The 121,896-nt window shown below is 45.7% G+C and overlaps 2 protein-coding genes across 12 annotated transcripts; both read right to left on the reverse strand.

Annotated features, from left to right (window-relative positions):
• Positions 1-21,583: 21,583 nt before the first annotated feature.
• Positions 21,584-24,737, reverse strand: YWHAH (tyrosine 3-monooxygenase/tryptophan 5-monooxygenase activation protein eta). The gene is made up of 2 exons (XM_040416468.1): positions 24,518-24,737; positions 21,584-23,067 (listed from the first exon to the last, which is right to left on the reverse strand). Exons 1-2 carry the CDS (start codon positions 24,602-24,604, stop codon positions 22,411-22,413), a joined length of 744 nt encoding a protein of 247 aa, XP_040272402.1. The 5' UTR covers positions 24,605-24,737; the 3' UTR covers positions 21,584-22,410.
• A 118-nt stretch (positions 24,738-24,855) lies between these two features.
• DEPDC5 (DEP domain containing 5, GATOR1 subcomplex subunit) lies at positions 24,856-121,524 on the reverse strand. 11 transcript variants are annotated; one of them, XM_040416438.1, is made up of 42 exons: positions 121,303-121,524; positions 117,459-117,546; positions 117,034-117,080; positions 116,869-116,954; positions 115,639-115,722; positions 113,304-113,353; positions 108,953-109,022; positions 108,788-108,866; positions 107,736-107,797; positions 100,407-100,476; positions 87,972-88,050; positions 86,912-87,015; positions 86,719-86,793; positions 86,492-86,626; positions 76,920-76,981; positions 76,706-76,779; positions 75,542-75,611; positions 75,428-75,464; positions 75,132-75,252; positions 74,160-74,374; positions 66,371-66,574; positions 66,116-66,251; positions 65,132-65,232; positions 64,994-65,038; positions 62,739-62,895; positions 61,096-61,256; positions 60,893-61,010; positions 47,637-47,804; positions 47,335-47,554; positions 47,129-47,250; positions 46,605-46,704; positions 46,365-46,427; positions 45,529-45,662; positions 45,368-45,451; positions 43,622-43,754; positions 43,430-43,538; positions 43,081-43,311; positions 41,770-41,939; positions 41,508-41,679; positions 28,202-28,262; positions 28,028-28,110; positions 24,856-27,918 (listed from the first exon to the last, which is right to left on the reverse strand). In XM_040416438.1, the coding sequence occupies exons 1-42, from the start codon at positions 121,358-121,360 to the stop codon at positions 27,629-27,631; spliced, it is 4,728 nt and encodes a 1,575-aa protein (XP_040272372.1). In that variant the 5' UTR covers positions 121,361-121,524; the 3' UTR covers positions 24,856-27,628. The 11 variants fall into 11 exon arrangements, with proteins under 11 accessions (XP_040272372.1, XP_040272370.1, XP_040272371.1 ...); XM_040416436.1 differs by having other exon boundaries at positions 62,739-62,922; XM_040416437.1 differs by having other exon boundaries at positions 64,994-65,053.
• Between the last annotated feature and the right edge of the window lie 372 nt (positions 121,525-121,896).

Genomic DNA, 121,896 nt, shown 5'->3' on the forward strand with positions numbered 1-121,896 from the left:
CCGCTATTGAGATCCATCATAGAATCTCAAAAGCGGGGGAAAACGCTTTTGTTTTGTCCCCATTCATTGTTAATGGGGACAAAACTGAACTGAATGAAAGAGAGCAGCAGAATGCATTCCGTTCCGTTTGTTTGCGCCCCCATCACAGACAAAATAACGCTGCAAGCAACGTTTTTCTGTCCGCGATGTGGTGCGGAGCAAGATGGATCCTTCCTGACACACAATGTAAGTCAATGGGGACGGATCCGTTTTCTTTGACACAACAGGAAACAGATCCGTCATGAACACCATTGAAAGTCAATGGGGTACGGATCAGTTTTGGCTATGTCAAAGATAATACAACCGGATCCGTTCATAATAGATGCAGGCGGTTTTATTACCAGAACGGAAGCGTTTTTGCTGATCCATAACGTGCAACGGGAGGTCGCACCCCAGGTCCCTCTATGTCACGTCCCAGGTGTAGGAAATGCCAAGTGGTATGTTGCGGCATAAAATGTCCTTTTATGTGTTTCACAGTGCTCCTACCTGGATACGGCTGGACCCCAGGCTTTGGCTCCGAAGCAATAAATAGGGGGAATAATTGAGGGATTTGAAAATATAACTTAGGTCCTGACCTTGAGATGAAGTTAATGGCAGCTTTACTTCGAATAAACATTTCTTCAAACAGTCTTCAGGCTTTGTCTTGGTTCCAGCAGGTTTTAGCATATAACTGGCAGGCAAACTCAATTCTCTCTTTCTCTTTGACAAGCTTAAATAGACAAGCTGACAAGCTTAAATAGAATCTTTGCTTTCGTCTTGATCCTGCACTTTCTTTCTGTATTCTGACTCTAGGTTATGCCAGGGAACTTTTCTCCTGGCTCCTGAGGCTTCAAGCTTTGGCCTCCATGGCCAGCATAGCTTAAGGTGCTCTGGCTGGCGTGGGCACGTACAGCAGAGACGTGCCCCTGTACACCCTTCCCTGTCTAGGGAAGACCTAAAAACTAACTGAAACTGGTCCCCACCCTTCCTGCAGGAAGTAGGACTAGTCCACTTCCCTCCAGAAAGGGGGTCAGAATGGAATGCTCCATTCTACCTAAGTACAGCTCTGCCGTGTTTGCTGCCACCTGCTAGTGAACCAGGCACATTACATGAACATAACAGTTGCAAACAGATTAGGGGTGCACATTGTGGAGGACCTGGAAAAAATAAATAGATGGCATTGGTGTTAGCCCAATAAAGACAGTAGCAGGGTGCAGGAGTGGTAACACCAGTCTGGGATGTTACATTCCCCCTTAAAACCAAGCCGCCCTCGGCTTGTGCTTAGGGTGTGCTCTAAGGGTACCCAAGAAATGGGACTGCATGAGACTATTTTTCATTACATACATAGACATAGCAACGGCTACCACTAGGTCTCTGCTCGTATGAGTATGGTGTCTATTCACAGTTTGCCCTTCTCGGTAATACCCAGAGAACCAAAACGACTGCTCAAATACTCCACGACATGGCCAAAGTCGTATTTGGAGCGTGGGGGTGTCATGTACTGTAATCCCTCCACGATACCATGAGACGCCCGCAAATAGAAGGGTGGCCTTATCCTGTATTCCCTTCCAAGCAACCAAGGTCTATATAAAGCTTTTCGCATGGTCCCCATGATGACTAAATCGGTAGCTAAACTTATTTTCTTAAGGCTGCGCACAAGGCCTTAGCACATCTAGAACTAGGAGGAAGAACTAGCCCACCTTCCATAGCTCCCATGAGGGCTAATCCCCTCTTAACTCACACTTTTAGCAGCAGGGTTACCCTTGACGGTGTTAGATCTGCTTGTGACTTACCACTTGGCCCCCTTGTGTAGCAACAATACAATACAATGCCTAGGCTTAAGCTAACAGAAGCTGACATAAGACCATTAGTATTCAGTGTCCTCAGAGGCAGTCCATATGAGCAATGGAATAAGGATACTATCTTACTAACAGCATAAAGTAAAAAGTCCATTTAAGATGCAAAAGAGGTCACATTGTAGTACCCAAAATAAAGTCCAGACAATGGGCTAAAGTACTTGAACGTTGAAGAACCTGTAAAAGCGTTAGTGCAAAAAAGGGCACAATAGAAATCAAAGAGCTCAGGTACACGTTTGAGTCTTTTCTTTGGGTGCTGGTTTATAACGTTGCAAAACTGGAACATATAATGCAAAAATGAAAAAAAAGTAATTTGTAATCCACATGAGGTATGGCGCCAATGTGCACAAGCTTAAGATAGTTTTTTTTGGCTGATGGATGGAGTCTTAACAATCTGTGCTCTTCTGGGCAAGAGGTAAAACAGGGCAACAAATCAGATAGATGGGCCAACAAGTTCTTACGTTTGGTTGGCTCAGGTGGTGCTTCGACTATATTTGGATACTCAGGGGCAACACGAGTAGCTATTGTGGCACTAATCACCTGTATAATTTGCAGAAGCACTAGAGGGGCAGGGTTAACACCCTTGTTGAATTGAGTCTCCAGGGGGGTAGGAGTACAAATGACCGGCACCAGGACTTGATTCGGGGGCTGGGGAAGCCACTGTGGTGGATTTAATACAGGAGATGGTTCTGCGGTCTCCCATCCTCCATGGTATCCACACTTGATCAAATCTTCAGCAGGGTACACATTAGGCTGACAAAGTAACATGCCACATGGCTCCTGGCCAGCAGAGCTTAAGGTGCTCTGGCTGGCGTGAGCACGTCCTGCAGAGACGTGCCCCTGCACATCCTTCACTATCTAGGGGAGACCTAAAAACTAACTGAAACTGGTCCCCATCCTTCCTGCAGGAAGTAGGACTAGTCCACTCTACCTAAGTACAGCTCTGCTGTGTTTTCTGCCACCTGCTGGTGAACCAGGCACATTACATAAACATAACAGTTGCAAACAGATTAGGAATGCGCATTGTGGAGGACCTAGAAAAAAATACATAGATGGCATTGGTGTTAGCCCAATAAAGACAGTTGCAGGCTGCAGGAGTGGTAATACCACTGGGGTGTTACAAACGGACCCAGCAAAAATTGCACATAATGCTGTCAGTGTTATCCAATACATTCCAGACCTCTAACGGTTACATAGCATCATAGATTAATATAATGCTATGCGACCCTGGCAGTACTCTGGAGTTCAGGACCGGTGCTCTCCCTGACACACGCTGCGAGTCCGATGTGTGAGACTTGCTTGTCTGAAAGGGGCCTTAGGGGCTGTTCACATCACATTTCTGACCTACATTTAGCATATGTTGGTAAAAAAAAGGATGCAAAGGCGCATTACACTACGCTTTTCCATCCAGCAGAGTTCAGCAAAAATGTATACGCTAACGGATAATAAAAAAATAATAATAATGGCACCCTATGGTATATCCCTATATACCCTATCATATACCACTGTATGGCACCCGTCTGGAGGCATCCGCCTAGCATATACATCATGTGATGTGAACTGAAAATGATCCTACAAGATATTATAAAATACACATGGCTAGCTTGGAACACTAGATATAGTGATAGCACTTTACAATAAAGGAGTCTGTACTGTAAGCTGAAGAGAGTCCACAGAGCATTATACAAGCCAGTCAGCAACTCTCCATCGCAGTTTCCACAGCAACTAGGCCACCTACCTGTATTTTGGTTGTCCTGAATGTGACTATAGGATGTCGATTGACCGTGTGGCTTCCTTATCTGACTCTTTGTAGAGGCTCAGGGCGCACAATAGGTTATATAAAATACTTGCATACCACAGGCTGGGTGCTGAAGTTGTTCCGAATCTGAATGTAAGCTCTGCGGTGCTGCTAGAACTGTTTGCCACTCAGCTGAGAATTATGTTCTGCAGATTTGAATTGTCATTTGAAACACACAGATGTGAATTTTAGTTGTAGCACCCTTAGAAGCCCCTCCAGTACAAGAATATGATTTATTTTTGTCCTTTGGTAGCTTTCTGCTCATTCTCTAGATGACATTACTAAGGCATTTCTTTAACAGCTTTGTTAGTGCTTGTATTACTACCATTCAGATTAGGCCTCATGCACATCATATCCGTTTTTACACCCGCAATTCGCGGATCCTGTCGGTGTGCAAGCCACCATTTGTTTTCAAACTCCTGTACAAATGTCTTATCCTTGTCCACAAAACGGACATGCTATCTTTTTTGCGGAGCCGCGGAACTGACACAATTTTGCGGCCCCATTGAAATGAATGGGTCTCTATCCGATCAACAAAAAATGAGGATCATCATCCCCGACTTTGATATATGTTACTCTTTGAATTCTACTTGGGGCGCCGAACTTTGCTTAAATGGGTTTTCTGGGCTTACAGATATTGATATTCTATCCTTTAAATAGTTCATCAATATCAGAACAGTGGGGGTCCAACTTCTGGCACCACCATCGATCAGCTGTTTCATGTGCCTTGGTGGCAGAAGCTATACTGTGTGCAAAACTAGAGGCAGACAGATCTGTGCACTGTGTAGTGGTCATGCAGGGGTACTGCAGTTCAGTTCTTATTCAAGTGAATGGGAGCTGAGCTTCAGAACACCGATCCTGGAAACGACAGTGTAACGAGCTTTCTGCTTCCATTCCGTACACTGTTAGCTTCCAGCGCAGAGCAGGACCGAAACAGCTCATTAGTGGGGGTGTCGGACAATCACCGCTCTGATATTGGTGATTACCTATCCAGACATTAGGTCAACAATAGCTGTCGCCCAGAGAATCCCTTTAAATTGGTTTGGAGGGGTTGGGGAATGAACAAAAGAAAACTTTGTAAAGCCATCCTATAAGTAATTAATAGGGAATTAAGTAATGTCATAGCCAGACCCTTATTTCTGATATTTGCGGACTCTATACTGACAGGGAATGTCCCACAGGATTGGCGCATGGCAAATGTGGTGCCAATATTAAAAAAGGGTCCAAAAACAGAGCCTGGAAACTGTAGGCCGGTAAGTTTAACATCTGTTGTGGGTAAACTGTTTGAAGGTTTTCTGAGAGATGCTATGTTAGAGCATCTCAACGGAAATAAGCAAATAACGCCATATCAGCATGGCTTCGTGAGGGATCGGTCATGTCAGACTAATTTAATCAGTTTCTATGAGGAGGTAAGTTCTAGACTTGACAGCGGCGAATCAATGGATGTCGTATATCTGGACTTCTCCAAAGCATTTGACACTGTACCACATAAAAGGTTAGTATATAAAATGAGAATGCTCGGACTGGGAGAAAACGTCTGTAAGTGGGTAAGTAACTGGCTCAATGATAGAAAACAGAGGGTGGTTATTAACAGTACATACTCAGATTGGGTCACTGTCACTAGTGGAGTACCTCAGGGGTCAGTATTGGGCCCTATTCTCTTCAATATATTTATTAATGATCTTGTAGAAGGCTTGCATAGTAAAGTATCAATTTTCGCAGATGACACTAAACTGTGTAAAGTAATTAACACTGAAAAGGACAGTATACTACTACAGAGGGATCTGGATAGATTGGAGGCTTGGGCAGATAAGTGGCAGATGAGGTTTAACACTGACAAATGTAAAGTTATGCACATGGGAAGGAATAATGCAAGTCACCCGTACATACTAAATGATAAAACACTGGGTAACACTGACATGGAAAAGGATCTAGGAATTTTAATAAACAGCAAACTAATCTGCAAAAAACAGTGTCAGGCAGCTGCTGCCAAGGCCAATAAGATAATGGGTTGCATCAAAAGGGGCATAGATGCCCGTGATGAGAACATATTCCTACTACTTTACAAATCATTAGTCAGACCACACTGAGTACTGTGTACAGTTCTGGGCTCCTGTGAACAAGGCAGACATAGTAGAGCTGGAGAGGGTCCAGAGGAGGGCAACTAAAGTAATAACTGGAATGGGGCAACTACAGTACCCTGAAAGATGATCAAAATTAGGGTTATTCACGTTAGAAAAAAGACGACTGAGGGGAGATCTAATTACTATGTATAAATATATCAGGGGGCAGTACAGAGATCTATCCCATCATCTATTTATCCCCAGGACTGTGACGAGGAGACATTCTCTGCGTTTGGAGGAAAGAAGGTTTGTACACAAACATAGAAAAGGATTCTTTACGGTAAGAGCAGTGAGACTATGGAACTCTCTGCCTGAGGAGGTGGTGATGGTGAATTCACTAAAAGAGTTCAAGAGGGGCCTGGATGTATTTCTGGAGCTTAATAATATTACAGGCTATAGCTACTAGAGAGGGGTCGTTGATCCAGGGAGTTATTCTGATTGCCTGATTGGAGTCGGGAAGGATTTTTTTATTCCCCTAAAGTGAGGAAAATTGGCTTCTACCTCACAGGGTTTTTTTTGCCTTCCTCTGGATCAACTTGCAGGATGACAGGCCGAACTGGATGGACAAATGTCTTTTTTCGGCCTTATGTACTATGTTACTATGTTACTATAGTCTAGGACTGGGATCAGCAACCTTCAGCACTCCAACTGCTGTGAAACTACAACTCCCTGCATGCAAACATGCTTGGCTGTTCTTCTAACTCCCACAGAAGTAAATGAAGCATTCTGGGAGTTGTAGTTTCTGAACAGCTGGAGAGCTGGAGGTTGCCGATTCCTGGTCTAGGAAATTTGCGGCTTGGCACATTCACTACACACTTGAAAATGTGGAAAACACACAGAAGTTAATGGTCTCATGGGTCACACATCTAATAAATACCCTTATAATGAAACTGGAGGAAACCGAACCCACTACAAAGGCTGATGGACACATGCCCAAGGTTTTGTGCTTTATCCGCCTCAGTGCTAGAATTAGCCACAAAACTTTATACGTACTTACCAGGATTTTCATTAGTAAATTCAGGACACTTAAAGGGGTTATCTAGGAATTAATATGGATGACCTATCCTCAGGAACCCCACCGATGTGATACTGATGACCTATCCAGAGGATAGCTCATCATCATTTCCTGGATAACCTCTTTAAGCCCCACCCTGCCCCCAGGAATTGACAAATACAGCTAGGAGCTCATACTTCTTGGTGAGGTGGGGTATTGCCGCCAGCAAACAGCTGGTCCGCAATATGCGGGCACCGGCCGCGTGCTCCCCGCATCACGGATGCGGACCCATTCACTTGAATGCAGAACGGAAGCATGGATCGGAACCCCACGGAAGCACTATGGAGTGCTTCCGTGGTGTTTCTGTCCGTGCCTCCGCACCGCAAAAAATAGAATATGTTCTATTTTTTTGCGGTGCGGACGGATCACAGACCCATTCCAGTTGAATGGGTCTCGATTCGTCCCGGCCGCCGCACGGACGTTGCCCGTGCCTTGGGGACCGCAAATTGCCGCACAACGGCCGTGTGCATGAGGCCTAAGCCCTGCTGATTTTTGACCCGGGACAGGTCACATTTGCTGGGATAGTCTCTAAAAATTAGGGATCATCCTGGCAATGTCGGAACTGTTGGCAATTATTCTTATAGGTGGTCTGTTGAGTAGCTTGAACACTAAGGGCGAGATTTATCAAGACTGCCGTTTTCGCCGCCTGTCTTGATATCCCTGCGCTGCTGGAGGATGAGCTTAATTTATGATGAGGCGCACGTCTTGTCATAAATTAGGCGCATTATCCTGCAGTCCGTGCACCTAACCAGAAATCTATGACAGCTCAGAGTTACAGTAGATTTGTGGCTTCATTTACGCCAGAAGACTGGCATAAATAAAGATAAATTTGTTGCGGTGGCTGTCCATGCCCCTTCCCCACCCTTGTCACACCCCCTTTTTAGAAAAGTGGCGAGGATGGCAAAAATGGGGAGATACGACAGTTTTTTTTAAAGTCGCACCTGCAATTTTTTAACTACACTTTTCAGGCGTAAAGGGAACGATCACTATCCTTCCCATCAACTCTCAGCAAGATATTTTTATCATTTTCACCTCTAGACATGAAGCAAGCACATGGAGCAGTTATGTAGCAGTGTAAATAAAGTACCGTACCTGGAAATTACTTGATAATCTTTTTTTCTCTTAATCGGTGATGTATTAGTCTGTACTTTATAATCAGCCCTTTGTAAGCCGTGTACTGGGGTGGGCTCCCCAGAATACAGCGAAGTCACAGACAAGGAGAGCAACACTGACACCAGATTACTATGCAAGAACAGAAACTTTACTTAGACAACGAGTAATAACATAAGCATCACCAAAACAATACAAACATGCAAAGAAAACGCTATATCCCCGGAACCACAGTCAATGTCCCTGCCCACTGGACAGGCCTAGCCGATGGCGGACACAGCAGAGCCTGCAAGTCGTGCTGTGCCGCTACAGAGGACACCCCTAGCCGATGGCAAACGCAGCAGAGCCTGCAAGTCAATAACTGCGCTGCAGTCCAGTACAGTACAGCCTAGCAAAACGATCTAATCCTCACTAACTAACTAATGCTAAGCCTAGGCTAGTCTCTGTAACTTCAGGCGCCACACAATATAACAATCAGTAACCAGGTTTACCAACCTGCGTTCGTTCTGGGCCCGAGGATGCAGCCTACCAGGAATGGCCACCAACCTCTTGGCAACCGTGCGGCCTTGCTTGATGATGAGGTCTTCTGTCCATACACTGAACTGGTCTTCCTGGGACAACCTCTCTTTCAAAAGAGCTGGATTCAGTCAGGGTATAACAGCTACTCTCCTTCTTCTGAGTGTCCATTAACTGCCAGACATCTGCAAGCCAGGATGGAATCGGATTCAGTCCCTCACAGCACAATCCTTCCACCATGCCAGATCAACACACTTCCTGGTTCACTCACAGGCAGCAGCATGAGTCATCATCTGTTTTGCATATTCAAATCTCAGAGTGTGCTGGCTGTAGCTGCAAAACAGTGGCCTCTAGTGCCCGGAATGCCAAATGACAGTTCAAGTACAGACATTATGCAGAAATAGCTGTTTCACAATCTCACACCTTCCTACAATGACTTCCAACTGAGCATGTGATAGACTTCTGCTTATTTACAGCAGCCAACCAGAGGAGGCAAAGCTGCAGGGAGAAGGGGAAAAGCAGCAGCCTGAACCAATGATCAGACAGGAGGTGTGTTTTAGACAACCACAGACTCCCTGTATGTACTGTAGCCAACGCGTAGTCACCGCTCTGCTCTAAAGGCACTTAACTAAAAAGCTGCCAACGGGGAAAACATTGAGGAAAATAAATAGCAAGTATAACCTATAGTTAATGACCTACATAACCTGACTGAACAGGCGCTTTTACACTGACAATTGACCCTTTCAGCCACAGGCGAATTACCATTTTTCACTTCTTGCCCCCCTAAGCCATATCTTTTTTTATTTTTCTGTTCTTAGGGTTTGTTTTTTGCAGGATACGTTGTACTTTCTAATGACACCATTTAAAATTGCATATAATATAGAGGAAAGCTGGAAAAAATTCTAAATGGGTTGGAATTGGCAAACAAACACAATTCAGCCACAGTTTTCTGGGTTATGTTTTTACAGCGTTCCCTATGCGGTAAAACTGACTGTTCTCTTCATTCTTCGGGTTAGTACTATTACAGCAATGCCACATCTTTGTTGTTTAATACTGAAAAAAATATAAAAGCTTTGGAAAAATATTCTTTTCATTTCTATATTCTGACCCCCATAACTTTTTTAAAATTTTTTGGGAGAATGTGAACTACAAAAAAATACAAATCGCTATTTTGATTTTTTGTTTTCTGTTACTGCGTTCACCGCATGGGATAAACACATTTATATTTTAATAGTTTAGGCATTTTGGGACACAGTGATGCCTATGATGTTTATGTTTTTATTGTTCATTTTTATTATGGGGAAAGGAAGGTAACTTGAATTGTTTTACTTTCTAAGGGCTCTTTCACACTAGCGTGTCCCTTGTGGGAATCACGTTTCCTGTGTGAGAAAGGGATCCTTTAACTATACCATGCATGTTTAAGCATGCATGGGATAGGAATAAGTCCATCCTTCATATAAGATAGGGCCAGGGGCTATTCATAGTATTCAGTATATTGGGCAGACTAGATGGGCCAAATGGTTCTTATCTGCTGACACATTCTATGTTTCTATCCTGCGTTCTGGACTTAGGCCTCTTTCACACGGGCGTTGCTGGAAAAGGTGCGGGTGCGTTGCAGGAACATGCATGATTTTTGCGCGCGAGTGCAAAACATTGTAATGCGTTTTGCACTCGCGTGAGAAAAATCGCGCATGTTTGGTACCCAAACCCGAAATTTTTCACAGAAGTTCGGGCTTGGGATCGGTGTTCTGTAGATTGTATTATTTTCCCTTATAACATGGTTATAAGGGAAAATAATAGCATTCTGAATACAGAATGCATAGTAAAATAAGGCTGGAGGGGTTAAAAAAAAAATAAATATATATATATATATATATATATATATATATATATATATATATATATATTTAAACTCACCTTAATCCACTTGTTCGCGCAGCCGGCATCTCTTCTGTCTTCATCTGTGAGCAATAGGACCTTTGATGACGTCACTGCGTTCATCACATGGTCCATCACATGATCCATCACCATTGTGAAGACAGAAGAGATGCCGGCTGCACGAACAAGTGGATTAAGGGGAGGTAAATTTTATTTTTTTAACCCCTCCAGCCCTATTGTACTATGCATTCTGTATTCAGAATGCTATTATTTTCCCTTATAACCATGTTATAAGGGAAAATAATAATGATCGGGTCCCCATCCCGATAGTCACCTAGCAACCGTGCATGAAAATCGCACCGCATCCGCACTTTCTTGCGGATGCTTGCGATTTTCACGCAACCCCATTAATTTCTATGGGGCCTGCGTTACGTGAAAAACGCACAAAGAGGAGCATGCTGCAATTTTCACGCAACGCACAAGTGATGCGTGAAAAATCACAGCTCGTGTGCACAGCCCAATAGAAATGAATGGGTCATGATTCAATGCGGGTGCAATGCGTTCAACTCACGCATCGCATCCACGCGGAATACTCGCCCGTGTGAAAGAGGCCTTACAGAAGCGCACGGCATTATCATGATTGATAGAGCTGTGTGCCTCTGCGCTACCTTTCTGTTACAGAATCATACTGACATAAAGCTGTCAATATAGGATTCTGTAGAAGAAAAATCACGCAGAGTCACAGAACATTATTAATCATGACAATATCCTGTGCTTCTGTAAGTCCAGAACGCAGGATCCCTCCCTTACATGGAGCGTGATTCCCACAAGGGAAGTGCCCTTGAGCCCCCCCTAAGGGACCTGAACAATCTTCAGGTCGCTTCTGCCTTACATTGGAATGTATTGCAGATTCGCTACGTTCTTATGAAGTCCTGCCACCTGGAGGCCTCCATAAGAACTACAGCATGGGTTTCTTCAGAGACCCAGGCAATCGCAGACCACAAACGGCTTCCTCAATCTCCGGGGCCCCGGAAGCACTGTCCCCCCATCAATGGATACTGATTTCAGCTGTGCAGGGAGAGAAAGAGCCAGCCCAGGAGGGAGAGGTAAATATGATCACCACCATTGGTCGGCCACTTTCTTTGTCTTGAGTAAAACATTTAAGTTTATGCTGTCTACGGCCTCTTTCACACGAGCGAGTTTTCGGTACTGGTGCAATGCGTGAATTGAACACATAGCACCCACACTGAATCCTGGACCATTCATTTCTATGGGTCTGTTTACATGAGAGTTATTTTTCACGTTTCATCTCTGAGTTATGTGAAAATCACAGCGTCTGGATGCAAATCGTTTTTCACTAATGGTTGCTAGGAAATGTGGTTTGTAATTCTTCAGTTTTTTCACGTGTGTGAAAAACGCATCAAAACTGAAAATAACGGAACCACTGAACGCAATCGCAGATAAAACTGACTGAACTTGCGTGCAAACCCATCAGTTTTTTCCTGAACAGATCCTGACACAATGCGTATCGTTCACGTCAACGGGGCCTAAATCTTAAGACAGTATTAGCGCCTGTTCACATCATGTTTGGAGCCTTCCTTTCGAGGTGCATGTCAGTTCTCCCAACATATACCTCCGACGGAAGGCTGCAGTGAATTCCACTATATGGGCATACAATGGCATGTGTCATCTATACAGCCCCAGTCTCTCTCTTGGCACAACGTATCTGAACACCCCCAGACACTGCTGCTCATGGTAGTGGAGGTGCCTGCGACTACCCTAGAGGCAGCATAAGGAGAGGGCAGAGAACCTGCAGGTCCAGGTGCCCCTGCGACCTCCTACCTCACTGTTGTTGCAATCCATCTCCTGTTCCTCTCTTGACAGTGCTGTACATAAACTGCACATATATGAACAGTGCTGCCCCAATGATGTAACTATCCATATATGTTAAAGGGGTTGTCCAGGCTTTTTAATATTGATGACCTATCCTCAGGATAGGTCAATATTAAATCAGCGGGTGTCCAACACCCTGGCCGATCAGCTGTTTGAGGAGACGGGTGCAGTGCGCACGCGCCGTCTCCCTTCTCTCTTCCTGTCCACTGCTGCAGTCCCATAGACATACAGTGGTGAGCAGGGAGAGAGATGGTACATGCGCACTGCGCACGCAGTCTCCTCAAACAGCTGATCAGTGGGGGTGCCAGGTGTCGGACCCCCGATGATCTAATATTGATGACCTATCCTAAGGAGACTTCAGTAACAAATTTTCAATAGGTCCAGCGCCTTGGAACTGAAAAGAAAACGTAACTTTTATTTACATGAATAAAAAAAACTCCATGGTGTCCTGAGGATAGGTCATCAATAGTAAAAAGCCCAGACAACCCCTTTAACTGTCTATACAGGGACAGTTAGGTCAGACGCCAACCGTCCCGAAATTTCTAAACAGTCCGTAAAAATAGGCAACTTTTTTCCTGTGTCTGTGAAAGAAAAAAAAATTGATGTGTCTTATTTTTTTTGGAGGCTGGAGGTACTCGACTAGATTATTTTGGTGGTAATTATCATTATCATTTTACAGCTCACAGTAAATGCTGGTAATGACTTCTGATCAGTATATTGAGCTATAGACATGTATTACTTATAACCTTTATTATTCATTATGGTTTTCCAATTTATCAGTAAAAAATATTGGGATAGGTTGTCCAGAAAGAAGAAAAATTCTGGTTGGCAGCCCTGGGCAGGAGTCCTGAAAAAAACATTGAAATTTGAGAAATTTCAATATTCATAGGGAGCCACAGTATGCAAATGACCGACTCCTGTGCTTGGGTAGTTCAGAACATACTGCTGGCTCAGCAAAAGAAGGCCACTTCAGTGATCTCTATCTGTATGTGGACAGTGACATCACTCGACCTAAAGAACGCCAGTCACACTTGGCATATTGTGCCATCCGTCACCCATAGATTTTTATAGCATCCATTAAACAGACGCTGTGGTATGAAATGTTATATTATACTACACTATTCCATAGGTTTTTTACTTTTGTTCAGTACAGTCCCTGACAAAAGTCTTGTCGCTTCTCTATTTTGTAGAAACTCCTGCTATTAACCTGACTTTTAATTAATCAATTGGTGTTAGAAATAGCTCATATGAAAAGCTAAAGCCCTCCCAAATTATGTTTAATGCACTGAAATTAGTTTCACTGAAAAAAGATTTATCATTTAATCAAGACAGAAAGGTCAGATTTTGGCAAGACAAAAGTTTTGTCGCCTATACAGAAATTGAACAACTTTACTGCAAATCCAAAAATATGTCAGCAAATTAAGTAGTGGTGCTGTGAGATCCAAATGTAATATCTTGTATGACTTCCATGAGCTTGAAGGACAGCATCCATGCGGTTTGGCAAGGATTCATACAATTTATTGATGAAGTCATCAGGAATAGCAAGGAAAACAGTCTTGCATGCCTCCCAGAGTTCATCAATATTCTTTGGTTTTGTCTTCCATGCTTCCTCTTTCATCCTACACCACATATGCTCAATGATGTTCATGTCTGGGCTGGCCAATCCTGGAGCATTTTCTTGTTCTTCTTCACCTTAAGGAACTTTGATGTGGAGATGGAAGTATGCAATGGAGCACCATCCAGCTGCAGAATTTGGCCTTTTTTATGGTTGGGAATATAAGAGGTAGCTAAGATTTCTTGGTATTTTAGACTATTGATGTTGCCTTCCACCCTGCAGATCCCTCGCACACCCCCATACTGGATGTAACCCCAGACCATGATTTTGCCTCCACCAAACGTCACTGTTTTCTGGGTAAATCTTGGCTCCATGCGGGTTCCAGTAGGTCTCCGGCAATATTTGCGGCGACTGTGGTGTAATTCAACAGAAGATTCATCTGAAAAATCCACCTTCTGCCACTTTTCCAGCGTCCATCCTTTTAGCAGGCTGTGGCCCTTGGCAAATGCTACACGGTTTTTCAATTGTCTTTTGTTTAGTGCTGGCTTATGGGCACTGATTCGACCATGGAGGCCATTTCTAGACAGAATCCGACAAACTGTTCTGGTTGACACAGGGACTTCAGGTGACCAGGTCTCGTGGAGCTCTGCTGCAGTGGAAAATGGGCTGGCCTTGGATTTTCGAGCCAACAAACGGTCCTCTCGAGCAGTTGTCTTGCGGGGTCGGCTTGACCTGGCCTTGTCCAAAACGTCTCCAGTCTCTTCAAATCTTTTTTTTTATCCTCGGAACTTGACGCTGAGACACATTGAAGGTGTCTGCCACATCAGAGGTGGATCTGGTCTTCAGCCTCTTGATAAACACTTTAGTCTCCGGGTGAATCTTAGGCATGTTTGCAGAGGTCTAGTTGCAGTTGATGTGAAGGTCTAGTGTACTGGGGTTCTTTTTATACACACCTGAGACCTAATTGATCCATTATGTGAAGCTCATATGACAAGGCGACAACACTTATGTCTTGGCAAAAATTTACTCAATGGGCTTTACCAAGCTGTGAATATTAGAATACTTTTTGTCAGTTTCGTTTTGCACGGAAACATTATTACAAAAGCTGTTTAGCGGCACTTCAGGTCAATTTGTACACAAGCGACAAGACTTGTCAGGGACTGTACACGGACATACCTGCCAGACGGAGACCAAAAGTACTTGCAATGGAACGTTATGGATACATTTCACGTGTACGGCAGACTTCCCAGGTTGCATGCTGAATGTAACCGAAAAAAAATAAAAATAATTAATATACCCTTAGGGTACCTTCAGAAATTCTGCATGAAATCTAGACCAAAAAAACACCTCACAAATCCGCACTATTTAGCACAGTTTTGGTGCGTTTTTTTAATGCAATTTTTACTGCGGATTTGATTTTGATCTCACACTTCCATTGAAAAGGGTGAAATCCCCACAAAACACAACAAATTGACATGCTGCAGATTTCAAAATCCGCACGGCCGGTCAATTTCTGCACCTAAGAAAAAAAGCAATGGGTACATGAGATTTGTCTAATCTTTTACTTACGGTATTACAGTACATTACGGTTTTTCTGCACGAAATTTGCATGAAAAAATAAACCGTGTAATCCACGGCGTGTGCAACCATCCTAAGTAAATCTGCTCCACTGTCATCTGTATACACATTTGGTACAGCTTTAGTGATGTGTATGTGCATTGTCTTGGTCTGATGGATGTACCTACCTCCCTCAGCATTTATTATATGAATTGAAAGGTAGATTTTAAACTGTCTGGTGCATTCGACAGTTCTTCCTTCTCTGCACTAAATTCACAACTCGCAAAAAAGTGTTATTTCATGGACCGTGTGAATAATTTTGCCCAAATTGGAGCTGCAGTATCGGTCTCGCTTAGAGCAGGAAATCCCAGCACGATACACTAACCAGCCCTGTCCTTGTGTGCATGTCTTGGGGACTACCTGTAAGAGGGTACAGATTTCCACACCAAATCTGCATGTGTTACTTTTTTGATTTAATGCGATTTTGCCACAGATCTCACCCTTCCACTGAAAGGGTGAAATCCACACTAAAAATCCACGGAAACAATTGACATGCTGCAGATATCAAAATCCGCATAGCAGGTCAATTTCTGCACTGAAGATATACGCAACGTGTACGTGAGATTTGTGATATCTCTTGCACTAGACTGTATTACGCTGCGTTTTTTCAGCACAAAAATCCACGTGTAATCTGCAGCATGTGCATGCTCCCTTAGGGTACCTTCACGCATCGATCTGTCCCTGCCTTTTTTTCTGGGCCAGAAAACGGGTCTTAAAATGTGTGACTTGAGGTGTTTTTTCCCATATAGTGTGTTTTACCACCTGCCTTTTTTATTTTTAAACATAATTATGAGCCCCTCTGTAATATCACTTCGTATGTAAAACGGTAATTGTTAAAAAAAAAAAAGACAAGAACTGTTTGCCAACATCGGTGCAAACTGGCTCAGTTGCCCATAGCAACCAATCAGATGAATCGTTTTAGTTTTCAAAAAGAGCTCTGAAAAATGAAAGAGTAATCTGGTTGGTTGCTACGGGCAACTAAGCCAGTTCTACTTTACACCAGTCTTTATACCGTAATTGAAAATATGCCAGACCAGAGCATGCTCTCATTTGAAGAAAAAAAAAAAAACACCACTGACCCAAAAATGTCTGTTTGTCCTGCATTTAATGTTTTAGGTCAGGGGTAGCCAACCCGCGGCTCGCGAGCCACATGCGGCTCCTCCTCTCTGCCGCGCTCTGTCTACAGATGCGGCTCGCAGGGGAGCATGGCAGATTATAATAGTAGTCGGCAGCCTTTGAGGTCACAAAGTGTTAACAGCAGGCCTACAGTGATAACGTCCTAACGCTTGAGGACGTTTTGCGCGGGACTTAACCAGCACCACCTCCTTGCTGTGTACAGGAGCAAGAACAGAAGACCGAGGCTGCTGGAGGTGAATTTAAGGGTGAGCTCACTGTACTGGACTCTCGCTGGGCAACTTCTGCAACCACAAGCTAGTTGCATGTCATCAGTGCTGCCTGCAGATTGTAAGCTATGTGAGGGGCAATGTGCGGCTGGTAAATCACCCAGTCACAGTGGTTGGGAGGGACAGTCAGCCATATTTGTATTTCTGCAGTTACATAACCATAACGACTGCAATGCAAAATGGCCACAAAAATTCACTGGTTATGACTGTAATTGCCTCCAAATGATAATGACACTGCTGCACTCGTATTTTATGCTGCAAAATATTATAAAAACTTATGTGAAGTATTAAATACCCCTTTTTAATTATCCTCCCAATAGTTACACTTAATTTGCATAATTAACTCTACCACCGTATGACTCGTTGGCGATATTGTCTTTTAAAACAGCAACTGGCCAACTTGCCATTTTTTTATCTCTTCATCTGCCTAAGCCTCATGCACACGGCCGTTGCCCGTGTGCTCCCCACATCACGGATGTGGACCTATTCGCTTGAATGGGTCCGCAATCTGGAGCTGCAGTGCTGAACGGAGGCACGGAACACGGAGTGCTTCCGTGGTGTTTCTGTCCGTGCCTCCGTACCGCAAAAAAAATAGAACATGTTCTATTTTTTTGCGGTGCGGACGGATCCATTCAACTTGAATGGGTCTTGATCCGTCCTGGCCGCCGTACAGACGTTGCCTGTGCACTGGGGACCTAATGCATTGCGGTCCCTAATGCACGGAGCGGCCGCACAACGGCCGTGTGCATGAGGCCTAAAAAACATGGAAAAAAGTGTGATACACACCAAATTGACACAAAATTGGTATCAATAAGTTACAGTTCACCCCACAAAAATGAGCCCTCACACGTAACTATAAAAAAAAGTTATGGGGGCCAGAATATAGTGATAAAGATAAGATATTTTTTTTTTCCTAAGCTTTTATTTTTTTTCAAGTATTAAAAAAATAAAAATAAAAAACATACAAGCTTGGTGTCACTATGATAGTTAGTACGTACTGGCCCGCGTTCTGACCTGACCCTGTGCACGTCAGGTCACTGTGGATAGGGTGCCACAGTGCTCAGAGCAGCAGCAGGGGTACGGCAGGATAAGCCTCCTACACATGGAGAAGAGCCCTCAGTAGCCGGCTACTGCAATTATTTCTCTGGTTTGGGGAAAATATGCATTCCACGAGCCTCACACTTAAAAAAGAAAAAAAAAAAAAGCTACGTTTGCCCACCGTATCCTAACATACAATGGTATCACGCTGCCAGTCACAAACCCTTCATTTTCATCCTCTTAACCACCCACGGCTATGAAACTCAACCGCACAATTATTTTCCGACTGTTCATTTACTGAAGCAGTAATTAAATGATGATTACCAACGGTCCACTATAAGGCTTGGGCGGCCCAGTCTCCTTCTGCTTCACATCAGAGGTGGGTGCAGTTTAACCAAGTTCAGTCCATTCCCTGCTGTAGTCGTAACTACCCTCCGAGAGCTGGGTACAGGCAACACAGAGAAGCAGTTATGGAACAGAAAAGTACCCCACAATTTTGTATTCTAGGTTTTTTTTTTTTTTGTTGTTTTTAACGCTGACATTGGGTATTTCTGGGCTGCATGGTGTTCTTACATCTGGTGTCCTGCCCTGGCCTTGCAGTTGGAGGCAACATAAAGCAGACATATCAGAGCTGACCTTCAACAGACAGAACATTCCTTTCTGACTAATCACTCTGCTATCCACTGCACCACATAGCTAGTGGCAGTGAAAGGGTAAATCAGATTCAGCCCATCAACTACTAATCATTATGGGGGTCATTGACTATCCAAAAATGCGCCTATATTAGGCATATTTCTGGCACAGATTGTGGAGCAAAGGTTATTTGCGCCGCTATCTGTACCTTTTCCCCGCTCATGCCAGGTCTAAAAAAGTGGGCATGGGAGAGGACGGGCCAGCAGGCACATTTCATTTATCATTTTCTACGCCTGTTTTTAGAAAATGGGCTAAATGTAAGACAGTAAGGAAGCCGTCTTAGATTTAGACTGGTGCAGGATACGCCGAAGTTATGTAGAGGCCTGCGCCTCTTTATAACTGCGGCGGATTCACCGCCAGCACAGGGGCGTCTAAAACACTGTTCTTAATAAATGACCCCCTATGTGTCTACAAGCAAAGCTAAAGAAACTGAGCTTGCTGAAATATGTATATAAGAAAACACAAAGGGGGCTCATTTACTAAGACTAGCTTTTCATATGCAGATCTTCGTATAAAGGACAGTGGCATAAAGTTATTATAAGGGAATTTTAATGGCCTAACCTCAGGATAGGTCATCAATATCAGATCGGCGAGGGTCCAACTTCCTGCACCCCCGCCGATCATCTGTTTCAACAGACAGCTGCTGGTGAGCACAGTGGCCTCTTCCCAGTGATGTCACATTCATCAGCCATGTGGCCTAGGCGCAGCTCAGCCCCATAGAAGTGAATAGGGCTGGGCTGCAATACCAAGCACAGCCACTATAAAATGTACGGCGCTGTGCTTGGTGAGCTGTGAAGAGGCTGCAGCGCGGACCGGAGCACCACGGCCTCCTCAAACAGCTGATCAGTGGGGGTCCTTCCACAATGGATGCAACACAGGTAGAAGTAGCATCTTATGGACAGCCACACCGGTACATAATGTATATTACAAACTGAAAATCTATATACAAGCATATTTTACACCAGTAGTGACTACTCTCAGGTTTCATGGTTGTGGAATGCCCACCGGACGACCACCTTTATTTCCTATCCTTTTGTAGAATTCAGCCGCCTGCATTATGGATACTAATAACAGTTCATATATGATCTGTTGGCCCCAGTCGTGAAGGGGCCGGGCAGACCTCAAAGGTGCAGGCAGAAGTTTCATGGATGTTCCAGCGGCGGGGCTCAAATGCCTCGAATTATGTGGGCAACCATGCAACTGCATTATGTACATTAACCAATTTACTCTCATGTTAAAATGGCATGAAAAAAACAAACACCCAAAACAAAAGCGCATGAATCCAAATTCTTGGATTAGAAAATGAGTAAACAGATAGATATGTTTTTCACCAAAAATTCATAAATGAAAAACAATTTTTTTTTTTTTAATAACAGATGTGAAATGAATCCTGCACTTGCTGGACTTTATCTATGATCACAGCATTGGGTTACCATGGAAACATGTGACATCATTCTATCTCCAGGGCAACATCTCCGGCTACATTAAATGCAATTCTCGGAGCATTGATAAGGCGTTCGATTGGTAATGACGCACTGCCGTTAATGCTTCTAGGGCTGACAAAGCAGCTCCATCATTTCTCTAGGCCATATTAGTTTAAAATGCTTCCTAGGTCTACACGCGGTAAAGACTAGGCTAGCCAGGAATATCTAGAAATGTGTGTAATACATGGCCCTCGGAAACGTCAAACAGCACCACACTAAGCCAAAAGCATTCTGTAGCAAAAATCCCTCCTGTCCTGTTACCATGGAAACAGAAGCTTCTATAAATCTCGCTCCGTTGCTGTGGAAACTGCAATAGACCTTCCCCGATTCACCCGTTACCTGTAATGCAGTATGAATTATTCAGGTCTCATTTGAGAACCCCTCAGCAATACTGCACTCCGGTGTGCCACGTGATGGAGAACATGTCCAGGCTCCGGGGTGTCGGGAGAAGTCAATAAGCATTTGCAAGTTTTTATTTTAATCATCTCAATGGAGTTGTCAGTCATCATGGCAACTGCAACCCTGAATATACAAAATGATAAAAAATCCACAAAAATGCTTTATGGGAAAAAAATTTAAATGTTGAACATATGGATAACGTGCATAGGGTGAATCTTATAGCAAGACAACTTAACCTTATTTACCAAAACTGCTGTACAAATGGAAAAAAAATTATTGAATTGGGATTGTTATGGGCGAACATGTATTGCTGACAGGAGTAAAATGGGACAAATGTGATGGACCCACTGTCATGACGCTTAAAGGGAACCTAACATACTGACAGGCTTACCCATTACAAGGATCTACGTTTTAGGGCTCATGCCCAAAAAACTGATCTGCAAACAGCGGACCCCTATTAAAACAGTACTATCCTTGTCCATAATGCAGACAATAATAGGACATGTTCTATTTTTTTTTTGCAGAACGGACATATGGAAACGGAATGCACACGGAGTAACTTCTGTTTTTTTTTGCAGACCCATTTAAATGAGTGGTCTTGCATACAGTTCGCAAATATATAAAAAAAAAAAAAAAAAAGGACACGGAAAGAAAATACGTTTGTGTGCATGAGCCCTTACTCTGAAATGCTGCTGCTGGGAACATGGAGAACAGCCTAGCTTTACTTGATTGACAGGTCTCACCCTATACCTGCCAGGTGGGGTGAAGCCGGTGGGAAGCCACCAAGTGGACAGTTCCTACTATGCAGGGACCTTTTTCATAGGATTTCTCTGAGACACCAAAGGATTTCATTGTAAATCGCAGATCTTTGTAAAGGAGGAGCCCATCAGTATTCCTGAATGTGCATGGATCTTTTCATAGGCTCCCTTTAGTAAGAATAATACTTCTTGAGAAACTCTAGTCATCTTGCAGACCACTGACTTCAGAACTTTGGTACCAGTGTCAGGTGAATAAAACGTATAAAGCCCTGATTCTCCAATCTTGCCTACAAGGACCATCAGGGTTTACTGCCATGCACACCTAGAAGATAAGGAACAAGAAATGCTCAAGGCTATTTTATCAAAGAATACACAAATCTCATACGGTCATAATATCCTCAAAGCAGCATTTATTTCATCCACATAACTCCAAAACATTTATATTGGGTGTCTGGCATTTTATTGGCATCCATCATAACAGGCTAATACACACTGTGCAGATACAGTCAGTCCTGAGAAGGCCTGGTCCACACAAGGCTTACAACCAAAAGATTGAGGCCCTTGAAAATTTACCTTAATAATTAGAAGGATAAGAAAATAAAAAGAACACAAGGTACTTTTCAGGGCATTCAAACTCATAAGAGGTGCAGAGTTATCACGACATAAGTTAAAAGGGCAAATAGAAACTTCACAAAGCTCACATTTAAAAAACGTCTATAGTTAGCTAACAAAACCGGGTGGACCCCCTTCCTCCACTTTACGGGAGCTGCAGCCCACCACAGCCTGGACTGTGAGGTGCCTCCATGGAAAGAGAGTGGGGAGCCCTTTACATGCACAGGGAATGCTGCACAAATGGAAACTAAAACCAGTTTTGTTACAAAATAAAACGGGACCACTTTGCATCGTTCCAGCCCGTACGTGCCCTATCGGCAAGGAGAGCGCGGGCGCCTCTCTGTAACTGCAGCTTCCCTAATCCCCTGATCTATGCGAGGGCAGCCCGAGAAACGGCTGATGCACCAACGCAATCCAGCAATGCCCAAGAGGACGCCACAGTAAACCCGTCTCCCCGGGCACGTAGCAATATGAGCAGTTGTGCCAATGATACGGATATGATAAGCACAGGGACATATCAGGGGAAGCGGTGGGGGTGGGGTGGGGTGGCATGTGGTGGAGGGGAGCGGGTAGATAATGGGCTGTAGCAAGACGCAAAACCCTCTTTAATTATTGCCTTCTCCGGTCTCTTCATCTTGCTGATCACTTGTCCACAGGGTCAGGTTGTCACGCAGGAGCTGCATGATGAGGGTGGAGTCCTTGTAGGAATCCTCATTTAGTGTGTCCAGCTCAGCGATAGCATCATCAAAGGCCTGCTTGGCAAGGAGACAGGCCTGTTCAGGGTTACCCTGTATCTCATAATAGAAGACAGAGAAATTTAGGGCCAGGCCTAGGCGAATGGGGTGAGTTGGCTGCATGTGTTCCTTGCTGATCTCAAAGGCCTCCTTGTAAGCAGCTTCAGATGCCTCCGTCACGCTTCGCTTCCTGTCACCAGAACCCACTTCTGAGAGGTACCGATAGTAATCCCCCTTCATCTTCAGGTAGAAAACTTTGCTTTCGTACTGGAAGTCATTGCAATTCTTGATGAGGAACTTGTCAAGCAGGGCCAGCACTTCACTACATACTCCTTCTAGCTCGGCTTCTATCTTCTCTCTGTAAGCTTTCACCTTCTCTAGCTTCTTCTCATTCCCATCAGCCAGTGTCTTCTGCTCGATGCTGCTAATGACTCGCCATGAAGATCTTCGGGCGCCAACCACATTCTTATAGGCAACGGAAAGCAAGTTCCGATCCTCATTAGACAATGGTTCATTGAGCTCTGTCACCTGTACAGAAGGGCGAAACGTTCAGATCATCAGGTACTGACAAATATATGAACCGGCAAATGTCATTGGCTGAGGACACAACCCACCAGCCAGACAGGGGCATCAATGTCAGCCATCACATACCTTAGAGGGACAACGGTATAATACAAAACCTAGACCTAAATAGCAGAAAACCACATCAGACCAGACAGCCATGCAAATGGGAAGCAACCAGACATATGCCCTTGTGGCACTGGCACACACGAGCCATCGCACAACTAGGCACCAGCATTTAGCACCTCCCAGAACCAGACACTCATACTCCAAAGTGCCCACCCGTAAGATGCCAACTCCACCCTACAGCTGGGCACTCTATGCACAAAATGTAAAGACCTTGTCAAGGGTCAAATTCATGGTAGATCCTATGTCCATTTGACAATCTATTTCTGACATTCATTCCTCTTCTCCATGCTCTGCCCTACACCTCCTGTTAACCATGAAAGAGCCATGCAGAATGGGGTGGGACATGATGTGCCACCAGATATGTAGCATCTGTCAAACCAGCATGCCCGCCCGTGTTACATCTCACCAGTACTGACGGGTTATCAAGACACTGCCAAAGGATTCTTCATTAATACTCACTGCACATACATTGTTCTGTACACAATACATACATGTCTATCAGCACACACACATTACATACATGTCTATCTGTACACAACACATTACATACATGTCTATCAGCACACTCACATTACATACATGTCTATCAGCACACTCACATTACATACATGTCTATCAGCACACTCACATTACATACATGTCTATCTGTACACACACATTACATACATGTCTATCTGTACACACACATTACATACATGTCTATCAGCACACTCACATTACATACATGTCTATCAGCACACTCACATTACATACATGTATATCTGTACACTCACATTACATACATGTCTATCAGCACACTCACACTACATACATGTCTATCAGCACACTCACATTACATACATGTCTATCAGCACACTCACATTACATACATGTCTATCTGTACACTCACATTACATACATGTATATCTGTACACTCACATTACATACATGTCTATCAGCACACTCACATTACATACATGTCTATCAGCACACTCACATTACATACATGTATATCTGTACACTCACACTACATACATGTCTATCTGTACACTCACATTACATACATGTCTATCTGTACACTCACATTACATACATGTCTATCAGCACACACACATTACATACATGTCTATCAGCACACACTGCACATGGTCTTTACATGTCTATCCACAGCCATTTACACACATGTCCATCTCCATAGCCTAACACTGGGGAACATGTAGAGGGTAAGAGTCCCAGACATGACTTCCTGGAAGGATACAGTGCACCCACATATTACTGCTGCCTGTCTCCATACCTCCCTCACACTCACCGATTTCATAGCAGCAGCCATATCTTCATATCTCTCCGCCTGCTCTGCCAAACGGGCTCTCTGGAGCAACTGCTCCCGGTCCGCCATGCTGTCCCTTAGGGCGGGTCTACTTGAGGTGCCGGTACAAGTAACGGGTTCTCTTCTCCCTCAGCCTCGTCGCGTTGCACCCGGTTCTGCTACTTGCAGCGCTGCAGCCGGGACGCACTGTAGAGGGGCGTGACCAGAGGGCGGGACTTTGGTGAACATTTCTAGCTGACGTCATGAGCTATTTATAGCCACTACTATGAGCGTGCGCAGTACGATTGCTGCAATGCACAGCAAAGAGGTGGAGAGCGCAGGAAGCGAGGGAGGGGCGGCTAATGGCACTGGTACAGACTGGGGCTCTGGAAACACACACCATTCCTCTCTGCAGAGGGTGCTTTAAAAATGGTCGTCTCCTAAAAACTCAGCGTGCTTTAAATGAAACCACAACCAGTAACTGCTTATGTTAGAAATTTATTTTCACACAGTCCAACTTTCTTCTACCACACCCTAAAGAGGTGGCCACACAGAGGTGAAAACTAGCACAGGTCAGTGATCAGGGCAAATATCAGGAAGGAGTGTTCCTAGGAGCCCTAGATAACTGCCCTGCACCCAGCTGTGTGCACAACGTATGGCCAACCGTGTCTCCCGTGGCCGTATTGCGTATCACGGATGCAAGCCGTATTGCGTATCACGGATGCAAGCCTATTAACTTGAATGGGTCTCCAAATCTGGAGATGCGGTGCGGAACGGAAGCACTACAGAGTGCTTTCGTGGGGTTCCGTTCCGTAAAAAGATAGAACTTGTTCTATCTTTTTGCGGAATGGAGGTATTGCGGACCCCATTCAAGTGAATGGGTCCGCGATCCGCATGCGGCTGGGCCACGTTCGTGTGAAAGAGGCCTATCACAGATGTGAACCCGTTCATGGAATAGGTCCGATAGGAATACCGGATTAATTCTAGCGCTACTTCGGGCGATACGAAGTTGGCCTACACGGAGCCAATACGTTTTAAGCTGTACGGAAACAGTATTAAGAATGATCCGGAGCTCGATTCGCTCAAGCCTAGCGACGTGTGGCCACGCCACCTTAAGATCACAAGTGTCCTATTGCCGTCACACCTAATACTGAACATGGTCTTGCCAAAATCCAAGAGGGGTGCATTTCTGTTGAAGGTCGTTGCGAGTGGCAACACGACATTGACTATGATTGGTATTGGTTGTGATGTTGACGTGCGACATTGTGATCTCGTGTATGCCACTCTGTACAATACACAAATCATAGGACCCTGCACGACCCCGATGTAGCTGCGGGCGGACATTGCCATTTACTGCACCTTTGCACAGTATAATACTTTCACACGCCTGTTTCACTCCAATATGAGGGGGATTAGACAAACTAATGCAGAAAAAACGGGGTACATGTCCATAGCAGCTAGATCTCATTATTATAAAAGCAGCAACCAGACTGATTGCAAAAGCCAACTTATTTCTATTACAGCGCAGGTCAAGGAAAATGCAGGCTATACAACCCACTTATGGTGGGCATCACGTGGCAGAAGGTGACAGGACAGAACACAAAGTTTAACATGTTGTATAACTAATAAGAAGATAACCTGGATGGTTCTGAAAACCTCCATTCCCCATAGGGGAGCTTGCTGACATGGCTCCACATCAGCTAAAATCAATGCTCTGGGTTGCATATCAGGCCGACCATCAGAGCAGATGGGTAGTCCTCACAGAGGATAAAGTGGTACTCTTTCAGTACGAGATCATTTACTACAATCATTTGTTTGGCATCTAAGCGTATTTCTTTTTAAACCGGCCATTACCATGAGATGGCTGTTAAGCTGGCTATACACATTACAGCTATGTCGGCCAAACCTGCCGATTTCAGCTGACATCTACTGTGTATCCTGACTCTGCCCTTGATGTCCGGGAGATAAGGATTAGGTATTTTGGATTTCAACGGATAGGTTTTGTTGAAAACTAAGGGTCCTTTTACATGGACCGATGATCTGGCAGATTATCAGGAATAAGAATTTGTGCAAAAGCTCACTCCTGATAATTGACCTGTGTAAAAGATGCTGGCAAGCACCCAATAAACAAGCAAACGCATGTTCACTTGGTGATCGTGTCAGTCTACTGGCACTGAAAATCATTATTCTTGTGCAGCAGAATGTACTAAACAATGATCTGCTGTGCAGCTATAATGATTTTCTATGGGGACAAGCGATCACTGTATTCATCCCCATACACCAGAGGTGATTGCTGCATGTAAATGCAGCCCACATCTCCACTAATGATCAGGCAGTTATCAGGACAGTCTTCTTCGCGTCCGATAATCTGCCAGATCATTGGTCTCTGTACAAGGACCCTATACACAGGTCAATGATCAGGGCAAATATCAGGAAGGAGTGTTTCTAGGAACTCTTGTTCCCAATAATTGCCCTGTGTAATGAGCATTTCATCAGGTTATAGCGGGGATGCCTAACCTGCAGCCCTCCCGATGTTGCAAAACTACAACTCCCAGCATGCCTGAACAGCCTACAGCTATCAGTCTACAGCAGGGCATTGTGGGAGTTGTAGTTTTACAACAGCTGGAGGGCCACAGGTTGGGCATCCCAACATTTCTGGGCAGCAGATCGCTCTGACTAAACAGAGATCTTCTATCCAGCAGCAATGGTTCTTTGGATAAGTAATCACATTACCAATTGCTAGTCCTCATATAGAGGAGATTTTTGCTCTATGTAAATGCTGCTCTCATCTCCTTTGACAAGCAGTCAATTATTGGGAATGAACAGTTTGTCCCTGATAATTGCCTGCTGTGTCAGCCCGCGTAAAGGGGCCTTTACATGTTTAGTCCTCAGACGTCTGTTGACGTTGTTAGGCGTCCATACATTTTGGAGATTGTCGCTGCCTTTTATCTAGCTTTCACCAAGTAAATTTCGGCAAACATATCCCATTTTCCGTACAATGCAGACACAGTCTGCAATGCTGCACTAAAACTAGAACCTCATGCAAGTCATCCCCGAAATCACATTCTATACATCAGCTAAAATCATGCAAATCATCTGGTTCAGAAAAGATATTCAGGGTTCACTCATCTTCTCCAGGCAGCTGCCCCAAAAGTTTGCAAGTCTATTATCACGATTGGCGCAAAAGTCTGTAAAGTCTTTTAGCAAGCGGTCAGCAAAGCGCTCATCTCCTGTGCCACTAGAGCGCCAGGTTTTAGTGAGCATGGTATTATAGGCCCAGTTGTACCCTATTTTCTCTTCACCAAATAGGTTTTGTGACGAGGAGCTTGTGGAATTTCTCCTTCGCCTTTGTTGGCCAGCAGTATATTTCCGCTTAGAATATGGTAGCTGTAAGAAGACAGTACCTTGGAGGGGTAAAAAGCAAAAATGAACCAGTTAAAACTAACAACTAGACAGCAGATAAACTGCATGAAACTATAGAGCAAATGCTGTTTTTTTTTTTTCTTAATTTACCTGTCACATGGATATACTGTGGTTTATTCTCAGACGGGAAATTGAATGCAGAAGCTGAATATTTATCTTGAATGAAGCCAAATCTATAATAAGAAAATGTAAAGTACAGTAACACTGTAAGGGGAAGGAAAACGGATGCGAGATATAAAAAAAATGAATAAAACGTGTTATTACCGATATGCAATCACTTCCTGGAACAGGTGCATTCGTTCCCAATATGTCTCTGGTTCAAATCCTGCAATAGAAATAGAGGCTGGAATGATGCCCTTCAGTTCCACATTTCTTAGGACTCAGGCCCGCGACTGAATCCGTTTTGCGGTCTGCAAATTGTGGATCGGCAAAATACTGATACTGCATTTCGTTTGGCAAACCCGTTCACTGCAGTGGGTCCGTGGTTTTCATTTTGCGAACATGATCTTTTTGCGGAACGGACGTATGGATGATCTGTGTGCTTCCAGCATCCATATGTCCATTCTGTAAAAAGAAAGAACATGTTGTATACTTGTGCACAAAATTCAGACCAAGTTGTCCGCAAAAAATACGAATGCCACCCGGATTCGCAATAGGCCAATCGCAAAATACATATGGTCGTGTGCATGAGGCCTTTATATGGCACGCACCAGTTTATTTGTGCTGGCCTCTCAGTATAGAACAGAGTTGGGAAAACATTTACTGATGTGATATCCACCTAGAACTAGTCGGGAAAATGACACAAAATTTGGCACATTAGGCAATTTGATGCATCTAGTTTTATATAAGTAAACGGCAACTAGGTGGTATGAAGCTAGACAAAAGTGCATAGCCGCACACCAGGAAGCCAGACACATGCAAAGTCAGTGAGTGCAACCAGCATTTACATGGCAACATAGTAATAGAGATAACCATACAAGCGTGTTCACATTAAGTGGGATATTGTGTAAATTATACTAATCTATGGGTAATGCGACGTCGTGTGCGTCATTGGAGTTTTTGCAATTATTACAAATCAAATCCGTTTCCCTCTCCATATTTACTACAATCTCAACCAGAGCCCTAACCTTTTACAATACAGGACAATGCGTATCCATAGCTGTAGATGCGAAGCTGCCCTCGGAGATGGAACCATAGATGGCCAGACAGTTCTGATCTAAGAGGCCTTTTGCTTAATATGACAGTCTAGAAACCTATACAGCCCATTTCGTCTAGATAGTGTGGAGACAGAAAACTTGAATATATGATAATCATATACATTTGCCCACTGATGTTGCAGCTGGGCCAGTAGATCCTGCACACTCGTAGGTTGCTGAAGCTGGTGTCCCAACTGGTCCCATGAAGAAAGTGTTGCAATCTGGGGGAGACACTATTGGGGAAACCCTTGCTGTGTGTGTGGGTGAGCATCATGCTCCTACAAATGCCAGTTTGATACCCTGCCAAAAAAGGCAACACGTGTGGTCGCAGGATATCCGGCACATATCGCTGACCTGTTAGTGTCCCTCTTATCACTAGTAGGGGTGCCCGACTGTCGTATGCAATGGCTCCTTAGATCATCATACCAGTAGTTGGGTCAGTGTGCCGCTCCACAGCAAAGTCAGGATTGAAGCGCTCGAAGCCCACGAGACCTCTATACTCGAATCCGACCATTTTAGGAGCCCAAATAGAACTTGGATTTGTATCTAAAGACTATACGTCCATAGCAGTCCAGGTTTCTCGTTCATGACACTGCTGCAAACAAAGGTGACAGTGGCTGTCTGTCAATCATAGGACATGTAATGTGCCTGTGCCTTGAAATGGTGGTGCCCTTTGCTCTCAGCACCACCTAACAGCTTGGTCAGAAAGGTCTAGATGGCAGGCAATTTGTCGAAACGACCATCCTGCTTCTCTCAGTCCAATAATGCACCCCCGCTAAAAGTCTGTCAACTGGGCAAAATGTCTTTGAGTGCCTTGTAGAGGCATGTCTAGCAGTCAACAATCTCTCACCAAGAGGTACACTACCCACAAGTAGCCTCTGAGAGCCTTTTTATAGGAAGCGACGGAAGCATTTGCACAGTCTCTTGTGGCAATTATAATTGTAATGTTTAATACAACAAAAACACAGACTGTTTTTGGCAGTGGTCCACACAGTGGTTGTACAGATACACCCATTTTGTTATCTGGTTCCAAAGAAAAAAAACAGGCAACAGACATACCACAATTTTTGACAACATTTTATGTGTCTTTTTTTTTTTTATGTCCTTTTGGCCGGGATAAGTAAACATACCAGAGAAAGTACGGACTAGAATTGCATACAACAGTATCCAGGAAAAACCAGGAAAAAAAAAGTTGTACAATGGAATGCTATGAGTGACAGACACCACTGTATGTGGGCACCTGTTTAATGTATACATCCCGGCATATATTATACATTCACATGACCGTAGTTCTGGGTCAGCATCAATTCCACAATATTGCGGAACGGATGCGGACCCATTCATTTCAACACGGTCGCAAAAGATGCAGACAGCACACTGTGTGCTGTCCGCATCCTTAGTTCCGTCCCGCGGCCCTGCAAAAAGAGCATGTCCTATTCTTGTCCACAATCGCGGACAAGAATAGACATTTCTATCATAGCGCCAGCCATGTGCTGTCTGCAAAATGCGGAACGCACACGGCCTGTATCTGTGTTTTGCGGATCCCCAATTTGCGGACCGCAAAACACATACGGTCGTGTGAATGTAGCTTAAATATGATGTGTCCATAGCCTTAGCAGCCACAAAACATTGACACCTTTTTAAATCACAGATTACAGACATTTAACCACAGCATCTGAGGCAGCTTTCTCTGGGGCCAAAATGGGCAGCAATGGGGGAGCCGTTGTGATAGCCTCAGATACTTCAGAGGGACTAGGGCTATCAAAGCAGTAGTTTCTTTGGAAGCCAGCAGGTGGCAGGGCTTCATAGTAACATAGTGCAACTCACCTAGGCTGTAATGGTGATTCATTGCAGTCTATAGGAGAAGCGATCTAAAAATCGCTTGTTAAAGTCTCCTGTGGATAGGAGATTACTTAATCTAACTGGAATATCCCTTTAAGATGCATATGTGTGGATCTGTTTACCAGCATATCAGGAAAAGTGATGGACTATTTGAGAAATTCCTTGCTAAAGGGGTTGTCTGCTTTTTAAATATTGATGACCTATATTGACTCCCCATGTACGCAGTGCTCGTATGAGCGCTGCCTTCTTTTCACTGTTTACCTGCTTGCCGTTGCAACTGCAGCAGTGAGCACGTGTAATTACAACTAAGCTGTCCCATTCACTTCAATGGGATGACTTCTTCCTATTCACTTGAAGCTAGAGACGTCCCCTGGGATGGCGTAGTTGTAATTACACCTGCTCACCTTGTACTAGCGCTGCATTCTCTTCAAACAGCTGATCGTGGGGATGCTGGGAGTGGGCCCCCCACGATCTGATATTGATGACCTATCTTTAGGACAAGTCATCAATATGTAAAGGCGGATAATCCCTTTAAGAGATGTTTCACACGAGCGAGTCCATTGTGAAAATCATGCTCCGTGTGTGAGCATGATCCTCCGTTGTGGACTTGCAGCAGCGCACGGCCTTATGATTTATAATGTGCCTCTGCCTCTGTCTAGATATCGCTACCACAACTGTGTTATTTTGAATCCGTCTCCAAATATCTTAGGCCACATTCCAAAAATTTTGCAGTAAAATAGAACTTGCTCCAAAATGTATTACTTTTTTAAGCCAAAACAGGCAAAGCACTTTGTTACATTCCGCACTGTGTGTGCAGTACTGGTGGATCCAAACGGTCGATATCCCTATCCCAGCATATGGACTTTCACATATGCTGAGGGTGGCGTGATTCTTGGGGTTGTACTGGCAGCAGCTCCTTCCCACTGGCACTGAACACCAGAGGGCGCCATAACAAGTACATACCATTGATTTCATTTTTTATTTTTTTTGCAAAAATATTTTGTTGTGGAAATATAGAAAAATTGATTTGGGGCTTTTTTTAATTTTTATACAGCTCAATTTCACACTACATAGCTTAATAAATCATTTCTACAGGTTATTATAGGTCTGTGGATACCTAATACATGTAGTTTGTGTACTTATATATAATTACATTGTTTTGCTGAGTTTATTCCATTATTTATAATTATTTTTTTTTTTTTAAATCCAAGCTATTAAATTAGGAGTAAACTATTCTTGTTGTCACTATAACAGGCACTAGTGTGCCCTAATAGCAGGATAACTGGACAGACAGCCCTGGGGTCCTTTGTAGGTCCTCAGGCCTGACGGCAGATGGCCCTCCCAATTTCCAATCAGGTTACTAGGAAACCCAATGACCTGACTGTAGGGTGGAGTCCCCTTTAATCATGCACCATGGCAAACAAAGGGTTAACCGCCTGGATCGGAGACTGCGCTGAGATCCTGAGCTTTTAGTTACAGCTGGTATTTGGCACAGGTCTGCTCTGGGAGTCGGCAACCCCGTCCACTGCAGCAAAGGCAAAAGAGGCTGCTGCAGACTTAGGCCCTGCACTGCCTGCCATCAAAAGATAGTTGGTGGTTATTAAAAGGGTTAATTATTCCAATTTTTTCTTTATTTTTTTATTCTTCATTTAATTTTTTTTTGCATAGGGGAGGAGGGGATCACAGAAAGTAAGGGGGGTTAAAACTAACAAGAAATGTAATTTTCAATCACGGAACAACACTTTTATGGTTCAATCAGAATTTATTGAAAAGAGGATGAAATGACAAGCATGTTCGTACTATTCAAGAGAAGAACAACAGTAGTTCAAATAAACATGTACAAAGCAAGGCTAACATAAGCCCAAACAGTTTATCTTGTGAAAGACAAATCGGGTATGACAAACACACTGACATTGGGAGGGGGGGAAGGCTAGGAAGGCAAGGGGAGGGAAAAAGGAGACTTTTGTATAACTTACCAGTAAAGTCTCTTTCTCGCTCTTCCTTGGGGGACACAGGAAACCATGGAACACAGGAAACTATGGGTATAAGCTCTGCTCCCTAGGAGGCGTGACACTAAGTGAAAGCTGTAAGCCCCTCCTCCATCAGCTATACCCTCAGCCTGGAGAGAGAGACTGCCAGTTGCGTGTCCAAGTAGTGAAAGATAACCACCAACCGGAAAAAAGAACTGTCAAGCCCCAACGGGGGCAACCAAGCCGGAACCACAACTGTAAACCCAAATGAAGGGCGGGTGCTGTGTCCCCCAAGGAAGAGCGAGAAAGAGACTTTACTGGTAAGTTATACAAAAGTCTCCTTTTCTCTCCCATTTTCCTTGGGGGACACAGGAAACCATGGGACGTTCCAGAGCAGTCCCAGAAGGGAGGGACCAGAACAACCAGACCAACACCCAGAGGCATCAATCAACTGCCGCCTGCAACACCAGACGGCCTAAAGCAGCGTCAGCCGACGCATGAGTATGCACCCTGTAGAATTTGGTGAAGGTGTGCAAGGAGGACCAAGTGGCCGCCTTGCAAATCTGCTCCGTAGAAGCCCGATTCCTCTGAGCCCAGGAAGCCCCGACCGCTCTAGTGGAGTGAGCGGTAACACCAAGGGGCGGAACCTTGCCCTTGGCGAGATAAGCCTCAATAACAGCCATCTTAACAAAACGGGCGATAGCAACTTTGGACGCCGCCATCCCTCTGCGCGACCCCTCCGGAACCACAAAGAGCGAGTCAGTACGCCTGAAAGAGCTGGTTACCTCCAGATAAACCTTCAGCGCCCTGACAACGTCCAGGCGATGAAGCTTCCTCTCCCGGGGGTGGGAAGGGGAAGGACACAAGGAGGGGAGAACGATGTCCTCGTTCAGATGAAAGGTGGAGACCACCTTAGGAAGGAAGGAAGGGACCGGACGAAGAACCACCTTGTCCTGGTGGAACACTAGGAAAGGTTCCAGACAGGAGAGTGCAGCCAATTCGGACACCCTCCGAAGAGAGGTGACGGCTACAAGGAAAATAACCTTGCAGGACAGAAGCCGCAAGGAAACAGTCCGCAGAGGCTCGAAAGGAGAAGCCTGGAGCGCTGAGAGAACCAGGTTCAGGTCCCAGGGCGGTACCGGAGGGCGGTACGGAGGAACCGCGTGAGCCACGCCCTGAAGGAAAGTCTTGACAGGACCAAGGGGGGCCAGTGGGCGCTGAAACAAAATGGACAGCGCAGACACCTGACCCTTCAAAGAACTAAGACCCAGACCTTGGGCAAGGCCACTCTGAAGGAAAGACAAAACGGTGGGGAGAGAAAAGCGGAGCGGAGGAGTCCCCAGAACGGCACAGAACCCCAAATAGGTCCTCCAGGTCCTATAATAGATCCTAGAAGAGGACGGCTTACGAGCGCGGATCATGGTGCGGACGACGTCCGCAGAAAAACCCCTACGCGTCAGGACGGTGGTCTCAACAGCCACGCCGTCAAACGTAGGGACCTTAAACGCGGGTGGAAGATCGGTCCCTGAGAGAGAAGATCTTCCCTGGCGGGCAGCGGGGTCGACGGTGGTGTGACTGAGGAAGTCCGCCGCCCAATTGTCCACCCCTGGAATAAAAATTGCAGATGGAGCCGGGACGTGGGCTTCCGCCCAAAGGAGAATGCTGGTGACCTCCCGCATCGCTGCTGCGCTGCGAGTGCCCCCCTGGTGGTTTATGTACGCCACGGCCGTGGCGTTGTCCGATTGCACACGAACTGGATGACCCCGCAGCAGATGAGTCCAGTGTCGCAGAGACAGAAGGGCCGCTCTCAGCTCCAGGACATTGATCGAGAGTTTGGACTCCGATGGAGACCAAATGCCCTGGACGGATCGGGGAGGAAACACGCCTCCCCAGCCTAAGAGACTGGCATCGGTTGTAACCACCAGCCAGTTGAGCGGCAGAAAGGACTTGCCCAGAAGAGGGGCCTGTAACAACCAGCGGAGAGATGACCGCACCGGAGGCGATAGACGGAAGGGATGGTCCAGAGACTCCGGCGATTTGTCCCAGGAGGAGAGGATCGCCCGTTGGAGAGGGCGGGAGTGAAACTGCGCAAATGGGATCGCCTCGAAGCAGGCAACCATCTGCCCCAAGACCCGCATGCAGAAGCGGAAGGACGGTCGACGGTGGAGAAGGAGACCCCGAATCGCCCGACGGAGGGTCAGACGTTTTTCCGAGGGAAGACGTACCTCCGCCGCTCCCGTGTCTAAAAGCATTCCCAGGAAGACCAGATGTCTGGAGGGGGGAAGGGAGGACTTGGGGAAATTGATGACCCAACCGAACCTCGCCAGGGTCTCTAGAGTGAGATCCACGCTGGCAGCCGCTTGAGAAAGGGACGGAGCCTTGATGAGGATATCGTCCAAGTACGGCAGCAGAAAAACACCCCTGGAGCGGAGTAAGGCCAAAACCGGGGCCAGGACCTTGGTGAACACCCGGGGGGCTGTCGCCAGCCCAAAGGGAAGGGCGACAAATTGGAAGTGAAGGTCCCCCACGGCGAATCGAAGGAAGCGATGGTGACACCGGGCTACCGGAACATGGAGGTAGGCATCCTGTATATCGATGGAAGACATGAAATCTCCCCGCTCCCGGGAAGCCACCGCGGAACGGAGGGACTCCATCCGAAACCGTCGAAGGAGGAGAAAACGTTTGAGCCTTTTGAGGTCCAAAATGGGCCGCACCGAACCTCCCTTCTTGGGAACTACAAAGAGGTTCGAATAGAACCCTTGGAACCTTTCCTCTAGAGGAACGGGGGTAATCACCCCCCTGTCCAGTAAGGCTTGAACAGCCGCGGAGAACGCGGCCGCGCTTTTCGGGTCCCGCGGAGGGCGGGAGCGAAAGAACCGATCTGGAGGGAAGGACGAGAATTCGATTTTGTATCCGGAAGACACAATTTCGAGAGCCCAGGCGTCGGAGACGTGAGCCATCCAGACGTCCCTGAAAAGGAGGAGCCGGCCCCCCACCCGGGTGGGTGGGGGCGCACCTTCAGGCAGAGGACTGCTTTGCTGCGGGTGTGCGGGCAGCCTGCGGCCTGCGCCAGGAGGGCTGCGCCCGAAAAAACGGCTTCCTACGCTTATCCTGGGGAGGGGCCGAAGCGGCAGCTGCGGGGCGAGCCCCAGAGGTCCTGCGGGAGGACCGAAAACGAGACGCACCAGGGCGTCCGCGGGGGGCGCCCCTGGCTTGGGGTTGAGGAAGATGGGTGCTTTTACCACCCGTGGCTTCCGAAATAAGCTAGTCTAGGCGGGCCCCGAAAAGTCGGGAACCCGCAAAAGGTAGCCCCGCCAAGGAACGTTTGGAGGCAGCGTCCGCTTTCCAAACCTTCAGCCAGAGTTCCCTCCTGACGGAAACGGCCAGGGCGGAGGAGCGTGCTATAAGGGCTCCCGCATCAAGGGAGGCCTCACAAACAAAATTCCCAGCCCGAACAATAAGCTGGGCCAAGGAACGTAGGTCCTGGATGGGGACGTCCGAGTCCAACTCCTGCTCCAGCTGCATACCCCAAGCAGAGATTGCTTTACCCGCCCAGGCAGAGGCAAAAACCGGTCTGAGGGCAGAACCGGAGGCAGCAAAAATGCCCTTGGAAAGGGTCTCCATACGACGGTCCTCCGCTGACTGAAGAGAGGACCCGTCGGGAACAGGAATGGCCGTGGTCTTTGACAGACGGGCCACAGGGGGGTCCACCTTGGGTGGGAACGACCAGGTGGCCACGACATCGGCTGGAAAAGGATAGCAAATATCCAGCTTCTTGGGATTGACAAAACGGGCGTCCGGGCGAGCCCAAGCCTTAGACACCACGGAAGAGAAATCAGAGTGGATTGGAAAGACTTTGGAGGCCTGCTTGGGTCTGATAAAGGAGACGCTAGCTGCGTCAGAGCTAGGGGGGTCATCTTGCACTTTAAAGGTGTCACGAATATCAGAGATGAGTTGACCCATCGCTGAGGCTAGCTTGGACGGCAGGGCCGAGTCCATTTCCAAATCCGAAGCCGCCAATTCACCTTCAGAGGGCGAATCCTTTGGAGAGGAGAGGCCCGTCTGAGTGCGCACGCGTGGCGGAGAGAGAGAGGCATCCGAGGAGGAGGCGCGCTCTACTCAAACGCTTCTGAGAGTGCCTAGCTCGGGAAGGGTCACTAAGAGAGGGTGAACCCGCCGCAGCGGCAGAAGCGGTGGACCCGGAGGGTGCGACAGTAAGAGTGGCATCCTGCGGGGTAGGCGGCCTGTCTATTAGGCAGCCCACGACATGGGTGAGGCTTTCCATGGCCTGGATCTAGCCCAGTCAGGCGGGTCAGAGGAAGCAGGGAGCGACACAGCAGGCGACTGAGGCTGCGGTGGAGCCCGGCATGCAGGACAGTGCGGATCAGACTGCCCCCGGGGAAAGGGTTCCCTACAAGCGGTACAGGCATGGTACCAAGGCTTGGCGGCTGCAGAAGGGTCTGACATGGTGAAAAAAATGTTGCACTTAAAGGGGGGGACCCCAGAGAAAAAACGGAACAGGGATTACACCCAGGCAGCAGCACTGGTGGCACGGAGGGGGTTAACAGTCCTACCAGACCCGCGGACAGCGCAAGCGGCAGTAGTAAGGGCAGCAGACTGAAGGAGGCTGTGGAGGAGTGGCAGCAGGCACGGAGGGTGACTCCTGAGGAAAGATGAAGAGCTTCAGGATCGGACGGCAGCAGAGGATTCCACGCAGCACTAGAGATGTGCTGCCCGACGAAGCAGGAAGCAGCGGAGCGCATGTGGGGAAGCTCCGCCCCCCCGCCGCGCTGAAGGAGAAGGCAGAGCCGCGCGCGCGGCAAAATGATTCAACCCCCAAAAAAGATGAAGTGCCGGCCAAGCTAAAATAGCGCCGTTCGCGCCAAGTACGCGGCCCCCGCCGCGCCTGGATGAGGCAGACGGCCTCCTGCCCACAGCCGTCCCCCTGATGCCCTGCCGCTGGAGAAGACCGAAGTCCCCCCAAAGGATGCCTGGTAAGTTGCCGGCCCTGTTATGCCCATAAGAGCCCCCAAGAGAAAATGTTTCCCTGAAAAGGGGTACCGAACCTCCCAGCTGATGGTAGGGAATGCGGGGAGGCGGTCTAACTGAAGTTCCCCCTCACCATTAAGGTGCCCCCAATGAAAATGTGCCCCTGAAAGGGGCACCAAAAACCTCCCTGGGGGGGAGGGGGGATGGAAAACGCTCGTGAGCCTTCAAGCGTAGTCGTAGCAGCGGTGGGAGGGAGGGAAAGGGGGAGGCTGGAGCAGCCACTCTCACCATCCGCTGTCTTCACCCTCAATCCATCCAGCAGGGTCGCCCCTTCAGCTACTGGCACCGCAGTGGCAGGAAGCTGGGGGAGGGACTTGGCGTGAGGGCGACCCTTGAGCTGGCGGGACGCAGGGGAGCGAGGCTGCCCTGGTCCACCTTGTCTTCTGTGGGGGAGGCGGCAGTGCGGAATTACCGGCACTGGCGCAACTCAACCCCGGGAGAAACAGAGGGGTCTAGTGCGCCTCTGTTGTCCCTGCAAGTAGAAAAAAAACGAATTAAAAACAACAAATAACGCAAAAAATAAAAAATTATAGGAAAGCGACCCTGCCTAAGCAGGGAGTGTCTTGCCTCCTTGGACACTAAGCAAAAACTGGCAGTCTCTCTCTCCAGGCTGAGGGTATAGCTGATGGAGGAGGGGCTTACAGCTTTCACTTAGTGTCACGCCTCCTAGGGAGCAGAGCTATACCCATGGTTTCCTGTGTCCCATGGTTTCCTGTGTCCCCCAAGGAAAATGGGCGAGAAAGGAGGTATTCCTAACACCGAAAGGCAAACGTATTACACATTAGGATCTCGAGGCTTAATACACCCGGTAGCTAACCAATCATTAAAACGGGATGAGTTCCGACATTGGAGCCATGGCTCCCAAGACCGCGAGAAAGTTGGTACTTGCTTATGGGATTCTGACCCTAGTTCCTCCATGCGAACCAGGATATCTAGTGCAGAAACCCAGGTTATCCTCAGCAAGCGGTCTGTGGACCTCCATCTGCGGGGAATAATCTGTCTCATAGCTTGTACAAAGGTTCTGAGTACCCCTCTCTTTACCTGTTTGGGCCGTCCCGGGTAAATGGACAGTAGAGCAATCAGAGGGAAAGGAGACACATTAGAATGGTATAAGGCGTTATATAAGGCGAAGATGTCTAACCACAAGGAGGAAACCCCGGGGCATTCCCACCATATGTGAAGCATAGTGCCCACCGCTGAATTACATCGCCAACAAGTGTCAGAGACTGAGGGATAAAATCGGTGAACCTTCACAGGGGTCCTATACCATCTCATCAGAATCTTATAATTAAGTTCTTGCAAGCGACATGACGCAGTAGATTTGTGCGTGAACAGAAGAGCTCTGCTCCATTGATCAGCGGTTAACGAAGTATTCAAGTCCTTCTCCCAATCAGGAGCAAACTTAGCTCTTCCAAGTTGGGCCGTGAGTGGCCCATCCCCGATCTCCCTAGCACCCAACATGCCATAAATGAGAGAGATAGCATGTCCAGGACTGGAGTCTGCAAGGCATAGCTTCTCAAAGTCAGTCAAAGGAGCCGATAGCTGCGATCCAGGAGCCAAAGAGCGTAGGAAGTTGCGGAGCTGGAAGTAGAGAAACCCTTGACCCGGGGAACCCGCCAATATGTGAGAAAAGTCAGTCATAGGACGAATACCGGAGTCCCCTAGGAGGTCTCGCACTCTAATCAAGGACGGATATGTGGCCTGGAAGGCCGGGACGAGCCCGATCGCCTCCGGCAGGTCATGACAACTACCTAAGACCGTAAGAGGACCATAGGCCGTGATCAGTCGGAGTTTGGACGCGAACCTACCCCATGATGAAGCAAGCATATGAAGGAGGGAGGATGCTTGGGGTCACATAGTTGTCTCTGACGGGCCGGCGGCAACCAGAAAACCCCTGTTGCCAGGAGAGGATCCAGGTCATGAACCATCTCCACCCACAATTTCTTATCTCGGTTATGGAAAAGATCCAGAACACAATTTGCTAACGCTGCTCTGTAGTAGGAACTGAAATTGGGCAAACTCGCTCCCCCCATGTTTTTGGGGCGGGACAAGACACTATAGCTTAGTCTAGCTCTGGTACCTGCCCAAATAAATTAATTGTGAGGCTAGTCTGCGGATCTGGCCAAAAAATGTTTGGGGAATGACGCATGGAATAGTTTGAAACAGATGGAACAACGCTTTTAAAGATGTTTTCCCATTACAACTTATTCCCTGTCCACAAGTCGACAGCTTTGGCCCATACCTACCACGAGACTGGGGTCCCATGCTTCCTATTTGAATTGGAGTGGCAGACATGCACGTGTGACCGCTGCTCCATTCAAACAGGGGAGTATGAGCTCCCATTCTTGTAATCGGCAGGTGGTCGGATCCCCGCAGATCAGTGTACAAGAGATAAGTTGTCATTATGGGACGACCCCTTGAAGCCAAAGTTTGAAAGCAAAATTATTCTGCACTGTTGGGAAGGAGTATTAGGGTGCATTTACACGACCATATGTATTTTGTGGTGCACAAAACGTGGATCCGCAAAAAATATGGATGACTTTTTTTTATTGCGGACCCATTGTAACTGCCTATTCCGGTCTGCAAAACAGACAAGAATAGGACATGTTCTATCTTTTTTGCGGGACTGCGGAACAGATATACGGACAGCACTCTGTTTTGTCCGCATTTTTTTTTAATGAAATGAATGGGTCCACATCCAATCCTATAAAAAAAAAATAAAAATAAGCAGATCTGATGCTGACCAAAAATACGGTTGTACGAGTGACCTTTCACCGCTCCCGACATGTCTGTTTTAATAGCTTCATGCATTCCCCACGTACTAACAATTCTGGAGCATCTATTCTTATGTCTGTATGTTGTGCCGTTCCTCTATTATTTCTACTAGAAATTATGAATGAATTGCTAGCAGTCTGCAGTAAGGGTACAGAGGGGTGGTAATAAATAGGGGGTGTACCTGCACAGTCTGAAAATGGCAGCACTGATTGGATAGAGTCAGACTGTGCAGGTACACACCCCAACTTGTTACCTCCCCTCTGTACCCTTACTGCAGACTGCTAGCAATTCATTCATAACTTATAGTGCAAATAATAAAGGAATGGCACAACATAGAGCCATAAGAATAGATGTTCCAGAATTGTTATTACATGGGGAATGCATGAAGCTATTAAAACAGACATGTCAGGAGTGGTGAGAGGTCCTTTTTAAGGTGTATTCTCATTCGGCAAATATGTTGCAGATGTGCTTGTTCCGTTCATCTGAATGGAACTTGCAGAAATCCATGCACAGGCAAAAACAACCTCATTCACATGTATGGAGCTGATGAAATTTCTGCAACTAATCTGCTACGACTGATTATACCCTTAACGTCTCATTGTCAAAGATTCACAGACATTTCATGGAAAACGGTGATGGATTTATGGCGTAAATTCCTTTATATGCTAAGAGCTGGACAATGTATAGAACATTTGGATGAACATATACAGTATATGATGTCACGCTGCCACTACATACCTTCAAACAGATGGTCACTCTCTGCTTTTACCAAGCAGTTAATGTTGAGAGGAATGAAGAGCTGAGCTCTCAGCGGATCACCATACAAATAACTTGGTAAGGAAAATGGACCCTCTAGAACTGGTACAAGGAGAAAACCGCAGGACGTAGCCTTTCTGTGCCAACCCTGCACCTACAGGCAAAATAAAATAGGAGTTTAATAACTGATGGGCAGGATTTTATGAAGTGAAGGAACCCTTTATGGACAAGTCAATCTTTTTACCATCTCAAAAAGCACAGTCGCAGTTACAGCCATCCAGTGTAGCTTAATCTCAAACGCAGCAGTCAGGGAGAAATTCCCATGGTAATAGCAGCTACACCACTCCAGCCGGTCCGTACGATTGTTAAAATCCACATCCAAAGTTACAGTCCGTTGCTCTGGTACAGTAGCAGCTATACACGGAAAAAGAGACGAGAAAAGATCATCTTTTTTTTTAGACACAATAGTCCATGGATGTATTGAAGAAAACTGCAACTTGATAGAAAATTGTCAAAAAAGGAAATTAAAAACAAGATGGTAAGCGCTACATGCAGCTTACTCTCTAAAGCATGCACTAATCTAAGCAAGCATGCAGAACCGAAACCAGCCCATGTGTTATAACCATTATTAATCAGAGGTCGCAATCAAAAACACCATATTCAGATGGTAGGAACACCCAGAGGTAAAGCTGGCCATACAAGTTAGAATGCTGTCGGCCAAACAGGTATTCCTCTCGACCCCCTTAATACACACGTGCGCTCAGCCAAGCAAATGTGTTCTGAATTGGAAAGGTGGAGAAAGCATCTGCCAGATACCTCTGACAGTGGCTTATCTCCCCGAAAACAAAAAGGATCAGGCATGTTGAAATCCAAAAGCCTGATCCTTTTCTTTGCTGACATCTTACAAGATGATCTACTGTCCCACTGAAATCAGCAGGTTTGGCTGACATTAATCTGGTGTGTATGGCCAGTAAGAGATTAGTATGGCAATTGATAAGAGAGCTTGTTCCGGCGCTCTGGATGAATCGCATGCAGGTTACATGATACCCAGTGGGCAGGAGCTTGCTGGAGATGGTACTACAGCCAGTCAACCAAGAGGGACCAATGATGTCACATGGACACAGTAATGTTGGAGGTCTTAGTCTAGTTTGCTTTCCCTCAATAGTTACGTGAGAAAATAGACCATGTAGAAAGGATATTGATGAGTTTTAGCCAGAGTCCTGAAATATGTTGGATGACAACAAGCAGCTTTGAAAGACAAAATAATACTGCAGCATTTAGCAAAGAGCCACATTTTGACATGTCACCTGGACTACAAAAGAGGTTACATTCATAATCTTGTACAGTCAATCTATTTAAAAGATAATGAGATATTGACGCTGCCATGCCATTTAGGGAGGAGGGCCTTTCTTATATTACTAGTGTTAGACCTAACAGTATAGTATTTGTAGGTTTATATCAACTGATCAAAGATTGAGACCATTGATGGTCCACAGGAGATCATTCTCTTGGCCCTGGCACTCCATCAGCTCCTCTGCCCTCTATGGGCAGCTACCTAGCAGTGCTGCGGCCTGGCTCCTTCCTCCGAAGCTGCGGCTGAAAGAGCTGTGCCTACTTGCATAAGAGGCGGGCCGACTGGGCAACCAAGGCAACAAAAATGGTGGGATTTCAGAATGTAGTAGCTCCTCTTCCACTATTGCCACCTCAAACCATTTCCGCTGGAAAGCAGTAAAATCTTCCATTGCAGCAGAATGCCAGGCGCTCGGCTGTGTCAGATTTGGTGCTGCTATGACAAAAAAAAAAAGTTTACAAGATCAGAAAGAGGTAGATAGTTAACCGTGAGCATGTAAGTAAATGGTAACTCTGGCGTAACCAGCTTTAGGTTTATTACACGTTCCTCCCACCTTTATCAGGATCCTTTTCAGGGGAAATCTTATAAAGGTAAAATCCATAGATGAAGGTTCTTAGCGTTTCTCCAGAAGCATGCATTATGTACTGTTCCTCCAGCATCTTCTGCAAAACACAAAGTGGAGGTGTTCTAACTAGATCACGCCAAAATAATGTTACGTGTTGCCATAGGAAAGCATGTTTCTTACTTGCATGATGTCCATGGCCATCACTTGAGTCTGCACCCAGCTTATGTTATTGACCAACCAATGCACAACCTCAGCACTGATAAAGCAACATGGAGGAAGGCCCTTCTGTTCGGACAGCAGAGAAACACCGGTACTACAAGCACAGAAATTATTTCCACCATTAAATACTATTACAATGCATATGTTGACACGATACAAGTATTCTAATCTGGTAATGTCTAAAGCTATTCTAGGTGGATGAGAGGTCTACTACCAGTGGGCTCATGCTCTAGAAACCCTTTAGTTAATGTCCCCCGATTATAATAAACAATGTCTTCCACAGACCATATTGCACGAAGAAAAATTTTTTCAAGGGAGAATGAGCTCCTCCCTGGCTATGAGCGGTGCGCTCTGATTGGATGTGCTCACAGCCAGGGAGAAGAGAACCGCTCCAGTCTCCGCCTAGTATAACCAAGTCGGCTAATATAAGGCACCGAAATCAACGGGGGCCAACAGAAAAAAAAAGAAGAAGTGTGATGACATCAGTGGGGGCCGCCCTATAAGGTAAGACCCTAATTAGACTAGGGTTAAACAGATGAAAGGTCCTCTTTAAACAAGGATCTAATCGGGAGAATTAACTCTTGTAAGCCACAAAAATTGCGATCAAACCCTGGATGACCTGTGCCCCTCCATATTTGCAGATTGGCTACCGTCAATTAAACAAAACCAATAAGGCTACTTTCACACTGGCGTTTGGTGCGGATCCGTCATGGATCTGCAAAAACGCGTCCGTTCAGATAATACAACCGCATGCATCCGTTCAGAACGGATCAGTTTGTATTATCTGTAACATAGCCAAAACTGATCAGTTTTGAACACCACTGAAAGTCAATGGGGGACGGATCCGTTTTCTATTGTGCCATATTGCGTCAGTGAAAACGGATCCGTCCCCATTGACTTACATTGTGTGTCAGGACGGATCCGTTTGGCTCAGTTTGGTCAGACGGACACCAAAACGCTGCAAGCAGCGTTTTGGTGTCCGCCTCCAGAGCGGAATGGTGACTGATCGGAGGCAAACTGATGCATTCTCAGCAGATCCTTTTCCGTTCAGAATGCATTAAAGGGCAAAACTGATCCGTTTTGGACCGCTTGTGAGAGCCCTGAACGGATCTAACAAACGGAAACCAAAACGCCAGTGTGAAAGTAGCCTAACTTATCATGTTTCCTAGGCTAAACAATGCTATTATAACTTTCAACCTCTAGACTTGTCATTGGAAAACGACATATGTTATTTTGCTACTTAATATCTTAAACTATCTAATAATTCTAACTACTCAGATTATTATTATTTTTTAATCAGACCACTTGAAGATCCGTACAACTCAGTGTCACAATGTTATACACTGCTCATCATATTGATCAGATAATCCTGACCAAGATTTTGTCAATGACTCTGGAAGGAGGGGGGTAATGGTGTTCTCATAATGAGGGAGACCGTATTTTCCCTGTTTTCCTACCTAGGGAATAAAATCAAACTAAAATTAGAAAAGGTAAGAAGACTGGCAAAGCAGGCAGGTCCGCCTCATCTGCATACTAAGCTAAAACTGTCTCCGTATCTGCAGGAGGGCTATAGGCTGAGCGGGGGGGCTAACCCTTTTGGCTTAGTGCTTCTATCCTAGTGGTAGCAGTGCCCCCAATGAAATGAGTAAGACATGTATTTACAGCAAGGCTTCCAATGCTGTTTGTTACACAGTTTGAGGCACTTACTTGGGATGTTTCATAGCTTCCAAGATCTCACTTAAACTAGCACTGGAGGGTAACGTGCTTGGACCACTAAACACCTGTGACAAACTAAGAAAGCATGGCAGGAGTTAAAAATCCATCTTACAAGGTCCTAAATGACATCCGATACCACGGTCACTCCATACCTCGGCTCAGCTGAGGGAGGCTGCTGTTCTCCTACGTTCCCAACTTGGTTAAGTGCTCTCTCCTGAGAGGTATTGTTTGCTCCAAGAGCATTATTCCAATCAGCGTAGGGGGATGCGCCTTGGTCTATAGAAATCTGCCATAGATTGTAGATTTCCAGTTTTAGATTAAGCAGTGGAAAGAGAAGTAAGATACATATGGATGCAGTCTGTAGGTATAATGCTGTCCTATTGTGTAGTGGTCACACCTTTTATATAGCAGAGTGGAGACATAATTAAGTAAGACAACCCCTTTAAGAAATCTCATCCACATGCTGTGATATTAAACGATAGCATACCAATGTATGTTATAGATGCAGAGGGTAAAATGTGTGGCAAAATTCACAACAAATCTGCAACAGATTTTCTTATGCTCGATTTGGCATAAGGCTACTTTCACACCTGCGCTTTCTCTTTCCACTATTGAGATCCGTCATAAAAAACGTCCCCCGAAAGTATTCATGCAGTGTAACTGCTCAGGTTAACGTATATAAAGCACATATAGAGACACTTTAGACAACATACACTTACATGCATAGTACAACACATATAAGTAGAAACATGGCATGCAAGTATTATTCCAACAGGTTATTTTTGAGTTATATACCTTGAACATGCTGTTGTGTGCACGAAACTAGAGTAAATGATACACTTTAAATGCAAGACAACTAGTGACATAAAACTTATTGTCGAGCATCAGCAACTTCTAAGGACCATAGGCATACTGTATTCTACAGGCAATACATATGCAAGTCCAAAATCTATGCTGACAAGCCCCAGTTGTTTCCTCAGACACTAACCTGTGAGTTGAAGGTTGGTGCTGTTCGTGGACTGCGTACAAAATCCATAAAGAAGGCCCCGTCCTGAGAGGGAAGCGACAGCGCAGACAGAGGCATAAAGAGATGAAGTGGCAGACTCAACTGACTACCATAAGTTTGTAGGACAAACGGGAATTGGAAAGATACGTGGACCCAAAATGTCAAAGCACTGGCAGAAGATACACAAATCTCTCTTTTCATATACTACACCTTTTCACTTACCTTGCGGGGGCTGTCCACATAAGTAGGAGTGACAACAGGGTCTATGGCTTGGCTTGTTGCCTTCCCAGCATGCACTAAAGCTTGCTGCTCCCCTAAGCTTCTGAAAATATATTGCACATTTATGTAATCTTTCTTTGTGAACATTTTATGGGTTAGAGTTACAAGTAGCAAGGCATGACCTATTAGATCGGTGATGATCATGAGAACAGAGGCCCCCATAACCTGTGCGGCCCCAGAAATGAGCGTATGCAGCAGGTTGAGCATACGGACTGATGCTCCATTCATTATTTTGGGAGTTCTGGAAATAGGAAAGTGATGTACCCTGGAAATCCCATAGAGATCAACGGAGTGGATGGAGAGAATGCTTGACCTGCTGCTTTATTCATTTGCGGGTGGTGGGGGTAAGGGGGCACACGGTACAGGGACACTGGGCAAGGACTGCCACTGATCTAATAGTTAGTTACTCCCTTTCCTGTGGATAGGGGATACCTTGCTACAACCAGAATACCCCTTCAAGGACCTACTTTTGATTTGCTTCCATTTCTAGAAGAGCTGATAGGGCAGACGTGCCTTTCTTTCCAACTGGTGGTCCAGGAGGTTCTGGTGGATGAGGGGGGAGCTGTAACCCTTTCATGCCTGCTCCCTTCTGTTGTAAAAAAACAACAAAAAACTTTAAAAACAAGACAAACAGAATTCTAGGGGACCTAGGAGAGAATAAGTTGTGCTTTACCCTAATCATTCGGTCTGATCTGTGACGTCTTCGAATGCGATTAAGTCCCTCTACAAAACGCAAGAAACCATCCAACAATTGACCTTCCTCTTGTTCAGATCTAGGCCGTTCTCCATACAGATCACATCGTTGCTCCCCTTCAGTGATCCGCTTTGTAGGTCCCACACAAGAGGGAAGAAGTAGAAATCGAGTGCGCCAAAATTTCAGTGACTCAATCAGACTGAATAAAGTAATGACATTGTGAGTTCATTAACATTTTCCTTACTGACGGTGCAAAAACCTGCATCACACACGTGTTCTACCTGAAGTCTTCTGACCCCGCAGAGCAGATGTATTGGTCTAAATAGTTCCACTTGTAGTCCTCCAGCCGCTCATGGGAAAATTCCACCCAGCTGGACACAAAGTCACTGCTAGAGTGTGACGGACACAAGTTGTATGTATAACTGATCTGGGCAGATTCATAGGGATACCTGCAGAAATAAGACCAGAAATGTGTAATCCCAAATGTAGAATGGGAAATTCAGCATGTGCTGTTCACTCACTAAATCTTTTAGTGCATACTGCCATACTTCTCAGCTGTCACCATTATTTACTTATGTTAACAGGACACTTGTGTGAGAAAGTGATGTTTTTTTTAACTTACTATTCATAGAAAACACATTTTCTTTTAGAAATGTTGACTATTTTTCTTTTGTTTATTTAGGCACTACTATACCATTGAAAAATATATACAAATACAGTCCTTCTGTAGTAGTAAACACTAAAGATAAGACCTTTAATGTAGATAGATAATCTATGGTCATTTTACTGCTGCTGTGGGGAGATGATGTTATCTGAAGGGTATCCTCACGATAATAGTAGGTGTAGAATTGGGATGACCGCATGAAAGCTCTGCTGTTCTCTTGATAGGCCTAGATGCCCAAAGAAGAGCATTACATTGACTAGTGTGATGCTCTAATTGAGTTCCAAAAGGGGGCTCTCTCTGGCGGCAGGTGTCAAAAGTTCAATCATAGAGGAAGTTAGAGAGCCAGGGCAGGAGGTAGAATACATGGAGTGACTTAAAAAAATTATATACAAAAAAACAGCCACCCATGTTTTTCTTTAGAAAAAAAAAATATATATAAATCTGTGACAGAAGTGTCCCTTTAAATATTACAATACAACATATTTTCTTCGGAGGATTCAAATAATCTCTCTGATGTGTGTTTATCTGTGAATAAATCTAAAGGCTGGAGCTTCAGAGGACTACTGGGACCACATAACAGACCACTCAGCTCCTGGCATCTAGTGGAAGCAGCTGAGGCCTTGTTCACATTTCCATGTCCGTTTGACGTCCATGAAAAAAAACGAAATCAGTCCATGTTTCATCCATGAAGATCTCCATGTTTTGTCCGTGAGTCCGTTTTTTGCACCTTCTGTGTGTCATCCGTATTACACGGACACTGCTCAACTGAAAGCTAATTTCCAAAGCATCTCCTATTAGTGATCAGTAAAAAACAGACCAAACACGGATGCCATCCGTGTTTTTTCACTCTAATGAAGAGTTGGCAGGGTCCGGTAACAAAGAGACATACAGCCAGTATACAGCACTCGCATACAGGTGTGCTCAGTTTTCCTCTGTCAGCACAAGACGCTGTGAGAAGAGAGTATGATTTTGTGAGCCAGGGTATATCTCATGAGATCACACCGCAGTTGCCACTGGCCTCGTTGCCTGGACAGTCTCAAAGCTATAGGCTAATTCTTCCTTGTGAACCGAGGCTGTTCCAGGGGATGATCTGAAAATCAGGCACCAAAAACAACAACATAAATGACTTGGTAATGGCAGGGGCTATCGGAAAAAAAGCCTTATTCAGCGCAGCGGTGGCTCTCTAGGTAAGCAGACAGCTGCATTACTATGACTACATGACAGGCCCTCTTTAATGAAAAGCTATACATTACAGACTGAAAGGGATTTCTCTCTGCTTGGACACACACAGGAATAACCTGCAGCTATAAAGATGGAGGAGACTAATAGACTGATATATATGGTTTTGCGAGAAAAGATTTGGCAAAACTTATAATAATAAAAATGAATAATTTATTCATTAATGGGGTTGTTGGGATTAGGAAAACATGGCTGCTTTCTTCCAGAAACAGCACCAGACCTGTCCAGAGGTTTGGTTTGGAACTGCAAGTCCATTCCATTGAAGTGAATGAAGTTGAGCTGCAATACCACAAACAACCTGTGGACAGGTATGGCACTGTTTTCAAAAGAAAGCAGGGGCTATAAAAAATATACTTAACGCTGCAGTTCCATGCCAGTCCACGCAATGTCTTGTTCACTTCGGTAGCACAATGATTTGGGGGAAAGGTGCAATTCTTCACACCAGTGGGGAAAAAAAAAAAAAAAGACTTCCACGTCCTGTGGTTGATATGGGAGGAAGCTGGTTTCCTGGCCTTTATCATGGTTTGGATCACAGACTGTTGATGCAAAGGCGTTTGGGAGAGAAGCCGCAGAAGCAACTGGGGCCAGCGGCTTAGGTGGAGGAAACCGGGCCTGTAGAGATAGATGCTGGTAAGAAGATCCTAACAAGGGAAGTTCCCGGGCCTAATAGGTACTCAACTTCAATGCCGCCCATCATTTGCGATGCAGGGGACCCAGTTACTGGGCCGGCAGAGTGGGATGAGGCAGACCTCGGGTCAAGATGCTGGGTCTTCCCTGCCAAGCCGGACGACCCGACAGTGGATCAGGCAGGCAGCCTCTCAAACACCAGGAATAGGGTGAGAGTCCAAAGTTCCTTGCCAGGGGCTAGTAAAGAAAACGGGCTGGAAATAAAAACTAAAAGTGGCCCCATGTTGTCAGTGGGTCCAAATTGACAGAAGGTAGAGCCAACACAAGTAAGTGGGGCAGGCAAAACCATAGAGAAGCATTATAGTGTGCTACACTATGTCATATGGTTCTGCAGCAGAACCAAATAGCAAAGTGCAGCACAATATACTGGTCCAGCAGAACTTCTCAGGACAGCACCAGACCACTAATTCAGCTTAGTCCCTGTAGGAAAGGTTGAGCTGATGTGAGGAGTGAATATTTAATGGCTTAGTGTCCGCCTCCTAGTAGCAGCACAGGAGAAGACAGAAAAAAACGGAACCTTTGTGGTGGCGCTGTCAGCAGGAGTCGGAAGTATTGGTAAAACAATACTATTTATTTACAGTTGACACGTTTCAGGGGCGGAGGGCCCCCTTCATCAGGACAATATACAACAATTGTACTTGTTGTATATTACTATCTCATCCCGACGACTGCTTTCACAGCACGGGCTGGAACCTAGGCAGCAGCACAGGCACCCCGCACGCTGATCGAGAAAATCAGCACGGCTGCATATAGATGTTGTGACTTCTCACAACATATTCTGGTAAGAGTAACTTACTATTCATTTTATTATTTTATGAAACAACACCACACACGCTGCCTCCTGTCCTTCTCTTATCTCCTAGTAGCAGCAGCTATGCCCAAGGACTCTGTGTCCCTGAATGAGATGGCTGACTACCTACAAAAACAGAACCACACATGTCCAAAGGTTGTTTATGGTATTGCAGTTCAGCTGTATCTACTTCAATGGAGCTGAGCTACAACACTAGACATGCAACCAATGGATAGGTGAAAACAGACATACTTAGGCTACTTTCACACTAGCGTTCGGGTGTCCGCTCGTGCGCACCGTTTGAAGGGGCTCACGAGCGGCCCCGAACGCATCCGTCTGACCCCAATGCATTCTCAGTGGAGGCGGATCCACTGAGAATGCATCCGCCTGCCAGCGTTCAGCCTCCGCTCCGCTCAGTGAGCGGACACCTGAACGCTGCTTGCAGCGTTCGGGTGTCCGCCTGGCCGTGCGGAGGCGAGCGGATCAGTCCACACTTACAATGTAAGTCAATGGGGACGGATCCGCTTGAAGATGACACTATATGGCTCAATCTTCAAGCGGATCCGTTCCCCATTGACTTTCAATGTAAAGTCTGAACGGATCCGCTCAGGCTACTTTCAGACTTAGAAAATTTTCTAAGTAATAATGCAGACGGATCCGTTCTGAACGGATGCAAGCGTCTGCATTATCGGAGCGGATCCGTCTGATGAAACATCAGACGGATCCGCTCCGAACGCTAGTGTGAAAGTAGCCTTAAACAGCCTATTTAAAGCCGGAGAGACAATAACTTAAGGAGAACCTGTCATTACTTTTATGCTGCCCTCACTCAGAACAGCATAAAGTAGTGACAGACGCACTGATTTCAGCAGTATGTCACTCATAAGCTAAAAGTAAGTGGTTGCTGAGATCCACCATCATAATCATTGCAGCACAGGCCTTGAAAAGAGTCACATCTACAGAGAAGAGTCAGAGTTATTCATAAGCTCCTGCTCTCCCGCCCATCTGCTGATGATTGGCAGTCTTCTCCTTACTTTTCCCTAGAAGAGAATCATCAGCAGATGGGTGGGAAGAGCAGGACTTCCATCAGTGATTGGGAGTCAAAACCAGGAGTGAAGCCTTCACAGACATAAGGTCTAAGGGAAAGACCTGCACATGATCACTGATCAAAACACGGACGTGTGAATGAGGCATAACTCTGACTCTTCTCAGGTAGATTTGACTCTTTTCAGGGCCTGGGCTGCAATGATTATGATTAGTGTTGAGCGAACTTGTGTTTTAAGTTCGGCGTCTAAAGTTTGGGTTATCGAAGAATCGCATTATGGATTCTAAATTCCATTATGGTCCGTGGTAGCGGAATCCATAACGCGATTCTTCGATAACCCGAACTTTAGACGCCGAACTTAAAACACAAGTTCGCTCAACACTAATTATGATGCTGGTTCTTGGCAACCACTTACTTTCAGCTCATGAGTGACACGCCGTTGAAATCAGCGCGATTAACTATTTTATGCTGTCCTAGGTGAGTTCAGCATAAAATTGATGCCAGTTTCCCTTTAATAAATGCAAATGGTACAACATGAAACGTAACATGATTTCATTTGTTTCCCTCCATGTGCTTTACATTTTGTCCTCCTTAAGAGCCCTTTACATGGGCTCAAAAATCGCACAGATTATCGCTAACGGGCGTTCATAGTAACACTCATGAGCAATGATCAGGCGGTGTAAATATACCACCTCGTTTAGCTCGTTAATCGGGTAATCCGATCATTTGTGCGCACGTCTAAATGATCGTTTACGGCAGCAGATCGTGATCTCCCACCAGCAAACGAGTCCTTATGGGGAAGAGCGATGGCATTTGCGATCGCTCCTCCTCATACTCTGGAGAAGATAGCTGCATGTAAATTCATCGGTATCCTCCACCAGCAAGCAGCAGATTGTCAGGTTAGTAACTGCAGAGTCCAGTAATTCAGATGGGGGTCTGGACAGAACACAGTTGTGAGCCTGTACCCATGAAGCTAGAAGAACTTATGGAAGATGGCTCCCAGTACCGGTCTACATTAGGAGGGTGTGTGCTTGAACTAAGGCTGGGATGGCTTTAAAAGGGGGTTTTCCAGGATATGTCATCACTTTATGATTCATGGGGTCCAACCATTGGGACCCTCACCAGTCCTAAGAATGAAAGGGCCACAGCGCTGGGTTACCGCTGCATCCCTGTTAATTTTTCCCTTCGTAGTGGCACTCACAGCCATCAAGCTGGTCGGGGAACTGCTGCTGGCCCCACTTATTTGGAGTAGGACTGTGTTGTGCTGAGGGGGGCTCACTCTATACCAGAGTAATGGCCTCTTCATTCTCAAGATGGGGAGGGTGGAATCATAAAGAGATGTGGCATACCCTAGACATTTCCCATCACTTTGTAAATAGGAGTACCCTTTAAATTTCAATAAGTAGGGGACGCATGCATGCGCGGCTTGCAGGGAAGACATGGCTCTGTGAGCTCCGCTCCGACCGCTGACAATTTCCCTACATCAGCGCCGTTTAATAGGCTCCACAAGCCCTGAGCACTCATGCAGGGGTCACAGAAGGCTGCCCGAGGCAAGAGGGGAGCTAAAATTCCGGGAACACCGGCTGCATCGCAGACCATTCCGGATATCTTCCGGAGCACGAGGCATTCCATCATGACGGATAAGGCAATGTCCCCAGCAAGCCCAGCCTCCTCTACTGAGAGCGAACCCCGCGCGGATGCGGCAACTTCACAAAGAGGTCAGGCAGATCTGTATGCTAATATAGCAAACCTCTTTAGAACCGAACTTTCCCAGGCGGTTGCAGAATTCTCCCGCTAGATAAATGATTTGGGGAACAGGGTCTCGGACCTGGAGTCCAAAGCGGACGAACTAACTGACGCCATAGGCGCCGACAGGGAGGACATTGACGCGCACTCTCTCCAATTACAAGCACTTTAATCAAAGCTTGAAGATTTGGAGAACAGGTCCAGGAGAGGGAACCTGCGGATCCGGGGCTTACCTGAGTCCTTCCAGGACCTCCCAACCACTATGGGCTCACTGTTTGCAGCTTTACTGCCCCAGGCCCAACCGAGTCAGTTGCGGATGGACAGAATACATAGGGCCCTGGGGAAACCACTCGTCCCGGACACCCCTAGAGATGTGGTTCTGAAATTTCATCACCCTGAGGTGAGGGACATGATACTAAGTGCCGCAAGAAATATGGCGGCCCTACCTGATCTCCCACCAGCGGTGCACCTTTATGCGGACTTAGCGCCCACAGCGCTTCGGAAGTGCAGGGAAATGAGGCCTGTGACGCAGGCGTTACAACAAGCGCAAGTGCGCTACAGATGGGGGTTCCCCTTTGCCCTGTCTTTTCAACTGAACTCTCGCTCTTACACAGTTCATACCCCAGATGAAGGGATTGAAAAGTTGCACCAGGCTGGATTAAGGGTGGATCGCATGGAGAGACCAACTGCACCTCCAAGGCCCCAGCGCCCGGCCAGAGTCTGGACTCGGGTCCCCACCACCGCTTCATCAGCAAGTAAATCCCCGGGACACTGAGTGAGCCGTTATGTCTTATACCTCCATGTCCAGGGAAGAACGGGACACTAATCCAGCGTGTCATGTTATCACTAGTGATCTTTCCCTCACTGGGCCCCCCGTGCAGCCTGGTGTTTTTTGATTATAGCCTCCTGCACGAATATCGGTCAGGTTATCCGATAGGGACACAGCGAATCGGATTTTCATGTTGCCTACCATTGTTGGGCTTTTTCTTGTGGATCCAGGGATAGATATTATTCCCCTGATACCCACATCTGGCCCACTTGTTTTTGCTGGCCATATTGGGCACAGCCATTCCTGCTTTCTAACAGCATTGTTAGATTTATTGTCATTTATGTTTGTCAGTTTAATTGTCTTTATGGAGATCCCTACTCTCACCGTTAACTACATTATGTGGTCTATACAATTTGATATGCTAAGCTTCACTATATACTACTGGGATCATGTGTAAGTTGTTATCTCACAATGTACGGGGTTTGAATTCCCCGAGGAAACGCAAAACGGCCATTACATCCTATCTCAGACATAACCCAGATATAATATGTATACAGGAAACGCATTTTACACCTACCTCCCATCCCAAATTCTTCTATCCCGTTACTCCAGATTTTTCTCCACCACGTTTCACACTAAAAGTAGGGGAGTAGTCACTCTTTTGCGGAATTCCTTTCCGTGCCAGATCACTAATCATATCTCTGACCATGAGGGGCGCTATGTTATCTTACTAGGTGAATTTGAGGGGAAAATATTATGTATAGTAAATGTGTATGCTCCAACTAAAGATCCGATTACCTTTTTCACTCAAATGTACCACATACTTGAAGCACTACAGTATGATGAGCTAATATGGGCAGGGGACTTCAACTTTGTAATAAATCCCTTAATGGATCGCTCCTCACCTCCTAACACCCCACGCCCTGCTGCTCAGGGAACCCAGATTAAGAATGTTATGGAATCCCTTTCCATTGCCGACTCCTGGAGGGAGCACAACAGCACTCAGAGAAGTTATACTTATTATTCGCCCGCTCATCACCTATATACCCGCATTGACTTGGTCCTGATTTCCACATCCCTTCTACCGCTTTTAGCTTTATGCAGACACCAAGTGGTGTCCTGGTCCGATCATGATATGGTTGTTATGGACATCACCCCATCTACTCCCACAAGTCGTCTCTTCACATGGAGGCTTAATGAATCACTTTTGTCCAGGCCTGCCGTGCGTGATCGGCTCCAGGATAATTTAAAGCAATTTTTCCTGGAAAACACTGACCCAGATATTGACCCTGTTGTGGTCTGGCTCTCTCACAAAGCTTTCATGAGGGGTCAAATTATCAAGGAAGCCTCACTTTTTTTAAAAGAGAGACATGCTACCCTACTAAACTTGAAGGTCTAAACTTAGTAGACTAGTAAGAGCCCATCAAAGAGCTCCCTCACTGTACCTGCTTAGAGAAATAAAAAACACCAAACTGCAAATAAACATGATTCTCATGAATCATACAGAAAAAGCTTTACAGTTGTGTTCAAAATTATTCAACCCCCAATGCTGTAAAGGGTTTTAGGGAATTTAGTGTACATTTGTAATTGTGTTCAGAATGAAATCTTACAAGGACTTTTTAAAGAACCAAATGCAACTAAAATGACATCAATTGTTTTTGTAATACAGTATTAAATGTTTTTTTTTGTGATTTCTTCATTGACACAATTATTCAACCCCTTAAAGACTACCACTCTTAAGAACAGAGGTTCATTCAAGTGTTTTCGATCAGGTATTGAAAACACCTGTGGATGTCAAGGAGCAGCAATCAAGCATAATAAGCACCAATTAGGCAGATTTGAAAGGACTGTGATACTCAGCTCCTTCTAGACATTTAATGGTGTGTTTACAAACATGGTGAAGTCAAGAGAATGGTCCAGGAAGACAAGAGAAGAGGTGATTTCTCTTCACAGGAAGGGCAATGGCTATAAGAAGATTGCAAAGATGTTAAACATACCAAGAGACACCATAGGAAGCATCATTCGCAAATTCAAGGCAAAGGGCACTGTTGAAACGCTACCTGGTCGTGGCAGAAAGAAGATGCTGACTTCGACTGCTTTGCGCTACCTGAAGCGCAAAGTGGAGAAAAGTCCCCGTGTGACTGCTGAGGAACTGAAAAAAGATTTGTCAGATGTGGGTACTGAAGTTTCAGCTCAGACAATAAGGCGCACACTGCGTAATGAAGGCCTCCATGTCAGAACTCCCAGGCGCATCCCCTTGCTGTCTCCAAAGAATAAGAAGAGTCGACTGCAGTATGCCAAAAGTCATGTGGACAAACCACAAAAGTTTTGGGATAGTGTTCTGTGGACTGATGAAACAAAATTAGAACTGTTTGGGCCCATGGATCAACGCTATGTTTGGAGGAGGAAGAACAAGGCCTATGAAGAAAAGAACACCTTGCCTACTGTGAAGCATGGTGGGGGGTCAATCATGCTTTGGGGCTGTTTTGCTTCTACAGGTACAGGGAAGCTTCAACGTGTGCAAGGTACCATGAATTCTCTTCAGTACCAGGAGATATTGGATGAAAATGTGATGCAGTCAGTCACAAACCTGAGGCTTGGGAGACGTTGGACCTTTCAACAGGACAATGATCCCAAGCATACCTCCAAGTCCACTAGAGCATGGTTGCAGATTAAAGGCTGGAACATTTTGAAGTGGCCATTGCAGTCACCAGACTTAAATCCGATTGAGAACCTCTGGTAGGACTTAAAGAAACCAGTTGCAGCGCGCAAGCCTAAGAATGTGACTGAACTGGAGGCTTTTGCCCATGAAGAATGGGCGAAGATACTCGTAGATCGCTGAAAGACACTTGTGTCAAGCTACGGTATGCTTCACGTTTAAAAGCTGTTATAACTGGAAAAGGATGTTGTACTAAGTACTAAGATTGAATGTCACTTGGGGGTTGAATAAAACTGATAATGATGTGAGCACAGAAAAGACATTTGTGGTTATTTCATTATAAATGTTATGTTATGTTTGTCTGACTTACAAGTGCCTCTTTGATTTAATTGTAAACAAGATGACTGAAATGATCAAAATCAATGTCAAACTGGCCAAAACACTCAATTTCAGTGGGGGTTGAATAATTTTGAACACAACTGTACGTTGGACCGCATCCTACTACTATAAATACGCTAACAACCTTGACAAGATGTTGGCCCGTCAACTTAAAGCTAGACAAAAAATTAATCAGGCGTTTCAGATTCGCTCAAGGTCAGGACAGGTATCCTCCAACCCAGAAACCGTATACCAAACCTTTCACGCATTTTATCAACAACTTTATGGTAAGCCGGGGAGTAGACAGGGACAAGTGGATAGCAACTTCTTGAATTCTATTAGGTTACCACAGGTATCCCCCGAAGCAGTGAATGACTTAGGCAAAGCAATAGTAAACGAGGAAGTGGAACTCACAATTAAGGCCTTAAAATTGGGTAAAGCACCTGGCCCAGACGGCCTATCGGCCCTCTACTATAGAAAATTTGCTTCCCTGTTGACCCCCCATATCACCAAATTTTGTAACCATATAATGAAAGGTAATACCCCTCACCCCGACTTCCTAGCTGCCAACATTACGGCCAAGAAAGATCACCTATCTCCGTCTAATTATAGGCCGATTTCATTATTGAACCTGGATACACAAATTCTCACATCCATCCTTCCCCGACGACTCAATAATCTTCTCTCTAATCTAATTGATAAAGACCAGGTAGGATTTATTCCAGGTAGGGAAGCCCCTGATAACATCCGAAAAATCCTTAATCTGATCCAGGTCGCAAATAAACAGACCACTCCGTTAGCTGTCCTGGCTCTCGACATAGAAAAGGCTTTTGATTCTGTCACATGGGATTATTTACATCAAGTCCTTCAGTCTATGGGTATTAGAGGTCCATTTGTTCAGGCAGTCAGGGCCCTTTATTCCACTCCAGTTGCCTATCTTAAGCTTCCGTCCATGAACCCTGCTCCCATCCAAATACTCAGGGGTACACGTCAGGGGTGCCCTCTCTCCCCGGCTCTCTTTGCTTTAGCAATGGAACCCCTTGCCATCTATATCAGGAATGACCAGAATGTTACGGGGATCAGAGTAGGAAACACGGAACACAAGCTGAGCCTGTTTGCGGATGACCTCCTCTTATCCCTTACAAACCCTCTTGTTTCCCTACCAAACCTTTTACAAATCCTGAAATCCTTTTCAGAAGCTTCTGGGCTTCATGTCAATCATAAAAAAATCTGAGCTTATGTTATGCAATGCCTCCCCATCACTAAAGTCACTCCTATTACAAAACTTCCAGTTCCAATATTTACCTAACCATATCACATATTTGGGTACTGTAGTGCCCACCCATCCTCACATGATGTATAAGTTGAACTATACTCCCCTATACCGAGCGATTAGAGAAGATCTTAAAACCTGGAGCACGTTACCTATATCATGGATAGGTAGGATACACATAATAAGAATGGTAGTCCTGCCTAAGCTCCTGTATCTTTTCCGTACTATACCATTACAAGTCCCGAGTCGGGATCTCCATGACCTACAAAAGGATGTAATGAAATTCATTTGGGGCAATAAACGTGCCCCTATCGCTCGGGCTACTATGTGTCGACATAAAACACAGGGGGGGTCTTTCAGTACCATACTTCATAAAATACTATAAAGCAGCTAGACTAGCTCAACTTTTCCTGACGCATTTGAAACCTGAGACACACCCCTTATGGGTCTCAATAGAACAGTCACTTCTTGCGCCTTGGTCGTGGAGAGCCCTACTCTGGACTACCCTACCTATACCGACGGCAGTTCGTTCTAATTCGCCGCTATCTTATCAAGCTTTATTGTTGTGGAGATCTGTTAGGTTCAAGTTAGGCCTACAGTCCAAATACACACCACTTCTCCACATAATGGGTAACCCTGCCTTCCCACCAGGGCTTAGGGCAACCGATTTCAGTTGTATAACGTTGCATAAGTTCACATGCCCATACAGCAACGTCTCAATAACCGCTGTAATAAGATTTTCCACTATGGAGGACAGTTTGGACGACTGACCCTCCGGCGATACAACATCCTCATTTGACCCCCTCCTCAGAACATGCCTCTTCCACTGAGGACACGTCGGAGTGAAACTCTCTAGCAGGAGGAGGAGAGGCCGAGGAAAAGGGAGACACAGACACCCTTTTGGGGGAGGATGTTCTGGCCCGTTCTGCAGGACGGTCACAATGGGCATGCACCCCATGATCCCCAGAGTTGCACAGGTCAGAGGACTGCCTTGCCGACAAATGCCCCAATATTTCCACAATGGCTTTATTGGTATTGGAGACATCCTGTACCACCCTCGACAGGGAACGCGCCCATTCCGGTTCTACCATAGGCTGGGCAGCAGGGACCATTGGGTCTGGGGCTGAGCCACTTGATGGTGGAGCAGCACATGCAAAGCAGAGGGAGTCTGACTGAGGGGACGGAAATTTTGCGCAACACGACGCACAGGCAAAATTACGAACAGAAAGGTCGGGACCTGGGGTCTGGGCTCAGACATAGTGACCACCCTGCAGTCCTAAATGAGGAAGAGGGGGAAGGTTAGGCCCTGTAAGAAGGGACAAACAGCACTTACCCAGCCAGCGTCCCGCCAGTTGCCTTTAAACACCGGATGTGGGCGGTGCCCACACTCCCTCCGGTCAGCTGCCCCCAAAATGACGCAGGCCTTTTAGCGCCAGCCCTACCATCCTCTGTCATCGCCTTCAGAAGCAGGCCGCACAGAAGCAGGGGCCTAAACTAACAATGGCGACGGCGGGCCAGGAACCAAGCCGGCGCGCAGAGACTACAGAACTGGAAAACGGACGCCCGACACCAGACCTGCCACCCCCCGCAAAGACTCCCTCCCCCCAAACGGGAGCAACGTCCTGGAGGGGCTTAGCCGGGTGGGAACCAGGTAACTTGGGGAGGAAAGGGTACTGGAAGGAGGGGAGCACCCTTGTGGCACATTTCTCTATCCTTTCTTTTCTTTTATACTCACCTGTCCGGCGTCTTCTGCCCCCCTGGCTCCAGCCGGATCACCACCTTCGGTGTGCGGCCCCTTGGGAGGGACACTACACCGGAACAGAGGGGACTTGCGATGGACGGCCGTGGTGATCCGAATGCTGGCGGAAAAACAGAGGCTTTGTAGGAACCTCTGGTCCTCCTTTGCTTCTGGAGAACGGGAAGGAACAGGGAGCTTGGGGGACCCCCTGGTCTCCCGTCTCCTGGGTGGGAGTGTAGGCAGCTTTTAGGACTGCCTGAAACTCCCACTAGAAAAAAAAAAAAGAAGAAAAACCAGCAGACCTGCAACACAGGGGGGGTCTGCCTCCTACAGACACTAAGCTAAAACGTATTTAGCTTAGTCCCTGTAGGAAGGGTATAGCTGAAGGGAGGAGCTTACACTTTTTGTGCTTAGTGTCCGCCTCCTAGCGGCAACAGCTATACCCATGGTCAAGGCTATGTCCCCCAATGATACGGATAAGAAATATACTTTGGACATCATATACAAAAGAGGAAAACAAATAACATGGTAGAACATCAATTCTTCTCTTACTTTGGCAAATATCTTGTAACCGTGATTATCTTGTCTTTGAAGGTCACCTTGTGAAATGTCCGTCCCATACTAAGCCAGTACTGATTTTCTTCTTCTTGGTGGCTTCGGGACACCAACCCTAGCAAAGACAAAATAGATAATAAAGTTTGGATTATTGCGACTAAAGGCAATTTTCAGTAGGAAAAAATATAAAATGTCTGTACCTCGTCTATAAAGTGGGCTGCTGCTGAGTGGAGGTTGAGCAGAAGAGGTAGGTTTTGGTTGCTTTTGCCGAACAATTATTTGGTAACCCTGCATGAGCCTTTGGCATATAAATTCTTCAAATACCTGTTGTGCCGTCATCTGTGTACCTTCTTCATCACGTCTACCGGACATAAAATAGATGTTAACTTATTACTATATTTAAAGAGTACTTGACTTTAAGACTTTTTTGGGCTTCCTGAACGTCTTTTTCAGATTAATTATTCCACTCTTTAGCTGCGCAGCTAGATGCATTTGCCTCAGAAGCAGGGGGCGTCTACCTTCCGTGGAATCTGTCAGCACTGTACTGCTGTGACATCCTTTCCCTTACTTCCCACTATGTTTTCAGTTCCGGAGCTCATAGAACAGATAAGGAGGGGGAAATCACATTTACAGAAAGGTAGGACACTCGTGTAAATTCATAAGCAAGGTAGAAGCAATTATTTTATCAGGATCTCCGCTAGCTCCGACGCGCCCCCACTTTCTCTCTGCCTTCTCTGTTACTAAGGACGGTTCTTGCCTGACAACAGGTAGTGGACTGCAAATTAGGTGGAAGTAAGACCCATAGTGGCCATGACCACAGCATTTTTTCAGGTGGATGTAGGCATATTTTTTAATGAAGTAATTTAGAATTTTGCTAGTTACACCATTCTCTATTAAATGAAATTGTGTGAAAGGACAGTGCCTCTTTAATTATGTTTATAGCCCCAGTCTACAGTGCCTAGAAAAAACACACCACTACTATATATTTAGTCATTATATTAGTATACAGTATTAAAGGGGCTTTCCAAGATTGTAATATCAATGGACTATCCTTGGGTAGTAGTCATGAATGGTACAGCAGCATTACCCCTATTCACTTACATGACAGCAGTGCTGCAGTACTGTTCATGACTACTATCCAGTGTACGGAGCTGTACTGTTCCAGTGCCTTTTCGGGAGGGCAGCATCTTCTTCAAACATCTGTTTGATGAGGTGTCAGGAGTTGGAGCCCCACTGATCTGATATTGACCTATCCTAAATGTAGGTTATCAATATTACAGTCCTGAAAACTCCTTTAAGGGTACAGCCACACATGACGAGGATGTAAACACAGCAGGTTTATTGTGTCAAATCCACAGGGTTGTACAATACCAGCAAAGTGGATGCCAATTTAAGAAATATCGTCCACATGCTGCAGGGGAAACCCACAGCATATACTCAGGGATGCACCTAGCCTTTCTGCTGCCTGAAATGAAAACTGAAATGCCCGGTTCAGGCAGCGCGATAATGATGACACCGGCCTCTGACAGGCTACAGGAACTAGGACTAAAGCCTATTAGAGGAAACGGTGGGCCAGGGAGACATCACTCCCGTGCCCCGTCGCAGCATTCAACTGTATTGCTGTCCTAAGTACAGCAATGCAGTTGAATATGTAGAGATGAGCGTTTCCACAATAATAGCGCCCATGGCCCTTCTGCTGGCCTCATTGGTGGTGCACCCCCTGCATAAACTTAATTGAACTGAGGTTTTTTAATCCACAGTAAGTTTTTGGCTGAAGATTGTACTTGTGGCTTTCAAACTTTGCAATAAGGAGGTTTGTTTTTGTCCTGTCCTACATTCTCACCTGTCCATATCAGCCTCTGGTAGTAAGTCATAGCAGCCTTCCGTATAATCATTCTGTAGGCTCTGCTTATCCGGGAAGTAGTCTGTGGTGAGTGGTAAGCAGGCTGGGGTAGTGAGAGACTTCCAATCCACCCCAACTGTGCAGCAGAAGCCAGGCACTATGGGGGGAGCAGACAGCATCAAAACTGCCCAGAGACCGTATTGTGTGTGTAGAAAGGTGAAAAAGAACCGTAGCCGTGAAGGAGGTGTAAGAGATATAAAGTGGTGAAAGAAAGAAAATGAGAAGAACAAGAGATGGAAGTAAACAAAAGGCAATGGTGTGCAGAAGTGAAATAGAGGGCGGATAAAATGGAAACAAAGAACAAAATTAAAAATGGAATCAGAAGACAAGTAAAAAAAGTAAAGAGTTGTGTACGGAGGAAAGAAAGGAGATGGATTTGCAAATAGTTTGGGATAATTGGAAAGATGAAAATGTGTACAAGAGGATCAATTTGGGAGGAAGAGCCACAAACATTGGGAGAGAAAAGGAAAAGAGAAAGAGAGAGCAGGTTAACAATGCCATGCTTCAGCTGCATTACGTCCCATCATGCATTGGGAATATTTGCCGCTTGATTAAAACCACCAACAGAAATTCATGTGCCATCACGAACTAACAAGACCATAAAAAATATTTCAGAAATTCTTCAAATTGTAAGTCAGAATACAACAAGCAAGCAGAAGGAGGCAGTGTGAGCAAGACATGTGCATGGACAGCGTAGTATAGAAAGGTCACTTTTGGTCTGCTGGTTAGAACATTACAATTTGTATTACAAAAAAATGCAACCGCCAGGTGGAATCATGCCCACATATGGTTACTCCAGAGAAACACTGCAATCAATTATGCACAGCAACACGAAAAGCCATGTTATCCATCAGAATCGTTTTCACCATTCACTACATCACAGTGTACAGATATCAAATAACAGGACTTTGTATACTGATGACTTTACAATTACTGTTATTTACTAAGATTGTCTATTAAAGGGAGTCTGTCACCTCCATATGGCCATATACAGTGCTTACATTATCCTATAGCACACCTATACATGAATGTAATGGTACCTTTGTTATTTTCTATAGACTTGCAGAAGCTGGAAAAACGAACTTTGATTCGTATGCAAATGAGCACTCGCAAGTGCCCAGGGGCGCCGTTCACTGTGTTGGAGCCCAGGCTGCTCTGCCTTTTTTCATTGTTTCCCCGCCCCAGCCTCTGCATGTGTCCACCCTCCTATTCCCTTGCGTCATCCTTCGGTCCGGCCGAGATCCCATCGCTTTAACTACTGTGCATGCGCCGGCGAAACCAGCGGCAATGTGGCGTTTGCCGGCACATGCGCAGTAGTTAAAGCGATGCCATGCCCACAATGGGCATCACAGTGCGCATGCTCCGGCCCGGCGAGGCAGTGCACAGGCGCGGGATCTCGGCCGGACCGAAGGATGACGCAAGGGAATAGGAGGGTGGGCATATGCAGAGGCTGGGGAACAATGAAAAAAGGCAGAGCAGCCTGGGCTCCAACACCGTGAACGGCGCCCCTGGGCACTTGCGAGTGCTCATTTGCATATGAATCAAAGTTCGTTTTGCCAGCTTCTGCAAGTCTATAGAAAATAACAAAGGTACCATTACATTCATGTATAGGTGTGCTACAGAGCCATATAAGCACTGTATATGGCCATATGGAGGTGACAGACTCCCTATAAATATTAGACTAAAAATTAGCGCACTGAGCATAGGAACCGTATTAAAGGGCATCTGTCAGCAGATTTGTACCTATGACACTGGATGACCTGTTAGATGTGCACTTGGCAGCTGAAGACATCTGTGTTGGTCTCATATCCATATGTGCCCGCACTGCTGAGAAATATGAAGTTTTTATATATGCAAATGAGCCTCTAGGAGCAATGGGGGGGGGGCTATTACACCTAGAGGCTCTGCTCTCTCTGCAACTGTAATGGCAACGCCCCCTTTGCTCCTAGAGGCTCATTTGCATATATTAAAACATAATTTTTCTCAGCAATTCAGGCACATACGGACATGGCACCAACACAGATGTCTTCAGCTGTCAAGCACACATGTAACAGGTCAGCCAGTGTCATAGGTACAAATCTGCTGACAGATGCCCTTTAATGGGCAGTATGAATAGGAAGACAGATCATTTTACTAGGCGCCAAGTCACCCCTCCATTCACATGTCACATAAATTGTCATCTCCGCCCCACTCACTAGGTTCCGAACAGCAGAGCAGGCTCTCAGCAGGAGATTCTCTCTCTTTAGGGTTAGTAGCTGTAGTAAGAGAACAGGAAAGCATTAAATGCAAACAGTTATTAACACCGGTGCTATTCATTCCTATTCTGCTGTCACCTGTACTATGGATCCTTTGCCCATTCAATGTGGCACTTCCAGAGTACTCCTCAGTGCTCCCACAGGAGTTGGTGTCCAGTGGAGTTCGAGGACCCCCATGTCTACAAGGAAAGGACAGGCATTAATAAGAAATTGTTCTAGTGTCTATGCAGTGAGAGGAGACATTTTAAACATGCAAAAGGAATCTGTCTGGGGAAATGTGGGGCGGTATGCTGTAGAAGGAACATTACAGATTTGATTACACACTCCATATTCACGTTTAGATTTCATCAAGTTCCAACTATTTTGAAGGCCCTTCATATACCCCAGAGTATTGTGGGCTGGACCAGCCGATAATGTAATGTGTATCAGAGTCTACATTGCTCAACAGCTGAGGACAGTGATTGGCTGCACTTGTGAGGTGCCAAATCCAGGTGCGTCAAAGTACTTTGGATGGGTTCACATCAGGTTTTTGTCACCTGTTTAACGTATACAAAAAACGTATATGTTAATGGATGCTTTAGACTGATGACATACAGTGGCATCCGCTCACCATAGAGTTCCATCCTAACGTATACGTATTTTTACCGGACTCTGCAGGATACAAAAGCTGTTGTGCTTCGCTTTTTTTTTATCCAATGTATATGTCAAACGGATGGCAAAAACATGATCTCAACCCACCCTAAGTGACGTGTACAATGACGTGCCTGGATTCATCACCTCGCCGCTGCAGCCAATTATTGTCCTCAGCTGTAGACCACTGAGCGGAGGACAGTGATTGGCTGCAGAGGTCACGAGCCTTATCCAGGCAAATCATTGGTGCTGTATGAAAACAGAGGCGGGAATACTGGACCAGCACCGCAGAGAATGGCACTGGAGAAATGGGCCAGTATAGTTTAAAAAAAACATTATTGAGGTTGTCCAACCCCATTAAAGAAACACATCCACTAACAGTTCAGAGACAAGTTTGCAAGTTGACTCACCAGCCAACTTAACATCACTTACCTGCCAGTAGCTTCATGATATGCCAGCTCTAGAAGCTCTGCTGAGGAGTGAACTAATTCTCTTTGTCCACTCCCCTGCAGATCTGCCATGTTCTGACGTGTTTGGTGATGAATTTGTATGGCTTCTCCAGAAGGTCCTACGGAGAGTTATGCAAGTTATATTTTTTTACATACAGTAGCTAAGAACCCAACCAAAATATGAACAACTGGTCAAGACTCAACACCAATCAACGCTGGAAGTAATGGGTTTCCTTACCCACAGGAAATGTATGCATCCATCTCCGTCTATTAGATGTTAGCTTCATTGGCATGCGTGAAGGTGCAAAAGGGTTGATAAGAGCCCTCTGTGGATGGTATCCTCCAGGGCGGATGTGCAGCATTGATTCTGCACTCCCAACATGGAACCTGCCAGGTGCACTTGAGTCCCGCTGCTGAGATTCCATCATCCTCTCTAAAAAATCTGTAGGATAAAGAGAAAAAAAATGAAGTGCAAGCACCCCCTATACACAGAGATTAGAGATGAGCGAATCGAATCCCACGAAATGGAATCCCACGAAGTGGAATTCGATCAGAATTTCAGGATAAACTTGATTCGCCTTGAAGCCGAATCTCCTCATGCTTCGTGTTAGCGAATTGATTTCACTTGAAATAGTGTAAAAAACCAAAAAAATTCATACTTACCTCCTCCATTTGCTCGCAACGGGCCGCCATCTTGATTGAAGATCTCAGCCGAAATCCCGCGCGCATTGACGTATGACGTCATCATGCCGGCCATCGTGATGACATAATCTTGCGCCATGCGAGATTTTGCGCCAGATCTTCAAGCAAGATGGCGGCGAACGGCCCGTCGCGAGCAAATGTTTTTTTTACACTCAGATGCTGCGATCATGTATGAACGCGGCATCTGAGGGCTACACTGACGAGAGGCGACGCTATCGCAGCTCCCTGTCATTGCACCCACTACTTACAAAAAAATGCACTTCATGACGAAGGAATTCGTCACAAAGAAAATCTTTTTGTGAAATTCGGCGAATTAGCCGAATTTAACTTTTCAAAAATTCGCTCATCTCTAACCAAGATATTTTGCCACAAATTATCCAGTTGTCGTTTTGATTTATTCTTTCCAGTCAAAAAGGTTCGGTTTTCAATATTGAATACGGTAACCCTCTACGGTAGGTGTGCCATAAGTGACAGCTAGACATCCAGTAGAAAAAGCAGGAGCTGCTTTTACCTACTTATGCCTTCTCCATTGCTTCATACACAACTCTGCATGATCCTGGTTATGCTGTAGAAAATGGCCTGAAGCAGTTGTAACTGGGAGGTTAAAGGGACACTGACAGGCCTTCTGAGCATAGTTAGCTCTTTATATGCCCCCCTAGGTCTTATAATAAGTTCCCAATTCATATAAGTATTATCCCTGTGCGCATTATAAAACGTTAAAAATAATCTTTATAATCACCTCTTCTTTCTGCCCAAGGGGCGTTCTTTGCGGCGCATTTGTGCCCAGCCGCGTCCCAACTGCCGGGTCCTTAGACACGCCCATCTCATTAGTATTCACTTCGCTGGGCGGTATTTCTCAGTCCCCGACATTCGGAGATCATGTGCATGCGCCTGGCACCCTCGCTCGCCGGGATCACATTGCGCCAAGTGAATACTAATGAGATGGGCGTGTCTAAGGACCCGGCAGTTGGGACGCGGCTGGGCACAAATGCGCCACAAAGAACGCCCCTTGGGCAGAAAGGAGAGGTGATTATAAAGATTATTTTTAACGTTTTATAATGCGCACAGGGATAATACTTATATGAATTGGGAACTTATTATAAGACCTAGGGGGGCATATAAAGAGCTAATTATGCTCAGAAGGCCTGTCAGTGTCCCTTTAAGGTCTATGAATATGCTATAACTTTCAGTAATTGGAATTTTTATTTATTTTTGTAAAAGAGAAAAATAAAGGTGGCTCACTTGTTCACTATCAGGATGCAGGTGCTCTAATCAATATGATTCACCCAAATATAAAAAAATATTATGATTGGCACTCTCTCTGGAATCACACTCGAACGTTGAAATTTTATTTTTATTTTTTTATAAAACTGTATTAGGCATTTTTTTTTTTAACCATTTACTATTCCCATTAGGGGACAATGACAGGGGATCTTTTGATTGCTTCTATAATACAATGTACTGTTTATGCAGTACATTGTATTTTACAGTCAGTGCTATGCTGACTGGTACCATTAGGGTGCGCCAGAGAAGCACAGTCTGATGGGCATATATTGTAGGGAGGCCTGGGGCCTTAATTAGGCCCCAGACTCCCATGTGAAGACGTTGGCCCCATTTGATCTCATTTTCAGGGTGCCAATGGGAGACAGAAGGAGCCCCCTCTAAACCATTTAGATGCCACGGCAGCTATTGACCGTAGCAACCAAAGGGTTAAACGGCCTGGAACGGCGCTTCTGCTGATCCAAGCCATTAAAGAAGGAGCCCAGCCCTTATGTGAGAGCAGAGTCCCCACACCCTGCTGCACAGGAGACCCGTGCATCGCTTAGACAAGGTTGCCTTAAAAAGGCGGCATCCTAGCCTAAGGCCCAATAGTAACCACCATAAAAATGCATATTGGCAGTCACTAATGGGTCAAAGGGATATACTGTTCACAAAAAGTGATGGCATATAGCTAGGATATGAATCACTTTATGATCTGTGGAGGTCCAACTGTCAGGCCCTTCAGCGATCCTTAAAGGGCTTCTTCGGGAATTAAGAAAATTAAAATACGTAAATATTTCTTTATATTCCCAAATAACTTTTATTAATTATAATGGCTTGTTTTGTCTGGGGAGCAATCAGGGGAAATAAAATGGCCGCCGTCCTATTAGTCCACACAAAACCTGTCCTAATTACAGAAGAGGACAAGTTACTTCAGAACACTAAGCTACAGAGCTGCCTCATCCTCCTCTCCGCTCTGCTTGTCAGGGATTATGATCCAGAATATAGATAATAAGAACTTTAGCTGAATCTCTGTAGGTATGGAGTTCATGAGGAGACATGAAGTACAGAAAGGAGGTGGAGGTGTAGTAATGAGCAGCAGCACTTGTATGCAGTCTCCATTACCACAGTCTGTCCTGTCCGTCCTCTCTGTACTTCATGTCTCCTCATGAACTCTATTCCTACAGAGATTCAGCTGAAGATTATATTAAACTGTATTCAGGATTATAATCCCTGACAAGCAGAGCAGAGAGGAGGATGAGGCAGCTCTTTACCTCAGGGTCCTGCTGTGTTATTAGGACAGATTTTTGGTGTACTAATAGGACAGTGACCATTTTATTTCTCCTAATGATTGCTCCCTAGACAAAAGGAGCCATTATAACTAATGAAAATAATCTGGGCATATATTTGTAATAAAGTAATATTTAAGTATTTTCATTTTCTTAATTCCCGGAGAACCCCTTTAAGTCCCCTTTACATGGACCGATAAGATCAGGAAAAAGTTTATTCCCTGAAGCATTTTATTTGTTGGTCAGGTGATCAGTGGCATATTCAGACAGAGCAATTATAAGCCCATGTAAAAGGACTTTAAGAATGAAGGGGCTGCAGTGTTAGGCCTCATGCACACGACCGTTGTGTGCATCCGCATCCGTTCCGTCATTTTTCACAGTTTAGCGGAGGTCCCATTCATTTCTATGGAGCTGTGAAAAAAAACTGATAGTCCTCAGTTTTTTCTCCGCGTCCGTGATCCCAGTCCGTCAAAAAAATATAACCTGTCCTATTCTTGTCAGTGGAAAACGGAGGACGGACCCATTCAAGTCAAAGGGTCCATCAAAAAAAACTAATGCACAACTGGTATGTCATCCGTGTCCGTTTTTTTCTACAAGACCTTGGTGCAATAAAATTACACTTTTCATTAACCTTCCGTTTTTTTCCCCCTGTCAGACAAAAAAAAAGGAAGACACAAGGAAACACAACTGAAGCAAAATCGGACACGGACCACTGAAGCCAAATCACTGACAGTGAAAAAACACTGTTGTGTGCATGAGGCCTTAATGTGTTGCAGTTCCTGGCACATTCGGTGGCTAGCAGCACTGTTCTGAAGGCAAAATGCTAAAAAAAAAAAAAAACTCAGTCCCTTAAAGGGAATGGGTCATCAGAAAATTACCCACTGTTTAACCCCTTTAGGACCCTCAGATTTTCCATTTTTGTGTTTTAGTTTTTCACTCCCCGCCTTCCCATAGTCCTAACTTTTTTATTTTGCCATTAACATAGCCTTATAAGGGCTTATTTTTTGATGGACAAGTTGTACTTTCTAATGGCACCATTTACGGTTGCATACCATGTAGTAGGAAGCGGAAATTTTTTTTTCAAATGGGGTAGAACTGGGAAAAAAATGCAATTCTAATAAAGGTTTTTATTTAATTTTTATTACACTGTACACGATGCGGCCTGTTATTGACCTGCTATCTTCATTCTCCAGGTCATTATGGTTAAAACGATACCACACTTGTATTTTTCTTTAAATACTGAAAAAAAAAAAAAAAAAAACATTTTTATAACTATATTCTGACCCCTATAACTTATTTGTAGTTATGTGTACGGGGCTGTGTGAGGGCTCGTTTTTTGTGGGACGATCTGTTCTTTTCAGTTATATCAATTTGAAGTGTGTGCGACTTTTTGATCACTTTTTATAAAAAAAAATATTGGGTAGTTGAAGTGACAAAAAATGCAAATTGGCAGTTTTTTTCCCCCCCGTTACGCCATTTGCCATTAATATTGTTATATTTTAATAGTATGGGCATTTTTCGCACAGGGAGATGCCCATGATGTTTCTTTTTTTATTTTAAGGAAAGGGGGGTGATTTGAACTTTTAGTTTTTTGTTTTTTTTTCTCATATTTGTAAAAAGCTTTTTTTTTTTAACTTTTTTTAAGTCACTTTGGGTGACAATAACTGCCAATCATTAGATTGCCCATTGTGCTCATTGATGGCTATATAGCCATCGTTGAACACTTCATTTGCACTATACCAATACAATGGTGCCACCTAGTGGCCTGTATTGGTATATTCCTGAAATAGGCTCCGAAGCCTGCTTGAAGCTTCGGGCTATTTCAGCAATGCAACAGGTTCCCCGATCTCAGCCAGGTAATGCTGTTACCGGAACGGAAACGCGCGACTTCCACTTCCAGGCTGACCAGATGCCGTGGTCACATTTGACTACGGCATCTGAAGAGGAAAATGTATACGATCAGCTTTATGGCTGATCGCATACATGTGCCGCGGGTCTCTGCTATTTAAAATAGCAGAAACCCGGTGGCTATGTTGCCCACTGCACGTGAAAGCGGGTACCATGTTTATGGACCGGACTTCCGCCGTACATATACGGCAGAGGTCCTTGAGGGGTTAAATCAAGTTTTTCTGTTAAATCTATTTTAAATATTTTTTTGGTGATGTTCCTTTTAATTTTTCATGTCACTGTAAATAAAAAAAAATAAAAAATCCTGCAGTTTTTGCACTGGCTACTAAGCCTAATAATAAGCGCCACGTCTTGGTCTGTACAAATCACCACAGGCAGGATTACAATAAGAGATATCACTTCTATATATACTGTAGATAACACAGGATCCCCCATTTACAACAGGTGATTGTCACAGTTTATCTGCTCCTTTCTTGAACAATGACCTCAGCACAGGTCACAGAGGTCTAGAAAACTCTCCCATAGAAGTCAGAGGTCCCCTTCAGGCCATGGTGTCTGTGGACTATGAGGCTGCTATAAAGCATGTCTCTGGCAAGATGGCTGCCCCCACAGTCAAATAAACTACTGAAAAATGAGAAAGAACACCTGGAAAACTTGATGCGATTGAGCGGAGATTGACAAAGTATAAAATAATAGTGGAGCTTGGTCAATGATCACACAACCAAGGCGGTGCACCCTTTATTTTGGGTTCTGCAGTAGGGTATATATTGAGGCAGGGTCACATTAATACTGGGCAGCATCTCCCATTGCTGTGTTACAGGCTGCCACTCTGCCATGGTAATGGTCATACAGATGCTGGATATCCTCCTGTGGTATGTCATTCCAAGCTCTTTCAACTTGGACCCATGGTTCTGCCAACTAGTTGGCTGCTGTGCTTGGTAGATCCGTCACCCCATCCAGTCCCAGACATTCTTGAGGGGGAAGAGATCTAATAATCAAGCTGGCCAGGGGAGCTGCCGAATACCTTGAAGAGCACGTTGTGTAGCACAGGTGTGTGGGCTGGTGTTATCTTGCTGGAACACCACATCTCCTAACTGGATAATAAAAGGTAGTTGGTCAATGCGAGCTCTGATAAAGCCATAATTTGCCCCAAAGCAGAACCCGCCTTCATCACTGAACTCTACAGGACACACAGGAACAACAGCAGGTGTCATGGTGCGGGGAGCCATTAGCTAGCATAGCTGTTCCCAACTGTTATTTATGGAGGGAACATTGACCAGCCTTTGGTATGTCCAGGGCATTGCAGAACCAGTCCTAATGCCTTTCTTGACTCATTTAGGAGATGTGGTGTTCCAATAAGATAATGCCAGCTCACATACTGCCCCTACTACACAACATGCTCTTCAATGGTATCCAGCAGCTCCCCTGGCCAGCTCGATGGTCAGATCCCTCCCTCATCGACAATGGCTGGGACTGGATTGGGCGACAGGTATCTCATGCATGGCAGCCAACAACCATTTTGGCTGAACTACAGGTCCAAGTTGAAAAAGCATGGAATGACATACCACAGTAGAATATCCAGCATTTATATGACTATTACGATGCCAGAGTGGCCGTGTGTATACCAGAAAAGGGGAGATGCCACACAGTGTTAATGTGACCCTGCCTCAACATAAATTCTGCTGCAGTACCCAAAATAAAAGGGTGCACCACCCTGGTTGTGTGATCATTGACCAAGCACCACTAGCAGTTTATACTTTGTCACTCTCAGCTCAGTCGCATTTTCTTATTTTTCGGTAGTATAGAATGAAAAGAAAAAAAATCTACAAATCAGAAAATAAAAACAAATTAGAAAAAAAAGATACATGTCAATATCTGGTTTTAACTGGCAGAAAAAATTGTAGGCGACGCATTCCCTTTAGAAAGGGGTCACAGATTGTTACACAATGTACATATTTGACATCACTATCCATGGAAGGATTACACAATTACTTTTTGCCTAAAAAATTCATGATATTTTCTCCAATTTTAAATATAAAGAGAGCCTAAGGCTACTTTCACACTGGCGTTTTGGCTTTCCGTTTGCGAGATCCGTTCAGGGCTCTCACAAGCGGTCCAAAACGGATCAGTTTTGCCCTAATGCTTTCTGAATGGAAAAGGATCCGCTCAGAATGCATCAGTTTGCCTCCGATCAGTCTCCATTCCGCTCTGGAGGCGGACACCATAACACTGCTTGCATCGTTTTCCTGGCACACAACGCAAGTCAATTGGGAAGGATCCATTTTCTCCGACACAATCTGGCACAACAGAAAACGGATCCGTCCCCCATTGACTTTCAGTGGTGTTCAAGATGGATCCGTCACGGCTATAGAAGACATAATACAATCAGATCCGTTCATGACGGATGCATGCGGTTGTATGATTGTAACGGAAGCGTTTTTGCAGATCCATGACGGATCCGCAAAAAACGCTAGTGTGAAAGTAGCCTTACCTGTCCTTCAACAAAAGACAACATCAATAAAAAACAAAAATGTTGGCCTAAATGAAATCGAAAAATAAAAATGATTTAGTTTTGTACCATTCTTGGTGGCTTTATGGGCCTAATATGATGCCATCATAAAATGCTGAAACAGACCATCTCCTAAGTGCTTAAATCACATGCAGTGAGTCAGAATGAGTGGGCTGACGAGGTTTATGGGAGAATGTAACTATGACAATGTTGCAGAAGCTCAGGAGTGTAAGCAAGGACAAAACACATCTGCCAGTAGTAATACGTGTGAGCAATATTAACTCCCTATACAGGTTTCACCACAAAATTTGATGCAAAATCCACTACAGATTTTTCATAATATGAATGGACATTCATACCTCTATTACTAGTATAGCCCAGAGAGCTACTGGCCTCATACTGATGGAGATGTGGCCGAGGAATGAGCAGTATGTTGGAGATTTTGCCTAGAGAACTTTCATCTGATGTTTGACTCCGTCCCTCTTCAGATGGAAATGGACGACTCTGCTGTGATGGGCTACAGGAAGTATCATAAGAACAAGAACTTTTCCGTGTCTGAGCCTCCCTCACAGGCCTGTGCGGAAAAAAATGGTCTAGTAATGGACACTTGCATAAATCATCATAAAATGAAAATATAGATTTGACTAATAAAGCAACACTAGATAAAGGATGACATGTACATAACACGCCTTGTAAAATGTCACATACTAAAATCATAAAATTATTGAGGTTTCTTTAGAAGGGTACATTCACACGGAGCAGTCAAAATCCACCGCATACCCTGTGGCAGAAACCGCTGCATGTCCCTGCTTGGCATGGTCGTGGCTTAAAACCACCGGCCTTGGAACTGAAGCTCAGCCTCCCATAAAAAAAAATAGGAGGCAGTCACCAAACAGCTGCCGTCAGAATTTTGGAGCGGTATCTGCACCAAACTTCCCCCGGATGAACAGGCCCTAATTGATATTTAGGCTGGGTTCACACCTGAGCGTATTCGATAAGCGCTTTTTACAGGCGTTTTTACCGGGCGTTTTTGAGGCGTATTTTGGGGCGTCTTTGTATTTTGGAAACGCGCGTAGTACGCGCGTTTGTGTGATTAACCACAGAGGCATCCAATGAAAAACTGCCACAATACGCGCGACAATACGCCCCAAAGAAGCTCCTGTACTTCTTGGGGCGTAGGGCGTTTTACAGCGCGTTCGTACGCGCTGTAAAACGCTCAGGTGAGAACCATGCCCATAGGGAAACATTGGTTTTTGCCTGTTGAGCGTTTTACAGCGCTGTAAAACGCTCTGGTGTGAACCTAGCCTTAAGAGTTACAGTCTTCTGGTCACCTGAAGGTTGTAGTGCGCTGTGCTCTAGAGGGACCAGGCAAACGAAACACCATAGAATCATAGGCATCATAGTCCACTTGTATGGGCAGGGCATTATCCGTCTCTTTGGGGCTTCCAAGTGCTTGAAAAAGAAGAGTACATGATAAATAAGAAGGAAACAAAAACTGCACACGGTAGACTTCAATCTGAAATAAACAGAATCTGGAATTCTTACAGCAAAATTAAGTAACTCGTTAATAAAGGGACACGTGTAAATGTGTAGGAGAAAGACAAACAGAAATATATGTAAAACATACATGACTCTCTTCCAGTCCGCCCCTTCTCACTGACCACCTAAAAGAAAAGGACACAAAATTCATGAAAGAAATACCTACAACACCTAAAGCTTATGATATGCCCTTTCCAGTTACCTTACGAGCTGCCAGCTTGATGCGTGGGGTAAAGGTGTTATTCAAGGGTTGACTCTGCGATGAGTAGAAGCTGAGAAGAAAAACAAGGTCAGAAAATGTCCCAGTTTTAGCAGATGATCTGATGTGACGCCATATAATCTCTTTCTCTTAGGGACTATTCACATCATGTCTCCCCCCCCCCCCAAAAAAAAAAGAAAACTTCTAGACGTAGACACTAAATGTGTGCATAAGGCTCCATTAGTCAGACAGGGGCACAAAGAGTATCCTTCTGCCATGAGTCTGGCTGGTATACGTCAGTATACTGCAAAAAAAAACCAGCATGTAATAGCATAGCATAGCAGACTGCGCTATTCCGTCCTGCGTGGTCCTGAAAAAAAGATCAGTTTGAAGAGTCTATAGTAGACTATAGGCGACAGAATGCAGCGGGAGTACTAAGGGCCGCCCTGTCCACCCGCACACACAAACTTATAATTGCTCGGCTCTTGTCAGAGAGAGTTATTAGAACACATCCGTCAGCAGATTTGTACCTATGACACTGGCTGACCTGTTACATGTGCACTTGGCGGCTGAAGGCATCTATGTTGGTTCCATGTTCTTATAGGTCAGCATTGCTGGGAAAAATGAAGTATTGATATATGCAAATGAGCCTCTAGGAGCAATGCGGGCGTTGTCATTACACCTAGAGGCTCAGCTCTCTCTGCAACTGCCGTGAAGTCTGCACTTTGATTGAAAGGACCAGGCAGTGTAACCATGATCAGGCCTGGCCCTGACTTCTCCTTAAGTCCATCAAAGAGCAAAGGGCGCAGCAGTTGCAGAGAAAGCAGAGTCTGTATGTGTAATGGCATGGCCCCCGTTGCTCCTAGAGACTCATTTGCATATATTAAAACCTCATGTTTCTCAGCAATGCAGGCACATATGAACATGGGACCAACACAGATGTCTTCAGCTGCCAAGTGCACATCTAACAGGTCGGCCAGTGTCATAGGTACAAATCTACTGACAGATGCCCTTTAAGCCTTCCAACTCTAAATCCCCCTGTGGAGAGGAGAAAAGTATGTCTGGGTGATGTATCCCGGGATATGTTGCAGCCTTCAGGTGTCCACACAGCGTATACCTTTGAAGTAAGGCTGAAAACGTGATGTGAATCCAGCCTTATGTGCTCACCTGTGATTGATCCAGTGTGGGATGTTATAGTCATCCACAAGGCGCGAGTCTCCGGAACTACTCTTATTGTGCAACTGAAATATAAAATGCATGTTACACGTTCATCCAAAGCCAGAAAAGACAAGTCTGCGTTTATTCTCCAGGACCAGTGCCTCTGCTGACCTTTACTGGACACATTACACAGACAAGAGTGACGCTGTGTCCAGAATATTACCTTGAAGAGTGGCACAGCGTGGAGCGGCTGTTCTCCCATACACACTAGGTCTACACCAATCCCTAGAATGATATACAATTTGAGGTAAATGACAGGCAACAAAAATATATTTTTAATCTTCCATACATATTCATTTAGTCCATTTTCTGACTGTTTGCTAACTTTGAAAGAACTTGAAAATTCATAAGAAAAATCTTTATTAATATACAAAGTTTTTGGGCCCATGGATTGCCTATGCAGCCTCAATATGGATAGATATTCACATTCAGCAATCTCTAGCACTCCAGCTGCTGTGAAACTTCAACTCCCAGTAAACACACCTGCCTGTCTGGGTAGAAACCATGCTGACAGTTGTAGTTTCACAACAGCTGGAGTGCAGGAGGTTTCTGAACCCTACAATATTTCTAAGGGACTGTTTGCCGTGTAATCTTGGGACACGAACACCCGCACCGAAATTTCAGCGACAGCCGTGTGTTTTTTTAAAAAGTGGTTTCTTCCTCCTATTCATTTCAGTTGGAGGCAGCACTGAGAATCGTGGTGGCTTAAAGCAGGGCTGCGCCAAGAAGGGACATGACTGTTCTTGGCGTGGCAGCAGCTTCAAAGGGAGTCTGAAACCCACCGGACCAGTTTTAAACAGATCACATTGTTCAGTGGGGTACAAAGACACGACACAGATGTTACCTGTGTTTAGTTTTTCAGATGCCTCAAATCTCCCAAAAAAGTAGTTATCATATGCTAATGAGCCGTCGCAAGTGCCCAGGGGCGGAGAGTTTTCTGAAAGGGCCCAAGTTCCCCCGCCTCACTCCTAACTCCGCCCCTCAGTAAGCACAGGCCAGCCCTGTGGCTCTGTGACATCATATTTCCCTATAGGCCGTTCGCGCATCGCTGCCAGGCCCGGGCATGCACAGTTTTCTACCCACTGCGGGCAGAGGCACAGAGATATGCAGTGCGCATGCGCTGATTTCACGCCAATAACTGGACCGGCAGTGATGTGCGAACGCCCTATAGGGAAATATGATGTCACAGAGCCACAGGGCTGGCCTGAGCTTACTGAGGGGTGGAGTTAGGCACGAATGAGGAAGGGGAACTTGGGCACTTTCAGAAAACTCTCCGCCCCTGGGCACTTGCGAAGGCTCATTAGCATATGATAAAAACGAGATTTTTGTATAACTTACCAGTAAAATCTCTTTCTCGCTCTTTCCTTGGGGGACACAGAAGACCTTGGGTATAGCTCATCTCCATAGGAGGCGTGACACTAAGTGAAAGCTGTTAAGCCCCTCCTCCACAGCTATACCCTCAGCCTGGAGAGAGAGACTGCCAGTTGCGTGTCCAAGCAGTGAGAAAAGGCAAAGTCCAACAAGGAACCAACAAGCCAACTACCCAACGGGTAACACAAACTCGGAAACCGTGTAGAGAAAAACAATGAATGGGTGGGTGCTGTGTCCCCCAAGGAAAGAGCGAGAAAGAGATTTTACTGGTAAGTTATACAAAAATCTCGTTTTCTCGCCCAGTTTCCTTGGGGGACACAGAAGACCTTGGGACGTTCAAAAGCAGTCCAAAAGGGGAGGGACCACAGCTCCAAGGCGAAGCACCCGAAGGCATCAAGGAACCGCCGCCTGCAGACCCAGGCGGACCAAGGCAGCATACGCCGAAGCCAGAGTATGCACCCTGTAGAACTCTGTAAAGCGTGCACGGAAGACCTGTGGCCGCCCTGCTCAAATGCATGGCCGAAGCCCAATGTCTCCGGCCCAGGAGGCACCGATCGCTCTGGTGAAATGAACGGTGACAGCAAAGGCAGAATCCTGCCCTCGGTGCGGTAACCTCAGCAATAGCCAATCTGATAAGGCGGAGGAAAACCACCCTGGAGTCCGTCAACTCTAAGCGCGGACCTCCAGGAAACCCAAGAGACCAAACGTCGACAAGAGTCGGAGATCTCCAAGTAAAACCGGCAAGGCCCAAACGTCGTCCAAATCGGTGAAGTGTTGAAGCGAAAGGCAAACACCACCTTCAGAAGGAAGGAACGGGATGTAGAACAGCCCTGTCCTGGGAAAAGACATAAGGCTCAGAACAAAAAGGGGCCATTCAGGCACCAGTCAGAGACACGACTGATACGGAAACACAACCGTACAGGACAGACGGGGTAGAGAGAACTTCTGTAACGGCTCCAAGGACAAGATTGGAGCACCGAGAGCTCAGTATGAAGTTCCCAGGGCGATACCGAAGGACAGTACAGAGGAACCAAAGAGCCATTTCGAGTAAGAAGGTCTTGACAGGCCCAGAGGGCCGGGGAACGCTGGAAGAGGAAGAACAGCGCTGACACTTGACACCTCAAGTAAAGGAATCCCAGTCCCAGGTCCAGGCCGGACTGGAAAAAAGACAGAACCATGGGGAGAGAAAAGGTCAGAGTGGGGAATGCACAGCTTCCCACAGAACCCCAGACAAAAGAACCATAAGTCTTACGACAGATCCTGGACGAAATACAGCCAGGAGCGGACAGTAGCAAACCCGCTGGAGTCGCCTGGCAAGCGGGCGAGAAAAAAAAAAACTAATGTGATCAGGCGCAGACTAGTAACACGGGCAGAAGTCGACAACACTGGTCCCGTCGGCCCCCGGGCAACGTTGTCCCGTATCCACCCTAGCGGGGGAGTAGAAGGACAGACTGAAAGGAACCAAAGGGCCCGCCCAGCATCCGCCAGATGCCAGGACAAGACAGGCTAAAGTCCATGCTGATGTAGCCATGTTCTACAGTCCCGGTGTGGGAGATCAAAGGACAATCTGGACCGAAAGGTAGTCCCCCCAAGTTACCGAGAAGGTAAGTCTACAGCAGGACCATTGACTTAGAATGTACCACGCAATCTGCACTCAGCGGGAGGACAGAACGCGGTAGACTCGGTAAATAGGCACAGCTAATACAGCCAGTGTGGACAAGGGAGACAGTACGAGGCCAAAAGGAACACCGGAACCATCCACATGAACAACCATGCTCTCCCCAGAGGGGAGGACAGTGAAGGAACAGCCTCTGAAGTCTGGCGGGACAGAAGCCACATCGGAGTGATCTGTACCGAGCGGGAGCCAAACAGAGCCGGCGAGATAAGGTAGTCGAGACAGAGGCCGGCATAACACCCTCCAATCGAAAGGAGGAGTGGGCAACAGGGAAGCCATAGGACAGCTCAAAAGCAGAACCCTGCTACACTGTGAGATGCCCGGTTCACCGCCTCGCAGAAGGCGAATACCCTGAAGAACCCAAGGTGGAGGTCCTCCGGACCTGGGTAATCGAGCACCCAAGAGAATTTGGGTGACCTTCCCGAGAAAAGCGGCCCGCACCTGGTAGCAGATCAGACTGAAGCGTAGAGGCGCCAAGAGGAAGGACTCATACCACACTACATCCGAAGGAGGAAATTGCAGCAGGCAAGGGAACCGCAGTCCTGCCAGAGCCAACGAAGAATTCGAGGGGCGCTCCAGACAACAGCACTCCCGACCATGTGACCACTAACGCAGGGAAGCAATACCGCGGAAGGACGAATGGGCACGCATCTAGGAACCACGAACACTCCCTGGGATGAAGGGCCAACTAAATGAATGAGTACCACCCAGCTCCGTGCAGCAGAGAGCAAGTAGAGCCCGTCCGGGTCAGGTGGACAGAATGAACTCCTTAGAGACGAGTGCAAGGCTGCGGCCAGCATCGTATCCCAAGAAAACAAAAGTATGCCGCAGGAAGCAGGTGAGGCATACGTACGAGCAGCCCGTAAGCAGTGAGAAGGCCAACCCACCTACAGGAGGAGAAGGCATAAACGGCCCAAACAACGCACAAGAACGTTCGCTCACTGCAAAAAGGTTAATTCAGCGAAAAAGGGGGCTCGCCACAGAGTGCCACAGCATGTACGGAGTTGCAAAGTGCAACCTGAAAGGGAGTTATGCACAAGCCTAGTATAGCATGCGATGGAACGCAAGCAGTCCGCCCCGAAAGGGGGGAAATTGTATCTGGCAAACTGCAGTCTGCAAGAGTGCAAAGGCCGGTCCCAAAAGGGAGTGATGCCTAAGGCCGTACCTACTTCAGAGAAGCAGGACATACCCTATAATCCAGCAGGAACGCAGGAGGTCCACCTAGTGAAAGGGGAACATGCACAGGGTTATCCTAGCATTAAGTGAGTGTGCAATAATACACCCAACACTGATTTAGCGAGAGTGCTACTACTCTGCCAATGAAGGGGGACATGTACAAGTCCAGCACAGCCATACAAGGACAGCCGTGAATCTCATGAGCGTGCCAAATTCTGCCCATGGAACAAGGGGTGGTCACGCACAAGGCCAGCACCGTATCCAATGGGAGTGCAAGCGTTCCACCCATGTTAGAGGGCCATGCTCATGGCCAGCAAGGTATCCGGTGAGAGTGTAGCATGCCGCCCAGAAAAAAGGGGGGGTAATGCACATGGCCAGCATCTCATCCAGGGAGAGTGCGTGCACCCGCCATGTATGGGAGTCATACACATGGCCAGCAACGTACTGGTGAGAGACAAACACAGTAAGTGAGAATGTGTGTATGTCACCTGAGGAAGGAAGGCATGCCCATGGCAGGCAGCGAATCCAGCGAGAGTGCGTACACCGCCCACGGAATAGGGGTCATGCATATGGCCGACAGCGGATCCTGCGAGAGTGCAAGCACCCCGCCATGTATGGGGTACTTACACATGGCCAGCAACGTACCTGCGAGAAAACAACCACAGACAGAGGGATGTATGTATGCTGCCTGAATCATGCCTATGGCCGGCAGCGGAACCAGTGAGAGTGCAGCATAGTAACATAGTACATAAGTTCATCATAGCACATCACAGAGAGTGCAGCGTTCCGCCTATGGAAGGGGGTCGTGCACATAGCCAGTACCGAATCCGGTGAGAGTGCAGTATTCCGCCTAAAAAGGGGGGTCATGCACACGGTCGGCAACAGATCCAGTGAGAGTGTAGCGTTCCGCCTAAGAAGGGGGTCACGCACATGGCCGACAGCGAATCCAGTGAGAGCACTGCGTTCCGCCCATGGAAGGGGGTCACGCACATGGCCGGCAGTGAATCCAGTGAGAGTGCAGCGTTCCGCTTAGAGAAGGGGGTCACGCACATGGCCGGCAGCAAATCCATAGAGAGTGCAGCATTCCGCCTAAAAGGGGGTCATGCACATGGCCAGCCGGCAGCCAGGGAGAGTGCAGTATCCCGCCTAGGAGGGGGGGGATGCACATGGCAGGCACCATAACTGGAGAGATGATGAATGCTGCCTACGGAAGGGCCGCATGCACTTGGCCAGCGCCGTATCCTGGAAGAGGGCAGGAAAACTGCCTAAAAGGGGAAATGCCCTAGCACCGACGCAGGTTGGGAGCGCAACACTATGCCGCCTGTGGAAAGAGGGCATGCAGACATGCAGCACTACTGATGAGGCTGCAGCGTCCTGCGCAGTCCAATAGAAATCTGTTATTATATATATATATATATTATATATATATATTTTTTATTAAAAACACAGCCTCTCTGAGGCTAAAGGGGGCCACCATATAGGGGCACAGATAGTCAGGAAAAAAGGGGGGGGCCAGCCATACAGGCCCATTGGGAGCCGGCCTGTACCCAAAAGGGTTAACATGGATCCGGCCTGGAGGGCGGCGCTGCGATCCCCTGGGGGCGGAGGAACCTCCCGGCGGGAAAAATTCGCGCCTGGAGAAGTTCCCGCCCCCTCCACCAGAGGCTGGAATTTTGCGGCCTAGCAGGCCGTGGTCTAAATTTGCGGCGCCCGGTATGTACCGCCGGAACCTGAGGCGGAGTGGCGCATCAAACCGGCCGCGGGTGCCCACCCCGCGGGCCGGTCGGAATTGCGGCCCAGCAGGCCGCGAAGCCTGGGCCACAATTTGCGGAGCCCCACCGACCGGCACCGACGGTCGGCCGGGGCCTGCTGAAGTCAAGCCCAAAGCCGGCCGCGGGAGCCCACCCCGCCGGCCGGAATGGCGGCTTGCCGGCCGCGGGAGCCCACCCCGCCGGCCGGAAGAGTCAGGGGCCCGGAATAGCGGCTTGCCGGCCGCGGGAGCCCACCCCGCCGGCCGGAAGAGTCAGGGGCCCGGAATGGCGGCTTGCCGGCCGCGGGAGCCCACCCCGCCGGCCGGAAGAGTCAGGGGCTCGGAATGGCGGCTTGCCGGCCGCGGGAGCCCACCCTGCCGGCCGGAAGAGTCAGGGACCCGGAATGGCGGCCTAGCAGGCCGCGGAGCCTGGGCTAAGATTTTTTGCGGCGCCCGGTCGCACCAGAGTACCAATGTCGGCCGGAGGCGAGGCCTCACTCCACAGCCGTCAGGAGCCTCAGGCCTTGAGCAACACTCCGGTAGGAGATGGGGGGGGACCCAGAGACCGGGTGCCTGTGGTAGAAATAAACTATGTTGCCGCTTCTGTAGCTGGCTGTGGAGACAGCCACTGGCTGCATGTCTATGGGAGCCAGGCAGGGGGGGGGGGGGGGGGGGGGGGTAAGGCAGAAGGAGATTGCCGCTCTGCAGGTGCCAGCATAGATCCAGCAGGGCCCAGTCAGGCACGCAGGAGACCAGGGTGGGGGGTGGGGGACGTAGGGCTGGAGAAGCCTCTCTCTTACCACAGCCGTCTTCACCCTCGGTCCATTCCAGCAGGGTCGCCCCTTCAGCTACTGGCACCGTAGTGGCAGGACGCTGGAAGAGGGACTTGGCGTGCGGGCGACCCTTGGGCTGGCGGGATGCAGGGGAGCTAGGCTGCCCTGGTCCACCTTGCCTTCTGTGGGGGAGGCAGCAGTGCGGGTGACCGACACTGGCGCAGCTCAACCCCGGGAGAACAGAGAGGTCTAGTGCGTCTCTGTTATCCCTGATGATCTGGAACAAAAAGAAAATAAAAAAGTAAAAATCTAAAATTTAAACAAGGAGAATACAGCCCTGCAGAGCAGGGAGTGTCTTGCCTCCTTGGACACTAAGCAAAAAACTGGCAGTCTCTCTCTCCAGGCTGAGGGTATAGCTGTGGAGGAGGGGCTTAACAGCTTTCACTTAGTGTCACGCCTCCTATGGAGATGAGCTATACCCAAGGTCTTCTGTGTCCCCCAAGGAAACTGGGCGAGAAAACGGAGATTTGAAGCATCTGAAAAACTAAACACAGGTAACATCTGTGTCATGTCTTTGTGCCCCACTGAACAATGTGATCTGTTTAAAACTGGTCAGGTAGGTGACAGACTCCCGTTAAACTGCTGCCTCCCATTGCAAAGAACGGGAGGCAAGAGGACGCGGCCGCCGGCGGGCTTTCCTCACGGCTGTTCACGCCAAAATTTGGCGGTGAAAAACAGTGTGAGCGGCACCTTAAATTGGCTATACACATTCAATAGCTGTTGGCCGAACAATCGTTCAGCCGACAGCTATCTTTCCCTCCTAGATTCCTCATACACACACGAGATTGGCTTGACCGAACGTGTCCGAGTATGCTATGGGAAGCGCCGAGAAAGCTGCTGCCAGACAGTTCTGGCGGTGGCTTATCTCCCCAGAGAACAAAAGGATTGGGCAAAAATATTCATTTCGCCCAATCCTTGTCTCCTGACAGCTCCCCACACACATTAGCCAGTCAGCCAAACCTGCTGTTCTCGGCGGGTTTGGCCGACAAAAGTATAATCTGTATGGCCAGCTTAAGCCTCTCACCTACCACTTCTTATTTGGCAATACTCACCCCCTCATTTTTACTGCATCTCTACCATTGCTTTCTTACTAGTCATTTTTTTTTTTTTTTTTTATCAAATATCTTTCTATTGATATATCACGTTCAACAAAGAAGAACATGAGAGATTTTACAAGTGTAGGTAAACACTCTTCCGGTGTGAGATAAGCGGTTACAACACGTACAAAGCAGATGCTAACAAGCTCTGGGCTTGTGAATAAGTGATTACATTACTTAATAAATCGTAATCATCTAATACAGATAGTACGTATCATTATCTTGAATTGGTGGGAGCAAAGTTGTCAAACTTAATGTGAAAAAAAAAAAAAAAAAAAAAAAAAAACAATAACACAATTGCTACACAGTCATAAGGAAACAATGATGTGGTATCATAAATTATTACTGATCAGGAAGTTGCTCGGAGGCTGTTCCCGGGGAAGATCTTCGCCCACGATGGGGCATGGCGTTGTATCACTGACATGAGACAGTTCATGTCTGGCGGGTATTGCTCATGGTTTTGTCTACGGTTGAATGGCTACTAACATAAGGGTAGTGCTGCAGAGAGAATGGGTGATTGGTAAAAAGTTATCGATTGCGTGAGAGGATTTTTGAGTGTCAATTAGTTTATAAGTGAGTAAGTACGTCAAAGGCTTTATTATGTTTGCATAATGAGAGAGAACTTTCACAGTAGAGAGTAATTTCTCTATGTAGGCCCTATAGCAAGAGAGTCCTTGTAGGTGCTCCAAGGTCTCCATAGTCGTGAGAAGTTAGAGTGAGATCTGTTAGCCCAACTGCTCAGCTCTTCCATCAGGTAGAGCTGGTCTACTTTCGTCTGCCATTGAGCCATAGTTGGGGGGTTAGGCTCCAGCCAATGTAACGGGATGAGGGATCTAGCGGCTTGAACTAGCCAAGTATCAAGGTCGAAGGCTTTAGGGGTCCATCCCTCAGACGGTTTCCAAAATAGTACTGAGACAGGAGAGAGCCGAAACGAGGAACCACATATTTGGTTGATTTTCGTTTCTATCTGGGTCCAAAAGTTGGTAATTTTTGGGCAATACCAAAATATGTGACCTAGAGTGCCTTCTGCCTGGGAACATCTCCAGCATGTGTTCGTCTCACTCAGCCCCATTCTTTGCAGTTTACTCGGGCCGTTATACCATCTGGTTAAGGTTTTGTATGAGTGTTCTTGTAATCTTACCCATTGAGAGAACCCGTGTGATCTGAGGTGTATTTGGTCAATTTCTGCTTTTGTAAAGGAGAGTCCAAGATCTTTCTCCCATTGTGAGATGTATGCTGGTTTTCTCTGCAATGATTGCAAACTTTTATATAAGAGGGAAATGGCATGCTTAGGAAGTGATTGGCCAAGTGCAAGTTTCTCAAACCATGTATCCTCAGACGTTGTTGCATATTTAGAGTGTATTTTTGAGTGTGTCTAAGAAGTTGGCCCGTTTTAAAAGTTGAGAGCATAGCGTATCGCTGTCTTCTGAGGATGTGGTACGGGATAATAGATCTGTGACAGTTAGATCTTTAAGGTCGTTCCAGAATGATGGCAGGTTAGTAGCATTTGGGTAGATTAAGAAGTCATTATTTTATTTTTAACCTCTTCTCAAATGCCATGATTTCTACCTCGGGCTCTTCTACCACTTCTTCAACTGTTTCATTTGTCTTTTTTTTTTTTTTTTTTTCTTTTTTACAAAAAACAATTCAGGACAAATGCACTTTATATTTGATAGACAGAACATTGTAATTTGAAAAACCTAAAAGATTGTTATTGCTGCTGACTTTTACCATGTGTCTATATTCAATTTCAGCTCCGGAAAATGTTCAAACACAACTTATGCTACAACCAGATACGTATCTCTCCACGAATCACTGTATTTGCCATCTTACCATTATCAATCATGCGCTGCTTCGTAAGAATCATGAGAGAACGGTCAACCTGAAATACCCCAACACCAGGAGTGATGACAACTGACATCTGCCCTGTCCGGTCAAAGTTTCGGTTTATATAATGCTTGTCAAACACTGAGAAATGAAGAGTAAATAGGAAATAGTCACATGTCAAAATAAAGTATACAACACTTTTATGGTTTTGCTGTAAAAGAAAGCATAATTACCATTGAAGGACAGATTAATGGCTTCAAGATAGTTTCCTTGGTCAGATGTTGAGTTGTATCCTGGAGGAAAGGATTCTGAAAACACAAAAAGAAAATAATCAGCTAAAAATGACAATACTGTTTGATGATATAATAAAGGTTTCAGACCACATTATATCTACAATTGTATCATTGCATCTATACAATCAGCTACCTGCATTTTCCAGTCGCACCAGCACAGGGTACTGGATGAAAAGCTTCTTAACGGTTACTAGCAGTGAAGTCCATTCTTCTCGCCTTTCATTCTGTACCACCACCCTGAGATAAAAGGCAACAGAGGTTATATCCAACTATAGCGACCTTATAAATGGTGAACTAAAAGTAATCTATGTTCACAATGTGTCCCCCAGCTCCATTCAGCAATCTTCTGGTCCCTTGCTTGGTTACTTCAGGTGAGGGTACATATGTGGTCACATGTATTGCGGCAACAAATGATTGGCCTCAGCGGTAATGTGCCCCCCAAGCAGCACATCATTGCTGGTGTCACGTGCCACTAGGGGGATACATCACCACTGAGGCCAGTCATTGGGCTGCAGTGGCACAAGTGATCTTGTCCATACCCCAGCCCAAACGAATCAAACCACAGTTTAGCACTGAAGAGGTGGGAAGCAGGAGAGTATGATTCTTTTATTAGGTACAACATGTTAGGGGGCTTACTTTGAAAGGGACCAAATCCTGAGAAACCCCTTTAAGGTGTTTTTCCAAAACTTTCTATAAGGCTCTTGTCACAATGAATAGGCGCTACATAGTAGCAGTCTCATATGAAAGATAGTATCCTAAAAGACGTTTGATGTCCAATCAATTACTTTATACCACTTGCCCAGGGAGTAGAGTGGGCAATAAAGCAGACACAGTTAATGAAGTCAATTACAACATTAAAGGGCAATTTTGCTAATTACAACTTATCTTAATGCACTGGATAGGGGTTAATTGCTGGATTGGTGGGGATCAGAACGCTGGAATGGGGGCTCTATGTCCCCCCCCAGCTGTGGCCTGGATGAGTTGAATGAAGCAAGAAGTTGAGCATGCACACTGATGTTTCATTCAAAGTCAGAGAGGGAGCCAAAGACAGCCAACTTAGCAGATGCACGCATGCTCAACTGCTGTTCCACTGAACTTAAACCCACAGTCTTGCAGTTGGGGGTAGGGGGAACACAGGGTCTAGCATTAAACCCAATGATATCACTAGAATGATTTAATATGGATTTAAATACTTGTAGAAGTCTTCATAGAATCTGCCCATGTGATCTTGTAAAATGGTGGCATTACTGCGATGGGCTTCTGGAAATTCATCTAAAAAATAAAAAAATAAAAACATGAGACTCGGGGTCCATTCACACGTCCGCAATTTTGTTCCGCATTTTGTAGAACGGAATTGCGGACCCATTCATTTCTATGGGGCAGCACGATGTGCTGCCCGGATCTGGAATTGTGGGTCCACACTTCCATTCCCGAAAAAAATTGAACATGTCCTATTCTTGTCCGCAATTGCGGACAAGAATAAGCATTTTTCTATTAAGTGCCGGCGATGTGCGGTCCGCAAAATGCGTAACGCACATAGCCGATGTCCGTGTTTTGCGGAGCCACGGATCCGTAAAACACACACGGACGTGTGAATGGACCCTAAAACAAAATCTGTATCTGGCAACTCGTAAGAATGCATTAAAGATGGTATGAAAACCCACAGCATTGTTAAACGACAGGCGTAACATAAATGCTAGACAATAGAAAACAGGAAGCAAAATAGAAATAGTTGGCATAAAGCAAAATATATTTTAAAAGGGGTTTCAATAGAAAATGCTATCAAAGGGTGATCATAAGGCCGGACATACATGGTTCTCAGTCTGATAGAGAGGCAATTGGGCAGTGAATAGTCACCACAAATGTGTGTTTTATTAAACTGTAAAGGAGATTATATATATATATATTCCAGCACGTCTCCCCCATTCTGTTGGTCCTATGGCGTCTCATATTAAGGTAACACGGAGAAATATATAAAGAAATCTTGGCACGAGACCTGGACAAAAACCTTACTAAATGTGTTAATACCAGGAAGAGATACATCAACATTGGAAAATGATGGAGTATAACCACTCATCAAAAGAGAGATAAGTGCCCACCAAGGAAGGTGCAAAACCATAATGAGGGGAAATCAGTTGAACAGACCCAAAAACCATAAAAATTGGGGGTAGCCTGGAGGGAAAACAGTTTCCTCAAGGATCAAAATCATCCCATTCAGTTATGCGGCTGACAGATTGTAAGAGGAGAATGGCAATGTGGTAGGCAGAGGCACGTAGAGGATTATAGTAAATACTATAACAAGAGACGGTGCCTGAGACTCCACAGAAGACTGTCTGGACCAGGCAGACCTAAACAGAAGCTGAAGAAAAAATACCCTGGAAATAGGTAGAAGCAATACCGATGCCTGAAACATGAAAAGAGTCTAGACTCGTCAGATCTACCGCCATACTGTAGCAACTCCATCTAAAGGAGAGAATGTGGTGACAGCAACCAGAGATGGTATAAGGAGGGGAGTCTTATGTGGCCCATCACCACGATAGTTCCAGAAAAAACTGGTGATCTAGAAAAAAAATAGCACCAGTGCAGGCATTCCATAGCTGAAAGGGGAAATACGAGAACCCAATGAATATGGATACTGGCCAGGCAGATAGAATCTGGAGGGTGTGCAACTACTTGCCTTGAAGTGGCCGTGCGCTCCACAGCCTGGTATGCTGAAGCGCACAGGCGGGGCTTCTCCACGGGCCGCATCGAGGATTGCTGAGTGGGCCATGCTTCTGTGAAACTAAGGGAGGCAATAACCCTTTGGGGGGTAACACCCCCTGGACATACAGTTGTTAACCATCCGCTTATGGGACGGCCGTCACGTGGGTGTCCCTCCATCTGAGAAGGAGGCTTGGAACGCTTATTGTTTGGAGGTGTGTGAGAAAGGGGTGTGGATTTAATTATCTACCTAACCTATGGTTACCTGGCTCTTTGGTTGTGGGTTTGTTTTAGGCAGACTGACAAGGTAGCCAGCAAATCAGGAGGTGCAATACGTAGTCTACGCCCATAGTATTCCCTTTTTAAATCAAATATTTTCCCAGGCACAATGGAGCTATCATCTGGCCCCAGGAACCCTCTTTTGGTTAAACAACCGGCAGACTGAGTGTGTATCTGCATTTTTCCCCACATCGAGCAGAGTGGTATGTAAGGTCTTACATACTTATCACTTATAGGAGACGACACCAGTCACTGTGTTCCAAGTAATGCCTGGCCTTTAGTATCGAGTTATTGTACATTCGTACACTGTTGCCGTTTACTGGTAACTACTAGCCGGACTATTTTAATTATCTGGCACTACGTCTCTGTTTAATATGTTCTAAAGTACTAACACTGCCGGTTGATCCTGTGTCGTTGACTCTGTATTTTAGGAGTATCTGTTTTGACCCGTGGTTCTGGCTGCCTATGTATCATTGTGTTAGCATTTTAAATTTTATTGTTTTCTATATCATTGTGATTGTACTCTCTATATATTGACCCGTACAATTGCAAGTCCCCTGATGAACCCTCCTTCTACCTGGAGGGGGAAACGCGTTGGGTTCTGTGACATATGGGATCTACGTTATGTAATAGGGTCTTTCGAAAGACAGATTAGTCCTAGGCACGCGGACAGAGTGCATCTACCATCAAGGTGCATCTCTGGGCTGACGAGATTGTGGAGGGTAAGAATAGAGACCGATTTCTCCCTAACCCAGTATCCTGCTGGCTCAGTTTCCTACCGCATAGAATTAACCGTTGATAGCTTCTTCACACAAAATAGGATGGTTGATCCAGGCTTCATAATTTGTTTTTAACCCTTTCATGACCAAGGGTCATTGATGCCCCAGTGTCCAGGTCAGATTTTATAAAACTGACATGCGTCACTTTATGTGGTAATAACTTTGGAACACTTTTATTTATCCAAGCCATTCTGAGATTGTTTTTTCTCGTGACACATTGTACTTCATGATAGTCATAAATTTGAGTCAATATATTTCACCTTTATTTATAAAAAAATCCCAAATTTACCAAAAAGTTTGAAAAATTAGCTATTTTCAAAATTTCAATTTCTCTGCTTTTAAAACAGAAAGTGATTCCTCATAAAATATTTATTACTTAACATTCCCCATATGTATACTTTATGTTGGCATCATTTTGGAAATGTCATTTTATTTTTTTAGGACGTTACAAAGCTTAGAAGTTTAGAAGCAAATCTTAAAATTTTTAAGAAAATTTCTAAAACCCAATTTTTAAGGACCAGTTCAGGTCTGAAGTCACTTTGTGGGGCTTACATAGTTGATACCCCCATAAACGACCCCATTGTAGAAACTACACCCCTCAAGTTACTCAAAACTGATTTTACAAACTTTGTTAACCCTTTAGATGTTCCACAAGAATTAAAGGAAAATGGAGAATACATTTCAAAATCTCACTTTTTTGGCTGATTTTCCATTTTATTAAATTTTTTTCTTTAACACATCAAGGGTTAACAGCCAAACAAAACTCAATATTTATTACCCTGATTCTGCGGTTTAAGGGCACACGGCAGGACGCAGAAGGAAAGGAACACTGTATGGTTTTTGGAAGGCAGATTTTGCTGGACTGGTTTTTAGATGCCATGTCCCATTTAAAGCCCCCCTGATGCACCCCTACAGTAGAAACTCCCAAAAAGTGACCCTATTTTGGAAACTAGGGGATAAGGTGCCAGATTTATTGTTACTATTTTTGGGGGCATATGCCTTTTTGATCGCTTGGTGTTGTCCTATTATCGACTATTGATACAAAATGGATACTTGCTTGTTGAGGACTATGTTTAGCTAAGATGGCGGACAGGCATTCAGCCAACACCTATAAACTAGAATCTTATTTTGTGTTTTATCATGTGTTTCTTTGTGGTTTCCATTCAGCTCAAGCAAGCAGTTACAAAGAGGTTTCCGTTCAGCTCAAGCAAGCAGTTATAAAGAAAGAAGAAGTAACCGTTTCACCCACGAGCAAGGGGGGAGGAATTCCTCTGAGCCGTCAAGGTTACAGAAAGTATAGTGTTCGTAGCCAATAGAAAAGATATACTCTATCTTTCACCCCCCCCTCCCACTTCTCCCTGTCGTAAAACCTATGAATTGTGTGTTGTTTTCAGAAATAAACTAGAGATGCTGTTTTAACCCCGTGCTGTGGGTTGTCTCAGATTTGATCTCTCCGTGCACGTACATTAATTAATTTGGAGCAGTACATCAACCGAACTGGCAGCTTGGCCAGAACCAGAACAGTACTTTTTATGAAAATAGCTTTTTGGCACTGTTTTTATTTTTATTTTTTACGATGTTCACCTGAGGGGTTAGGTCATGTGATATTTTTATCGAGCATGTTGTTACGGACGCGCTAATACATAATATGTACACTTTTTTTTTTTTTTTTTTTTTTTATTTCACTTTAACACAATAATGGCATATTTGAAATAAAAAAATGATGTTTTAGTGTCTCCGTGTTCTAAGAGCTATAGTTTTTTTATTTTTTGAGCGACTTTCTAATGTATGGTCTCATTTTTTGCGGGATGAGGTGACGGTTTTATTGGTACGATTTTGTGGGACATACGCCCTTTTTGATCGCTCTGTGTTGCACTTTTTGTGGTGTAAGGTGACAAAAATGGCTTTTTTGACAGTTTTTATTTTTTATGGTGTTTATCGTACGCGGTCGATCATGTGATATATTTACAAAGACTGTCATTACGGACGCGGTGATAACCAATATGTCTAGTTTTTTTTTCTTTTTCATTTTTTATAGGAAAAGGCAATTTATTTTTTTTAATTACATTTTTATTAATTTTTTTATTTTTACTTTTATTATTTTCACTTTTTTTTTAATCAAGTCCCACTTGGATCTTGAAGATCCAGTGGGGCTGATGCCTGTACTATACTTTGCAATGCTTTTGCATTGCAAAGTACAATATTATCAAATGTCCTGTAGATGGCAACACCGGGCGCTTTTGCAAAGCGTCCGGTTGCCATGGCAACCATCGGGACGCTGCAATCACAGCGCGGCAGCCCCGATAGTTGAGAGAGGGAGCCCCCTCCCTCTATTAACCCCATGGATGCCGCTACCTATCTGATGCCGGTTACAGCAGAGTGTCAGCATGTCTGGAAAAGAACCAGATAGCTCAAAGGCTTGATTTTTTATGATTTACATATTTAATTCCATTCCATAATTATATACTTGACCTTAAAGCGAACCTGTCACCATGATTTTGCACACAGAGCTGGGGACATGGGCTGCTAGATGGCCACTAGCACATCTGCAGTACCCAGGTCCCACAGCTCTTCGCGCTTTTATTGTGTTAAAAAAACCTTTTGAGTGATATGCAAATTACCTGATATGAGTCCTGTAGCCGGAGATGAGTCAAGCGTCAAGGAGCCCAGCACCGCCCCGCGTCCTCCGAATCTCCTCCTTGCCGGCTGACGTCACAGAGCTGGAGCGCTGAAATCTCGCGATGCGCGAGCTGGCGCATGCGTAGTTCGTTCCCTGTGCTGATGCCAGCACAGGGAATGAACATGATGCCGACACTGCGCATGCGCCAGCTCGAGCATCGCGAGATTTCGGCGCTCCAGCTCTGTGACGTCAGCCGGCAAGGAGGAGATTTGGAGGACGCGGGGCGGTGCTGGGCTCCTTTCCGCTTGACTCATCTCCGGCTACAGGACTCATATCAGCTAATTTGCATATCACTCAAAAGGTTTTTTTAACACAATAAAAGCGCGGAGAGCTGTGGGACCTGGGTACTGCAGATGAGCTAGTGGCCATCTAGCAGCCCATGTCCCCAGCTCTGTGTGCAAAATCATGGTGACAGGTTCGCTTTAAGCCCCAACCACATTAAGTGAAGAGGCAAGGAAAGGGTTAGACATGGGGATGGGGGCAAAGCTCAGCGGGTCACAGGAGCAGGAGAGAGTATGGGTGTTAGAATCTCACACCTGGGAGACACAGTTCCCACCCCCCCCCCCCCCCAAAACAGCCCATAAGGTGGAGCCTAGGAGGCAGCAAAGCTAGGGCTTCGCGTAGAAGTGAGCACAACCGGAAGGATTTACGGCTGGAACGGATTGCGGGAAAGAAGCAGTAGTTTTTAAGCGGGGACCGAGGAAGGCCTGGGGTGGCCGATGCCCTGAAGAGAAAGACAGTGGCCACCCCAGGAGGGACGCAACCACTAGGAACACACCGACAGGCCTAGGAGGAAGGTGGAGGGGACTAGGGTGAGTTTGGTGCCACAAGGTTTTGGTAAAAACCTTTTTCCCCCGTCTTCACTGGGAAACAAGGAGAAGGTAATATTCTTAACTAACAGTTTCTGCCCACCCTAAATCCAGCCATGTCACCTTCATTGGTGTGCTGCCCCTTGGGAAGGGCAGCTACACCGGAAACAGGGGGGACTTCCAGAAGTGGCGGTTAAGGTGACCTGATCGCTGGGGGATATTTGAAATCCGCTGTTGCTCCTTGCCTTCTAGAGGTGGGGAACGAGCAGCCGGATTGGGGACTCACTAGTCTCTTCCCTCGTGTGTGGGAAAACAGGTGTTTGAAGATCTTAAAAAAGAAAGATATTGGCAGACCTGCAAAAAAGGTGTCTGCCTCCTACAGACATTAAGCTAAAACGTATTAGCTCAGTGTCTGCAGGAGGGGTATAGCTGAGAGAAGCAGCTAACTCTTTTCAGCTTAGTGTTGTCTCCTAGTGGCAGCAGCTATTCTCATGGTCTTCTGTGCCCCCCATGCGACGGGCGAGAAAGATAATTTATATAGGGGCGTGGCCTGCACGCTGATGGCGCCGGTCGCATAGCTAGTCTGCTCCGGACCTAACATTTTCACAGCGGCTCACAGCTACTACTCCTGTGCTATTTCGCATCTTCCAGAAGCACAAACTACTGCTCCTGCCATGGGGAAAGTTAAGAGGCGCCCTGCTCCTGCTAAACTGACGGAGTTCTTCGGAAAAGCGGCGGCGGCAGAGACGGGGCAGAGAGGGACGCCATCTCCGGCCTGTACTCCGGCCTCTCGGGCGGGAACGCCGATACCACCTGTGTGCTACTCCGCAGATAAGCGCGGGCCTGAAAGGGAAGCCCTAGATCCTCCGATACTCACAGCAGATATTATGCGCTCTATGTTGGAGAGCCTGCGTGCTTCTATGAGGGAGGACATGCTGGGGCTGCTACAGGACCTCAAAGCGGACATACAGAGTGTAGGGGAGCGCACTTCCCACATGGAGGCAAAGATGGCTGAATTCGCCACATCCCACAACTCTCTGATTGATGCCCATGAGGCCATGGAGGAAGATATAGCCAAACTATCGGCAAAGCTCCAAGATTTGGAAGATAGAAACAGACGGAACAACGTCAGAATCCGAGGGATCCCGGAATCTGTGGAGGCGAATGAATTGGAGCACTTTTTGCAGCAACTTATTAAAGCGGCGCTGCCGGAATCTACGGAGAGAGATCTGATTATTGATCGCATCCATAGGGTGCCCAAGCCTAAAGGCCTTGATCCTTCATTGCCGCGTGACACCATTGCCAGGATCCACTTCTATACCGTCAAAGACGCGTTCCTGAGAATCCTGAGGCAGAATGCGACACCTTCGGAGGAATTCAAAGGTATTGCTGTCTATGCAGACCTCTCTGCAGCTACCCTAGCGAAGAGAAGGGAGTTCGCCCAGATAACAGCAATTTTGCGGGATCAGCAAATAAAGTACCGTTGGGGCTTTCCGGTAAAGCTACTAGTCACTTATAATGGCGGCTTACAGATCTTTAATACACCGCAGGGGGCGAGTAAGCTGCTGAGAGAGTGGGGCATCCAGTGCGATGTCAGGCGTACTGAGAAGGAGACCACCTCGCGTCCAGACAAGATCCCTCCGGACTGGGACGTTGCTTGATGAGTGAGTTTTCCCTGTACAGGGGTAGTTGATTGACTGTTCATGCAAACCAATGTTAGTCCGCAGTAAGGAGCTGAAGCTCGTCTTCATTTTTGCCCCTTTTGGACTGGTTCTTTGGGTCTATTGACCTACATTAATCTGGTTGGGCTAATTAGGCCTTAATGACCACTTTACTGTTAACGTTTATTCTTAATTTTTTTGCTCATTTGTCTTTGTTTTATTTTGTTTCTGCACCGGTACTGCTGTATATGTTGTATGTAATTTGCGCTGAGTTTGCACTTAACGCGGGGGGACCTCGCACGTTTGGGGGGGGGATGTGAGTCAATTAGAGCTCAAAGATGTCAGAAATGGGGCTGAAGGTATTATCCTACAATGTGCGCGGCCTGAATTCCCCGTTTAGGCGCTCACAACTGTGGGCTGATGTAGTCAAAAATAAGAGTGATGTCATCCTGTTACAAGAAACGCACTTGCTGGTTACAGATGCATTTAGATGCAAGCATAAAAACTTCCCTGTTATATTCCACTCGCATACTAGGAAAAAGAAGGCAGCGGGGGTTCTTATTGGGGTGAGGGCTACAGTTAACTTTTCCCTTAAAAAATGTATAACGGACTCGGCTGGGAGGTATATAATTGTAATATGCGTGCTTGACAGTAAGCCGTACACTTTGGTGTCTGTATATGCCCCCAATGTCGGGCAGGTGGCCTTCTGCAGGAGGTTGTTCAATAAGGTGGAGAAAATGGCGGAGGGTGAGGTAATATTGGGAGGGGACTTCAATATACCGGTTAATGCAACACTGGATTTTAAATCAGCTCAAGGGTGCCGAAGGGAGGAGCTTCAATCCACACTTTATGAATCTGCGTTTCATGATGTATGGCGTTATCAGCACAGTAACGAACGTGATTATACGTATATCTCTACTGCGCATCTGTCTCAGTCCCGCATTGATTATATTCTAGTCTCCAGAGGCCTCCTGCATGGGGTTACCAGGTCCGACATTGGGGGTGCGACATGGTCAGATCATGCCCCAGTTAGCATTGTCATAGATGTTGGTGTTCCGGATCTGCCCAGACCGCAATGGCGGATGAATTCTTACTTGCTTAAATGTCCGGACAGGGTGAAGGGGCTTGTAGATACCATGCAGGAATTCCTATTATTTAATGATCTTCCTGATACTAATGTAGATACCCTTTGGCTTACACATAAGGCATTTATGAGAGGGGTGTTATTACAAATGGCGGCGAGAATAAATAGGCGTAGAAATCAGGCAATACAAGACGCTCTTATCCGCCTAAAAGTTGCGGAGCAATGTCATAAAGCAAGTAATAGTCCCAGCTCTTTGGAATCTCTGCAGGGGTGTAGGTCTGCCCTTAGAACCCTTCTTCTCTATAAACAGGAGCTAGGGATGAAAAGGTTAAATTCAAATTTTTATCATACTGGAGATAGAGCGGGAGCGCTGTTAGCGCGCAGATTGAAATGTAATAAAGCCGCGGCTAGGATAACAAGCCTAAAGTACAAGGATAAAGTATACACGCACCCTCAGGATATAACGGATGCGTTCGCATCGTATTACTCTTCGTTATATAATTTGCGTGCGGACGTTAACACAGTGCAACCAACTGTGGAGGCGATAACATCATTCCTGGATTCCCTTAGGTTACCTAAAGTCTCGGCAACTGACATACATGGTCTTAACAAGCCCTTCACCCCGGCAGAGATTCTGAAAGCCATTAAGTCCACCCCGTCTAACAAGGCCCCTGGTCCCGATGGCTTTCCGGCGGAATATTACAAAACGTTTCAGTTAACCTTGCTCCCCTACTTAACTAAATTATATAACTCATTTCTACAGACGGGAAATATTCCGCCGGAAATGCTTAAGGCCACCGTAGTCACACTGCCCAAGCCAGGGAAATCCCCGGATGCTCCTGAAAACTTTAGGCCAATCTCTTTATTGAACGCCGACCTTAAATTGTTTGCGAAGTTACTTGCCACTCGTCTGAACGAGGTGTTACCAGCCCTAATTAATCAGGATCAGGTCAGCTTTGTGACGGGAAGACAATGTAGGGACGGTACTAGAAAGATGATCGATCTGATTCAGATTGCTGGTTGGTCCAGGAGCCCTGCGATCTTTGTATCTCTAGACGCTGAAAAAGCGTTTGATAGGGTGCATTGGGGGTTCCTGGACCAAACCCTTAGAAAATTTGGGTTTGAAGGTCACTTTTTGAAAGCTGTCTTAGGGCTTTACACAGCACCTAGCGCAAATGTTCTGGCGTCGGGGTTCCTATCTACCCCCTTTACGATTACCAACGGGACCAGGCAAGGGTGCCCGCTGTCACCCCTGATATTCGCACTGGTGATGGAGCCCATGGCGGAGAAGATGCGCAATTGCGCACGGATATCGGGGATCATAGCGGGGGAACATTCGCACTGCATAGGACTGTATGCTGACGATGTCATTTTGACATTGACTAACCCTCTGACCTCATTACCGGCTGCGTTGGAAATCCTGGATCAGTACTCCTGCATCTCATACTATAAATTAAATGTTAGTAAAACCAATGTGCTTCCCATCAATGTACCTGTCAGCTTGCAACAGGTCCTAAGTGATAAGTACCCCTTTCATTGGGCATCTGAATCAATAAGATATTTGGGAGTGGAGCTAACCAGCTCAACAGCGGACATGATCTCGCTTAATCATAAATTACTTAGAGCGGAGTTACAAAAGGATTACGCTAAATATAGCAAAGTGTTACTTTCGTGGATAGCTAGAATAAATATAGTAAAGATGATGATACTCCCTAAGATCTTATACGTATTCCGATGTATACCATTAAAAATCCCTAGAGTTCACATTAAGAAATTGCAGGACGACATGCTGGGGTTCATTTGGGGGGGGAGCCCACCCTAGAATTGGTAAACAATCGCTATTCCCAGCTCTTCGCAAGGGGGGCTTGGGGGTTCCTGACCTCCATAAGTATTATATGGCCAACCTACTAGATCAGTCTATGGAATGGTGGTCCCCTTCCTCGTCACATAAATGGCTATTAATAGAAGAGGTTTATGTTAAAAGGCGATCTTTGAAATCTCTGTTGGCGGCATACTTATTAAAGCCTTTTATTTTCCCCATGCCACTGGATACGATGCAAGCTACCATATTTGCTTGGGCTCATATGTTCAAGAATATAACGCCGTTTCCTATTGTGAAGAAGCAGTTCCCCTTATCAGTAGTGGAATATCATATCCCCACGCTTCAAATCACAGGATGGCTGAATTGCGGAATAGATACGCTAGGGTGTATATTTGAAAAATCTGTCCTAAACTCCTTTGAGTCACTGCACATTAACTTTAAACTACCAAACTCCGCATTTTATCAATATCTTCAGATACGTCACTTTCTCTCATCACTTGCCATAGACTCGGTGGTGAGTGTGCGAGACCCTCTTACCAAGCTTCTAGGTGTGGAGGTCCATCCCCATTCCAGCCTATCCTTTTGGTACTCGCTTATGCAGACTCCGGAGGGAGAGGGTAAGAAACCCTTCATGTCTAGATGGGAGGCTGAAATGGGGAGGGAATTCACGGTAGAAAGGTGGAATGACGCGCTTTTTTGGTCCATTAAGTCCTCGAAATGCATAAACCATGCTGAGCAGAGTAGAAAAATTCAATTACGATGGTATCTCACCCCCAATAGAATAGCTCATTCCAACCCAGAATACTCACCTCTATGTTGGAGGGGGTGCGGACAGATTGGTACGCCGTACCATATGTGGTGGAGTTGTGCTGCCTTGACTCAATTTTGGATCTCAATGGCAAAAATATTGGAAGAAGTCACGGGAATTAAGGGTATGTTGACCCCAGAGTTGGCGATCCTCAGCATAGGTCTAGGGGATTTGCCCATCGAAAGCAGGAGCATAGTAGCTAGAATTCTCTCAGCCGCAAGAACGGTAATTGCTCGCCAATGGAAGAGTCTAAAGTCCATATCAGCTGGAGAGGTCATTGGGTTGGTTAATTACCATATGCAGTGTGAATTCACCTTCGCCTCATCTATGAAGACTAGAATCGTAACGCATAATTCATGGCTACTTTGGTTATCTAGCACTCATGCGGTTTCACTTCCCCATTATCTGTTGTGAATCTATGGGATAACATGTAAGAGGGGTGTGATTCCTGGCGGAACTGCGTAGGGGGAGTAGTATGTAGAGTTCTGCCTCAGGGTATATGGTGCATACTCAGTTAGCACTTCATATTGGGAACAGTACTGGTACCTTTTTGTATTTACTTTTGTATTTTTTTTAATTTTTTTTTGTGTTATTATTATTATTTTGTCTACCATGTCATTATTATTTAAACTGTATGTCTTATCATTTATGTATATGTAAAATTATTCTTGCTTGATATTCATAATGGTAAACTGAGCCATTTACAATATACTTTTCAATAAAAATCTATTGTTGAAAAAAAAGAAAGATAATTTCTATGGCAGCATACGGCATCTGATCAGGAAAATCATTCAGGCCATAATCTGGCCATGTAAAAGACCCTTAAGACAAGTGGATGCAGCAGGAGCTTCCATGCTGGGTCCCGTCTGATGTAGGACAGAAAGATGGTTAAGCCCTGCCCCCATCAGTCAGTCTGCAGCTCAGTTTCCATAACCCCAGCCATTGCATAGGACATATATTCAGTTTATGAGGGTGCAAATATGTCTACATTTATTTTTATACATACCTATGGATTTTGCATCATAAAATGTTCTAGAAAAAAGTACAACAGTAACTTCATGACTGCAGTTCTTTTCCTGGAGAAATAGTGAAAATATAGCCATCAAACTCATGTAAAATCTCCTCAAACCTTACAGAAAGAGAAAACTGTTGGTAATTGGCTTGCTGAACTAAGATGGTCATATACTGTCCATGACACCTCTCACCTCCAACCTATTCATTAACATGGATGCTTAAAAGGGTTGGCCACGTTCTGGCTATTTGTGACCAATGTGTAGGTAAGATGACTATATGGCTATTACTAATATAGCCTCTGTTTATATTCTGTGCCATTTGTTATATTTCCTAAGCCGTGCCCAATTGGTAGGCAAATCTTATCTGTTGATCAAAATATATAGGACGGCTCTGCCTCCTGATTTGGGACGGTCAGGTGCACCTATCTGATGTCGCACTCCAAGCACCGTATAATAATGTAAAAGTAAAGATGGGCACTCTAATATCCGGAACCACCGGGTGATAAATTTATTCACAATAGCGTTAATTCACAATAGCATTACTTGCATATAGTAACAGTTTCATAAAATATAGACAATAAATGAATTATCTAAAATAGGCCTAGCTAAATATCTAATACATATAAATAGCCGCTGTTGAAAAACCATTAGGGATAGGATTAATAGTCCGCTGCTGATAAAACAACCTCTGATTGTAATGGTAGAGTACTTTGGATAAATATTCAATAGGCGTCTGCCAATGTTGCTTTTAGGTGATGTATCTCACAAGAAAAAATATGAAGAGATATATATAGTGACAAATCTTAAGAATATAGTCATAAAAAATATTAGTGATCACTTGAAAATTGTGCACAAAAGGAAAAGTCAATTTAAACTGTAAGGTGTTGCTAGTAGGTGATATTCAACGTGAATATAGTAGTGATTCCACAACAGCAGCAGATGTCTCTGAATGTCAGTATTTGCTCCAATAGTAATCACCTTCCGCAGTCAACCATCGATTTAAGCAATAGTAGCTGGTGTAGCGACCAGTAAGTGTCGGTATTTGCGCCAGTAATGGTCACTTACCACAGTCCACTATAGATTCAAGCAATAATAGCTATTTATGATAGTACTCACGCTTGATGCTGTAATCCGGTCTGTAGCGAAACTGTAAAAGCGGCTTACCTCCTGTGTGAAATAAAGAGGTACCTTGCTAGTGTATCTAGACACTGTGGTCCGCTCTCAGTATTAGTCGCAATTGTCCAGAGCCGTCCTGGTTCACAGCTTTCGCTCTGTTTGAATCCTAGGCAGAGTCTCAGTTCGTCTGTAATGGGCGTTTTCTCCCTGCTCCGGACAGCTGATTTAATTATTCCAGCTGGTTTTCTGCTGTCCGTGAGTTCCCAGACTGTGGCCAGTAGATCTGGTATTTTTCAATGAAAAAGCTTAAAGCCACTGAGGAAGAAGGTAGCCCAACCTTCGAAACGCGTCTGGCGTGGACGGATAGGACACTAACTCTGGCAGAAAACCGGCAGAACTAGATTCTCAATAATATGATTGTTATCTAGGAAAAAGCGCTTTTTCATTGAAAAATACCAGATCTACTGGCCACAGTCTGGGAACTCACGGACAGCAGAAAACCAGCTGGAATAATTAAATCAGCTGTCCGGAGCAGGGAGAAAACGCCCATTACAGACGAACTGAGACTCTGCCTAGGATTCAAACAGAGCGAAAGCTGTGAACCAGGACGGCTCTGGACAATTGCGACTAATACTGAGAGCGGACCACAGTGTCTAGATACACTAGCAAGGTACCTCTTTATTTCACACAGGAGGTAAGCCGCTTTTACAGTTTCGCTACAGACCGGATTACAGCATCAAGCGTGAGTACTATCATAAATAGCTATTATTGCTTGAATCTATAGTGGACTGTGGTAAGTGACCATTACTGGCGCAAATACCGACACTTACTGGTCGCTACACCAGCTACTATTGCTTAAATCGATGGTTGACTGCGGAAGGTGATTACTATTGGAGCAAATACTGACATTCAGAGACATCTGCTGCTGTTGTGGAATCACTACTATATTCACGTTGAATATCACCTACTAGCAACACCTTACAGTTTAAATTGACTTTTCCTTTTGTGCACAATTTTCAAGTGATCACTAATATTTTTTATGACTATATTCTTAAGATTTGTCACTATATATATCTCTTCATATTTTTTCTTGTGAGATACATCACCTAAAAGCAACATTGGCAGACGCCTATTGAATATTTATCCAAAGTACTCTACCATTACAATCAGAGGTTGTTTTATCAACAGCGGACTATTAATCCTATCCCTAATGGTTTTTCAACAGCGGCTATTTATATGTATTAGATATTTAGCTAGGCCTATTTTAGATAATTCATTTATTGTCTATATTTTATGAAACTGTTACTATATGCAAGTAATGCTATTGTGAATAAATTTATCACCCGGTGGTTCCGGATATTAGAGTGCCCATCTTTACTTTTACAAATCTTATCTGTTGTTCACATAAAAGTCCTGTCCATAAGATGGCTGCTGATGGAGGGATGTGTGACCAGGTAAATCTCCTCCATGGGATGTCTCTTCCATTCAAATACACTGAACCTGCATTAAACTCCCAACAGTGAAGTGCAGATGTCAGGTACAGTGTATTTGAGAGGAGACATCACATGGAGGTGATCTGTCTGCTCACATGACCCTCCGTCAGCAGCCATTTTATGGACAGGACCTCTGTGTGTACAGTACAAAAGACTTAGCAACCAAGGGGGCATACCTTACGAAATATAGAAAGTGGCACCGAATTTCAACAAAGCCTATGTAAATGCAGCTCTTCACCTCCACTGACAAGCAGGCAATTATTGGAAAGGAATGGTACCTTCCTTATAATTGCCCATTCGCTCAGCACGTGTAAATGCGCATTTAGCATTGCCAGGCATACAGGTTTATTACAACAGGGAGAAGGAGACAATCTCTGAAAGAATATATCTCTGAAAGAATCAGCATTTTGAAATCCAACATCACGATTCTTATCTCCCCCAGACCTAAGATTAGGGGGTAGACGAAAGGGCCCCATACATGTTTGATTGTCAGTAGACACCAATGTCTTCAGCAGGACCTTCAGAATTTAGGGGGAGCAGATAGACTGCTCCCTCCTACAGGCCTATGAACTACAGGTAGACTGCTCCCTCCTACAGGCCTATGAACTACAGGTAGACTGCTCCCTCCTACAGGCCTATGAACTACAGGTAGACTGCTCCCTCCTACAGGCCTATGAACTACAGGTAGACTGCTCCCTCCTACAGGCCTATGAACTACAGGTAGACTGCTCCCTCCTACAGGCCTATGAACTACAGGTAGACTGCTCCCTCCTACAGGCCTATGAACTACAGGTAGACTGCTCCCTCCTACAGGCCTATGACTACAGGTAGACTGCTCCCTCCTACAGGCCTATGAACTACAGGTAGACTGCTCCCTCCTACAGGCCTATGAACTACAGGTAGACTGCTCCCTCCTACAGGCCTATGAACTACAGGTAGACTGCTCCCTCCTACAGGCCAATGACTACAGATAGACTGCTCCCTCCTACGACTACAGACAGACTGCTCCCTCCTACAGGCCTATGACTACAGGTAGACTGCTCCTTCCTACAGGCCAATGACTACAGATAGACTGCTCCCTCCTACAGGCCTATGACTACAGATAGACTACTCCCTCCTACAGGCCAATGACTACAGGTAGACTGCTCTCTCCTACAGGCCTATGACTACAGATAGACTGCTCCCTTCTACAGGCCTATGACTACAGGTAGACTGCTCCCTCCTACAGGACTATGACTACAGATAGACTGCTCCCTTCTACAGGCCTATGATTACAGGTAGACTGCTCCTTCCTACAGGCTAATGACTACAGATAGACTGCTCCCTTCTACAGGCCTATGACTACAGGTAGACTGCTCCCTCCTACAGGCCTGACTACAGCTAGACTGCTCCCTCCTACAAGCCAATGACTACAGGTAGACTGCTCTCTCCTACAGGCCTATGACTACAGGTAGACTGCTCTCTCCTACAGGCCTATGACTACAGGTAGACTGCTCTCTCCTACAGGCCTATGACTACAGATAGACTGCTCCCGTCTACAGGCCTATGACTACAGATAGACTGCTCCTTCCTACAGGCATATGTCTACAGAAAAGTTTCATTTCTTCCAATAAAATGTTGCTTTAGCCTCAAATTTTTCATTTTCACAAGGGGTAACAGGAGAAAAAGCACCCCAAAATTTGTTACCCATTTTCTCCTGAATACAGCAACACCCCATATGTGGTGGTAAACTGCTGGGGGGGGGGGGGGGGGGGGGGCACATGGAAGGATTCAGAAGGGAAGGAGCACCATATGACTTATGAAGCAGATTTTGATGGATTGGTTAACGGGTGACATTGTTTTTTTTGTTTTTGTGAGCGACTGTCTTAGGTAGGGGCTCATTTTTTGAGGAATAAGGTGACGTTTCAATTGGTACCATTTCGGGGTACATAAGACTTTTTAATCGCTTGGTATTACACTTTCTGTGAGGCAAGGTGAAAAAAATTGCTGTTTTGGCATATATATTTTTTATATATATATATATATATTTTTTTTTTACAGCATTCATCTGAGGGGCCATCTAATGTGATATTTTTATAGAGCAGATTGTTACGGACGCGGCAATACCTAATATGTCTATCATTTTTATTTTTGTTAAGTTTTACACAGTGAAAGCCTTTTTGAACAGAATAAAATCTTGTTTTTGTGTTGCCATTTTCTGAGACCCATAGTTTTTTATTTTATGGCCGATTGTCTTAGGTAGGGTCTAATTTTTTGAGGGATGAGATGACGGTTTTATTGGTACCATTTTTGGGTACATAAGACTTTTTGATCGCTTGGTATTCCATTTTTTGTCACCTTGCCTCACAAAAAGTGTCTGTTTTGGGATTTTTATTTTTTATTTTTTTACACCATTCACCTGAGGGGGCATCTCATGTGATAGTTTTATAGAGCAGGTTGTAATGGACGTGGCAATACCCAATGTGTGTGTTTTTATTTTAGTTAAGTTTTACACAGTAAAAGCCTTTTTGAACAGAAAAAAAATAATCTTGTTTTCGTGTTGCCATTTTCTGAGAGCCATAAAATTATTGCTTGCCTGCAGCACAGCATCTGCTGCGAGCAAACAATTTGTCAGTATGGGGATGAGCGATGGCATTGGTGATCGTTCCTCCCCATACTGCAGAGGAGGTTGCTGCATATAAATGTAGTGGTCTCCTCCACCAGCGAGTAGGCGATTGTCAGTAAGGAACACTTCCTTCAAGACAATCTGCTGCTGTATCGATCCATGTAATGGGACCTTTACACTGCTCAATTGAACAGACGATTGTTGGGAAGGAAGCATTCCTTCCCGACAATCGCCTGCTTGTCAGTGAAGGAGACCACTGCATTTACATACAGCGATCTCCTCCACAGTATGGGAGGAGTAATCACTAATGCCATCGCTCATCCCCATAGAAAATCATTGTTTGGCGGGAGCAGAGTGTGTTTAGGCTGCATGATCTGCTGCCGGCAAACAATGATTTAGGTGTCCGCATGAAAGATGCAATGACCCGATGAACAAGTGTTTCGCTCGTTCATCAGGTAATCGGCAGCACCTTTACACTAGAAGATTATAGAGGAGCATTCCTAGGATGATGATCTGCCCCTTGTTCGAGAAGTGTATAGGCCCCTTTAACCTTCTTTCCTCTAAGGACTTTGCCAGATTTTGTGCGCAGATCTCCATATGAACACACCCCAAGAGGTGAAAGGGGCTTTATTTATACAGTGACCAGGGAGGCTAAGGATGGTGCCCTCTACAACTGGCATCATGAAGAGCTCTTCAGGCAAACTCTAACTACAGTATAAATAACAACCCACATCATATACCCATGCTGCTTACATAGTCTTTTTGTCTAACTCCACAAAATGTTCTTAATAGTTTAGTCTCTGAATCAGCAGTGAAGAGAAGGGGACTGACCGAAATAACTTCATCACATCACCGACACAGTCATCACTTACATGACCGATAATGATAAGCAGTAAAATTAGGCCCACTGGTGCATTTAGGACAAATATATTTCATCATTTTACATATGAAGAAGGATTTAGAACTTTTCCTGGAGCTGGTCATCCCCTCTAAATGGGTTTCCACAATTATTTTTAAATCCTCGGGTCCCAGGCTGTTGTCACTGCCCCTCTGGTCTGCCCATGTAAACTTCCTGCTCAGTGAGGGTCATGTGCATGCTGCAGCCAATGGCTGGCCTCAGCAGTGTTGTGTCCAGAAGCGGCACGTGGCCCAGCAGTGACTGCAATGGTACATGTGACACTCTCGGGAGCAAATTTACATGCACGGACCGGAAGTGCAGTTAAGACAGCCCAAGACCCAGAACTGAACAGCGGGGAGCATGTAAGTAAAGTTCCCTTCACAGGTCCCATGGAGTAAGGGCAGGTGATTAAAAAAAACTGGACATTCCTTTTAACTGCGCATATATTTGAGATGATAATAACGTCCTGTTACCCATTTGTTTTTCAAGTTGTAATAAAGTAGAGGTTTTTTAATTAGTGACTGCTGCATTCTATGAACCCACTTCATTTGTTATCCTGCTGCATATTTGCCCACTGATGTTGCAGCTGGGCCTGTAGATCCTGCACACTCGTAGGTTACCAAAGCTGGCGTCCCAGCTGGTCCCATACTCAAATTGCAATAAATCTGGGGACAAGGCAGTCCAAGCATATGCTGTGTGGGGGGTGAGCATTATGCTGCTGAAAAAATTCCTGTTGAAAACCCTGCCATGGTAATGTCTAACTGGGTGCACTTTTTCTGTCAATGAGTGCATTTTAGAAATCTGTATACAGAACATTGATTGGGCCAACAACTACCTCTCCTACATGCCTAGTCTGTTTGGTCGACCGTATATGTGTTCTGAAGGGGGAGAAGAGAATAAGCTGCTACCAGACACTTTATCTCTGCAAGCACAAAAGGACTGGGCATATTGAAATCCAACTGCTTGGTCCTCTTTCCCACATCCGCCATGGGTGGGGGGAGTTGGAAGGTGCCCAAACCCAAGACACCTGGTCCTGCCAAAACGGACGGGTTCAGCTGACATTAATCTCATGTGTATTGCCAGCTTTATCCTTCTCTAGAAGAAAAGGAGACTAGGATATTAGTTCATAGGCCAAGTATACATTTATGTATTTCAGCTTCTGGTCCCTTCATTTTCTACCATGAAGTTGTGCTAGGCATTTGTCATTTACCTTCCATTTATTGAAGAGATCAGCAAGGAATCCATTGACCGCCTTTTCAAAGTATAGATCCCCTGGAATAATGAACAGTTAACAAGTGAAGCTAACTAATGAGAAAATTATTATTAAAAAAGGTCAAAATCCAGTAATTTTCACAGGTATTAAGAACTTCCGTTATTAGGAAAAACACTCCAAGTACTAAGGAAAAGGGATGCAAAAAGAAAGAAAACAGGATGTGTACTGACATGAGGTTAATGGGGCGTTCCAGCTAAACAGAAATAGCTGGCCATGGGGTCAGAGGAGCTTAAAAACATAAAAGAAGATCTATTCACCTCCAAAAGAAGATGAACGTATTCTTCCACTGCTGTTTCGACGCTGCCCGGTTCCCGCTGTACTCTACTACTATGTCCGACAGGCAGGAAATGCCTTGAAATGCTCGGCAGGTCATCACTGTGGCCAGTCAGTGATCGGAAGAGCGGAAGGGGACCTGGGCAGCATCAGAACAGCAGTGGAGGTGAATATATATATTCCACTATGTTTTAAGCCCCACTGGCCCCTCTAGCAATCATTTTTGATTAGCTGGAACACCCCTTTAACGGACACTGACAAGGAGAAATGACAGCTTTCTAATTGTATAAACTGTAGCCTATGTGGACAAGACAACACAATCTGATGATCCTTATAAGATAAACTTTTCACATGTCACCGAAAGAAATGAAAGTAAAAGGGCTGTAAAGGTGGCCATACACCGTAAATACCTATTGGCCGAGCAATCTCTCCCGACTTACCCATACACGTTCGGTTCGCCCAAGTATGCATATGTTGTCTATATAGGGGGAGGGGAGCAGGCTGCTGTCAGACACCTAAGGTGGGGGGCAGGAGTTTGTCTAAACTTTCTCTCTCCTGACATCATAAAGTGAGGGGGAGACGGGAACACCCCATGCACAATCTCAGCAGATTCATCCAACAATACACTAATGTCTATGGGGGCCTTAGGGCAGAATTAATGCAAAAGAGGCAAGGAAGCAATATCTGAAAATGGTTCCGGTGCAACCTCTTCATACCATAAATATCAAAGTCCCACATCTCGCAGCTCATCTGTATAAATATATAAACCATGGCAGAGGTGGAACGGAACACTACCTGCAAGAGATGGATTGGATTTAGGAGGGATGGATCAGTAATAAGACTAGACTGAGTATAGAAGTATATGGAGGAGAGATGCATACCCGGGTGTCCTCACTGATGTATCCACAGGTGACCTTCTCACTCTTCACCCATAGCTCTCCTGCCTGGGCTCTACAATGCAGAACATAGAACACTTTCATTTGCACCTCTATCCAAACAGTATCAATAAGAATATTTTGGGTACACTGATCGATGAGCCTCTTCAGCGGTTATGACCTACAGCCTCAGGGGGGGTATGTGCTGTGGCTAAAAACGAACCACTATGCCACAGATAAAGGGCAGCAAACTCCAGCCACTGCAGGTAAAGCACAGTGGATGAACCAATGGTGAGTAATACTGCGGAGGCTTCATGGGGTCATGGCTTCAGGCAGTACAAAAAGAGACGCTGTTGGAAGGAACCCGTCACCAGTGGTCACAAGGGGTCTAGTGTCCTTAATGAGAAGGCTTCCCACCTCAATGGGGCGGCGGAGGCTCCAAACAGAGCCATAAAAGCAGGATGACCATTGCCTTATTTGGGTAACATATATACTGTACCTGATCGCTTCCATGGGGGTACCCGCTTGGAACTTCTTATCACTTGTCATTTGGCTTGAAAACATTGAGAAACAGTGGCTATCATGGGAAATGCTCTAGAAAAAAATACCATGCCCACAGCATGTTGCATTTTGGGGAAAAATGCAGCTGACCACAAAAACTAAAATTATTCAATTTAAATTTAACACAACAATTGGGCACAGCATTTCTAATGATGTTAAAAATGGCAACGTAACGCCATGAAAAACAGAGAAAACTGCTGTCATTTCCCCCATTTCCATCCAGATCCCGACTGCAAATCATTTTTTTTCTTTTTTTTCTCAGTTTGACAACTGGGTGTTCTACAGCACCTTGTGTCAAAAGACATGAACCCGATCTTCTCTCTCCCAGTCCAGCATAGAGTGTCAGAGTGTGTGTGTCATGAGATCATGCTGCCGGTGTCACCTGCCATGTTGATTAAAGGGGTGATATGGACAGTGACCAGCATGAAACTGCTGCAGTCACTGTCCTCAAATGTATACCGCTGAGAACAGTCATTGGTTGCAGAAGCCACGTGCCACATACCTGCACATACCACTGCAGTATGTAAAAAAGCAGAAGCAGGAGGACCGGACCTGCAGTGCAGAGAACAGAACTGGAGAAAAAGGCAAGTGCACCATCAATTTTATTTTACACCATTCAGGATTTTTAACCATCAGGTGTTGTGGTTCACCCTTCTTTGACACTGGGGACCACCCAGCTTTCCGTGTATTCATTCATTAGCATATACAGACTAGTGTAGTACCAGTTTAACCATTCAAAGACAAATCAATCCAGCAGGTTGGAAAATAGCCGATGTGTGTATTGCCATGTACACATAGAGAACCATTATAGCGACAGTAAATTACAGGGCTCCCATATTCTATAATATGGTTATTCTCCTTAATACCCTTCCACCTCTTGGCATTAGCGCATTCATTTATGCTTCATGTCCTTAATTTACATTAGGGCTGCACGATATAGGAATTTTGTGCGATTGCGATTAGGGCCCTAAAAATTGAGATAACTATATGCGATATTTTAAGGGAATTGTGCTAGAGGTCTATTTGCTTGGATTTTCCCATATGAGCCGCTGACGCGGCTGGGTATGACATAGTTATGGGGGATCTGTGGATGGCGCTGTTATGTGGGGGATCTGTGGATGGCGCTGTTATGTGGGGGATCTGTGGATGGCGCTGTTATGTGGGGGATCTGTGGATGGCGCTGTTATGTGGGGGATCTGTGGATGGCGCTGTTATGTGGGGGATCTGTGGATGGCGCTGTTATGTGGGGGATCTGTGGATGGCGCTGTTATGTGGGGGATCTGTGGATGGCGCTGTTATGTGGGGGATCTGTGGATGGCGCTGTTATGTGGGGGATCTGTGGATGGCGCTGTTATGTGGGATCTGTGGATGATGCACTGTTATGGGGGATTGTGGATGGCGCCGTTATGTGGGGGTTCTGTGGATGGCGCCGTTATGTGGGGGTTCTGTGGATGGCGCTGTTATGTGGGGGATCTGTGGATGGCGCTGTTATGTGGGGGATCTGTGGATGATGCACTGTTATGGGGGATCTGTGGATGATGCACTGTTATGGGGGATTGTGGATGGCGCCGTTATGTGGGGGTTCTGTGGATGGTGCCGTTATGTGGGGGATCTGTGGATGGCGCCGTTATGTGGGGGATCTGTGGAGGGCGCCGTTATGTGGGGGATCTGTGGAGGGCGCCGTTATGTGGGGGATCTGTGGAGGGCGCCGTTATGTGGGGGATCTGTGGAGGGCGCCGTTATGTGGGGGATCTGTGGAGGGCGCCGTTATGTGGGGGATCTGTGGAGGGCGCCGTTATGTGGGGGATCTGTGGAGGGCGCCGTTATGTGGGGGATCTGTGGAGGGCGCCGTTATGTGGGGGATCTGTGGAGGGCGCCGTTATGTGGGGGATCTGTGGAGGGCGCCGTTATGTGGGGGATCTGTGGAGGGCGCCGTTATGTGGGGGATCTGTGGAGGGCGCCGTTATGTGGGGGATCTGTGGAGGGCGCCGTTATGTGGGGGATCTGTGGAGGGCGCCGTTATGTGGGGGATCTGTGGATGACGCCGTTATGTGGGGGATCTGTGGATGACGCCGTTATGTGGGGGATCTGTGGATGACGCTGTTATGTGGGGGATCTGTGGATGACGCTGTTATGTGGGGGATCTGTGGATGACGCCGTTATGTGGGGGATCTGTGGATGACGCCGTTATGTGGGGGATCTGTGGATGACGCTGTTATGTGGGGGATCTGTGGATGACGCTGTTATGTGGGGGATCTGTGGATGACGCCGTTATGTGGGGGATCTGTGGATGACGCCGTTATGTGGGGGATCTGTGGATGACGCTGTTATGTGGGGGATCTGTGGATGACGCTGTTATGTGGGGGATCTGTGGATGACGCTGTTATGTGGGGGATCTGTGGATGACGCTGTTATGTGGGGGATCTGTGGATGACGCTGTTATGTGGGGGATCTGTGGATGACGCTGTTATGTGGGGGATCTGTGGATGACGCTGTTATATGGGGGATCTGTGGAGGACACTTATGGGGGATCTGTGGAGGACACTTATGGGGGACCTGTGGAGGACACTTATGGGGGACCTGTGGAGGACACTTATGGGGGACCTGTGGAGGACACTTATGGGGGACCTGTGGAGGACACTTATGGGGGACCTGTGGAGGACACTTATGGGGGACCTGTGGAGGACACTTATGGGGGACCTGTGGATGATGCTGTTATGGGGGACCTGTGGAGGACGCTGTTATGGGGGATCTGTGGAGGACGCTGTTATGGGGGATCTGTGGAGGACGCTGTTATGGGGGGATCTGTGGAGGACGCTGTTATGGGGTGGATCTGTGCTATGACACATAGGGCCATGAGGGGGACCAGCATAAGACACACATATAGCATCTTATGCTGGTCCCCCTCATGGCCCTATGTGTCCCCTCATGTGTCCTAAACTGCGCACATAACTCTCCTATTGATAAAATGGCCAGCCTCTGTACTCCCTTTCACTATGAATGCACGGTAGCGAGCGGGCCGGCCGGCGCGTGACTGACGTCACTGTCACGCTCCTCCCACTTAATTCAGGAAGCAGGAGAGTGACTAAGTGACGTCAGTCACGCGCCGGCCGGCTCGCTCGCTGCAGTGCATTCATCGTGAAAGTAAGTACAGAGGCTGGCCATTTTATCAATAGGAGAGAGGACATTTTATCTATATGGGCCCCTTCATATATAATCGCTGCATTTTCAGGTCGGCCGAATCGCCATATCGCATTTGTCGATTATCGCGATTCGATTATTTTTGTGATATATCGTGCAGCCCTAATTTACATCATAAATAACTAGGTTAAAAAGTAAAAAAAAAAAAAAAAAAAAAGTTATAAAACTACAAAAAGGTGCTAATATGCAGGATGCATGTTTCATCAAACATGTTCTATACTGGACCTATACACTTTTCTTTTGCCATAAAGAATTCTGTACTTGGTTGACAAACATATGTCCAGAGGTTACAACTAGAGCTAATGGAGGGAGATACAGGTAAAACTAACATGGTATTTTTCTTCTCTCCCCTATAGCGACAATATATGTTACACAATACATCCCTATGCACAGAAGAACTAGAAGATTTACTTTCATGGAAATATTCACGGGACCAACTACCCTGGGGTGGAATTAGAAAAATATATTGGCTGCCATTTGGAACAGCATGCAAAAAAAATGAAGCATTGCAAAATGTGAATTTTTGCTGTGGTTATCAGTGCCCAAAACAGTCCATGAAAGGATTCTTTTCTATAGAACAATTCTGATTACCAACCTGATTCCAGCAAACTCCACTTTCTGGGTAATGTACGCACAAGAGCTGACCTACAAGACAAGCGGAGAGTTGCTGAGTGTCATTAACATATAGCAAACATATAGTAGTACATATACATATAGTAGTTATTGTGCTCTGAACGGTATATATAATATGTTAATATACCCACACTGTATATAGTATATGTCATGCTATAGTTTTGAGTGTTCTGTCTAGTAGGGTTTGTTAAAGAGGTTATCCCACCAAAAGTACTTAAAGAGTAACTAAACTTTTGAATAAAATTTTAAAAAGATGTTTCTAATGCCATAGTAAAACTTTTTCGAATATACTTTATTAAGGCTTTTTGTATTTTTATCACAGTTTTAACCCCCCTAAAGCGCACCATTCCCTATGCGCTTAAAATTTACTTCTCTGTACACAGCTGAGACATGAAATTTTATGAATAGGGCCGCAGCGCAGTGAGTACGGGCAGGAGCGCATATTGCTGCTCCGGCCCCTCGGAGGTTTACTAGCTACCCTGTACCCATGTACTATGCCAGGATTAGCTGAGCGGAGCGGGCTCCTGCTTGCTCCTCTAAGCTAAGAGTCCTGCAGGTCAGCTTTTAGCTTAGCTCCACTCAGCTAATCCTGGCATAGCACATGGGTACAGGGTACCCATGTGCTATGCCAGCATTTAGTAAACCTCCGGGGAACACAGGTAGTTGAATTCATGCATACAACCGTGTTTTTGGTCCATGTCCAATCCATATTTTTTGCAGATAGCACACGGTCCCTTTCATTTCTATGTGTCTGGGGGGGGATGGAAAACGGACACCAACAGATGTCATCCGTGTGCTGTCAGCATCCATGCAGCCAGCCTGCAAATGATAGAACCTGTCCTTTTTTTGTCGTGTGGATCCTGTGAAAACTGCAGGATGTACAGGAACCGCAGCTGTATTTGGCGGATCCATGATTTGCGGAACACAAAACTGATATAGTTGTGTGCAGGAGGCCTTAGCCACATCCCCCACCCGTCTGTCCCCTCTACATTTTAGCATTCACTTTGCTGGTTCGTATACACACAGCTGAACATTTTATCAGCTGTATGTAGGTTTGCAATTCATGACAGTGAGGAGAACTGAGGTAGCTCTTTAGTTCAGTGTTATCTTGTCCTGCTGTGTTATTAGGACCGGGGTTTTGTGTGCACTAAGGTTTAGTTCACATGAGCAATATGGATTATGTCAGGATCTGTTCAGGAAAAAAATTATGGTTTTGAGAGCAAGTTGAATCAGTTTTGTCTGTGACTGTGTTTCCGTTTTTTTCCATCTGGATTGCATGCATTTTTCACACGTGTGCAGAAAAACTGAAGAGTAACAATCGACTTCTCCTAGCAACCATCAGTGAAAAACGCATAGTATCTGGACTGCATCTGGATGCTATCCGTTTTTCACACAAGCCCCATTCACTCCTATGGAGCCCTGGTTGTGTAAAAAACACACAACATAGAACATGCTGTGATTTTTCCTGAACGCAAAGATGATGCGTGAAAAACAACACTCATGTGCACATATCCATTGAAATGAATGGGGCAGGATTCAGCCCGGATAAAACAGCCCCCTTGCATCACGGGTGACGTCACCTGTGATGCTAGGGAGACTGGTCACCATTGCGGCCTGCTATTGGCTTCTCCCCCTCACCGGATGTTTTGACCGCACGACAGGGAGATGCAGCGGCAGCTGTGCAGGGATCCGGGGTGACATGGGTGCAGGGGAGCGGGGTAAGTATGGTCTATAGGAGGGGCATTTCTAGAATTGGATAACCCCTTTAAGTTTAAACTAGAGTTACATTGATTATTATGTGACATGGACTGCCCAATGTTCATGATGAACATGAAAGAAGGAGTGACACAGTAGCATGCAGCATAGGCACAGAGTAGCAGACAGGTGGTGGTCCTTCTGAGTTACCAACAGATTTGATGTAGGCTAGAACATGGAGCAGAGTCTAAAGGCAGCCAAGAGGTAGAGACGGCCAGAAGAGGCCTACTGCATGGGACCAGGTAAAACACACTCTGGCAGCCATGCCTACTGAGAGGGAGTGGGGAGATGCCATGGGGCATACACTGCTGGCATCACAGATGTTTACGGCACATTCACCGGATAGGCCACAAATTTCTCTAATAATCCCACAATGTACCAAATTCTTCTTCAGCCTCCACATGTCTCCACGTCCTATGTTGACCCTTAAAGGTTAGCTCCACTAGGTCCAGTGTCACAACGCATGGACTGCTGACATCACAGATATTTATGGCATATTCACAGGATATGCCACAATTTTCTCTAATAATCCCACAACGTACCAAACTCTTCTTCAGCCTCCACATGTCTCCACGTCCTATGTATTGATCCTTAAAGGTTAGCTCCACTAGGTCCAGTGTCACATCCTAAGATGACATAGGACAAACAAAAAGTATAGTGGATGAAAATCTGCATGTATCCCACACAACACCAACAGGGCATCTGCATCGATTCACTGAACAACAGCCATTCCAGTTATTTAAGCAGAGTTAATTCTACATGACATAAAATTCTTTAAGATGCTTCTTGGCAAGACACACGTCAGTGTGTACGGTTACTAAAAAGAGACAGCTGAAAGTCTGAAAGTAAGGCTACTTTCACACTCGCATTTTGTGTGGATCCGTCAAGGACGGATCCGTTCAGATAATACAGCCGTCTGCATCCGTTCAGAACGGATCCGTTTGTATTATCTTTAAACATAGCCAAGACGGATCTGTCTTGAACACCATTGAAAGTCAATGGAGGACAAATCCGTTTTCTACTGTGCCAGATTGTGTCAGAGAAAACGGATCCGTCCCCATTGACGTACATTGTGTGTCAGGACGGATCCGTTTGCCTCCGCATCGTCAGGCGGACACCAAAACACTGCAAGCAGCGTTTTGTTGTCCGCCTCCAGAGCGGAATGGAGGCTGAACGGAGGCAAACTGATGCGTTCTGAGCGGATCCTTTTCCATTCAGAATGCATTAGGGCAAAAACTGATCCGTTTTGGACCGTTTGTGAGAGCCCTGAACGGATCTCACAAACGGAAAGCCAAAACACCAGTGTGAAAGTAGCCTAAGACAGGACTGTTGTGGTCGCCAACCGACCTTTTGATGTGATGCGGTCTCCTAAAAGTTCCGAAGTTGGGTGAGCTGGCTCGAGGTCACGACACAGAGCCACATATAAGTTGTTTTCCTCGTAATTCCCTTCTAATGAGCAGTGCACGTATTTATACACACAAACGCAGTAAAAGTGTCAAAGTGTAGACAAGCTTTGAGTTACAATGCTTAATTTGAGATAAGAAAATGAATGATCAGCACGTAGGGAGTAGGGGCCCACTGTGGAATTTGTACTTCTTCCTTCCAAGGATAAATCCTCCTCCTAAGTGCAGGTTATACATAGATATAAAATGGAGACTTAACAAAATGGACGCCTTTATGCTTTCCCTCGCATTGTAAATAAGACAAGTCTAAGAGAAAGGAGAGTTTTTGCTGTGGTACATTCTCCATGTTCTGACCAAGCAGAATCTTACCTTTGGGTCCACCACATTGACGTAAACATCTTGGTAAGCTCTTAGCCGAAACACTTGAGCCACCGTCTGATCAACGCTGACAGTCTCTGCGTGAAGGAGAAATGGTCACCAATTTATGTAAATAAGGAAGAGAATATAAAGGAACCAGATGAAGGCCCAATTTACCTTTCTGCAAATCTTCCTTAAGTGACTTTACCTGCAGTAAAAGAGGACTAAAGACACAAAGAACATGATGAAAACATGAGCAAATACACAGTATCAGCCTACTCAATTAATCGACCTTTGTCATGTATAGTATGGCCTAGTTTATGTTAGTGTACACTATGGTACCTAACTGCGTCATGACAACTCCTTAAGGCAGCTCACCAGTAAGGAGCCATATCTCAGCTTCCTGTTCCCCTGAAATTATGACCTGGGGGGAGGGGGGCTCATAAAATCTGGTTTGGGACCACCCACACTATATTTTATTCCACCAAACCCCATCCAGTCCCACAGCTTCAGGAACACCACACTCTACATCTCTGCTGGGTTGTGACTACCGATGATGATCGGCCTTTCCCGAGATCACACACTTCCACATACTTTCTCACCTGTACTCATCATTGGGATGGGCAATCTCTATAATATCTCCCAGCTTGATATGAGGGAAAATCTTAGGATTTATAACCAGTTCATCATCTGTAAAAGAAGATGGGACGCAGTTTATGAGAACAGCTATATTATGGTGTCCGCCTGCACCATATCCAGAATACAGGCTGTCCGGGCTATAAGTAAGGCCCCTTTCACACGAGCGAGTTTTCCATCAGTTCTGCGTTGCGTGAAAAATGTAGCATGTTCTACATTGTGCGATTTTCACGCAGCCCTGGCCCCATAGAAGTAAATGGGGCTTCAATGAAAAACGCTTTGCATCCAGAAGCAAGTGCGGATGCAATGCGTTTTTCACTGATGGTTGCTAGGAGAAGTTGTTTGTAAATCTTCTGTTTTTTTTATCACGCGCGTGAAAAAAGCATCAAAACGCATTGCACCCGCGCGGAAAAGACTGAACGCAATCGCAGACAAAACTGACTGAATTTGCTTGCAAAATGGTGCGAGTTCCACTGAATGCATCCGGAGCCAATCCGCCACGCTCGTGTGAAAGAGGCCTAAAAGGTTTATATTAGAATCATTCTGTGCAGTCAGAAGTTGACATCATCTGAGATCTCTCAGCAAATCCAACTGATCGAGTCTTGGGCAGATTATTTGGCATATGTACCCAACTCCCGATCACAGAAAAACCTACCTGTAAAATGCTATAAAAATTCAGGTTCTTGAAATATTCCCAATTTACTCAGGTCCTAGACACACTTAGGCTACTTTCCCACTTGCGTTCAGAGCGGGTCCGTCTGATGTCTGCACAGACGGATCCACTCCTATAATGCAGACGTTTGGATCCGTTCAGAACGGATCCGTCTGCATTATAGTTTACAAAAAATTCTAAGTCTGAAAGTTGTTCAGACGGATCCGTCCAGACTTTACATTGAAAGTCAATGGGGGACGGATCAGTTTGAAAATTGAGCCATATTGTGTCAAATTCAAACGGATCCGTCCCTATTGACTTACATTGTAAGTCTGGACGGATCCGTTTGCCTCCGCACGGCCAGGCGGACACCCAAACGCTGCAAGCTTGCTGAGGCTGAACGCTGCCAGACTGATGCATTCTGAGCGGATCCGTGTCCACACAGAATGCATTGGGGCAGTACGGATGCGTTCGGGGCCGCTTATGAGACCCTTCAAACGGAGCTCACAAGCGGAGCCCCGAACGCTAGTGTGAAAGTAGCCTAAGCTGCTGAAAACTGCTCCACCACCACCTGGGCTCCAATTCTTAGGGTGCCCTGCACATGCAAGTTTTGTTTGGGTTTGTTGATGCAGTTCTTTAAGCCAAAACCATGTTTGGCTCAAAAAAGTAAAGAAAGTACAGGGTGCGCCACAAAAAAACAGACCCCTTGTGTGGTTTGTACAAGATAAAGGTACATTCACATGACCGTATGTATTTTGCAGTCCGCAAAATGCGGATACACAAAAAATATGGTTGACGTCCGTGTGACATCAGTGTTGCATCTGTTGTTTTTTTTTGGCCGATCCATTGTAACATTGCCTATTCTTGTGAAAACGGACAAGAATAGGACATGTTCTATCTTTTTTGTAGGGCTGTGGAACGGACGTACGGATGCGGACATTTTGGTGACCCCATTGAAATGAATGGATCCGCAACCGATCTGCAAAAAACTGCAGATCGGATGAGGACCAAAAATATGGTCATGTCTTATGCTCATCGGGCATCAGTCTTTAAAATGTAGTAGAAAAGTCGATCGGCACTCAATATCTGTTTCACGCTGAATGCATTTTAATAGTAGATAATACAATGGAAATACAATTCAATACATAAATTCACGCTAAAAACACGTAATCTTAAAATCCGGGATTCATATAAAATGCATAATAATACACTTGTACGCCTAGGTTGACCTAATTCATTCAAGCTGCACATCAGAGGCAATCTCACGAGACATCAACGGGATCTCGGAGGTAAGCGCACACCAGCTGTTTTACACGTGGGACGCCACACAGCATGGACTAATACCCAGAGAAACCTGACTACCTTTGAGTACCGCATAAATTTGTGAAGGTTTAAAATAATCGAATTGTGTAAAAACGAATATATTGGGATAATTTACGAAAAATCGCATGAACAAAAAAAATTGCATTACCATTAATCGGACGAACATTATAAACAGCCCAATATGATTTTCCTTCATTATCCACGATAATAGTTATGTATGTGGGACTTTGCACAGTAAGCATCGTATAAGTTTGTGAAAGTTTAACACAAGATCAAGTTGCACACACACCCCAAAACGAATATATTGGGATAATCCACAAAAACCGCATTAAAATAATCGGATGAATATTGCAACCATCTCAATACGATTCGTTTTCATCATCCATACCAGTATTGAACAGGTTCCTTGTGGGACTTTGCTCAGCGTTTATTTGCATAGCGGTCTTTTGCACAGACGGACAAATTATATTAGGTCAACCTATGCGTACGAGTGTATTATTATGCATTTTATCTGAATCCCGGATTTTAATATTACGTGTTTTTAACGTAAATTTACAGTATTGAATTGTATTTCTGGACCTTCTCGTTCCAGGAAAAAGCAGTAAAAAGTGGTTTGGTGCGGAAGTGGCATAACGCAAGATCCATGTCTGTATACTGAAATTACCGAGCCTGAAGCCATTCATAGTGTCAGTTGTGCAAGCGTTAAAAGAGGGGGTTAGACAGAAGTGTGCCTACTCTAACCGGCTACAATTGTAGAACAGTTGGGTCTTGTGCCCAATGAAGTGTGGTTCCATCTACCCAGGTGTGTTCCTTCACGGAACAATTGGCACTGGTACATAGACAATTCACATGAGCTACAACCACATCACAATTCAGAAATTGGTGCTTGGTACGCAGCTATGGGTACACCGTCTGTGGGTTCAATATAATATGATGAGAATGTGAACACAGCCGAGTACATGGATATCTTCCAACAATTCTATACACAGTTGAAGGGGTTGTGCACGGGGATTATACTGATGATCTATCCCGAGGATAGGTCATCAATATCAGATCGGTGGCGGTCCAAAGCCTGGCAACCTTGCTCATTAGCTATTTGAAGAGGAGGAGGTGGCGCTCGTGGAAGCGTTGCTTCCTCAAGATTACACTGCCCGTCGTCTTGCTTGCATGGCAGCGCAGTGTAATTACAAGTGCTTGTGCCATTCTCTTGAAAGGGGTGAGAACTTGTAATTACACTGCACGGCTGAGACAACACACAGATAGTCTTGAAGGGGAATCCGCGCTTGCACGACCCCCGCCTCCTCTTCAAACAGCTGATCATCAGGGATGCTGGGATTCAGACTGCCGCCTGAGGATAGGTCATCAATATAAACCCCTCTAACTGATCACAAGCACTTTTTTTTTTTTCAGCGAGACCTTCTGCTGAGTTCATGCGTCATTCACAGAAGAACATATGGTGCGCACAGGGTTGTGGCTAGGGCTACACGGCGACTTTTTGTCGTCACGAAAGTCACACCATTTTTATAATGCTGGTCTATGGCGACATGCTGCGCCTCGACAGTCAGAAAAAAAGTCCATCCAAGATGTCGCATAGACTATCATTATGAAAATTGTTGTGTGACATGATTGACATCAATGTCACAGTGTAGTTGTGCCCTATGTGTCACGCGTCATCGCGTAGCCCTAGCCTAAAGGGTCAGACCCACAAATAACACTTAGAAATCAGCCAGCTCCCACTTCTAATGACCCTGTCTGTGCCTTACAATATGGGGGGCTAGGACTGAGGTCAGGGTAACATGATGACAAGTCCCCAGTAAGTGACACTGTGCTCTCACCGCTGCTCCCAAAGCCCTTCTTGTGGATAACCAGCTTGTACACTCTGTTGGTTCTCATGCTGGCCAGCACCCTGATCCTGGGCACAGGTGACCTGCAGCTGTCACTCAGGACGGAGGGCCGGTACTGAAGCCAATGTACTAAACATGTCACCTGCCGAGGTGGACAGAGAGCTACATGGGCGGAAGCCCCGGGGAGCGCTTTAAAGCTCACACGTGACGTTCTGCCGGAAGTGACGTCGCGGACGCTGACGGGAAGTGAGGTAATTGGTTGTTCGGGAGGAGATTCTGACCGAGCCATGGAGCGGCTGAGAAAGTGAGAGCGAGAGGCAGGATGGGAGGAGTGAGAGCCGGGTATGGAGCGCTCACATACCGGGGGGAGGGTTTGTTTACAGCCGGAGACGTAGCCAGACGTCTGGGAGGAGGTTGGGACTGTCACGGCTGAAGTTTCGGCTCCTAGGACTGAGTGGACTGTACTGTGTAGAAATGACACGAGAACCTGAGGAGAAGTTACAGAGCCAGCTCACATCTAGTGAATGGGGGAACAACTACCCCCATCCGTGTCAGGCAGAGTGGGCACATGCCAGGGGGTTCACG

This window comes from Bufo bufo, chromosome 2, assembly GCF_905171765.1.
Source record: "Bufo bufo chromosome 2, aBufBuf1.1, whole genome shotgun sequence".
NCBI classification, from domain to species: Eukaryota; Metazoa; Chordata; class Amphibia; order Anura; family Bufonidae; genus Bufo; species Bufo bufo.

What these genes read in the sequence shown, in the direction of transcription:
- DEPDC5 (XM_040416434.1), bottom strand. Translation starts at nt 121,360, where the DNA reads ATGAGAACCAACAGAGTGTACAAGCTGGTTATCCACAAGAAGGGCTTT. An exon ending in GCGGGGTCAGAAGACTTCAG is followed by an intron (nt 47,555 to 47,636) that starts GTAGAACACGTG and finishes TACTTTATTCAG; the next exon opens with TCTGATTGAGTCACTGAAAT. An exon ending in ATGTGGACAGCCCCCGCAAG is followed by an intron (nt 46,428 to 46,604) that starts GTAAGTGAAAAG and finishes CTTCCCTCTCAG; the next exon opens with GACGGGGCCTTCTTTATGGA.
- YWHAH (XM_040416468.1), bottom strand. Translation starts at nt 24,604, where the DNA reads ATGGCGGACCGGGAGCAGTTGCTCCAGAGAGCCCGTTTGGCAGAGCAG. An exon ending in TGGCTGCTGCTATGAAATCG is followed by an intron (nt 23,068 to 24,517) that starts GTGAGTGTGAGG and finishes CCTTCTGTACAG; the next exon opens with GTGACAGAGCTCAATGAACC.